We start from the raw sequence: 144,179 nt of genomic DNA, 5'->3' as shown, positions 1-144,179 counted from the left end.
AGTTACACAGGAATGACATGAAACACCGTGATTATTATAAAGTAAACACTAGAAAAATGAAATATGATTCGCTGACATTTCTATTTATGCCATAGGCCTATAAGTATGTGTATTTAATGTTAAGGTACACAACTAATTTTTGTGTATTACTTATTTATTTGAGAAAAAATTTAGATAATAATTTAAATAATATACCTAACTAAATAAGTAATATATAGGTAGTATATAATATTATATACATTAATTCGTGGATTAAATTTACTCGGCAAACATACATATTATGATACGTATAGGTACATTGTACAGAGTGTACATGTTATTTATATAGGTATGTATACTTATGTAAGAATAAAAAATCATAGTTAAATAATCATTAAATTGTATTACCTTAAAACTATAATAATTTGTATTTATATTTATTTGAAAATAGCGGTATTAAGAGGAAACTTCTTAATTTATTTTTCTATGTAATACATTTTTTTTCGCATACATTGTACATTGTACATACCATATTAACATTAAACACATCAGTGTTTAGTTAGTTTAGTTAATCAATATAATCATAGGTTACAACAACATTTTAAAAATCAAAAAAGTTGCACTCTGATTAATAGTACTACCTATATGTGTCTATGTTTTCGAGTAGAATGTTTAAATTTAAATTCCATGATAATCATTGTCATTGATTCTAAGCAAAGGATACCATACGAGTATACCAGCATTCTATTTCTAAAGATAGTGAATAGTTACAACTAGCTGCGTATTAACTGAGTGATAATGAAATGGATATTCTTGACTTAAATTTTGCAACTACCAATTGCATGAATTAACATCATATTTTTAGTACATTATTTTATTAATTTGATAAGTTAATAGTATTCATTAAGACTAACTGCGTTGGAATTGCTAAAAAAAAAAAATAAGTATACCTATAGTTGAGATCATTGTAGAACTCAGACTTAAAAAGAAAATTGTATTTTATGTTTAATTAATAAAATATATGCAATTGTACATAGGTATAATTTGTAATTAGTTATTACACGTGTTAATATATATGAATCAAAAGAAAGTAAAAAAAAACTATACATTTTTTATGAATAAGTCGAAACAAAACCATCATATTTTAAGAATTAAATATTAGCTAGAAAATGTTATTATAAATATTTAGTAAAACTCTCCACGGTTTTCAATTTGAATTACAATAAAAAAAAACAAAATTAGTTATGTCAAAAATTAGTGTTGCGTATACGGAATATATATTCTTGTTTACCGCTGTTTTTTTGTCGATCAAAGTAATAACTAGATTACATTTTCTACTAAAACCTCCTTCAAAGCAAAAGACCAAAGAACATTTTTTGCGCTCAAAAAAAAAAAAAATTAAAAATTAATAAAAATCAAATTACATATAATGTTTGATGTTTGATTATTCATATTTTTTTTTCACTGGTACAATATCGCTCTGCTCAGAATCTAAAATAAAAATGTATTCATGGATAAAATATTTTCAAAATGTTAGTTTTGCAATATTAGGTTTTCCATGTATGGTGATGTACTGATGTTTATTTCCTAGACGTTTTTGTATTATCAAATGTCATAGATCAAATACAAAATACATATACATAAATACATAATATATAATATAGATAGGTTTATACTATAATACATTATACTGTCACTGTGTAATCATATATCAAGTATAAACGTCACAAATAATATTCTCCTATTTCATTTTGATAGTATAAGACAATTGACTTTAATATTGACCACGAGTACACAAATATTTTATTTCCCATATGCGTCCGATACTGGCGATATTGCATATTGCGTGAAAAATGAAAACAACCCTACTACATTACATTAAACTATTTAATAATTAGAGATTAAAAATTATGAAATGGCTTTATATATTTAGGTATGTTATTTATCAACAGTGTCTGTCTGTTATATCCACTATATAATCGACAATTTTCTTATATATAATAGCATAATATTTAGCCATTGATAATTTAAGAACAATTCAAAATCTCAAAGATCTGTATTATATTTTAGATTGTTTTATTATCTTGTTCATCTTTACAGTAATTACATAATATCATTAAAGGCTATACGTATTTTGCCAAAAAACAATTTTCTCGTTTATCATAATAACTGAATTTGATTTCCTTCAACATTCAGAACTATAAAACTATTTTTGTTTTAATATTATATATGTACACAATGTTATTTAGTGGGCATTAAATATTACTATTTATAAATTTCAATGTTAATCACGATAATATTCTCCTAAACAGTGATCGTATTGAAATGTCACACCAACATGTATAATAATTAAAAAAAAAAAATTAGAAGTTTATCAATTTTAAATCAAGTATATAGAAAATAGATTTACCTAATCTTTGAAAAATTTAATTATCGATTATTCGTAGCTTTTTGTCAAACATTTGGCGAACCATAAAACTTTAAATATGCTCATAAAAAACTATAGTAATCCACTTGTTATAATATTAAGTAAAAAATATACACTGTAAAAATCGTAAATTCAGTTCTATTATCATAAATTATAATTACCGCAAGTTATAATACTGCGTTATAAATTTATAATATTATTTTTGAACAACTTTGTTACTTGTATGGCTGTAAAACAAAATAATATAAATAGATCTGCCGAAGAATACTTTTAATGCACAAAGTGTAATAAGTGAACAAACCAAAACAAATCACCCCTCCAACACACATAAGCAAGTTAAGTACATGTTTACTTAATTGTATGCGTTTTTCATAACATTTCCAAAATACACGTTACTTAAGTACCTATGTATAATTTGGTTTCGTGATCTAATACACATATTAATCTTTCCGATAAAATATTATAGTCAATATTTCTTAGAAAAGTCACCGTCAACTTTTCTTTTCACAGTAAAGTTCAGATTTTTGTGTATAAAACGATGCGCGTTATAAAGAATTGATTATTGAAATTTGATTTTTTATTTGCTTTTATGTGCTTTACGTTTTGAGTCTTGTTGGTCCGACTTACTTTTACTATATTTTGTCTTCTAGATTACAAGATTATGTAAAAAATAATAGAACGCAATGTTATAACCTGTCATAGTCGCAATAACAAAATAGAGTTTATCGGAAAATCATTGATAGGTAGTCACGATGATCGACAATAGTATCTACCTAATCAGTGTATAAATGATACCATTAATAGTACCCAATTAGACCAATTAGTATACATATAATTTGATTACAAATTAGTACTTATTATCAGCGCAAAACTAGTATTTTCATATATGACGATATCACAATCGCACAACAAGTAACATCCAATAATGGCACTGACCCTGCAGGGCTACAACTGTCTACTAGAAATTATACTTTGAATGCTTACAAGTATCGAAATATACTTTTATTAACATTTCACGGAGACCGAATTTGACGTGATCGTTCTTGTTCTTATAGGTCCCATGTTTTACCATCACCATCATCTAGCTTCAGTCGCTGCACTCCACCATCACCAGCAACGACAGCAACAGCAATTACACCAAAACCGAGTACACGCGGCAACCTGCAGTCCGTCGCCGACACCTCCGCCGTCTTGTCTGCCGGCCGCCGCCGCATCGAACACGCCGTCCACTTGCACCTTCTTGACGGACGCCACCAGCACGCTGACCACCGCCGCACCCCAATTGGCCGCACAATCTCTCCGGACCATCGCCAAGCCCATCGCACGTAGGCCCGCCAATGCCGCGAATCCCAACGCGGGCTCCAACGGCAACGTCCACAACTCCGCGTTGCTGCCGCTGGCCGCCGCAAATTTGGCGTCCAACGGTCCGTCGAGTGGCGGCGGCGGCGGCAGTGGCGGTGGTCTGGCGAACAACGCCAACGACGGTGCGGGCGGCAGCGGCGGCGCAAATGTCTGCAACTCGACCGCACTGTCGAACACGTCCATTTCGTCTGCCTCTACTCCCGGTAATTATAGCACATTATCATAATATATTATTTCTTGCGGAGAGATTAATTATTACAATATATTATATGATTTATATGTTCAGCATTTCAACGTAATCACTTACTGCATAATATTATATATTATGTAGTGTATATAATATAATATAATATACAGTCGTATCCATATTGTATTGTATATATATATCGCAATATTGTAATATAAGCTGCTTCTGCAGGGCCAACGTCAGACCGTATAAAATGATTAATTGCTTAAATTTCGTTTAAAGTAATTTGTAATCTTCACCGTTAATGATGTATACAGTGAATCATATAAAGTACAGCTATGATGGCGGCGGCATAGGCGCATTAGTAGGCAGTATAGCGTTTATGCCTATAACAGAAAGTTTGTTGTTTCTGTTAGCAGTTTGTTAGTGTAACTTTGTAAAAAAAAAAAAAAAAAAACTAATAATAATATTATAATTTCCCGTTGACCCGGAAAAACGTTTTTCTCAAACGGTGTGATCCTTTCGAAGGTGTCAAAAAACATGCCTCGTACAATAATCATTAATTATAAAATAATCGTCTGTCGAAAGAGTTAGCCGCGGCGGTGAGCGCGGATGTTGCACAGTTGCTAACAATAATAATTTCTCATATAATAATTATTATACCGCCTGTGTACACTATCGTATTTACGACCGCGATAATGCGATATACATATATTATATATAAATACATAAAGAGGCGCCTATTATTTCATTACTTAAATCGTTGATATAAAGTCTGAGCACAGTAAATCAAAAACAGACTAGCAATATGCGATCTACGTGGATATGTTTTTGACGAATGATACCACGCGTTAAAATAGATCGTTAAACGCATTCGCGTACGTCGTAAACACAAGCTCGTATACAGTCGCGTCTACGGCGACTGGCCGACACGTGCCGCCGACCTCCGTTCGACTGAAATGTCATTGGCAGCACATGCAACACAACAACGGTATACGTATGCACCAACTAACAACAATTATTCGTATAATCATATAATATTATATATATTTTATCATGACATTGCGCTTTAAACGACCATAATCGTCGGTCTAATCGCCGTGTATTATTTATTATTTCATATTTGTTCTGTTTGTGTATACTATACGAATACGATAAGGTACCTATTATAAAAGCAAAATAATAATAATAAAAATAAAAAAAATAATCAATAAAATTATAACGAGAACCCGGTAGTTGTATAAGAGAGTATAATAAATATAGAGACGAATTTGAGAAGAATGGAAAAATAAGGAAAATAATATAGAATGCGCGAACAAGAGAAATAACCGACTTCACCCCGTCCCGGCGCAGTGTAATCGAGTGCTGTGATTCCAACCACCCCGCTCCGCTTCAGCGTCGCTGTTGTTCTAATACACCTCCCCAGTTCCGCCAGCAAACTCATTCGCCGCCGCCAACCCCTGGGCGAACCTGTCAAACGCACGCGCTACACACTACCCTCAGCACTACCCTTGTTCCCATCTCTCTTTTCCACTCACTTATTATAATATATTTAATAATCCAATGCAGCCGCAAAAAAGGGACCCTTCCGCCGTATTCTTCTTACTATTGAAGTCAGTTGCACACACTGCCCACCGATTAGTGTTGTTGTCGTTATTAGCGTCTGTTGCACCGGATTGCATTTCTGTTTTTTTTTTTTATATATATAATATAGTATATATATATTTCGTCGTCCCCTTCTTTATACAATAATAAAAAATAATAATAATAAATAATTAAAAATCATCTACTATAACGTAGGCGATAGATGTGTAACATTCTGCTGCCCGACGTAATATCATAGGTCCGTGACTAAAATGCGTATAACACTTGAATTATTTTAAGGATAAAAATTATTATTATTATTATTATTATTATTATTGCAACACGTGCTGTTGGCGGCGCGAATATTGTCGCCCTGCTCTTTGCTGCAATGTGGCGTCGACGTAACGTAGTAATAATCATAATAAGATGAGAAGGTAACAGCTGTAGCTGCTTATATTATTATTAACACCGTCGCTGTGGTTATTTATTATTATTTATTTATACACTGACTAGTCGGGTTAAACAATAGTAATACTTCGGTAAATGTAGCTTTACAGGCTCGCAGTTTATTTGCCCTCCCAAGCTGCTTGTCGTCGTATTTACTTTAAAAGCAAAAAGTTATGTCTCATGTAAATATTAATTAATCCTATGAAAAAGGTTAATGAATTATCTCTTAATATAGAACTATTGTTGAACTTACAATAACCACATTAAATGCGCCTTATAAAATAATTGGCTTGTAATAGGCCCTTGACTTTTTTTTTAAATCTCTTTAAATCATATTTATGTGTAAATATTTAATAAACATAAAATAAATCCATAAAACCAATTACAACTGCTGCCATAAAAAAATGAACAGCTGTTGATTTGATTGATTTTTTAAAAACAAATTAAATTTATTTTTTATGATGTTTATATAAAATGTAGATATGATTTCATATTTTGAATTTCTTACTTTTAAAATATATTAGATCTTAAATTGTATTATTTTTGATTAAATTAATAGTGACAACTTTACTAGTTAAATTGTTAATCCTGGCCTTTGGGAAATATATTAAATAATCATCTATATAATGACATTATGTGTTATACTGGTCATAAGTATTTTTTTTTTACAAATATGTTTAGGTCCAGGACGACCTAATGGCTCTGGAACAAACAGGTTCCCTATAGTACACCCTCAGTACAATTATCGTCATCATTTAGCTCACCAACATCCTCACACTCATCATGAAATCCTCATGATGCAGTCTCGATCAAATGGAGTATCTAACTCCAATAACGGAACATCGAATTCTATGGCTGCTGTTCCTCCGTCACCTTTTTCATCTTCCACCACGTGGCCTTATAGTGCGGGATCCAGTGCAAACGGAGGAGGATCGGTACATATAACCGGAACAAATTCACATCATCATAGAATTACGCCATTGCACCATCATCAGCATCATCCGTCAGCAACAACCATGCTATTAATGAGCACCAACAACAACACCTTGAATGTGATGAACGGGGTAGTGGTCGGTGGAAATAACAGGGGAAAACCACGGAGAGGCATGATGCGACGGGCCGTGTTCTCTGATGCACAACGAAAGGGCTTGGAACGTCGGTTTCAGGTGCAAAAGTACATTAGCAAACCGGATAGAAAGCGATTGGCTGACAAGTTATCGTTAAAAGATTCTCAGGTAATTTAAAATAAACATTTACGTTTCATATATATTTTTTATAAAACATTATATGCAGTATATATTATATTTATACATTTAAATATTTTATTTAATATGTATAACACTATAATATTATTAAACTAAACATTTATTTTTGGGGAAAGTAAAGATTTTTATCAGAAATTTGTTTATTACTACTACCATCAAATTTTCTGGGCATGTGTTAATTTTTCCATAAGAATGATTTATTAAAGCATCAAGGAAAATGCTATAGGTACTTAATTATTATTAGTCAGTGCTAACACAAATATTATTAACTATAATGTTATATTATAAGTAAATACTAAAGAGACGAATTGATTGATCGTTATCATAATTGTTATTGTCGATGGTTATTCTGTTAAATTTAAATTATTTAATGACTGAACTTTACATCTATATAGGTTTATAAAATTTTTATAGTAATAATTATTATTCTATAAAAAAAACTGTTGTCATTTTAACGCAATATCGCAGTACATATATGCTTTTCATAAATTATTGTATATATAGTGATCTCACTACTTCAGACAAGAGTTATTGACTCTAGAACTGTGTACAAATATTCAAAAGTTTATTGAAAGTCTAGAAAGTTAGATGGATGTCTGGAAAGTTAAGTGGAAGTTTATAGAATATGATAAATATTAAACCGCCTAACACAGATATCATATACGAGTAAAAAAATATATGATATAAATATGAGTACACACTACACTATACATTTGTAATAAATTTAACTTGATATAAAATATAAAATATATTTAACCATTAGTAGAAATATAAGGTAGTTGTGAAACAAATAAATTCAATAATAATTCTTTTTTAGATATTTATTCTTTGCAATAATCCTAAATAACCTATGTATATTTAAATTTTACCCTAATCCTAAAATTGCATTTATTTATTTATTCGTATATAACTAATTAATATAAATTATAAAATAATAGAGATAATAAAGATAATACAATTGATATTGATAATAATAATAATAATAGTGAAAATAAGTATATTTGAATGAAAGGTCGGTTTATAAATTCAAATCAAGGTCTCGCATTAATTCAATGGCGTTTGTAATTGCATTGTTAATGTTCTCCTAATTGCCGGTTTATTATTTTATTGGATAGTCTTTTATTATGTGAGAAATCGTTTGAATATTTTTTATCGTAATTCATCCTACACGTAGTCCAAAATGTTCGATAGTTCAAAATTTCAAATTCTTTTAATTTGAGTTATCTATTCGACATAAATTATATTTTTAAAACAGTGTAGCTATGTACATTAGTACTGGCGTCTGGCAAGATTATGATAATTGACATTTAAAAAATAAATTATGCTTGCGAACATTGTCTATAGCCACAAGCAAAATATACTATAAAATAAAATAATATGATTTTATTAGTTTACTGTATAAAAATATAGACGATTTCTATGAACAGAAAAATAATTAATTAATGTAATGCTAGTTGTGTGATTTATATTGTAAACAATGTTTATAGTAACATCGGATGTAGCAAGTTATCGAAACTAAGGCTAACTATATCAAATTAAACAGCAATGCAATAGATAGGTACTCTGTTTTCACAAGACTAAATTATATTTACTTTACTTTAACAAATACATAAAAACAAACTCATCACGTGAACCTATATTGACTATAGGTAAGCTCCTATTACATAACTAGGATCTATTTTTATAGACTCGAGAATGAAATGATTAAGTATTGATCTTACAAAGTTACAACTATTAAATGAATTATTAGTTTGGAAATAACTCAGGAGATACTTTGTCATAATATTATTTTTGTTAAGTGACAATAAATATTTCATAGGTTTAGCGAATTTAGGTATGCATTGAAAGTCATTTTAAAATACATGCAGGTACCAGTTGTTACTTATTGCAGCATGTATAAAAAACGGTAAGTGTTAAAATAAAAAATGTATTTGTAACTTGTCCAATACATTGACAACAATAACAAATTCTAATACCCTATATTTCTTTTGAATAAGTTATACATACAAATTACAAACTGTTAAAATATTCCACGTATGCATATAATGTAAATCATTAGGTAGTGGCAGAAGGGGGGGGGGGGGGGTAAACATTTTCAGAAAGGGTGAGGTTAGTCCCACTTAAAATTATTTTCGAAAATTTGTAATGAATTTTATCTTTTTAGACTTCTAAATATAAACAAAATTTTAATTTTAAAAGAACAATTAACAAATGTATATATTTATTACGAATAACATTGTGCTAGTTTACTAACATCTGTAGTCTCGGAACTTAATAGGTATACTTACCGCTTAAAAGACAATATAATAAATTGTCAATATAGGTGCACTATAAATATTTATTTTATATTAGCCGGAACTAGGAAGATGGACAATACAAAAATGTGTTGCATCATGTAACTTTTAAATAATGTTATTAATATTACAAATAACAGTCGGGGCGCGTGTAGGGGGTCGAATTTATCGCTTGACTTGGATTGTTCATTGTTTAAACTCTCTAATTAGAAAATCAATAATGCGTCAATATGTACCCATACAACATATTATGTACAATGTACACGATTATTGTTATAAATCGTTCAATGACACAAGCTTTGAACATCAATGTTGTCTATATAAACTATAAAAATACATATTTAACTTATAAATTAATATCATATTATATTTTATTTTACTTAACTATTATTATTATAGTTGTATACACCTTGGGCGGGCTAAAGCTAAAGATTAAAATTAAAATCAATAAATCTTAGTGCTTAATAAATGAAGTGATACAGTAATACATATACATTTACCGTAAAACACTAACATTTTTGAAAATATTTCTTTTACATATTTTTAATTCATTACAAAACAAAATTTTCATTATATTTTATAGTTTTTATTTCTTGATTTTGGTTCTGTTTTGAATGAAAAAATACATTTTTAATTTAAAACTTGGGACAAGTATAGTTTATTAGTTATAATATAATAGTATTAAATAAAAATAAGTGGAGTACCTAGTGTCCACAGATTTGGATCAACATATTGCGAGGTACCACTCCATTCCGCTCATCGAAACGTTTAATAAGTACTATAATAATTAGTTATAAATGTTATAATTTATAGGTTATACACGTGTTTAAAATTTAATTTAGTTTATCGAAGTATTAACTATTAAGTATGCACACAAATAATCTGCTTCGTTGTCTTTAACAAAGTGAGACAAATAAAAAGTTATGACGATAAGAAATAATGAAAAATATATTTTTTTTCTAGAAAAACGTTGTTTTTACGACTTAAAATTATGTAAAGAAAATATTTTCCAAAGCGATAAAAGTAAATTTAAATAATGATAGTGTCTTACGTTAAACGGATTACCACCGGTATAATATAGATTGACTGTAAATTATATGATGTAGCTACTGCAGGAATTTAGTTTTCTAAAATTTAGTAAAATCACCGGATGTTATACGTTTAAATATTATGCATAATTAGGTCGTATATTATTAGATATATTATATAAATTATATTATGTGTCGTAATTATTCGTCGATTCTTCGGTGCGCATTGACCATTGAGGTTTGACAACATAAATTGCACAAAATTCAATAACAAAAGTATAATATTATTATTTCTTACGATATTATATAGGCGCACAATTTACTGGGTGTAATATATGCTCCTTACAAGTTACAAGTCACATTGATTATCCCATCAAATCCGAAGTGTGTTTTCAGTTATTATTAAAACATTTATTTTTAACACGCAATAATTTGTGTCAGTGGTCATATTATGTCCACCGTGTGAAGGGCCAAAACTCGAAGAACATTCAAATTTTAAATTGGGATAAGATTGCTTTCGTTAGTTTCTTATACGTGATTGGGACACTGATGGGGGAAGTGTACATTTCTTGACAGAAAATTTAGTTGAAAATTTATTTTGTATTATGTACAGGTAAAGATATGGTTCCAAAACCGTCGTATGAAGTGGCGCAACACCAAGGAACGGGAACTGTTGGCGGCCGGCACGGGTTGTCGCGAACAGACATTGCCGACGAAAAACAATCCCAATCCGGACCTGAGCGACGTTACTACGACGTCTACAGCAGCGTCGAATAGCAGCGGCGCGTTGCCGTCTTCGTCGACGGTCACCGCGACAACGCCGACCGCAGGATCCGGAGCGGCAACGTCGACGACACCGGCATCGGCAGGCGGCCAACAGGAAAAAAAAAATACCAACGGCATGAAAAACCACCATCAGCATCCACATCACCAGCAGCAGCATCATTCGGTCCAACAGAAGCAGATACCTCAGAAGAAGATCAACGTGGCGGTGGATCAGATGCTGCTGAACAGGGGCAGTGGCAGCGGTGGTGCAGGCGGGCCACTAGTAGTCAGACAACAGCAAGTGTTGTAGTTAAATAACGATATCGATAATAATAATAATAATAATAATAATAAAAATAATATTAATAATTATAATTATATAATAACAATATATAATACGTATGTATTATAATATATTAACAGTGATAAACTGATATTGTTGTATTACTTTAAATATTAATATATTATGTGTATGCATGTATAAATCACTTTATTATAATAATTTATTATATACCTAAATATTATACCTAACGCATTAATGATAATAATATTAATAATAATAATAATAATAATACGTACCATGACTAATAAAATTTCCCATATCGAAATCATTGTTTGAACGCTTTTTTTCTGTCGTTTTCCGACATTCTGATAAACTGCAGCAGTAAATAATATAAAACATGTCAAAGCGTGCAGCAGCGATGGTCGTATATCATATATAAATGTATGTATTGTTTATATACAATAAGTATATATATATATTATATATATAACGAAAACAATGAGAAAAATTAATTATTGCATAGATTTTCCGTATAATGGAATACTATTATGAATTTTTCTCTTTACCGTCATTATTATACCGGTATACCATTTTTTTTACCATTTAAATTTTCGCACAATCGAAGGACCGTGCGTATACAAGCACGCGTATAATATAATAATATTGTTAAGGTACTATTGAATAGTGAAAAATGCGAACACAACATGTGGGAAAGTGAATAAAGGGGCGGAAAAAAATAACCAATAATAAAACATATTATATATAGTTGGGCGAATAAAACCCGTTGAGTCGGTTGACAAACGAACACTAACGCGGGAGGGAGCGAGAAAAAACTCGTCTCCTCCTACGAGAAAACAAAATAGAGGTAAAAATTTTTCCGACGACCTTTCCCATCGTCCCGGCTGGGACATAACACACACACACACACACTCACACGCATATATATATATATACACAATAATATGACAAAAACAGAAGTACCGAGGCTAAATTATTTAATATATATATGTGTGTGTGTGTGTGTGTGTGTGTGTGTGTGTGTGTGTGTGTGTAAGAGCAGGTATACGACGGAATGAGAAAAAAGAGGATGGATGGAGAATTGATGCCGGCATAAGAGTTGCGCAGAGCTAATAATAATAATAATAATTCACGAACGTAATCGGCTGTCGTCGTTTTCTCGTTTTTCTGCTTTCCTTGACGTCCGCCCCAAAAACTCGTCGTTAGGCTAGGGGTGTATATACGCTTACTCGTCGCATCGAACGCGGCATGGCGCGGGCGCGGTGCCTATTTCTTTTTCCCAATTCCGAGGTTGACGTTTTCATCTCGACGGAAAATCGTATACGGGACAAATGAAACGCACGTCGACATCGGAAGTTGCGAAAGCAGAATTACGCTTTAAGAAAACGGAACACAGCAAGACAAAACATATTATTACGTATTATTATTATTATTATTATTTTATAATAATACGATATTATTATATGTTATTATATTATATAACATATAATATTATCTGACTGACTGTATAGCGTTGCGCGTATATATTATAGTCGAGATGTCTGTGTCAAATGTCACGGGGACGGTGCTTTTATGGGCGCGGACCGTTTCTATAACATTATAATAGCATTAGCCGCAGTGTGTATTATTATTATACGTGACTTGTGCCTATACATTCCTACAAGGCTACAATGCAATATTATTAATATTATTATTATTATTATTATTTTATGTTTGTTTATATCTGTATATATTTAAATATATATGCTATAGCTGAATTACCTGACTTCGCCGGAGGGAAAGGGTGGAAATTGCAAACGAACAGAATGATATTTTTAAAAGGAAACTTTCTTGCCCGTGACAACTAAATTAAATAATTGTTAAACTGTCTGTTTTTTCTTCTTCTGTACAACCAATGTCAACCTACAGAAGTAAACGAAACTTTATTTAATTTTTGTGTTTTAAGTAAAAAATAGCATGTGTTGAATTCCGAGACAAAAAGTAGCCTATAGATGGCTTAGATTATTCCTTGTAATATCCTCTATTACATTAATATTTTAATAACCTTTCTGTGGGAAAAATGAAAATCCTTTTAAAATCTGTTCAATCGTTTCGAAGATTAGCCCAAACACTGCAAACACATCAATTTTGTTTATTTTAATGGATTATGCAATATACACATTATTATATTAAATATTTGTGACATTTGTGTGTTATATTCATCATATTGTACACTGTATATATAATATAATATTATATTAAATTATATATATCTCACAATAAGCATATTACAGTATGCGTGGCAATATATAAAGTATAATCTGTACTATAATATATTAATATGTGAATTGTAGAGGAGAAAAACGACTGAAAGAATAAGTCGAATAAAGGACAGGTGAAGAAAAATCTGGAAAGCGACGGATGAAGAGAAATAATAATGGCGGCAGTAACGCAAAAAAAGAGAGAAATAAAAGTTCTAACGGCGCGATAATAATAGTGAGTACATATATTAAATATATTATATATATATAAATATATACGTAAACGCGCTTTGTGTGGCGGTGGGGCGGTATTTTAGGGTGGATAGGGTGGTTTGCGGGGAAAGGGAAGTATAAATATTAAATATAAACGGATGATGGTATGGAGCGGGACGAAAAAACCAACGATTATGATTATTAGCCGCGTGAGTTGGGGTGTGTGTTATAGAAGAGGCGGATAGAAAAAGCGAGGAGAACACGTCAAAAACATAAGGAGAGGGGACCATTTCAAAGGTATATATATTATAATGTGCACGCAAAACAACGACAATATTGTTGCTGGCGCTTTGCCGATGAAGGTTTATTATTTTTTTTATTATTATTATTATTGTCATTATAAATTATAATAATCCTTTATGGGCCTTACGTATTTATATTTTCATAAAGGCTAAATATTAATAATAAAAAAAAAGTTGTTGGAATATAATATTAAAATTAAATCGAACATCATTTGAGGTTAACGGGCAATTATAGCATTACCTATTATGGTCCTATAACGATGAAATAAAATAAAATGACTTTAAAATATATAATAGGAATCTACTCGTTTTCATAAAATATGTTAAATACAATAATTTTAATAAAATTTATGTTACGATTATACTTAAATAGAAATTTATGACTAACAATGTATATACCTATTCTTTACTCTTTACTTATATTGTAAATCAGATAAATGAGTAGCCTTAATAAGTATAATATACTAAACTACCTAAGAACATTTATATTTAAAGGAGCAAAGCAAATTAATGACCATAATTAACTCAAGTTAAGTTAGTGAACATGAGATCGTTAGAATAGTTAATAAATCATAAATAATAAATTTTACTCGTAAAGTTTGAAGTTGATAGAAAAAATTATTAAGTTAACTCAGTTAAAAAAAGTTTTAAAAATTGTTTTAATTAGTACATAAATCACATAAAGAATATTTTGTGATTATCTGTGTATAACATTATTTTAAAAAATATAGCAGAAATTATTATATTCGGTTATTTTTATTTAAAATCGTATAAATATACGCATACAATAATTATAACGTATAAAACTATTAAAACCGTCAATTTCAAAAAAACACTTTAATTTGATAACTTGATGGATTATTTTTAAATCAACTGAAAAAAGCCAATTTATTTCAACAGTCAATATATTTGTTAAGTTCTCAAATAAATCAGAAATGAACTAACTGTTTTAGTAAAAAGTTAAAAATAAAACATTTTAACTACCTAATTAATGTTTACCTTTTCCCGCGATATTGACTATACTTAGTCTATACATAGTACTTAATTAAGTATTATTCCATATTTTTTCATATATTTTAAAATATTACTTAACTTATTTCCACACATACTACGAAAAACACAAGTATATTTGCAATTAATGTATTGGTTTTACAATTATGTGTATATGTGTTAGTCTGACGTCGCGCGTCGCCTTTATAAGAGCAGTAAAAAAGCTTCAAACTTCAACTTTGAAGTTTCTGGTAAAGTGGTAGCAAATTGGATCTATAGTTGTAAAAGTAAAATGTTTCCAGTACTTTACAAAATAATCAAGAGAAACTAAAAACAAATATGAAAAAATGGGAATATTTATGAAACATGAGTATTCGATAAAATTGGTTTTTTATTTTCGTTGTAAATTTGTAATTCATTAATTGCAGTGGTTCATATATTAAACAAGAAATATAAATTGCATTTTAAATTTTAAAAGCGTTGTAGGTATATATACCTACCATATAGTAACTATATAATGAAGATTAATATATTCTACATTATTTAGCAAGTAGAAAGTCTTATTGAAATCGAAATTATTAATAGATTTTTGAATCATGAGTAAAAAACACTAAAAAAATATAAAGGCAATTATTTTGATATCATCTATAATTGTAAAAATAATAAATTTCTTTTTTTTTTAAATCTTTAAAGTATATAGGAATAAAAATTTAAAAAAAGCCATATTCAAAGCGAAGTAGCAATGCATTGATTTCATAATAATATGTTTTTTTTTATGTAGGTAAACTCAGAATCCTTTTTTGAATAGGCAATATTTTTCTAACAACTCATTAAAATGTTTTTCTCAATTTATAAGTGGTAGAAGCAGTTATAAGTAGGTACTAGCTACATATAGGTACATTCTAACTATATATACCTAACCTATGTTTAAATATATCAAATACATATTTGTTTAACTATAAGCGCTTAATTTTTCAACTACAGTAAAATCCCTTTACAACGAACTTTAGGGGACCGCATTTTTTTTCGTTATAACGCAAATTTCGTTGTAACAAAAATTCGAATAAGCTCTTTATATAAGCCCTGATTTTCGGCAGGGGACTTCTATGACTTTCGTTATAACGCGATTTATCGTTGTAACGGGAATTTACTGTATTATGATAAAATTGTTTATATTGAGTGTACCTACTTTGTTTTAGTAATTTTGAAACCACTTGGTGATAGTAAAATGAATCAAAAATAAATTGATGTCTCAAAGTTTATATTGAACTACAATCCCATTCGCGGTTCAACGTGTATAGGGATTAATTTATATAGGTACCTAATCAACTTAAATAATAATTTTTGTAATGAAATATAAATCAAAAATAGTGGCTAACAATCTATCATTGCAGGTAATGTAATGAAACATCACATTATATTATTATAATAATATATAAATTATAGGATGTTATAATTAAGTACAGGAAATTAGGGCTTGGAATGTCAACTTTCTTTGCCTTACTTGTATTATTTATTCTAGCCAATAGAGCTTATTATATATTATATATATATATTATATATTATATATTATATATTATTATTATTAAACATTTTGGGATATAATGAGTACAGATTTGGAAAAAGTTGTTTTACATACATATTTATTAATATATTTTTATTATTTATATAGAAAACCTTTTTGTTTTGTATATTTAAGATAAACAATTTAAATTCGATAGATATTAATTATAGAAATTCGATATTATTATTATATTATTATAGTTATTAACTTCTGTACTTTAAGTAATAAGGGTGTTCCTTATTTGTCAAAAGAATGAAAATTCAAAAAGTGGATGAACGTAAAACAAGGAAGTAACTTATTATGTATAATTAATATGACTCTAACTAGGGCTATAGGGACTTCTAGACGAACACATATATTTGTGCAATTGTCGAAAATATAGTTAAGTAATGTATAAATGTGTTTCAAAGAAAAATATGAGTTAATCTTAAAATGTGTTGTTGCATATTTTGCATAATTTTTTATTTTTGAGTTCATATTTGACCATTTTTATATAAAAGTGAAAGGTTTGATGGTTCTAGTTTATTTAAATTACATTAAAAGTATAAAAAAAACTATAAAATTAGTGTTTGTATTTTCCTTGCCGATCACTTGAATTCTTACACATGGTACACGGATAAGTGAATAAAAACTGTTGTTTGTTACTATACATTATATATATTATATTATAATTAATAATAAATAAATAATATTCTATAGATATTAAATATGATTTATATTCATATTCTGTATATAAATTTACACTGATTTTAATAAAAATAAAAATGAATATTTTTTTGTAAATACCTACATACTTTAATAGCATATTTATTATAGTATAGCAATAATTCGAAAAATAATGCAGACATTTTAGTGCAATTTATTCAATGTAATATATGACTAAATATATAATAGCCTACCTTTTACAATGGTCAAAACTAAAAAATAAATAAGAAAACCACTAAATTTTTTTTTTTTGAAATTCAAAAATAGCTATTTTGTAGAATTATTTATTTGTAAATATGGAGAATAAAACAATTTTAAGATCGGTTTAATTTTGAATGAAATATTATGGTAAAATTGTTTTATTTAATAATAGTCCAAATTAATTTTAACTCCCTTGTAGTCAAATATGAAATATATATATATAGTTTTATCTGAATAATATGTTGAAAATATGTTGTATTTAAATTATAATAGACCTAACAATTTTTGAAAGTACTAACTACTAAATAATAATATTAATAAATTATACTCTGGTGAGGTTATTGTTATAGTGTTATTAATGTTACATATTATAATGTCAAAATGCTATCAATGCGTAAATAACTTAATTTAACATTATATTACGTATAGGTAGTCTTAATTTGTATTTTATTTCACCGTATTAATTTAATAAAATGAAATTTACTATTCTTGAATACGTAGAAATGGTATTTATTTATTATAAAAATAAATAAAAAAACCTTACATAAAATATCAACGAGTTGTGTGTTCTCAATAATTAGCTTAATAAATAATGAATTAGCAAATTAAATATCAAAGTGTGAAAACCATACAACTTTTAACTTTATCATATAATAATATATATGTGCTGTCATTTTTTGAAATAGAAATTTCTTTTGTTCGTTCAAAATTAAACCGATTTCAAAATTGTTTTACTCTCCATATTACAAATAAATAACTTTACAAAATGGCTATTTTTAAAATTTTTAAAATTTAAGTGTTTTTAATTTTTTATCATTGTAAAAGGTAGGCTATATTAGTTTAAAAAACTGCTCTACAACATCTACATTATTTTTTGAATTACAACTACTGAATTTCCAATTAATTTACATACTGTATATTGCGATCATTTTAAGGTCATATCCTTAATGAATACACTTAAAAATAATTTATTTAGTGAGTACTTAAGTGCAGTTAGTAAATGTTGTCCTAGTATAAGAAGTTTTCCAATTGGTTAAAATTCGGTTTCTCAACTATAACTATGTAGGTTAGATTTTTGATAAGTAATTAATTATTACTGATTAATACGACATAATTTCAGTGTTTCTTTTATTTTCTTCTCAACGAGTTATTTGGGGAAAATTTCTACACTATTTAAGAGAACGTTATACATACACATGTGTTGTCTCTGTTTTACTAACATACATCATAGCAACTTTGGGTTAAGCAAAACACATTTTATGTTGTTAGCTTTTTAATGTTGGAGTCAATTTACCTATATATGTATAATAAAACTTAAAGGTAAGACTATTATCTATCTAATTATAACTTTAAAATGTTCATAACTCTCTTTAAAATTATAATATCAATAAAAGCATATGACATTTCCAAGATAATATTCTTACCTTTAAATTTGATAATAGGTAAATTTACCCTAATATTAAAGTTAACAACACAAAATGAATTCTGCTGAACGAAAATTTTCCATATTGTATGTATGTAAGACAGAGCTATACAGCAGGTATATATAACATCCTCTTAAAGGTAATAAGAAATAAAAATCATAAATTTACATTTAATAGAAAAATTTCCAATGTACCAACGTACAAATACAACTGCTATAACTGTGTTTTAAGTCATAATATGCAGTGTGTCCCAAAAGTCTAGTATCATCTTTAATATATCCGAAGAAAATCAATACATGTAAATGTGGTTATTTTTTATAGTAATAACTAATAAGTATGGAAATTCTAATTGAATGGCATAAGATTCAATTTTTTTTTCAAAAATTCAAAAATCATCAAGCAAATTTGGATAAGACTCATTTGCGCACAAAAGCACAACTCGTTTGCGCACACATATTTTAGATTTAAATAATAAAGGTACAGCTTGTTTGCGCACCTATTTGTACACCTAAAATGTAAAATCACTAGATTTTAAAGTTCGATATATTTACTAAATTTATAACTATCTACATTGATTACATTTTTACACTTTTTACCTCAACGCGTTTCAAAAATATTACAAACTTGTATATCCATAATTAAAACTGATTTAGAAGTAGTAGTTATAGTACCGTTTGCTGGCAAACAACTATTAAAAAGTTTGAAATCTATCAATATCTTAATATCTAAATGTTTAAGTTTAATACACGACGATTATTTTTGATATACCTAGATAATAGGTATAGTAACGTACATTAGTAATCTTTTGCGTTTTGTTAATGCTTTATGCTATATTTTTATTATAAAATAAATGTATATTGTTATAGAATATTCGAAAATTAATAAATTGTACCAATAATGGCGATAATTCAATTACTTTGGCGTCTTTAAGGTGTCTAAATTTAAAAATGCAAAATATGTTTTCACAGTGCTAATGTAGTATGCAAACGAGTCATCCGTTTTTAGTTTAACGGGTTTCGTTGTGCGCAAATGAGTCCTTATTTTCTTAATTTTTTTTTAAATTGTAAGAATTAACAAACAAAATACCGGTTATCAAAAATTGAAATTTTTAATCTTAACCAAAAGCTTCACTAATAATTAGATATTTACAAATTGTCATGAGAAAAATCAGCGTTCCAATCGAAATTGATGAAATCACGCAATTCGTGTTTGCTAGGTAACAAAATTGTTTTTAGAAATTCAAAAACATTATTGGCTCTTGGTCAATTTTTTTTTTTTTTATGAACTGAATTAAAAAACACGATCAACAAAATGGCTATCTTAAAAATGTTAAAAACTTAATTGCATAAAAAACAGACAACAAAGAGTTGAATGTCGTCATTTTCGGTCTGCGGTGGATTGCGTTGACGGACGGGAGTTTTCGGTACCAGGGTTGCATGTGCTAGTCGCTATTCTTTCTTCAATTTTCATGTCGACGCGCGACAGCGTTGTAGACGTTGTAGGTACATGCTGGCAGCGATTGTACTACCGATACAACACGACATACATTCCTGTTACATTTATTCTAATATTTCGCGTTATAAACGGATAAAACGCGTTAAAATGTTAAAATGTTTGCAGCAAAAAATTTTTAGATTTTCAATTTTCATATACTTCAGATAGCAAAGTAAACCTAGGTGGTAGGTGTGTGTGATTTTTAAGAGATCGAAATTAAAATTTCAGTACCCTCGTATACTTTTCTAATATGTTAGTCATTTTTTAAGCTATTTAGGGACAATTGAAAATTTTGATTTTTTAGTTAAAATTTGGACGATAATGCTGATCACCTCTATAATAATCAAACGTGACTCGTACTACCGTCAATTACGATATAAATACGAACTGGCTTAGCTAAAAACAAATACCAAAATTTCTAATATTATATATTTATATTGTAGTTATTATTTATCATAAATCAAAATATAATATATTGTTCACGACGCTAGGTTGAAAACTTGAAAATTATATTAAAAATTATAGCGTATTATGCTACATGAGAAATCGTCATCATTTATTTTTTTATTATTTGAAATTTTTTTGAATTTTTTTGAATTTTTAAATTAAAAAATTACGTTAACGTATTAGCGACGTTTCAATGTGTATTGTATGTAATACGAGTTGAAAATCTAAGACGGCCAAACAGTCAATACTACTAAGTATATTGTATGATAATATATTAAAGTATTTTTTTTTACTTTAAATAATATAATAAGTTCAATTACTTTTTACCGAAAACATTGCAATTTAAAATGTAATTTTATGTATAAATTCCCATGAATAATATTTTTAAATTACAAAACAATAACTAAAATTGTTATTTTTCGTTTAAATATCCTAATTTTTCCCAAATTGTTACTTAAAATGTTTATATTATGGGTTAAAAAGCTTAAAATAGTAATACAAGGTGACAAAGTAGGTACCATATAAGTTTGACTTACAAGAATTATAAAAAAAAACTAATACCTAATACTTTATGAGCGTCTGATATTTAAATTTTGAAGGACTTGGTCATTCGTGTATTAAATAATTATATTAGTTTTTTTAATGTATAGCCAAAGGATATTAAGGTAAAAAAGCCAATAAAGGTAATTCAAAGGATATTATTTTAGAAATTTTATACATTCAAATATTACCTAAAAAATAAATTTCTTTATTTGATGAAATTTTCAAAATATTTATGCTGTCGTTTTAAGCTATTTATAGAAATTAGAAAATTTGGAATATGTTTATTACTTTTTAAATGTTGACATTAGATTTGACATTTAGATTTGGTCAAAAATCTTGAAAATTAAATACAAGATTCCATAAAAGTTGGTTTTTCAGTGATTTTCAAATATTACAAATACATAGGCACGATATTTTTATAAACATTTAAAGTTCAAATTTTGTCGAATTGGATGAATATAAAAATGTAATTAAATAATTTAAAATTTTGACTTTTATTATTATACTTTTCTATAAGTAATGACATTTTCTTTCAAGACATCACAAAAAAAATATTAAGAGTATAGTTCATATTTTGTTATTTTTGTTATAAGGATATATTTCTTAATTTTACAATTGTATAAACTATAAAGCTTGTTTAATTATTAATGATGATAATATTTAAAAATTTGTAAATATTAAAATATATATACATTTTTAAAGATTTCAGTTTTCACCATACATGATGATTCACCAAGGACGTCCACTCCTTTTATTTCTTTAATAACGGAATAATTCAAAATGTGAATATTAACTTTTGACTTACCTACATAAATGCTGAATAAAACGTAGTCACATATTTTTCGTTAACGGACGCTTTTCGGAAACCACTAGTATTCATCAGATCCGTGGTCCATACTCCATGGAGAGCCGAAATCGAGCGCCACTCGCTTTCCCCGATACACCGATATTCCGCGTTATTCAGCATGAGCTTGTAGTACGAGCGACGTGATAAAGACTTGCGCCAGGCCAACGGTTCCAAGTGCCGCTTGAGCACGGTTACAAGCTGTACTACGGTTTGCCGAAAACGTGTACCACAAGTTGGGCGGCCATGAAAAAGAGCTACGCACGCCTGCCGAGTGCCTACGACGTCTAGACTAGGAGCACTTTACGAAGATCAACAGTTCGGGGCGGAGGTCGTGCGCACCGTGGACAAGTGCGAGGAATGCACTGGTCTGCAGGAGGATGATCTAAAACAGACGACTTGGATGAAGAAATCGAGTCGTTAACCAGCTGGTGAGCGGAAAACACGAAAACGTAAATTTCTAAATTGAAATTAAATTCATAATAATTAGTTAAACCCAGCTATTTTTGCTACTTTACAAATTTTAGGTACCTATCTATAGAAAAATAAACAAGATAATGTCATCCTACCCCCTAGGTAATTAATAATTATCGTAATCGAGATAAGGTATACGTTTTTTCCGCAGCACTCAACGAGTGCGAAACGTCAACTATGTCCAAACCCCATGTCCATGTGTCCCAGTGCCAGTACCTAGTTGACTCTACAGGACGCCTTTTCCTTTACGCAATACGCTGCACTCTGCACTATTATTTACCTGTGGTAAAATATGACTCAAACCCATATTTATTTAAATATAAATATTCCATAAGCACAAATTAATTTTTCAAAAATAAATTGTATTTTATCAAAACCATATAGACATATAGTTATTTATTAAGCTTGTACAGTAATATCAAAATGAGTTTGAAAATTTTAAATTTAAATTACATAACTACAATCTGTATTCTGTAGTAATTAGTACCGTACAGTTGAACTTCGAAGCCCACAGTTTTTAAATCCAATTTGGAAATTACAAGTTCCCGTGCTTTTATATTAGAATTGACTTTAGCAAATACCATATGATATAAATTTATAATGCATAATGCATAATGTAGGTATATACGGTTACGGTATATGTAAATAATTATTAACCGTCACGGCATCACCGTAATTTGTTACAAAAAAAACAGTACGATAAGAAGGTAAAATACCAAACTTCAACTGAACTTGATCACTATTGCTTTTGAAATATAAAAATACTATATATTTAAAAAAAAATTATAATAAGCATCAAATTTTAAACTGAAACTTATAGTGTAACAGGTACAATATCGTATCTATTAGGTAAACAATTTATTTTGGTTTGCGTTTTTATCTCACTATTAAGATATAAAAGTGCAAACAAACTTGAGTTTTTAGCCTATCGAAAAAAAATAGTCGATTTGCGCTTTTGGGTTTCATCGAATTTTTCTATAAAAAGAAAAAATACCTTTTTTATGAGCTTTATGTATTTATAATGGAATTAAGTTGTCAATTACATTTTAGGAGATGTAGTCATAGACGAACCTTACATTAATTGTGGCCAATTGTGTGTCATTACTATCTTATAAATTATAATTTTTATCGTTATAACTGTCTGAAATTGGACTATGTCCAACATTTTCATTGGTAAGTTTTTTTTATCTCTAATACCATAATATTTCATAATCCAATATAGGTACTTAAATTTCTAATTGATGGTTAATTGTTATTTATTTTTATAAAATGTATTAAACCTATAAGAATATTAAGCAGGCTGCAGGTACAAACACTTGTAATGAAAGTAATTTACTTATCTACTTTACTATTACTACTATAGTTTTTTTAATTTATAAACTTATTTATGCCATTTATAATTTTAATTTGTATATGCATAAAATTAAAATCATAAATTTCTATTTTTCATAACTCCTTAAAAATACAAAATACCTATGTTATCAATGTTCATCAAATCAATGCCAGGAAAAATACATTTATTTTAATGATTTTGCTTTGAAATGGTTACTAAGACTTTTCAAAAATGGATTTTAAAAAATATTGTTCATTGCTAAATAATTGTATTATTCTATATCTCAAATAAATCCTAAAACAATGAGTTTCAATGAGTCAACATTTTTATAGCTTACTCTTCATATAGTGATAAAAAGAAGTAATATTAATGGATGCCTTTTTTTAAACTGTATTGCTACAACAAAATTATTACATTTAGTATTTGATGTTAAGTGGTTTCAAAATTCAAGATAGTACCTAATTTAAGTACTGTGGGTGCTTCTTTGCTGCACATCTTAAGTATTTTAGATATAAATTGAAAACAATTAAACAACTGATACATATCTTTCTGGATTGTTTACTACTCCTTAATCCTTACTATAATAATATAATATGTTTCCATTAGCATTAGTTATGTATACAAATGTTACCTTGTTCAAATATTCTTGTGATCTAAATAATATAAGTCTGAGAGGAAAATTATAATAGTTATGAAAGTTATAGGTACAACCAATTCTATCAACAATAATGAACTAATCTTTATTATTTTTCAATTTTGAGAATTACATTTTATAAAGGATATAACATTATAACTTAATAAATGTTTACCTATAATAAAACTGAAATATGTTGTTAAATTAACATAATTTAATATATTTGTTTTATAAGATTTTTTTTTATTATCATTATTTTAGTTAAGTACTTTGGTATTGAAAAATGTTCAATAAAATAGAAAAAAGTCAAGGTATTTGCTAGGATTGTTACAAGTTTGAATGCTATTGCCAACAACGTTTCTTAGAAGATTAGCCACTATATAACCAAGGCCGTACCTGGGGGGGGGTTAAACTCCCCTCCCAGCGAAATTTTTTTCGTGTTATATTATGTAGTAGTAAAATAACTATTTCAATCTTTGTTATAATCAAACCACAATTTTTTTAGCTTAAAACCCCCCTCGAAATTAATTTTCAGTTACGGCCTTGAATATAACAATGTAGTGTTCCATACCAATAAGTGGCCTATCTACAAAGTATACTATATACATACTTAAATATTTTATTTGCAATAAATTTATTTATATTAAATATTATAATGTTTAATATATTTATAGAAATATTCCCTAGCAGATACTGTGATAAAAAAGTACAAGGTATTCGAAGAATTTAGGAAAAAAAGTAGGTTCAGATAAATTTTAATTAAAATTATCTTTATGGTTTTATTAAGCTAATATTTACTAATATAAAACAAATATGTGCATTATACACAAAGTTTCTTCATATGTTTTTTTTTCATTCAATGCTCGAAAATGAAATAGTTTTTATGTCTTAAAGTCTTAAATTATAAACATATTGATCGTTATTTTACTTTTCTAATAGTTTTTAAAAATTATAACTAGATAATTTTGTATTGCTTTATAGAAGCACAAAGCATTATAAATTTATATGTAAAGAAAAATAATTATATTATTATTAGTTTGAAAAAACAAAATACTAAATTTATGTTTAAAATTAATTTAATTTGTATCATTATTTATAAAATAGGTTAGGCTAAGCAAATCCTGATTTTTTATTTAAATTTTTCAATAAATAAGTAATTGAGGCCAGTATTTTCATCAGAATAATTAGAAAACTAATAAAAATTTCTCTTTTGACATTAAAATACAAACCTTCTATCTAATGAATTTTAAAAAAAATTTTTAGATGTATTAAGCAATTACAAATTGTAGGCAATAGGCACTAATTTAATATAGACAATTAAAAATGAAATAATATAATTAAAATGAGATACAGCAGCTATAACTTAGAATAAAGTTATGTAGTAGACACTGATTTCCTTATACATATAAATAATTACCTATACCGTTATGATTACCTATATAAATATTATAATCGATCATTCAAACAACATTTATATATTGAATTCTATCTAGTATTTTCAATTATATAATTATTGATGTATAAAGTAAGCTAGAAAAATATAATATATACATATTATGTATAATTCACAATTTTAATTACTTCAGATATTGATATAGTAAAAATTTAAACAGATAATCTAACAACTGTATCTATAGGTTGCTGAGTTATTGATTTCATCAAAACCTCTGTTTTTGATAATAAATTGATTGTTTGTCTGCAACAATTTTATATTAAAATGACGAATAGATATCTATCTAATCAATAATTTTGTCAGCTATTATACATAATACATCACTTAAAATTTAAATGGATCTTATCAAAAAAAGAAAGTACTAATTACTCGTTATTATATTATATTATTTGCTCATCAAAATATTTATTACTTTTTATAATATTTATCAATTTAATCTTAAAGCAGATTTATCAAAATTAATGTAATGTACCAAATTGATTCTACCTCCATAGCACTACCTATTGTAAAGAATAATGTCGTAAAACAAGAAAAAAATTCATATTTAATAAATTATATATTTAGATTGTCAGGTACTTATCTAATTTAAGTTTTTGAAAAATTATATTTATGAAAAATTAAATTATTTTAACTAAAAGTTTCATTATTTTTAAAAACTTAAATTAGTGGTCCATATAAACTTTGCATTCGATTGAACTGGCTCATTTCATTATTTTCACTCCAAGTTGTAGTTAAGAGGACACTTTTTTAATAATAAAAAAAAAATATGGTATAAAATTAAATACAAATTAAAAAAATCTTTTGATGAATCGTAGTATTATATATTCCATTTATTCATTTCTTTCATTTTTACCAAATACTTTTCTTGGAATTTTAATTTTTAACTAATCAAACTAGTTTAATTTTTTTTTTATTTAAATAAAATTTTGACTAAATTTAAATTTAAAGTGTAAAAAAAATTGTTCTTATTTATTTTTGAAATTTTTAGGTTGCTATAGTAACTTTTAAAAAACCTTTTATTAGTTTTCATGTTTTTTTTACCAATAAGCAAAAATGTTTTGATTCATAAATCGAAAAATTACTAAAAAAATAAAAAATTTAAATGTACATATCTACCATAAAAATGTTAAAATGTTTTATTGCTTTGAAATTCATGATTTCTAAAAAAATTTATATTTATATTTATTATAGAAAAATATTTGGGAAAATTAGTATCTACAGTTATCCATTTTTTAATTATCTACCTAGGTACATCAAATTTACCATGATTGGTGAGCAATGACTGATGACTAATTAGTAATTATTCAGTAATGAGTATAGGTATTATTATATCATTGATTTTATTTTTAAATTATATGATTAACCCGTGGACCCACTGACCACAGGCCCGAACACAGCATAACGCTGGTGAACCCATAGACCTATAAACTAGTTTCATATAAATATATTATAATGCAATGTAATCATAAATATAACTTAAATGTTAACAGAATACAGATCGCCTGCTAAAAATATTTATAGTGGATAAAAATAGATTAATATTTTATATTTCCATCATATTAAATGGATAATTTGTCATTATATATGAAAATATATTAAATTTTTCATTTAAATATAATTTATGAATAAAATATTTAAAATAATACACATCATAGTTCATTGTAAAATCAATTATGCATTCATTCATTCATTGCTCCGCTCAGAATTAGTAACGTTGTCAACTGAAATATTAGCATTTTACATTCAAATAATGCCTTTTTGCATAACTAGTGTTTTTGTCTTAATGAGTTAATAAGTTAACCTGGACGGCGGACATATTGTAGGTGAATAATGAATAATATTATAGTAGAGTAGTAGAAAAACAATTAATAATACAAATTCAAACAAAATAAAATTCGGCGTCTGGCTTTCGATAAAGCAGTAAAAGCGTTCAATTTTCGAGGAAGGAGTTTTAGTGTATCGTTACGTATCGGTGGTACCTATCGGTTCCAGAAGTTGCATCGTTATAATATGACGCGCGACGTACGACGTACCGACACGACCGATATTGAAATGAGACTTTGAGAGTTGTAAACTTGTAATGAGACCTTCTCACCTTGGATGCTATACGACACGTACCTGTTACGTAAATTGTTTATTCCAAGTTGAACGCATATAATTTTCCTCCACCATAATTTGTATATACTGAATATTATACTGATATAAACGGTTTTTTTTTCTACTCAAGTGTATAATGTATATAGTGTATGGTGATACAAAGCCAAACCGCTTTTTTCCTCAGTGAAAGGTGCATTACTACAATTTATTTTGTAGTAGTATGTTATTATGGTTGAAATGTCATTATTTATTGGTTAGCAATCTTTAATCGCGGTAGAATCGCAGAGCGCGGCTGGTGGTTGCCGGCTGGTGTATATGATTGCCCATTGGTTCCTACCGCAGTAGCCACTATCAAAATATCAAATACTACAAAATATTATTTTTTTTTTTCCATTTCATTTGGTCATAACTAGAAAGACAGAGTCACGAGTCTGTTCTCGCCGTTGTCGGAGACCGGAGTTCATATCCCACGTAAGCCATATTTTACCCATTGTCATTGAAAACAGTGTAGAACGTGAGAACGTTCTGTGCAAATACTCGAACATTCTTCTAGCTGTAATTCGTAAGTCTAAAATATAAACAACATAAGATTATCAATCTCTGTTGATCACGTAGAACGTCATGATGTGCGTAGGTGTGGTTTAGGTATATAATCGAAACCATAGTTATACATGTTGTATATGTCATTCACAAACACAATAATTATACCTTTGAAAAAATTGTTCGAAGTCTAATATATTTTTTTAGTGCTTAAGCTATTTGTGTATTTTCAGTATAAAATATTACATTAGCTTGATTTTACAATATTATTATTTTTTTTATATCAATTGTTTGTTTTTGAACGTGTCAGGGCACGATGGCTACCGTTACCAACGAGTCTGATTCTTCGCGAAAAAATACGAACAATGAAGAAAATGATAATAAAGATGAACAGAATAACATGTTTGAATGTAACATATGCTTGGATAATGCAAAGGACGCTGTTGTCAGTGTCTGTGGTCATTTATTTTGGTTAGTATCATTGCCAAATCAAAACTAATAACAAGTAAATTTATTAGTTAAGCATGGGCCGGGCCATGATTTAAATATTACAGGTTAGTTATGGGTGGGATTGTAATATTATTCATCGTGCCGGGCCGATCAAAAATAAAACTAATTAATTTAATTGGTAACACTATGAGATAGGTTTTTAATTTAAATTATATAAATAATTTTTTTACACCTCTACTCGCTTACTGATAGTTTTTTTACAAAAAGAAAATATAATTATTATAAGTTTATTATTATTTTAATTCTATTCTATTATTATATTAGTTAATAAGAAATTAGCAGGTTTAAAAATATATTTTAATTTTAATAAAATTTAATATATTTATTGTTTTAATTAAATGTTTTTGTGTACTATATCAATACTGAAAGGAAATAAAGTTTATGTATATTTTTATTTATAAATGGGCATGGTTGGGTTGGACTTTGAAATAAAAATTACAAACAGGCCTGGTTAGGTTAGACAGTTTATAAGTTTAAGTTTTAGGCCGGATCGGGCCGAAAAATAACGGCCCGTGCTGATCTCTAGTTTATACATATTTTTATATTACCTACATGTATGTATGATTTTATTTTTACTATTTAATGTTGAAATAATATAATCAAAATCATGAATCATTATTAGTTATTTAGGGTGTAGATTTTATGTGATAAAAAAGTCAAACTATTTAATTATTTATTTTGTTAGTTTTGTCAAAGTATTTATTAAAAAAATAAAAATTTATATTCATTAAAAAGATTTGTTTAAAAATTTTTTTATAGTTTTAATCATATTAAAAAAAAAGTATTCAATAGAAAAACAATTGAACCAATAAGAACAACTGTCACCAGTCACTAGAATAATATTGATCATAATATAATTGATAAAGTGATATAAAAATAGTTTATCTATTTCATCTTATTTATTAAGAGGACGCCACACCTGCATGAATTGTCTCTGTTCTATGCAGCAAGAACCTCTAGGGCTGTAATCCAAGTTAAACAACAAAAATTTCAGTGGAAATTTTGGACTGTGCAACATCGTTTTAATTTTTTCGATATCAGAACTACAAAAATAGTTGATAAGTTTGAAAAACACAAATATAATGATTTTTGAAACAATAAAAACTTTTTTTGTATTAGTGATATCAAAAAATTAAAAACGATATTGTACAACCAGTTTTCCTTTTTATAGTGTAAAAATTGGTTTGTTTAATTTGGACTACATCCCTTTGGTGGTTCTTGCCCATGTGGAGTGTTTTTACTATGTTGTACGTTTGAAAGACAGAGACACAGGGTGTGGCGTTCTCTTAAGATATTGTCCATTATTATTTATTATCTATAATGTTTATGAATAGGTAAATATAAAAATATAAAATATTTTATGAAGTATAAATACAAAACATTTAATTAGGTATTTATAAGTTAGATTGTTTATTTATATTTTTAAACTAAAAACAATTACCAATTGTAAAGAATTTCTAAAATACCTTCATACATATTCTGCTAATATACTTGCTAAAAATTAGAAAATTAATTAATTTTGCACTGTCTTAAAAGAGAATAATCGGTTGACTGACCGATTTCCATGCTTCTACCAATAACTTATACTATTGGGTGGTTCCCAAATTAAGTATAATAATATTACTAACTAGAAATATTAGTCATATATGTTTATATATTGTTTTTGGGAAATGTCTGCTTATTAGGCGAGGAGCATTTAGCCTCGCCACTGCCAGACCAGTCAATTGGTGTGTGCAAAAAGTGATTATTCTCTTTGAGACAGAGTATACATTCATATTTTTGCTGATTTATTAACTATTATTATTAGGTATACCTAATAATTAGTAAATTACTAATTACTATTGCTGTATAATTTAATAAAATAATGATATATTATTTTGTTAAAACTAAAATATGTTACAGCTGGCCATGTTTGCATCAATGGTTAGAAACTCGATCAAGTCGTCAAGTATGCCCCGTATGTAAAGCTGTAATAAGTAAAGATAAAGTAATACCAATTTATGGACGTGGAAATTCTAAACAAGAAGATCCTAGGTAAATTGAAATGCTAATGATTATGTTCCAAATCATTGAAAATAAATATATCCACTCAAAATATTTTACTTTTTTGTTATTTTCAGTACTTGAAACAGTAATATGCTATATTTTAGGAATTGCCTATCAAAAATAATTTTCATTGCATTTTTAATACAGATTAATTCTTACTATTTTAAGCAATTATAATTAACTCATTCACAATAGAATGTTTTACATATATATTATTTATCATAATTTGTAAATAATTTTTATGAACTTAGTGTTCATTATTAAATATATTTTTATGTTTCAGAAATAAAGTGCCACCTAGGCCTGCTGGTCAAAGAACTGAACCTGAACCTAATTCTGTAAGATATCATCTAGCACATCTAGCATCATTTTTTTTTCTAATGTTCATGTAAAAGTAATTTTAATCTTTTTAGGGTTTCCCGGGTTTTTCTTTTGGTGATAGCGGTTTCCATTTATCGTTTGGAATAGGAGCATTTCCTTTTGGATTTTTAACATCACTTAATGTTACTGATCGTCCGCACGGAGGTAATTTCATAATAGTTATAGTTTTATGTTCTAATTTCAATAACAAATTAAATTAGTTAAATTGAATTAATTTGTATATTTAATAAATTCCAGTTGCTAATCAACTACATCAAGATGATCAATACTTATCAAAACTTTTCTTATGGATTGCAGTAATATTTATTATTTGGCTATTAGTGGCATGATTTACTCTATGAGTACGTTCTTTTTATTTTAATTATTATTATTATTATTATTATTATTTTACCATTCAATTAACTACAATAGTAAGCACTTCATGAGGGCTTAATTTTATATATTATTGTTATTCACTTTTTTAGCTATATAAGTTTTAAATATACTTCAATTTTTATTGTATGGCGCTGAGTCTAAAATTTTTAACTAATAGTGTTAGTTATGTTTTTTTATGATATAAAAAACTTAAACTATAATATTAAACTTTTTAACAATTTGACAAATATTTTGTCTATGAATTTATTAAGAATATTTATAAAACCAACATTAATTCAGTAGTTCTATTTTTGAATTATAAATTCATGCCGAATTTACAAATATTAATTTATTATTGTATTATTTATAATAACTGAAACAATTATATTAAATTTCATAGCCCAATTATGTATTTATGAATATTGTATTATTTATAATTATAATTAATATGATGGTTTTTTTCAACTTAATTAAAATATAATTCTTTATGAATGCTTATGTTAAAACATATTTGTTTTTTTTTTTTTAATTATTGTGTTCATCCTGTCCATTTTAAGATTTAACCCACAACCAATACCTACTTTGTATTCATTTTTTTTTATTTTTTTTGTTTTTTTTTTTAAATTTTGAATTCAATTTTTCGAGGACGTTATACCTAAATGTTATGTCCCCTTGCATAATCATTTTAAAATTAAAAATGCATCGTTAAGCTTATAATATTTATAACTTTGGCTAGAAAAAAAAATATCCAAATATTTTATTAAATTCTATTCAGAATATTCATACTATTAAAGTTGATAATATGTAAATTTATCCTAGTATTAAAAACAGCTAAGTATAAAGTATTTAGATAATTCTTTTGGAAATAAATTTAGCTGTTATATTATGTTAGTAAAACATATTACAAAAGCAATGGGTATAACGATTTACATTAAATAAGTAAATTAACATTTATCATAAGTATTAAAATTTTAAGAATATTAATTATTTTTGGCTGGGTTTTTTTTACTGTTAGAAACTGAATAGGTTGTTAATTAAAGGTGTGTAAGTTGATCATCAGTTATCTAATTTAACATTTTTAGTATATTTTAAAAATCTATTATTGATTTAATAATCTTTATATTATATAATTTTATGTCGTTACAAAGCAACATTATTGAAAACATTGTATTTTTTTTTACAATTTTTACTATAATAATTTAAACTTTTGTACTGCTTTGAATGATGACATTTTTAATTTCATAATCTGAAGCAGATTGTTATTTGGAATTCAATGATATATTACATAAATCAAAGTTCAGAAATGTATTTATTTATTTTGAATGAAGTTTAGATAACTGAAGTAATAGGCTAACATTTTGCGAGGTATCCCTGTTCAATTTCACTTCGCTCTTGTAAGTTATAAATATTTTCATTACATAGGATACTCATCCAAAATTTGTTTTCTATATTTTTAAGTACTCCAAAAAATATTTTGCCTAATAAGTTTATAATAATAAAAAATAGTAAAATGTTTATATTGATTTGTAAATACTAAAAGTCATGTAAAATGTTTTCAAAAACATTTATAGTTTAATCTTTGGTTTGTTAACACCTGTTATATTTTATAACCCTATGCTATTGATAATTATTATTTTCAAGAACAATTATTATAAATATTATTACTATGCATTCTTTAGAAGTTGTTAATGACATGACAATTGGTTATTTCTAAATAAAATATATAAGTAATAAATTAAAATAACTGTTGATTCATTAATATTTATATATTTTTTTCAAGTATACTTATCTAAACATTATATTTAGTGTTAATAGTATTTACTATACATAAGTTGTACACATTTTACATTTAAACACGGAACATTGAATTACATAGTTGAACCAACCATACAAAATTATGTAAACGTAGCTTCTTTTTACAGGCTTCCTTAACTCATTTTATTAAGTATTATTCAATTAATCTTATAATTATTGTGTGCTCATACTTTTATAATAAATTATAAATTTCATTCTTGAAATTCTAGGAAACATTTCACACAGTTTGTTTTTCTGACAGAATAACTGTTTAATATGTAGCGAATTGCAAAATTCATCAAACCATTTCCCGGTTTTATATATTGTTTTAAGTAAGTTTTTAATCTTATGATTTTATGTTTGTAATATCCATGATTTACTAAGCATGCATGCTCACTTCTATTTTCCTCTTTAATTATGCATTTATTTAAATTTTGATTTTTTAAATTTTTAAATACTTGTACTGATCATATTTCAATTATTTACATTTTTTTGCCTTTAAAGAGTTTCCTATGGTAGTAAAATAAATTTTACTCAAATGAAAATTATATTTTTTAATTTAAATTTTTAAGCATATTAATATTGATTTTGACTAATTTATATACACCTATTAACATTTTCACTAAGAATTTCCAGTTAAAAAAAAAAAATATTTTCATTTGAAAGCTTGGTTGCTACTTGAAACTCTTTAAATGGTATAGAATGCTATAAATATGATTAATTTTTAACTTTACTTAAAATAACCATGTATCAACATTTGGAAATGATTATAAAGTAAAGTAGTAATGAACATACTTGGTGAATTATCTTATATTTATTACTATATTCATTGAATATTTATTATTTATTTCACACTTGTAAATTTAGCTGTTGACAATATTAACATATTTTACTTTATGAGATCAAATATCAAAAGAATTGTTTATAATAACCAAATTTCAGTCCAACCAACTATGATGGTAAGATGATGAAATTATTTTTTAAGAAACTTTAAAAGTAAAAATGTAATTTAATAATACTTTATTTGAGTAAACACAAATACAAGAGTAAATTTTACTTTGACAAATGCCTACTTTCTAGTGTACTAAACTTTTAGTTATATCTAACTCAATAATTCATTGTATAAAAGAATTCAATCTACCAACACATAAAATTACTATACTTCAGTGTCTTGAGGTATATACCAAATGATGACATCAAGTTAAGGTGAATTATCTAAGAACTATGCCACTAGTCGGAATACTCTGCACAAATTCCAATTGAGCACATTCATTTTTAATATAAATTTATCCATAATATATTTTTTTATTATTATTATTTTAACATTGCTGTAGAACGCAAGGCTGATTTTTATTTACTAGAGTCCGCACTCCGCAATTAAAAAATTTTGCTGCTTAATGGGATGAAAATAACAAAATGTACATATTTTGTTAATTAAACTTCAAAAACTAAAATAGTCTGAAAGTAAATATACATTTTTCAATTTAATATAAATTAAGTAATTATCTTTTATTATAAACCTTAAAATTATTTTTATAACTATAACAATTAAATAGTTAAATCATTATAATCTAGCTATACTGCTATAGGAGTTTGATAATATATTATTACAGTGGAGCGTTTATTATCCTTAATATGGGCTTTAAAAAGAAAATGTATGTTTATTTTATGTTTTTGAATTTTAAATTAATTTTATCCAATACTTTTAACAGTACATATGTATTTATCTTATATTATACTTACACATTTTATGTACAGCACATTAGTTTTATATTTATTTTTAATTATATACTACATTTAAATTCATGTTTATTGTATATTTTTTATTCATTGTTTGATTATTCGTATCCCCCTCCCCCCTCTGCTGTTGATCCCAATTTACATGGATAATTGACATTTCACTGTATCTCATTAGTCATTACAATATTATAATTCATTATTACTTTGTTTCATTTGCTTAATTATCTGTATTTTATCAGTTGTAATAATATTTAGTTTAAATTGGAAACTAAATTATAGAAAAAAAATACAATTATTGTACTATTCTAAATTACAAAATTTTAATTAAAAAAAATAATATAGGTACCTATCATTAGAGAAAACAGGAAAAATATTCAAATTATTTTAAATTCAGAAAAATTAATATAATAAATAAATAATAATGTGTAATAAAATTTAAATATATTTTTTATTGGTTTTTTTGTTTTTGACATTTGAAATGTTCAACTTTTTATAACTTCTTATTTAAAGATCCTGTTTTTCAGTTAATATAATATTATCTTAATTATTATTGTTAAGTTTTATCATAAAATAACATGATTGTTTTTATTTTTCGTTAAAGCTTTATACTTAAATGTTTGACAATTAGTTGCCCCAAGCTAAATTATACTAGGAGATAAAGTCCAAAAGCTAAAAAGTACCTATCATACTGTTTAAGCAGAGCTGTGGGGAACTTCTCACCTTATAGGACACTTAATAATATTAAAAATATACTTATTTTATTATCAATAGTTAAAATAAAAAAGGGCCTTGTGCTGTATAGTACATTTTGATATTCTATCTCTTCATCAAGTAGGTTATGGTAATGCATTTGTTAAACTTGAATTTTATGATAAAGTTAATAATCATTGTTTACTAAAATCAATTTTGTATGTTGATAGTCTGTCAACCTTTATTTTGATAGTATTAAATTGTATTTATATTACTATTATTTTATTTGGCTAAGTATTAAATCTAATTTTTATTTTATTATGTTTAAATTTAAATCAACTATAGTGGTATTATGGTATTTCTACTTTTTGCCGAAGTGAAGCATATCATGAAAACACGGGTATATAACTGGTTTACTCGTCATATGCATTTAATCTTGTCTTAATAATGTGTTTGGCAGCACTGTTAACAATTGTCTACTATAAATTGTATTCTATAAACTATAATAAATGTAACTTGTTATTTATTTCAATCCCATTCAACTAATCACTACCAATTTTTATTCTTTTCGCAGATCAAGGACCAATAAACTGTATATGCCCACAAACCATCATCCATTGGTCTTATACTATCTATGATCATCACTCTTTATTACAATTAATTAGTATAATATGTTCAAGAATTTATTATTATTCAACAGTGAGTAATTTAAATTTTTCCAACACTTGATTTACCATGGTAAAAACATAGTTTAAATGTTATTAGTGGGAAACGGATTTTATTGTAATAAAAATATCAATATACATATGTATTAATTTTTCTTACAATATGGAATAAAAAATCCAAAATATGTAAATATTAAAAATTACAAAAAAAAATAAATATTTCATAATTATAAATATTAAATAAAAGTGATACAAATTATGTAGGTAGGTATATAAAAATATTAATATTATTCTGGAACAATCGAACAAAGCAATGAGAAACATCATATTGTTGTAGGTTTGCAAATAAAAAATTACGACCGTTTGGTCAGAGAATACTTTTGTTTTGCCTAAAGGTCTGTTTCACCATCAACAGATGTGATAGGGGCATAATTCTTATTCACTATATCAAAAAGAGTGTATTAAATTTCCAGAGATCTTTGTTGAATTTTATCTATTAAAATATCTTTGTCAAAAATTACAATTACAATTACAATTTTTTATATCTTGTTGTTTTAAACGAAGCAGACAATGTATATTAAACGTCGGCGAAAATCAATGAAAAAATCAAAAATTACTAAAATATGTACTTATTTACTAAATATGTAAAATAAATTTGGGTTTATTTCAATTAGAATGATCTAAATCGTACACATTTTTTGTCAGATTTAAAATATCTTGTTCTCATAAAAATATGTATTTACAATAAAATCTATTCCCTAGTTATTAGTTATTTTGAATCATTATTTTTCTAAATCATTACAATGTATCAAAGAGTATTTTACTTTTACTTTTATGTTAATTAGTTTTGATTTTATATTGATTTTTAAGAAGATGAGTTTAATACTTTATGTTATATTGTTTTTATATATTTTTAAAGGTTATTTATTAAATTAATATGTTATGCATATTATAAATACAATTTTAATATGAAGTATTATGTTATGTTCGAGTATTTATTAAAATTCAACAGTGAATAAAAGTTATTATTAAATAAAGTTGACTTGTAAAATATATTTTTTATAGTTTTAAGTAATCTCTTCTCAGTACTTCGCAAATAGTCTTAGCACTTTCAGGTATAACATAATCTTAAGTTATTATGTTGCTTAAGTGTTGCTGTTGTAGTTCTTGTACTGAATTTAATACCTTAATAAATCTAATTTTCATGGTAACATAGTTTTAAAAAATAAATTGAAAGATTTTTGTAACATTGAAATTAAGTTATTCAGTTCATATACATAATGATTCTCATAATGATTCTCATTATCTACATATTTTTAAATTATTACTTTTTTTATGAAAACATTCATTTTTGATTTTGTATCCCAATGCAAAATTTTTTCAGAATATTTTGACACAACAATTAAAATTTGGACGAGTAGTTCATGTGTTATAACTTATAACTTATAAGTATTTAAAGTTTAGGTGAGTGGAGTGGCATGGTACAACTCAAAAAATGTTAACCTACTATTTCGCTCACCTTAACTCAAACTACTCTCTCATAAATTACTCATCCAAATTTCAATGTTTATATATTAAATCAGATATTGCCATCCTTAAAGTCCTATAATTGAAAATTGTATGTTTTTACAACACTAGAATATCATTTTATTGTAAACTATATTTTGTATTATAATCAGTAATTATTTAATTAAATTAATCAATATTCCTAGTAAAATGTAACATTATATTTACATGGACATTTAGAAATTAAGAAAATAGTTGGAAATAATATTGTTCATTAAAAACTAGGATGTAAAATAGGATAAATTAAAAAATTATAAACTATAATTTAGGGAACCAATTATCTTATATAAGAGTGTGATTAACTTTTTGCATCTATCAAAATGTCAAGTAAAGCTGTACAACACAAACCTAATCAATATTCTTGTGCGTTTCTCCCTTTTTATTTCAATAATAAATTATCAAACAATTTAGTCAAACTACCCATATAAATAGAAGGAGTTTGTATAGACAAATTTGATATATTTTTAATATTTATAAAATGAGACGACTGTTCATCAAGAAAAAACAACTTTGAGATTCAAGTAAGTACATTTGACATAATTTTTTTTTATCATAAATTGGATTTTAAATAATACACATGTATTTTATAATATTGAGAAACATTCAGTTTTTAAGGTATTTTGTACCAGCAATTTTATTTAAAATTCAATATTTTTGTTATTTCCTGTTTTCTTTGCAAACTATTGCAGATATAAAACTTTTAAATGGAAATATTGTTTTGCAGAATAGTTTAATTTTGTTTAGAGGTAGTTGTGTACAGCAATTGGTATTAGCCCATAAATTTTTTACTATGAATGTCAAGGTTTTTTCTATTTGAATTCTCTACTACATCTAGTACAGATAAGTGAATAGTATAAGTGAATAGTTCAAAATGGTAATGATTGTATTTTGTTAGAAATCAGTTAGATCAGACCGTCATAAATATATTTTTATACGTATTGCAAACATGGAGCTTACTAATAATATATTTAATTATGTGCCAGAATAGACAATTAATTTGAGCATAGAGAGGGACGAATGCTCCAGTTCAAGTTACTCTGAATCCTATCTAGCAAATTTTTAATTTGCAGTTAATGAATAAAAATGACTGCTGTTTTATTGTTTAGTAATTAAATGTTATTTTTTATGATTGTTAGTCAAACTATTTCAACAATCACGAGAGAATAATTATAATTAATATAACTAATTTATTTTAAAATTTGCCTTTATTGTAATGTTTACTTTTAAATATCTCAATTCTATATGAGTTGATATTAATACTGATAAGTTATTTTTCATATAATCTTTTAACAAATTATAATAAGTTATAAATTCTTCAATATTTAAAAAACCAAAATTAACATTAATAGTATTCTGAAACCATAAACATTAATCTTAAAATAATTGTTTGACTAAGGTGTAAGCACAACGCCTGTTAATCGCCTTGGTATATTTGTTGACAAATGTGTAGTTTAACCTTAACTTTAAATTTTCTTCTGGTCCACATTTATCACGAGTACTTTTAGTGATAGTGTCTTCTCCGACTAATATTTGATTTTGTTGAGGACCACGCCACATATGGAACTCATTAATTTTAAACTTGTCTCCTTGTTCAACAAGCAACTGGTCCCGTAACAATAAACCAGTCTGTCTAAATCTAGTATACGGCGAATAAGATGATGTGGAAAATCCTATTTGTATATCATCTATAAACATAAACAAATTAATTAAAATAATTAGCTTTTGGCATTATTGTATAAAAATAGAACTGCAGCAAAAATTACAAGAAGAGTTGGTAATTTATATAGAAAATATCTAAAATTATTTTTAAAAAATAATTACCTTTATCATCAACAATTGTTTGACCATTAGGAAAATCAACTACCATAAACAACTCTAACATATGTGCATAGTCACCTCCATTGGCACTTGAATAAGGTGTAGAACATTCAAGTTTTAAGTCTTTACAATGTACATGACGTACTTCACTTATAGTACACTTATACATATCAAATTTCTTAATTAAGCAAGCGTTAGACACTACCTGAAATGTTGTTTATTAAAATCAGTTTTTTTAATCTATACGGGTGAAGAAAATGTCACAACCTTTTTTTTTTGGTTGTACAAATATTTTAACAAAAATGAAGTTTTTAGTATTTGATTTATAAAAGACATGTTTTGAGTATAATTAAACAAGTAATGAGCATTTTATGATAAGCATAACTATGAAAAATATATTATAAAAAACCTATGTGCTTAACATTTTATTATTCAATGCTCTCAATGTTATTTGTTTTTATTGATAACATATCTAGCTCTTAATGTATATGTAAATTATATACAACCGTACAAATTTAATACATTAATAGTGAGATAGTCAAATAATTTATAAACAATAATAATACAAATTAACACTATACAATTATTGTATCTACAAGAGAATATTTTGTACAATAATATTGAGTTACTTTTCATTTTTTATCTTCATTAAAACAAATATAAATTCTATTATTTACCTTGTATGGATCAAAAAATGTAACTAGAGGTTCTTCCATCATTTGCCACTCATCTTTAGCTGAATTAGGACTTTCAGATTTACAATCAACTACAATCTCCGAATATGATCTCATATCAAATCCATAAACATTACTCCACCATGAACACAATGTTGAATCTGATGAACTGTCAGTATCACTAGACTGAGTTTCAGAATTTTTAGACTTGCTTATATTTAGGCATTTATTAAATTTTTTATATGTTTTTTTTTTAGTTTTTTTGCGTATACGACAATTTCCATAGACACGTCTTTGTTCTAATAACTGACCATATAAAGTAACGCACATGGGAACCATCAAACCTATACAAGTATATAGATTAAAATAACAAATTAAAATACCTAATTTATATTTTATACATTCATACAAACCATTTGAAACAAGAAAACGGTCCCTAGCTTCAATAACTTGTTCCATTTGATCACCTTGGCTTAAGACGCAGTCTCCCAAAAAATCAGCTACTATAACATCTACCTTCTTAAGTCTGTGTGGCAACTTTTCTAAGTCATGAACCTTTAAACACAAAATTATTTAATTAAGATTTAGCAAAAAAAAGTTATAACACATACATAATTAACATACTAAAATGTATGATACTAGTAATAGTTTGTTTAAACGTAATGACATCTTCTTACATTGCTTTGAATTAATGTGATCACAGTACTATAGCGATTGTCTGTGATTATACGACGAGCATATTCAATACAAGCTGACTGTTCTAAAGCAATTACTTTTTTGGCTTGTCCATCCCGAGCACACAACAATGGTAATAAGCCAATACCACAGCGAATAACTAATACCACTTTATCCTGAAAAAAGAATTTAAAATAAAGTAAATACTTAATTCATGATACAGTAGAAATATTATAAAAAGAATGATCTTCCAGTTTAATGTTCTTTATATGAAAAATATATTTTTTTCATTTTTGCCATTTTATAACAACTAAAATTCTATACTTATGTCATAAACTCTAAGAAGTTTCAATATTTTTTATAAAAATAGAATACGCTATAACATTAAAATTAAATATATTTTATATTATTATATTTGTTGGTATATTATTTAATAATTTTTAAGTATTTAAATCAAGTAAATTATGTTAAAAATATGTTAACAAAATATAATAATACCTTAATTAAGGTCCTCGCACACTGCAACGGAGCAGCAAGTTTCTATTGGCTTAGTGGTGCTGAAGTGGTAAATTGAGTCAGGCTGCATTTTACCTTTATAGCTACCGCCGCAGTGTGTACAGGCTTTTTTATTTATTTATGCTGAAAATGTTTTAAATTAACAGCCATTCAATACTAAATTTATTTTATTTTGTTCTATTTTATAATGGCTGTATATTATTGTTAATGTATGTATTCTTATAACATTATTAGTTTAATTACAAACTAGCATGTGTCTTAAAAAAATAGTATTACTATCAATCCCATAAAACCATGAATCTGTAATGATATTTTAATATTAATGATGCTGTATAAACTGTGTGTGATGTGATTAAAATGAATTAACAAAAATTATGTTTGGAAAAATCATTAACATTGAGACTGCATTTTGTATAAGTCATTCTTCATACCTATTAATAAATCCAAGCAAATAAGAATCAATAATATTTTTAGTCTGTGCGTAATTTTTAACTCCTCACTTTTCTCATATTAGTATTCAAATTTTAAAATAAAATAAAAAATAACAATAATAATTAGTTAAAAAAAAAATCTGGAATTATAACTTGTGGTTAAAATAATACTTTTTTAAAGGTTCTTCGACTTTTATAAATAATACTAGTAAATTTAATATATTTCTTATTTTAAAATGAATTACCTATATTTAATGAGTTCCAATTTTCAATAAAACAAGTTACAAGAATAAGAAATATATAAATATATTATATATAAATTTTTATTTTGACTAATAAGATATAATTTATATTTACCTTAATATAGTTTCTTGCACAATATTCTATACAGTTTTTGTATGTAATAGTGCGCACATAGTCTTTAATTTCTGACTCGTGTATCCCATAACGAGCATAACGATCATCATTAAAATCTGCAGCTGTCATTATTTTCATCTTTTCTAAATCACCGGGGTCAGAATCACATTCTGAATCATACTCAGAATTGTGATGCATATCCAGAAAATTATTATTAGACAGAGTATTTTGATTGGCTGGCTCTTTATAAGAAGAGTAATTTGTTGTACCCGGCTGGTCATTTTCAATGGGTATATTGTGATGGTCATTGTTCACCGAAATAAATTCATGAAATTTCGATGATGAGGCATTGTTTTTATTTTTTCGATATTTGTTTGGGTACTTCTTGTTGTTGAACTGAGAATGACGATTTGTCTGATGCTGTGCCGAATTTTTGTCATGCCAATTCGTTCTACCCGCGAAATAGTTTTTGCCGTTTTTACCGTCTACCGTTTTCGAAGTCGAGTTTGAACTGAAAGGCGTATTCCTTGACAAGGACGATTCCGATTCTTCGTACCTATTTTGATCGGAAAACATAGATAATCCGACGGGTTGGACCACGTTAAAGTATTTCATATACGCCTTCGTGTTACGAGTAGGATTCTCGTCGTTGGCGTTGTCGGCGGTTGCCTGGACGTCCCGATCACGTGTATTATCGGGTTGTTTCTGTTGCTGGTTCTTCGGCACTTTCCATCGAGGATAATTCGCACCATTTCCGTTGTTTTTCTGCATAACGGAAGTTGCATGGGACGTCACAGAAGTGTGCTCACCAAATCGGACGGGACAATCGGTACATGCGAGTTGAGTTTTACAGTGAGTTATTCTTATTACTTACCACACACTGCACAGATTAACTACTAGTCTACTTCAGAAAAAAACCCGACGACTGCGGTACAATTGATAACAGTATATTAATGTCGTCAAGGCGTATAATATCTATATTATTGAAGCTATTATTACAGAAATCATTGTTCATTAATCATTATCATTCGTTATTTTGGCGGCAATAACTAACAAGGTGTATTATCGATACACGTTGAACTAACAGAATTACGGAAACGCAATAACGACGATTACGTGAACCGGCGGACCACGGTTATAAATAAAAATGTTTAATAACACTGTTGTGTAAAAAATATAAATAACTCAGTAAATAATAAATAATACTAATTTACTTCGCGTTCGCAAGTCGCATTGCCTTCAACCCAGTGCTTGGAAGGAACGCGTTCAAAGGAATTCGTTCCTTTGATTTCGTTAGAAACTTATCGGGAACGTAGTTCCTTTTTCATGCTTATCGGGAACGTATTGGAATTTCGTTCACGTTTTAGAGGAACATGAACGATTTTTTTTCGTTCATTTATTTTTAAATAAAAGTAATTAAATCATCAAAAATGTATAGCTCTTCTTTTGAAACCGCATTTACATAGATTATCGATAAATAATATTATACAAGAATTTATAAATGATTATTGCTATCGTTAGTACTTGGCACAGATCCGCACAGTGGCGTATTTTGGAATGTGATCCCTTACCCTCAGGTGCACAATGAAGTAACTTTCCATTTTCATTAAGACTTAACAACATAGATGTAATTATAAGTAAAGGCTTAAGAGGACGCATACCCGCATGTGCTGTCTCTGTCTTACTAACGTACATCATGACAAATTTTCGTTCAGCAGAATACATTTTGTGACGTTAGTTTTAATGTTAGAGTAAATTTACCTATTATCAAATTTAAAGGTAAGAATATTATCTAGACAATGACATATGATTTTAATGATATTATTGTTTTAAAGTGAGTTACAGCTATGTAAAATATAACAACTTTAAAATGTTCATAACTCACTTTAAAATGATAATATAAATAAAATCATATGTGATTGTCTAAATAATATTCTTACCTTTAAATTTGATAATAGGTAAATTTACTCTAATATTAAAGCTAACGTCACAAAATGTATTGTGCTGAACGAAAATTTGTTATGATGTAAGTTAGTAAGACAAAGACAACACTAGCGGGTATGGCACTATGGCGTCGTCTTAACGTGCTATGTGCCTAAATTTCCTGGGTTATTTTTTCTGGGGTTATTTATTAGGCAAATAAACGTACATAGTATATATAAATAAACGAATGCCATATATTTAATAACCCACCGAATAAATTTGTCGAATTATAACGCCCTAAAACGAGTTTTGAAAAAAAATGTACTTGTTTAACACGGCCCTCAAAATTTTTGGTGGCTACTGCCGACTAGTTCCACAAATAACAATAAAAACGTCTTCTGAATTACCAATATTTATTTGATTAGATATTTAAAATATAAAATTAAATATTTTTTATTGTCGAATTTCATTTTTACCCACTGACTTAACCATTCATACTGATAGTCTTATAAGATAGGTTAAAAATTTTGTTTTGCAATTTTTATTTTACATTTTTTAAATTATTAAATGTCATGAAAAACTTATTAAAATTTGTTTTTATAAATTTAAACTTAATTAGTGACTATCATTATAAAACATTTGACGATAATAATATAATAAGTTAAAATGTACAATATAAGTTGTATAAATATAAAATACTTAATATTAACACAATTTGAAATTTACAGTATATCAGTATATAATATTAGTATTAATCTACTGAATATCGGTATTAATTTACAAATCTACTTATTAATTAAATAATTAAATTATCTTTCTTAGTGTTACAGTTTTTTTTTTGTATCTTGTAGTTAATTTAATTTTTTAGTAAATTTCAAAATTAAGTTGAGTTTTATTTATTTGTATCGTTTATTGTCGGTTTTACTGATTTAATGAAATAATTTTGACATGTATAGTCGTAGGTATAGATTTTATATTTTTCTAATAAATATTATTTTCTAATATTATTATTTTAATTGGTTATTAGTCTACCGTAGATTAAGTTCAATAATTGGTATTATTTTGTTAGTATTTTGTACTTTTGGAAACATGTGAAATTGTCTGTATTGAAAAATACAATCGTACATAATTAATAATTATTAAAAAATCATAAATGAATAAATTATCGAAATATGTAGAAAAAATGGAATTATTGAGAAATATGTAAAAATATGTAAAACATGTGTAAAATAAAATATAGTTAATTTCATTGGAAATCCCTTGAAATGAATTCATCACTCACCTAAATTAATTTATCAAGTCACAGTAAAAATATGTATTTACATATTAATCCGAGTCCTAATTATTAAAATTAAATCATGAAATTTTATAGAAAGTTAACTTTCTCATCAAATAAAATATTACAATATCAATAATATATTTATTATTATTATATATATAAAAATATGGGATTTATATATAGGATTATAAAAATAAAATAATAATAATCTTGGCGGGAATTTAAAATCAACTAAACTTAACCTCCAGTGCCGAAATCAGCACGATAGTATATAGTATATATAGTATATAGTATATAGTATAGATAGTATAAACACGGTCGATGACGATTTGCGTTGACGAAACGGAGTCCGTGGTACCAGGGTCCCACGAGCTAGCCGCTAAATATTCTCCAATTTTTTTTTGCCGGCAACTCGTAATATTGTCGGTGCTAACGGCGGCAATAGTACGCGGTAGCAGTAAATCGTTCATGATCACGGCGACACCGCTACGTTCCTGTTACATATATGCTGATCTTTCGCATTATAAACGGTTATAACGCGATGAACGCTATTCTTGAAATCGTGATACTTTTATCGCATGAAAATAAATATTTTATATTCTAGTATAATTATAGTATGAATTTAGTCGAACGAAAACCATTCGACTATTAGTTATGATCAAGGCTGTGAATTTAATGTATTTAAAATACTATTAAATATTAATATTAATATTATAAAATGCCCCAAAAATTTGCCCCAAGCTCATCAAACCGTTTAGCGACTGATTTTTCAGTATAATTATAAATTTTTTGGTTTCAATAAAACATACTTTTGCAGTTTTGTTATTTTAGCTAAATCAAAAATTCTATCTATACAAAATAAATTTAAAATTGTTGTTTACTCGTTACTAAGTTATACTAAAATCAAATTGTCGACTTTTTCGATAACTGATTTTGCATAAAAATAAAATAATATTTGTTTTTCCCAATTATTTTGAAAAATGCTAGAAATTTTTATTTTGGCTAGCCTCTTAATCTTAAAATTTAGAAACCTTCAAAGTTAAAGATCGAAGTTTTTTGTCAACTACTTATTGTATTTACAGATAAAAAACACATATATTGTAGGGGAATCGTAAGTTCCTGCACGAGGGTGATAATTATAAAATAAAAATACTTTTCCAGAGCACATAAATATATTAATATATTTAACTGATAGTGATTGGTCGACATAGTATTACGACGCACGACCGTAATCGATTAATAAAGTACGAGTATGAGTATGAGTTTGAGTATGAGTTTATATTAGTACGAGTACATCGTGTAGTATTATCATTAAAAAAATTAATTTATTATTCATAAAATCATAACTAAAAAAATAACAATTATTTCTCTAGGAGGGTGAGATGTCATTCCCTTGCACACCCTTATGGCCGCCTAGTCTGTGTTTACTCGTTAGTCTTTTTAAGATATTTCAATATTAAAGCGAAACATGAGAATTTTTAAATAGTAACATTTTATACTCATTACTAGGGAACGGATTTAAATGCAAATTGCATTGCTTTCCAAGCACAAAGTTCATTTTGTACATCGAGGAATTAAAAATGTAACCTTTATTTTGCATTTGTTGACATTTTTAGTGCATTTTTTTTATATTTCAGTCATTTTTATAGCGGAATTGATAAAATGCGATAAAAATTAAGTAGCACCTGATTATACAGTGATATTATGAAACACAAGGTATAACGTGTAACGATTAACGAATGTATCTATCTAAATTGTATATTCATTTTTTAGAAATAATTTTCAAAGTAAAAAGAAGTTGGAGAACTATAGATAATGAAAATGATACGAATAATTAATACCTAAGAATAAAAATGTATATAATTAAACACATCTTTTAAATGTTAAAATAATTTCTGTTACGAGTGCATTAAATCGTATTTTTATTGTTTTTTAGAGCATTTAAATCCGTTTCCTACTTATTACTCATAAATTCATATCATAACTGACACGAAAATTGAAATATCATAAAAAACCAAAACGAGAACACTTTTGATTTCACAATTAAAAATTTAATAATAAGTCACTCTAATATTAAAACTTATAACACAAATTTGGTCTTACTGAAGGCAAATTTATTATTTTGAACGTGGGTCGGAGAGATAAAACAAATATTAAAATATATAAATATATTAAAATTATTTAAAACAGGTATACCTATTAAAAATAAAATTTGTTAACAAATTATACTTCTTAAATTTGATAATATTTAATCACTATGTATAAGTAATGTTTTTAGTTTTTGAATATTTATTTTAATTTATTAATATTTGTCTTGCGATTGTTAGTTGTTCTTTCGGAGAAAATGAAACGCATACCTATAATATATAATTTGTTTGGATGGCTGACCAATGAAATCTACAGAATAGAAATTATTTGGTATATCTTTCAAAGGCTAAATATTAATAAAAATGTTAAACTTTTTGTATTTTTTGATTTCTAAATATTTATTCGTTATATTTTTTACTAACCAAATATTAAATCATCGCCAATTGAACCTTATAGATATCCTGAAGTATTCTAAAAGTTCTTAAGGATTAGCCCTTAGTCTCAGTGTCATGAAAGTCACTTGAAACTAATATAATCCTTTTTTACAGTAAGATCACGCTTATATACTAGTGTCTATAGTAATAATTATACAATCGCCGCTATTGGCTATAATTTCGACGTCGCTTAATATAAGTCCTTATAGAATAAATTATATCGATAAAAATTCGAATCAATATTTAATTTATTTTATAAGTACAAAATTTAACTAATATTATTTTACATTTGTTGAGTATGACGAGGAAGAAAACGGTTTACACGTAGTCACGGACGTGGTTTTAAACTATCGCATCGCGACTAAACCGAGAATAACGTTGTGTAGATAAAATACACTTAAAATACACGCCAGTCAGTTGTTTTTCCGTCCGAAATAACCAGGGTCCCATATTATCGAGACGCGTTTCACCATATTCCCACAAAGCATCTATACTACGTATATTATAATACTCTGTCGAACAACTCGCGGCCGAATAAAAATCGACAGAATTAATTATTTATATTATTAATTTCATAACCTCAGAAAGTCAGAAGTCATTTGATTCACTGGCCTGACCAATTAGCAATTTTAATAACTTGTTTCCTAAAATATATTTCCATAATATATACTTATATTATAAAATAATATTTGCGATTGTTTACGGTAGCAAATATACATGTATGCTGTATTTGTATAAGATGAGTGTCTGATTAAATATAGCGAAAAAATACAAATTTTTTGCAATCACTAGCGGAAAACGAAATTATAGTGCTTAACCGATACGTCTGCTGTAGTGCTGTGTACCTACCTACGAGTCTACGAGACCAAACAAAACATCTCTTTATAATATGTGAATAAAAACAATTCAACAAAATATGTCAGTTATAGCAGTGATGTAGTCGTAATTTTTTTTAGTGAGTACACGCTTAAATGGGCTTGATATGTAAACGACAAACGTTGGGAGCTTTGCCCCTCACACCACCCCTGTAGGTATACTACGTTATTATTATTTTTGGTGCATACTAGTTGCCTCCCAAAATATATGAATTGCCTTCCATCCTTATCGCAAATAGACAGAAGGAGTTGCCTCCAGGGCTCCAATGACCAGGTATAGTTCATACGAGTTGCCTTCCAAAAATAATTTTCACACTATTACTTGGCCTCTTGTAGTCTCGTATACAATTAAATACCTACTACCTAGTGGTTCATATAAACTTCACTACGATACACACTTGTATAATTGTATTATAATTATAAATAAATTAAGTTGACAGTAACATAATAATTTCTATAACTCTATTATTTTATTATTTATACATTATACGCAATAATAGTTATTTAGAATTATTTAATGTTTTATTATTATTAAAAATATAATCTTAGGTATATATATTATATACATTTATACAAATACTCGGTACACAATTATATTAAAAATAATAATAAAAAAAAAATTAGTAATTTTATATATTAATGAGTCAATACAAACAGACGAAAGTACCTAATAAATAGTCAAAACAAATAAAACAAATGTGTGGTAATATAATGGTAAAAAAACATTGCTTAGGTTTATATATTTCAGCCAATATTTATTGTAAGTACCTATACTCAAAATTTGATATTTTTTTTCATTCAGCTTTTTTATTTGAGTATCAATGAAAATTATTTTGTTTCTCATTTGTTATCACGTATGTGGTTCAAGCTTATTATAGAACTTTGTATTAAAATTACAGTCTCGGTCTGAATTAGTTGAAGATTGAACTTTTTTTACCCATAAATGAGTAGGAAAAATTGAATACTCTGATTTCGAAATTTCAAACGTATGTTGATACATGTGATGTTTGAACCATTTATACATTTATTATCTGTTTATTATATGAGGCAACTAGTACTAGACCCTTTTTGTTTACAATAAAATTTAGGGTACGTCGGGAGGCAACTCGTTTACAGATTATTAACTTTTTTGACTTCGGGAGACAAACATGCCCATTGAATTCAAAATGAATGAGAACCAAGTCAAAAGTGATTATAGTAACTACTTTGGTAATATCTACTAATAATAATAATTATTATTATGTATCTAATATGGAGTAATACATTTATAGAAATAAATATTGAAATATTATTATATAAAAACTTTTTCTCCTGCAAACCTGCTATTTATATTAATACATTATTGTTAAGGTTGATTTAATTTTGGATTAGACATTTTTTTTCTATAAGCTTTATAAATTTGAAAAAAGTTAATTTATTATTTACTTAGATATCAATATGTAACTATTATGCTTCCATATAAGGGTAGTTATTTAACACTTATAATAAAATTCAATTAATATTTAGACATTTTATTTTTTTATATTTAAGAATAGTTACTAATATTATATTATAAAGTATAATTTAGTAGGAAATATATTTCAGTTTAATCATGTCTATTTTTAATAAACTGTTGTCAAAGGATCTTATCTATCTTTTTAAAAATTAAGGCTAAGTTTGAATGAATTGATTTTAATGATTTTATTACATTTATGTATATTAAAAGTTATACAATTAAATTTTACTATTATTTGAGATATAATAGTTTTTTGAAAACAGTGCTAACATAACAAAGTAATATCTACTTAACAATACTTAGTTGGACATAGCTTTTATTGTAAACCTAAAAAGTATACTTTAAAATAGTTTTATTATTGTTTGTATTTATTATATCAATACATCAAATTAACTATTGAAGTCAATATCTTTATACTTGAACTAATTTTAAGCTTCCCCAATTTGTATTAATGCAAAACACTTAACTAACAATTATAAAATGTTTATAAAAGAACAATTACTGTTGTTAATTGTTTAACAGTTTAATATATTGTATCATAATCATTTGTATTGAGTAACAAGGCCATACTTAAATAAACCATATTATATAACAACTCATGTAGTATAGTTGTAGCTTAAAGCTTTGAAATTATTAAATATAAATTATAAAATAAAATACATTTAGTCTTTGGTTATTAAATTTAATAGTTAACAACATAATTTATTTTTAAGCAAGGCTTATGAGTTATGGGAATGTGAATTATAACTATTATATAATAATCGATATCTTATAAGAAAGATTGAAAATTATTTAAGTAAAATGTATACCATACTATTACTTTATTAAGTATAGAATCACCAAAAATGTATAGCTTTATTTTGAAAAGATATTTTATAATTATCAATAAATAACACAGTGCATCATTCAATTTAAACTTATTTGTTAATTATCTATGCATGTTTTAAACCACAAAAAAAAAAATAATACATCTAATCTTAAATTATGGAATTATAGTTATTTTTTTTAAAAATATTCATTGGATTCATAGAAATAATTGAAAAATTATCAAAAATAAAAATGTTTAAAATTAATTTTCATTGAACTAAAATAAATATGAAAGCTATAACTAAGAAATAACTGAACATTATGAAATAACTAAATATATCATGAATAGATCGCAACTTATACAATAATTCAATGCTATGCATATCACGGTAAATACAAAGCTCAAGATATTTATCCAACAAAGAATAATATATAATATATCAAATTATAATTAGAAACACGCATTAAAATGGTTACATTAAATTTGGGTTACAGATTCGAAAATTATTTGTTAAGTAATTTTTATTTTTTAGTTAAGACAAAAATTGTAAAGATAATATTTATTAAATTGAAAAGATTATTAATTATTAGAAGTAAGAGTTGTTGGTGCAGACATATTATTTATCGATTCCATCGAAGAGTCAACACAGTATGTTGAAGCAGGAGAATCAATCTCAGAAGATGCTTTATTTATTAATTTTTTGCCATTATTATATGGTAAAGTATAAGGGAAATAAGTATCAGCTGCTTGAGGAGTATTTTCTTCATCACCATATCGAACACGCACCACAAAATCAAATTCTACAGGAACGCATTTATCGTCATCTTGGCAAACACTTGTTTGACATCTTAATATAACAATTTCCTCTTCATCATCAGATTCATCTTCTGAATCTTCATCAGATTCATTTTCAAAGTCTGGATTATATTTATCATTCCACCGCCTGTTCCCATCTCTAGATGTTGAATTGTCAGTATTTTCATCAGTTTTATCTTCTTCCCATTCTTGTTTTGGTATACGAATTAAGTACTTGAAATCAGCCGCTGCACCTATTACAGCTGGTATGGAGGTATTTGATTTAATTTCTTTTGACTCCCACGTTGAATCTAAATAAGGGAGAAATTGTATTAAACACAAAATGTTATTAACTTGATTATAAATTAAATAAATAAGTAAAAAAGTTAACATAATTATCTATGAACTACATGTTTTTCAATAATGAAAATCATTATTATTTTATTATATGTTTTCACAAAAATTTAGAAATATAACTCCTTAAAATATAGGACTTTATTTAGATATAAATTTTTTAATATTTTACAGTTAAGTATGTATTAAAATTAAAATAAAATAATAAATTTGTGACACAATTTTTTAACCTATTATTATTTAACTCGACTCATCAGCTGTTGTGAAATCAGTAACTTGATTTTTATGATAAAATATACCTGGCAATTGAAGAGTCCAATTTAAGTGCGGTTCTTCTATAGTTTGAGATATTTCAGTTCCAGAACTGGATCCTAGGATAACTCGTCCACGTAACATAAGTTGCCCACCAGTTCGTCTATTTAATCTAATTTGTGCTGTTCCAACCACATTTGATGGTGATGATTCTAGAATTTTTGGGAATTCCAATTGTAGCTAATTATGAAAAAGAAATATTAATAATTAATATTGCTATTAAATTATAAGTAATTATATAGCTGAGTTAAATTAGATATTTGTTTAATTTAATGTGCATTATTTTACCTTTTTAATAACATAAGTATCAAAGTTATAAATCCAAATAGCATGATTGTTTGTATCAGCAATCAATAATAGACTGGATCCATCTTGAGGATTTTCAATAAAATGTAATCCATTGGGTTCATTTAACTATAAAATAAAATTTAATTAATAAATAATATCTATTTTACACATGATAAATGTGGTTATATAAAACTTCGAAAAAAAAAATATAGTATAGACAGTAAGTTAAACTTAAAAATTTAAAATAAGTTACATCTTATATACATAAAATATAATTTAATGCTGTCAACTTTATTTTAAATTAATAATAATAATGTTGAAACAGAAACATGTGTATGTTAATATTCTTAATATTTTACTATAATTAAGTATATAACATTGTATTGCTATATTGAATATTGTTTAATTAAAAAAATAAATATTTTGACTATAGTAAATACAATTCAACATAGATAGTAAATTAGTGAAGATTCGATTAAAAAAGTTTGGTGTGACTGAGGACGTTTATATTTTATAAGTTTTTGTGATTATAATAATTATTAAATTAATTTTATTAATGAGACACACCTTAACAGGCAATGGTAATGTATGTACAGAACCACCTGTAGAGCCAGGAATGCCCCCAGTTGTTGTGTTGCCACCACCGTTATTATAATGATTTTGTTTATGACTGTCTGACAACCCAGTAACATATTTAATTTTATGATTGTATGAATCTGCTACATACAGAATGTTCCGTTTATAATTCCATGCAACATCCATAGGATGTTGTAAACGTGAATTGGCACCAGCTCCACCATCAATGTCACCATAACTAAAAAGATCCTATAAAATATAAATTTATTTACAATAGAATTAATGTTAATACATTTTAATGAGTTTAAACTATTACAGATACAAAATTATAATATAATATATATAAATACAATTATTGAAATAATGTTGATAGGAGAACAAACAAATAATCAATAAATACAAAATTTGAAACAACTCACAGTTGGATCTGGACTTCCTCCAGCTACATTTAGTACCCTAAACTTTCCCATTGAATCCAAATACATTCGTCTGACTGATGAACTTTCACTATCAGCAATATATAAAGAAGGATCAGATCCATTTGATACAGACCCACGAAATGATGGTTTAGTTAAACACAACCCGGAGGGTTGGGCAAAAGAAGCACGTTGACCATTGTAAGAATTGTTTCTATTTTCTTCTTTGCCCGTTCCTGCTACCATAGTACATAATCCTTTGGAACACCACCTAAAAGTTTAATTCATTTTACAATTTTCAGTTTTTTTTTCAATCAAAAATTACCCATATCAAAACAAGTAATATGTAGTTATAATATATACAAAAATATTTAATTTGTGAAGCACCAGATTTATAATAAACGCATATTTCAAGGCAGGAAAATAATAAAAATGAAACATTTTGTATTATTTTAAATATTTAACAATATTTTCTATTAATTATTGATTGCTATTTTGTATAAAAAAAAAAACTATGTATAGTTTATTAATATGTAAAACACTTAGGTATATGAAATACATTTAATTTTGTTTTAGAACTTAAATCATCAATTAGTATATACAAAATGTTTCATTTTTATTATTTTCCTGCCTTGAAATAGGAATTTAACTAAATGTCTAAGTGGATAGCGAAATTACATAAAAATTAAATTCTTTGACTATATGCCTACGACATATATACTACTAATTCACTAATTTTTATTTGATTGCAGCTAATGACCATAAAAATACTCTGTAGATAACTGAACCAATATCATACCTAATAAACGGGTTTACTGTTCTAACAATTTCATATTAATTAAAGAACATAATAGAAACATAATTAGGTAAAATTTATGATTAAAATTAATAAGAAATTTTGAAAAAAATGGGTATTGCTTTATAAGTATATCATAACATGCTTAATATATACAGTTGTATATTTTATTAAATAGTAAGGTGGATAAAGACTTCTTACTTTGATTTCATGCTTGAGCACGTACTAGTACTTGTCTTATCTAAATAAAGGGCCCATATTTGATGCAAACCAGCCATGGCAATTAATAAACAGCGTACTGGAGATGGTGTTGGTACAGCAGGAGATGTTTGAAGTTGTTGAAAGTTTTGATTTGGTGTATATGGCTGTGGTGTGTATTGCTGTTGATATTGAGGTCGTGCTTTGCGCTTGTAATATACTACATCCCAGGGGGTATTTAGTATTTGAGAATTCCACATTTGGCCTCCATATTTATCACGGCCTTTTTTACCATTTCCAGCAACAGTTTTAACAGTTTTTTCTTTTAAATCAATCTGTAAAAAAAATTAATTGAGAGGTAAATATATTATTTATTTTGAACGAAGTTGAGAATATTAAAAATCATCATATAAAGGTTTTACCATACGAATAGCATGATTTTCTGTGTCACACACAAACAGAATATGAGAATTCTGGAAACATATGCCTTGAGGGCTATGAAATAATGCTTCTCTGAAATTTCCATCTTTAAATCCTTTTTTAGTAGTTGATGGTAAATGACCAATTCCACCACCACCAATTACATGCTATTTAAAAATAATAATAATAAAAAAACTATATTATATAGATAAAATTTTTATTTTTAAATTATATAGAATTATATTATACATTTATAAATATATTACCTTAACGCGTCCTTGAAGTGTACAAACCACTATTCTATGGTGACCACTATCAGCAATTGCTATTAATATTTTACCATGACGTCGGTAATTTAAATTAGAATTGTTTAATGTTTCATCGCTATTATTCTGCCTTTTCTTCAATTTTTTTGTGTAAGCAAACACCTTACCGGGATATAGGAGATGTTGTTTTGTAACAGATGACTGTTTACCTGAAGTTAGAGACTGTAAAGTTGTACGACCAGGAACAATTTCTGGTATGTCATGTGAGCTTATCATAGATGCTTGGCGGAGAATTTGTAAGGCTGTTTCAATAAATGTAGGTAATAGTTGTGAATGAAATTCTTCACCTTGAACTACTAGCATGGGTTCACCATTAGGTCCTTAAAAAAAAGATATTTTTATAAATAACATAATTTTTGATTAACAATAAAACATTTGTTTATTATTTTATATTTTTAATAAAGTTTATATAATTTATTAAAAATACAATATACATGTTTTTTTACTGGTTAATAATAAATTATATGTTACCAATGAGCACTAAAGTAGGCCAACAGCATACAGCTAAATCATTCCACATTGTACCATCTGTGTCATTTACAACACAATGTTCAATTGAATATTTTTCAATAGCATGATGTACATTCACAGATTGTTGTTCATTTGGAAATTTTGCACTATGCACACCAATCTGCAAAGATAATTAAAAATAATGTATATGTAATTAACATAGATATGTCAGTAAGGATTGAAATTAAATAATATTAAAAATATAATTTTTAATATTGGTATTTCATTTAATAAAATTTAAGATTAAACTTTCAAATTGTATGTAGTCTTCGGCTGTTTAAATTTAAATGGTATTAATTTTTGTGTCTTAATGTTCTAAGTCAGTGGTCGGCAACTGGCGGCCCGCGCGTCTATTGTATACGACCCGCTTTAAATTTTTTTTTTTGATAAATAATTTGGAATATAACATTTTTATTTTTGTCTGGCCCACGAACTCTTATTAATTTATGAATGTGACCCGGGAGTCCGAAAAGGTTGCCGACTACTGTTCTAAGTAATGTAAACATTTTTCCTTTATTCAAGCAATAATCTACTTATTAGAATGATGGGTGTCAAACAATGAACACAACTTTTTATAATTAATTCATTGTTAATAATTTTTTTTATATGTCTGTTCAATCAATTGATTACTGTTTAATATGTTTATATTATAAATATATTTATATCTGTTCTTCTAAATTTATTCATTAAAAATAAATAAATAAATAAATAATAAAAAGCTTTACAAAAATAATTAAGTTTGTTATTCATCATTAAAATATATAATTTGTTCAAAAAACTATAAAAAATAATTGTGATTGTGTATTTTTTTATATTTTTTAATTTCAGTATGAACTATTTATGAGGAACATTATATTACATTTTAAAACAAAATATAAAAATTGAAGATTTTAAGACGTTTTAAAGTTAATACTTATCTTATTGTTTATATACAAAAAATTATAAGTACACCATTGTAAAATAAATACAATAATCTGCTTAGAATCTTAGATCAATTTTGGAGAATTTAATCAAATGACACAAAAAAAAAAAATTAGCAGTTTTTATTGTGTAATAGGTATAAATTAGAAATTATATATAATTACTTAGTATATTAGAGTTAATACTTTGATTTAATTGTATTTATTCATTAGTTTCCTAATTTAAACAATATCTATAAATTAATAGTTATTATTGTATTATAATAAGCTAATAATTAAAAGTAAAAAAGTTAATAAATAATTTAATGACAAGTTACATATTTCTGCAAATACCAGAGTGAACTAAAAACACTATGTTAAAGCACTAATCTCGAAAGTATACCTATCAATGTTATTAAAATTAATACAGTATTTGTAAATGAAAATTAATCAAATATTTTTATGTTAAAAGTCTTAGAATTTAATAATTTACCCATGATTTTACCATAAACTAGAAACTAGCGCTTTACATTCTGTGATTATTAATCATTTTTCATGTTAATACTTGTACTCAATTTATTATAGTTATGATTATAGTTGGAAAATACATACTAAATAAAAACTAATAATACAAGAAAAAAAAATAAATGGTCGATAGGTATTTTGTAATATTCATAGAATTTTAGAGTTGGTATTTGTACTTACAATTACTAATCCATCTTCACACGTAAAACGTTGTTGTAAGCTATGTAGAACAGGTAGTATATGCAAACAATTTACACAACAATATGTGAAGAAATCGAGTAGAACAAGTTTGCCTTTTAAATCTTTATTGAATAATAAAGGTTTTGTACAATTGAACCAGTCAAGATCTAAACAAACAAAAAGGAGTAAATCACACTAGGTACAAACTATGATAAGTTTATGTTGCTATCATACTTACTAGGCTTAAACTCATTAACCCGCAATCCTGATGAACCGACAACTGACCCGCTCTGAAATCCCTGGATTCCAGCAGCTTGTTGACTACAGCACGCAGTCAAGATTTTTTGTATATAATCTTCGGTTATCTCCTGAAGTTGTACAGGAATTGACAAATCAGATTCGTCAGCGGTAGCTTGGTTGCCGGCCGAGCTATTAAATAGATCAACAAACACTGACGATATCTCAATAATCCTGTCCATGTTTCGACTGTTGCGGTGATTTCGACTGGATGTGAAAAATAATCTGAGGAAAACCAAAAAATAAAAATTCGCACCTCCCAATATTAATACTACAAATAGGACAATCATAATCGGATGAATGAAAAATACATTTACGAAATGCGTACCTACTGTATCTAGTATCGACCCTACGTGATTAATTAATATTATTAAATTGCAAAATCAATTAAGCTCTTGAATATTTGTTACAACCATGAAAATCGCAATTAATACGGATTGCTAAGTGCGGTATATAACCGTGTTCCGTTGTGAGTCGCCGATTGCGGGTGGTAAACCGTAAACACGATTAATATTTTGTGTATACATGATATTAATGATAGCGAGACCGGGATCACCGCCTTTTGTTCCACTACATATTTGTTCCAAAATATATTAATTGTGCCAACCAACCAATAATTAATTACCAAAAGTTTCCTTTTTTTTTTTTTTTTTTCCAGGGGATATTAAGATTTGGATATGATTGATTTTTATTTCAAAACGAATAATTTTTTCAATCACGAATTAAAGATGATATTTAACACGATTAGTCGCGACATGATCGCATTGTGTGCGTTGTACATCTCCCTCAGAATAAGTTCAGTGTCGGAGTTATACGGGGAATATTTTTTTTGCAACCCTAGCGCTATCGGCTTTTGGTGGTACAATGGAACATCTATGGAGGCTTGAGGTAAGACCGTGACTAAGAAATAATAATATGAAAATGACACATGCATTAGTGTATACACAGCTAAAAATTAATTTCTCCCGTGAGACCGCCACTGTAAACAATTTTTTTAAGGGAGCTTTATAAATTTATCATATACTATCCTCGTTTTTTTAACGGACGGCTCACGGCTATTCCGGAAACACAAAACAGAATTGTAGTGTGCACTCAAGGTAGGAAAGTACATGGTAAAAGGAACATTTTCGGACGACGATTCTTGATAGAGTTTTTATTTGAAATGACTCAGTCCTGACTATTTTTACTTTCTTGATTTTTAATCAAGTAAGTATGTTAATTGAAATAAAAAAAGTCTGAATTTTTAAAATTTCAAGAATTTATGTTAAATAGGAAAATGAAAAAAATGTACCTAACTCAATTGTAATGAGTAGGTGGATAATTAGGCTAGCTTTAACATAAAATATTAATGAAAGAGCTACAAATCACATCTAAACAGTATAACTAACGATTTGAATCCACAAAAACGTCGGCGTGAACAGTCCCAAAATTTCTATTTTTTAACTTTTCTCCAAAACTATTATAGCTAAAAAGTTGATTGATAGTTCATTAAAAAGGGATTATCAATTAGATACAAAATGTGAGATAAAAAATTTACAAAAAAAAATTATTTAATTTTTCGCAGTTAAAAAAATAGTAATTTTTTGCTAGATTTTCACTTTGCGTGGTAGATTACCGAAACTGAAAAATGGATTTTGTTATTTGGGGTCTTGTTAGATTCACATTGGATAGGAGAAGTGCTCTGAAGATTTTCAGAACTTTATTTTCAATCATTAACTCACTACAAAGCTATAAAGCTGAAAAACATAAAAAACGCCCAATAAAATATGTTTTAATTTTTTTTGAAGCTCTGTAGTGAATTAACTATAAAAGATAAAGTTCTGAAAATCTTCACTGCACTTCTCCTAGACAATGTGAATCTAACAAGACCTCAAACAACAAAATCCGCTCTCCGGTTTCGGAGATCTATCTCACTAAATGAAAATGAAAATAAAGTACATTATACATACATATTGCATAAAATGAATAAATTTCTAAACATTGAAAATAAAGAAAGTTTACATGCTGATCTCTGACTTGGCAAGCGTTTTTTTATTAGGTTTATCATTTAAATTAATAAAATATGACTTATAGGTGTGTCGCAAAAATTAGAATTAAGTGGCTTGAATATATTTCCGGATATATTCATAGTGATTTACCTGCAAATTAACATGTCTATTTATTTCTTTTGATAAATTAGGTACCTACTTTATTTAAAATCTGGTTTTTGGAATTTTAAATATAGGTGGAATAATTAAAGATCATATTTTTGATTTTTGGATACAAACTTCTTTTTTTCCAAACGCAAACCACCCGTTAATACAGTTATAATTATCAAGGAAATGATTTTTTTTTTAATGTTGATGTATATATTAGTAAACTCTAGTAACCTGTTATAATTTTATAAATATAAATAATAATATATGAATCAAAATTTAAATGAGTATTTTCTAAATTATCTAATTTTGTAAATACTAAGGATAATAGTAAAATATAATAGGTTACGAAAATAATTGTGTGGCTTTGATGTTTTTAAAAATCTAATATCAATTTTATAATTTGTAAATAATATTGTTCAAGAAGAAAAGTGAATTAATATAAAATATAACATCTAATTTAAATTTAAATTAAAAACATTATTAAGGACTATATTACCCTTGTTTCTTAATACATTAAGACATTAAGTATTATAAGTTATAAAATTAATAACTAGGGCTGGGATTTCAATGCACTTTTCATTTTTTTTTTCCAGAGGACGGTTGCTGTACGATGCTCGCCTGGTCATAAATTCGTAACGTGTACTTTTGAATGAGAATAAGAAAATTTATTTTGCATTTTTTGACAATATTTTTGATTTGAACGTCATTTTTTTGAGATTGAATGGAGTTATTTTTAGAGCCATTATTGGAGTGTTTGGGTCCAAAATTCAAAATTCAAAATTCAAACTTGAAATTTTATTTTTTACACTAATTCGAATTTTATATAAATTTGTATATCTTTTTGTATAATAAACAATAAAGTAGAAAATCTTAGACAACGAGTTTACGATTGGCAGCAGCGTAGCAAAGTATATTTAGAATTACTATAATATATTAATCTGTTTAATAATCTGTCATAGGAATAAAATCGATATTGACATCTAATGATATCGTTCATTACAAGTTATTTTTATTAATTAATTTAATCAAATATTATTTAAAATGTATACTAAATTTATTAAACATAAAATCAATTTACCTGCAGTTTTTTCGTGCATTATCTAGAATTTTTAGGGCATTAAAGCATTTCTTTTGACCATTTTTAGGGTATTATAGGGCATTACATTTCCAGTCCTATAGTAATAACTTAGAAACTATTCGTATTTTAATAATAATTTCAATTTAAATACAACAAGATTTTCAAAAAAAATCATTTAATTAAACATTTGAAGTAAAATAGGGTTCTCTTTGAAAAAATAAATTTGTATAACTGTAAGTCTGTAGATATATATATAATATAATAAACATACTTATGTTCTCATGTTTAACTCAAATAAATTATACAATTTTATGATAATTATTATGTAAAATAAATAAATAATAAAATATTAAATTGATGGTTACCGGTATTTTTCCCTAACAAAATTCCCGAATCGATATTAAAAACGATAAATTATAATGCATATAAAAAATAAAAATAAATTAATAATAACATAATAAATGCTTTAGTGTTATCAATAAATATTTTAAAATCGATAAATTATAATGCTTACCTGCCTTTATAGCGCCTAGTTATAACAAAAATTTAAAAAAATTTTATTTTTATTTTTATTATAAATATATAATTTATATTACTTAGCATAATAAGTATATGTGAACATTGTGAACAGAATAGAAAGAAAAAAAACATAGTATGCGTGATTAAGAAGTCACTCGCTAGTGACTTTATTTGAGTGGTGATTGTGGATGTGGAAAGATTCAAAGATTTACTAAGATATTAGGAGAGAGACAAATTTGAGTGAGTTTACGAACTGAACTGTTCGTAAGAGAGTTAAGGTATTTAAGTTATTGATTAGTGGATTATTATGGTTTGCCAAGCAAGAGCATACCTAGCCACTATACCTCCTAGTTATAACAACATCTTTAAATGTCTAAAAAGCTATAGCTAACTATACGTATAGGCAGTGTATAGGAGTCCCGAGGATGGCAAGCTGGGGCATTCCCCCCTGGATTTTTCAAAATATATTTTAAATTGAATTTTATAAGATAAATTACTATTTACTATATAAAAAATTGAAAATATAGTTATAAGAATAATAGATTATTATTATAAAAAAATTAGATTAGATTATTTGCAGTCAATTGATAATTGTATACCTAGTAATATTATAATATTTCTCCTCAAATTTTAACGCCCCCACTAGAAAAATTTCTGCGGGTGCCTAGTAGGCAGTGCTCAACTTATTGGTGGGATGCAAGGGATGGAGTAATAATAGATAATTATAATGATAATTTATGGAACTATTTAAATAAATAGTAAAAATTAATGTTTTTATTTATTTAATTTTATTATCCTTTTGAGTTTTGAGTTTGTTATTATTTATAAAATTATAAGTATAATATATATAATAGGTATACTAGGTACTAGGTTTTATATCAAATTGTATTTTTTTTTTGAATTGGTTATTTATAAATATTTTTGTATGGTTTAAAAAGGGGTATTAAGGGGTGTGGGGGTCAATAACGTTTAACAATTGCTGGGGACGCTTTTTTTTAAAAAGTAAACAGTCCCTCTACTTTAGTCTTGCCAAGTCGAGAACTGCAGAACTGCTTATAGGTATATAATTATTAATATTGTAATACCTGCTGTAGCTGTATGCCTGTATAGTAAAGATGGAGAGTAGGTCACTATAATGGATATGTTAAATTGGAATGCAATGATAGGTATCATTGTATACGAAAAACGATTCTGAACGGAGATCTATTTTGATTCAGTAATATACAGAAAAGTCAGTCTAGAATAAATAGTAGGATATATTATATTATTACTTATATTTAAATTGTAATATATCGTTATTTTACTTGATTTCGTAAAAAATAAATTTTATACGCTCATAAACATTTTTCTATATTCACGCTGGAGTTTTTTTAACAGTTATTTAAAAAAAAATTATGGAGAACCTTGTGTTGGGTTTTTTTAATTTAAATATAAATTACAAAAATTTTATGATTTTTTAACTTCAAAATTCCTTGCAAATTTTCGCGATTTTGACATATTTCGTAAAACCGTAAATATTAACAACAAAAATTGTAGCTAATGATTTATGATTTTTTTTTACTACAATAAGAACAACTTATAATAAACCTTGTATTTAAATTTTAAAGATATTTTGAAAAGCCAAATTTTTTGTATCAGCATACATTAATATTATTATATAATATAAATATAAATATTAATATTATTATTATTTATATTTCAATTGTGACTAACAATTTTGATTTTTTACTACGATAAGTACAATTTATAATAAACATTGTACTAAATTTAAAAGAGTTTTTGATGTCAAATTTGTTTTATATGCATTTCAAGAAAAAATGTTTAAAAAAATCGATAATTTCAATGATCTATAAATAGTTTAAAAAAATTCTAAATATTTTAATAATTTAATCGTAAATAGAAAACGCTAATATAAACATTTTTTGAAAATTTCAAGTATTTACAATGGTTCGTTTTTGAGTTAGGTACAGCAAAATCAAAAAAATGATTTTGTCAAAAAGCGATTATGCGTAAAAATTCCCGTTTTTTCGTTACTTTTTCAGGGTTTTTCCTAACGTATTTGAAAACTTTTGACCCCCCAAAGTACCAACTAGATTCAATTTCCTTTGCAGAGAGGGGCTGAAGTCAAAAATCAAAGCACTATTACTACTCCAAGACGTTATATCAGACATAAAAATAAAAATAAAAATAAAAAAACACACATCATTGTAAAATCAATATATATCAATATATATATATCACTCTGTTCAGAATCTAAAAATTGTAATCAAGCTGCATTTGCTGACTTTTGATATATCATCAATCATCCATCCTATCAAATCTACCTAGGGTTTTAAAATGTCATGAAATTTATAATATTTAAAAGTTTATAGTCACGTCAACTTTCAAGTGAACATTTTTAAAAGTTGGTTTATTGTATGAAACAAATAAGAAAATATATGTAATGATAATAATAATACTAGCCAATAAGGATCCAATTAATACAAGTGATAAAAACTAAGGAAGTTGTATTTTCATGTTTTTTAAGGATTATTAGATTTATGGCCTAGTGAGCTAGACATTTTTTCCCAGACACTATAAAAAATATCAAAAATTTATAGTGCATATTTTTTAATATTTATTATCATTTTATCAATGTTTTTTATGTGTAATCAGTACATTATTTCTAATGATCTATAACCGAACATGTTTAAAAGAGGAAAAAATATTTTTCAATATTTCAAATTATTTAGATCCCTAAATATAGCTATTTCTCTATACCTACTGTAGTTACACAGAATCTATAAAAGGCTACAAATAAGTTATGTATTCAGTAAAATGCATAATAACACATGTGTATATTAATATATTAATTGTTTAACAATATTATTATTTAGTATACTATACAGTACCTATTAAACATAATTTAATTACCAAATGATAGACGGCACTTGTTATTTAATTTAAAAAATAAAGTGTTATTAGGCTTATAAATCATTAAATTCCATGAAAGCTCCAGGGCCCCTAAAGTGGCGGGGCCCGGGACAGCTGTCTCTTCTGTCCTGCCTTACTACCGGCGCTACGTATACGCATCTCGAGAACGCGATAAAGCTTAATTATTTGTTTTGTATTTTTTTGTACTTAAATGTATCAATACTTTATCGAATATATTAACTAACAATTTAGTTATCCTGTAGACCAAAATTAAATTCATTATGAAGTTAAATTAAAAACGGCTTGCTTGCAATTTTTAATTTACTTTTTAAATTTAACATTATAAACATAACACAATTTTTAATATTCAAAATTTTAAAATCTAATTTTGAAGGATTTAAAGCTTAAAATTTAAAAAGTTTAAAAATCGATTTAGAGTAAATTTCATTATGAATTTATGTATTCAGAAATATTATACGATTAATAGTATATACTCGTAGTCGGTATAATTTGGATAAGATGGTTATATTTTGGTAATAAAACACAATCATGATCGAATCAAATTCAAAATATTTTAATTATTGTGATATGCGTTTTATTATATATCCACGACGCCACAAGGTAATTGTTTTACGATTGAAATACATAAAAGTACACGAGTTCTGAAAAAGTGGATGACATCAGTGGTTTATTTACCAGTTTTACCTTAAGGCAATACTTTTATTGCTATGCACCTATACCTTACGTTTATGACAGTTGTCGTTTTAAATTGTTAATTGTCGAATAATTACAAGGCCATAATATTTTGTGTAGTTAAAAATATATTATACGTAAAAAAATTCGGAAAATGTTATGTTACTGACGATGGAATCAAACAAATAAGGATATTTAGGAATATCTATAAATATATATATTTGCGTATAAGTATATCCATTTGATAATCCTTTGTTATATTATTATTACATGGATATGTAATGTATATAGTTTAATAGGTATACCGTATACCCAACTAATAAGTAAGAAAACAATTTATCATTATGAAACATCATGAATATATGCGAATAACATTTTATTGAGCAGAAAACTTAATAAACAAATTTTCAGATAATTGATAATGATATCGATATGGTACCTATTTTATTAATCGACATCATAATCTTATTTTTTTATTAATTTTTTTTAGAGGAGGCAGGGCTAGTTTATCCAAAATAATGTGGTCCATACCCAGATTACTATTTAAATGGTCCTCGAATACATATTTGAGAAGCAGTCTAAGCTCTCGGAACAAGGAAGCTCCCTCATTATCCGCCTATTATTTTTATTTATAATAATACTGAATAGACCTTGATATAAGTATAAAATATAACGAATGAACAAATTTTATATATATGGATATAATTTTTAAGACGCTATTGTCTTATGAGAAATAATTATACGAAACACAGTTACAGTCATGGCCGTAATAATAATGATTAATAAAGGTACCTATATTATATACGCATCGTATGGTGAAACACGTTTTTATTAGCAAAATTAGTTCAATTTACCAAATTAAGAAATTATTAATATAAATATAAATTTGAATGTCATATATTATGTATATTGTATAATGTACATGGTATAGATACTATTCTTAGAAGTATAGAGGCTGTTCCAACGTTACGGCGTCACGTATGAAAGTTGGCCTCCCACAATGGCTAAACAATCATTCCAAACAAATTGTAAATAATTGTAAATTCTCAGAATTACATTTAGAATCTTCATCACTTTGCACTCTGCAGTGTCGTTTTTTGTATTCAATGGTTTATCATTGAATATCAATTTAATGCATTCATAAATCATCATCGATTACAGTGTCTTATTCAATGATGAGGATATATACACTATATTATAGCAGACCAACAGATTGATTTCTATAATTTTTAGATTCTTAGAGGAGCGACGAATACATCGACTCTAAAAAGTGTATTTTTTTTGTGTATGTGTAACTAGTCGATAAAATGCTTCAATTTTCAATTTTAATGGTAGGTAGTTTTGAATAGAAAATTGGATCTAGAATGTACTTTAAAGAGATTAAAATTAAAAATTCTTTGTAATTTTTTTATAATCAAAACCCTCCTCTCCCAAAAAAAAAAATTAATGTAAAACGGGAATTTTTATGTAAATTCAATTTTTAACTCAGAAACGAATAACTGTAGGTACTTGAACTTTTCATCAAATGTTTATATTATCATATTCATATTTTATTAAATTTTATAATCTTTTTAAAGTTATAATTTTGATGAGATTCGAGATTTCTAAATTGAATAAAAGATTTTTGATAAGTAATTCATATTGGAACCATTAAATCTATAAAATATATATAAAGATAATAATAAATTAACCTATTTTTACAGAAATATGTTAAATATGTTCATATAGGTATGTAAGTTGATATGTGCTAAAAATATATATTATTATAATAATTAAATTATATTAATAATAAATGCAATATTTTTAGAAAAAATTATATTAGCCTATATTAAAAGTAAAATAAATAATTTTAATAGCTATATGTATCAAAAGAACACATCATGAAATATATTTTTGATATAGGCTATCAAACCGCTTCCGCTCAGAATCGTTTTTCGTTTATACAATATAGTATTATTAATGAATTTTCAAAAAAATTGACTTATTCATTAAAGATACCTGAAAAATTAATATTATTTAAGTAATTGGGTAATTAGTATAGCGTGATTTAGAAAATATTTGACATCACATAACGTTATTAATAATGAAAATTCGATGTACAACTTTTGATCGCATGTTACCTTTTTAGGCTTTATTCTTATTTTTATTCAATAAATGTAATTCAGTAAACAAGATATAGGAGACTTATATTGGTTTGTAGGTATATACCAAGTTTGTTATTTGAGATATCGGTAAACAATTAAGTTTTAATTATTACAAGATAACTAACATCAATTAATGGAATATAATATTACAGTGGTTTGGTTTCCGGACCTTTACAACTCGCGGTGTCAATTTGAAACTGAAATTTTCTTCATACTGTTTTTTTGATCTAAAAATTTAATTAGACGTACAGATAGTCGTTTATCAGACACCTACATGATATTTTACATTTTGAACGCAAATACTTCATCATAATGAACATTGAATATAATTTTTGAAGTTTATTTCTTGTATTTTATGGACATTCATATTTTGAGATTTTTATGAACTAGAAGTCTTTAGACCTAATAATTACATAAAACGCATATAAAAAAAATATTTAATTATAGATCTAGGAGCAAAAATATCATTGTATATAAAATACTATAAAATATAGCGAGCGGGTGCCCTTCCCTTCAAATTACGCCTATAGTGATATGTTTGAGAATTTCTGTCTAATGTGTTATACTCATATACTATACTTGTGTGCTATAATATAATAATGCATTGTAGGTAAGTACTATACATCCGACAAACCGTACATGATTACAGTCAAATCAAATATTATTCGAACATGAGTATTATGACATGATTAACATGAAGCAGTACAGGAAATAAGACAATTTATCATTTATTATTAAGAATGTTATTTAAATTTTTAATGATGATTGTCATAATAATATTTTATTTTCAAAGAAATAGTGAGCACATACATTTTGTATCGAAAATCTTCGGACTGAGAACCGTGTCTAGTGGTGTATACAATTCTCCCGTATACAATTTACAATTGACTATAATTATGATTATTGTGTGCTGCACCTATTCTATAAACTAATGTTCATTTAGACTATTCGTTTGATGGCTACAAGTTAACTATTATAATTTGTTTTTATTTGCTGGAAATATTGGAAATGTAATAAATCGTATTCATTTAATATAAACATAATAATAAAAACATCACGTTAATTTAATTTACATTACTTTCAATAATCAAAAGTGACTCAATTTACATTAACATTTATTATACACGATGCTATATAATAGGGGTGGGATTGGGTATAGGACATAAAATATACGAAAAAACATATACGGTGACCCACTTGTATATATCTATACAGTATATATATTAAGAATTATGATTATATTACTACTTACGATTCAGAAAAATTATGTTAATTTCGTTTTTATCTTATTTATCTATTTAAAGGTTTATTGTGAAATCAATAAGAGTCTATGATTTACAAATTACGTTTGGGTGCCAGTAATGAATTTGGGTTTTTCTACTCAAATTTCATTAAACGAATAACTTCAAATCGAATATTATAATCTACACAAATATATTTGACAAAATAAAGATCTAAATTTTTAGTTCACAAAATAATAAAAGCAGATCAATTAATAAAAGAAACCTTCTTAAAACTTAAAATATAAAACTATATATATATACTCATTAAATTATCTTCCAAAAAACCTTCACGGAAAACCAACATTTACACCTTAGACGATTTTGATGTAATGGAAGCGAACACAGCTTTTAAGTCTTTAAAAATGTATACATAAAGAGAAAATTCAAAAAATGAAGGAACCATTGGTGTTTAATGGTGTTTCAAAAACCAATACAAGTATTGGATTTGCACTGATTATTGACAATATAATACACACATACAAAATATCAACAATAAATAACATCATTAGTGTTGATGCCTTACCTATCAAATATTTAATCAAATTATCACCAAAATATTTGAAATATATTTAAATTTTTAATATATTCACGGAAACTTACTGACTCACTTAGCTCACTAAAGACTAAAGAGTATTCAGAACTTAAATAACAGAAACGATAAATCATAATAATAACGTCAATCTTCTTACTTTTCAAGTAAACAAATAACTTTAACATGGATACCAATAATAACTATGTAGAAATATAGACGAGAATGAAAGAATTAACTTAGCAATAAAATACGTAGTCAGTGACATTAATGTTGAAAACAAAAATACTCTTTCTAAAAATTATCTAAAAAAAGTGACAATCAAATTAATTTCAAACCAATATGGTATACAGAATAGTTTTCATTTAGACAGACATAGATAAAAGAAATAAAACAGTCCATAGAAAAGTGGAAAACTTAACTATTTAACAAAACAATAAGGTTTAATTATAACACATTTAATAATAAGTCTCACCTGGCTCATCCATAATTATTTAATGAACAAAACTGAGCTTTGCATAGTATGCGGAACCGGAGAACGAAGTTTGAATGTACCTATTCCAACATACCAAAAAATGTACAACACACTAAAATGTATCAATGGCACTATTATCCAACTTCAATACAATTATTTGAAAACAAATTATTGTACATTACTTTATAATTATTAGTGATATATTACATCTATATCCACAAGTTATTATGTACCCGCTCTCCTATTTCAGCTAATGACCTTTATAGTTGACAATAGCATAATTATAAATAATCTCATATTCTCAAATATACATCTAGCGAAAGTATATTAACGTTTATTCAAATAACTTTTAGCATAGTTTGAATTCGTTGAATATTTTAAAAAAATTATATCTATTATTATTTTGTATCGTTATTGTTTTTCATACATCACTTGTTTTTTGGAAGACTGCATAATTTTAAATTTTAATAAAATATTCCAAAGTAGAATAATTTTTTAAAACTTTTATACACACACAAATTACAAATTGAATTTCGAATGAGTAATTCATTTGTTCGATATTAGTATGTACAGCTTATAAAATATTATAAGAATATTATAAATTATTTTATTTATACCTCATCAGTTCATCACCTTATAATGTTGTAGGTAGGTACATTGCTTATTAAAACCTTAAATACTTATAAGTTATAATTAGGATTCCAAATTTCAATGTACAACTGTACAAGTTTTTTTTGAGTTATTATTACAGAACGTTCAAAGTATATAATATGATTGAACTATTTTACTGCAAGTATAAAATACTACAAAAATTAAGCTTTTTTTAATTTTTGATGTTTTTCCCTTTTTTGAGCATTTTTAGTTAATTTAAAATATCATCTTAAACAATTTTGTTTTTATAATATTTCTATTAATAGGTTCTAAGCAGTTTTTATTCGTATCTATTGTCAATCGTAAATATTAAAATACTTTAATATAAATTTTTTTTAATGAAATAAAATGCTGGTTTATTTTTAAAGGCATTACAACTTTATTGAGATTCAAAGATATTGTTATACTTTTTTGATCCGCGTTTTTTTTTCGGGTAAATAATTAATTATTTGGTCAAAATTTGTTTTTTGTATATTTAATAATTATTAGAAAAGTATTCTGCTTAGGGACATACAATTAAAAGTATGTGGTTATTCAGTAAAGTAAAACAATTAAAAATTATAAATGATGAATATTAAAAATAGTGGAAAACTTATAATTTTTTTTCAACAATGTTATTATACTTTTTGAGATACAGTGTTTACTGTTAAAATATAATAGCTATTAGTATAAGCGCTGATATAATTTTGTTTTATAGGTATAACAATTCATAAATAAGTAGGTACTTGCAGTTTATCTTGAAAATCATATCTTGTCAATAAAGCGGACCATATACTTTTAAGTTAAAGTGTAGTAGATATTAACATTTGGAAATATGGGAAAAATATGAATAAGTCCATGGCGATAGCGTAAGGTGTAATGTCCTTTATTATATTATTCGTTCTTCAAGAGGCGAACTTTCGTCTAAAATATTATTATTATTATTAGGTGGACGGCGTAGTCAACAGTTACCGTATTGGTAATTGTATTGGAATAATATAGAACGACAATAGCAAGAAAGGATATTTGAATAATGTATATGATATTAATAAAAATATAATGAAAAAACCAGAAAATCGTTTTAGGTAAATTTTATATAATATTTATATATATATTATATTTGAAAATATACACGCATAGCTATTATTTCATGTATATTTATATATATACATTATACATATAAATTATAATAGTATAGAAAAATAACAATAACTCGATAATTGAAAAACATACGTACAATGTATTGATTTGTGCGATTTTTTGACATCGCATCTAGGTATTATACTTGTTCAAATATATATTTATAGAGTTAAAAAAAAATGTTATATTGTTCCTTGGCGGTGTCGATAATAAAATAATAATTTACGTAAAAAATAATGATTTTTCTTAAAATGTATATTAACTTATATCATAAACATAATATACTACATCATTTATGATATCTATTCTTATCATAGACTTATTATATTATTTAATAAAGATGTTATTATTAGTAAAATAAAAAAGAAAAAAATGTACACAACAACCTTACAGGAATAGTTTATAATATATTTAAATATACGCGTACGAAAATGTAATAAATAATAATAAAATTCTTCATAATAATAATAAGTTTAACAATACGGTGTTGGTTTTTGTTTATCATAACATGCAAATTATTTCACCGTATCAATCAAAGCAATTGACATAGTTTTATTTTAAGCTCGATAGAATTTCATAATACATACTTCATAATAATAATAATAATTATAATTATACATTATACATGGTAAGAAAAGCTCGATTACTAATTCGGCTAGAACGCGTTCAAAATTTGTGTAAAAATAAAATTAAAATAATGATAAAACTAGGTAAATAATATTATATACGTATAAATAATATATAAAACAACATGTGTTGACTACACAAAAAAAGGAAATGATAAAAAATTACATGTAACAATAATGATGTTGTTTTATTTTTTTTTATCAAGTAGCTCGCAATCCCCGCGATCATTTCGATTATTTTCAAAATAATATATACAATGATACACATTCAAGTGTACACAAATTTAATCTTTAATATAGTTATTATCGTTAATTTGTTTTAGTTAAAAAAAAAAATTAAAAAAAAATAAATTGTCGTTCGGCAGCTCAGTCTTTGCGATCGTATACAGTAGTAAAAACGACGGCTGTGAACACCATCATCTACTCATCGTCTTTGTTGTTGTTTCCGCACTCGGGTTTGAAATCAACTAAGGCGTGCAATTGTTGGGCACTATAGCTAAAAAAAAAAACACGTATAAATACTTTTATTTTCAATCGGCGTTATTGAATTAATGCGACGAGACGAAAAGAATAATATTGTAAGTTAACTCGTTGGCGAATATTAAAGGTTGGTAAAAAGCTCTAGGGATGCTACTGATTACCCATACATAGGAACTGTCTTACAGTAACCGCAGAATATTATAAAAATAACCTGTAGTTGTTTTATGTATACATACTTTATACCTTAAGGTTAGTTTGAGTCTTAATTGGGGCTAGGGTCTTATCAATTTAAATTTAGTAAATTGGGATGAACAAATAAAAAATAATGATCTCGATAGGGTGGCAGATGTCTTCTCCCGTACACGCGTTTGTGTAATGTCAAAAGGTATATCAAAGAATATCGTTCGTATATACCTATAGGCTATAAGTAGATCTCTATCGATATAATAATAGTTTACATTTCATTTTTTTTATACCTATACACATATATTATACATGTTTATTATTTTCGTGTATGTGAAAAAAAAAACAACAAACGACTTTTTTGCCACCAACCTTTCCGTACAAAATCGTATGGTTAAATAAATTATAAATTTATTTTAAATATAAATGTTTAGAAATTATATTGATGTAAGGTAATTTGATGTAAATCGAAAATCAAGCAAGGGTACTCAGTGAATGAGAATATAATAAATAAATACAATTTTACTTGAAAAGTAGAAAGACATTAATTAATAATTATAAAGATTAAGATAGTCAGATCGAAAGTTATATAGAACGATTTACAAAACTCGATGATATTATAAGCATTATAATAAGTATCGATAACGAAAATTTCGTGATATTGAAAAGTACAAATCTATAAAAAGTACATTAAGTAATATATTTATTGACTATTGAATATTATTAATAGTATGTACGCATAAAGCATATATATGAAAATGCACTGGCGAATACATAGGGTCTATCTAAATTACAAATATATTATAGTATATTTGACATTTTATGTTGTAGTAATAAAATGTTTTTAATGCTAATATAAAATTAATAATTAATGTAGAACGTCTTTTAAATACCCATAACTCATAAGTTCAATAATTTTAGAATTTTCGGTCTATAAAATATAACTATACAGTATAATAATAAAATAGTGTCTCTCTATAGTTTATATTACACGTTTTTTGGACTAGATCTGCCTCTGTCGTCTATATATAAATAAAATTACAAAAAAAATTTGTCTATTTCAAATAAAAAATTAACTAAAACAGCTATCTAAAAAATCTTAATCACAAATATTGTGTAACTTAAAAATTAGAAATAGACGATAGTTTATTTATATTTGTAAGAATATTAAAAATGATAAATTTATTTCCACAAACAATCTATTTTTACTTTAAAGTTATTAGGATTTTTTTTCACGAGCAAATAATATGATTGCCAGTTGGACTGTATACTTAATATGTATAGTTAATTAAAATAGCCACCTGTCAAGGTCGAAAACGTAATAAAAGTGATGATTTAGTCTTCACTTTAATTTATTTTTATTTAACAGCAAGCGCCAACCCCTTAAACATATAATTCTCGCATATTCCCATTAAAAACTACGCTCAATTCCAAAGTTGTATACGAAAAAAATTGTTAATAGCCATTATGCTATTGCAGCAGGGTCGCCAATCTATTTGTAATTGTGATTTTGTTTTTAAGAGTTTCTACTGCGATTTTAACAGATCTATACAATAAATTCAATGTGCGCGGCTCTTATATAGCTAAGTATCATAATATATTTACTTACCCAAGAAGGCTTTCGAGATCGCAAACGAATTTGTACACGTATCGTTTACCGGCCGTCTTATGTATGATGTTTTTGTCATAATAATACCTAAGACCACGGCTCAGTTTTTCGTAGTTCATTTTTGGTTTGTTCTTTCGCACGCCCCACCTGCGGGCCACCTCGTCCGGATCCGTAAGTTTAAATTCCCAGTCATCGCCCGTCCATGAAATGAACGCCTTACAGGCGCGATCTGTTAACAGCTCCAACAAGAACTGCCACAATTGTATGGGTCCGCTGCCGGTGAAACAAGGACCGCCATCTGTAACGAAAAAGGTTTATATTATATTATACTGCAGTGAATGTCAAGTGAAGTTTCTCGATATGAATTTTCAAGAACTTAAGTAAATAATATGTTTTATTTATATTTAAAGAAAAATAAATAGTAGTTTCAGATAACAGTTTGAAATTAGTTCAACCCTTTAAAAAATATTTGATTTCATTCATGTTGTATGGTATATATAACAAATAATAATTTGTTTTAGCATTTGAATAGTTGATTTTACTACCAGAATAACCGGGAAAAAAATAGTATTTTTGCGAATTAACCTATGTATGCGCTATGCTTAAAAAGTGTTTTGAATAAAATATATATACATTCGGCCGCAAAGAACTCGTGGAGTTCTATATTACTCGAGGGGAACGACGTTTCTCTACCCTAAATTTTCGAGTCTGAATTATACGCCAAATGAATATATATACAAACACGCAATAATTAATATGTTTACTACACAATAACGTTTTTAATGCACGTATATGTTTTTCTAAGAACAAACGTCGAAGAAATGTCTTGGAACTATGAGCATGAACATGAATTATTATAGTATATTATTAAACTATATAATATCATTACGTAGACACAGCCGTCGTTGTATAACACGATGTTATAATAGAAGCACGCGAAAAAAGACGGGGCACTGGACCGCGGCAAACTGCAGTCGTAATGTTTGTTAGCTATAATCATGCTGCTGTGTCAAATCCCTCAAAATTACTGGTCCGTTTTTGAAATATATTTAAAAATAATAAAATTAGACCCACCACGTTAAGTTTAAAAAAAATTGTGTTGAATTCAAGACGGACTACAGACGAAATATTTTTCCAAATCCTGTAGTTACCTCAAAAAAATTTCCTACTGCTACATAAAAATACTTAAGATTGTATAAATAGTGCTCATTATACTAATGATATTTTAACGTTATAATAATATAGTACGCCTATAAAAGATCTGTTAAAAACCGTCCAAAAAACCACTCGGGATATACCTTAGACGGTAAAACGATATTTTTTATTAATAAAAGTAAAGAATACTATAATATTAGTTTGTAAAATATCGTTATCACATGCTTTTCCTATAACAATATAGCGTATAGTTTAAGCATACCAACTACTGCAGAAATTACTTACTTGGCGTATAACCGGTGATGAGCGGAGGAGCTTGTAACTGCAAACACGGTTTTATATCGACCGACATGTTGTTGTTGCCACCGCCGGGCACCATCAAATGGTGCTGCTGCTGGTGTTGTTGTTGGACGTGCGGATTGTTATTGTTGTAATGGTGATGGTGGAGGTGTTGTTGCTGCTGCTGCTGTTGTTGTTGGTGATGGTGTTGTTGCTGCTGTTGATGGCCGTGATGATGCTGTTGCTGTTGCTGCTGCTGTTGGTATTGCTGTTGTTGCTGGTGCATAAACTGCAGTTGCAGCGCCGAATCGGCACCGGCTGCAGCGGCGGCGGCTGCCCAGTGATCGACCGCGGCCAGTGCGGCGGCTGCTGTGGCAGCGGAGGTCTGATGAGCCGGCCCTGTCGTGGTGGTGGCGCCGTTGGGCACGGTTTGTGCGGCAGACTGGGACGGCGGCACCGAAGAACCGGCGGCCAGATAAGGCGACGTAGTACCGCCGCCGGCGTCCAAGTACGGGCTGCCACTGGTCGTCGGATACGGTTGCTGTTCGCCAGAGTAGTTGTCCTGTTGCTGCTGTTGTATGTACCGGTGATCTGTAACGCCATTTCCGTTTTTGATTAGGCACCGCGTATTTTAATCAGATAATATTATTATAATGTATATGTATTTATAGGTACTGCCACTGCGCGGGGCTATAGTGACAATACGAGTCGGTGATGGATTTATTTACACATTGTATAAAGTCGAGTTCGCGACGTCATGTACAGTATAGAGGGCATAATATCGTCGTGTTTGATGAATAATATAATGATACGGCGAGTCGATGATCGACACGATGACCAATCCGAATAAGATAAAGGGCACACAAAAGAATTAGCTATATAAACCCAGATTGAATATACGGTCCATAAATCATTCGATATACCTGCAAATACCTATAGTAGCTACTGGATAATTTTTAAAAGGACAATATTTCACGGCCTAATGGTGCGCGGATGTAATTTTCCAAGACATTTAATAATATTACCTAGGTGAATTATTGATTTCATATATATATACATATATATATATATATATAAACCTATAGGTTTACTATTCCGGTATTACACTAAAGTAATGTGTGTGAACGGATTATTATATTTGTAAAGCGTTTTCTGCAGAATTCATCATAAACAGTTCAAATCGCGTATTACATTCACTTTGTCATAATATATTATTATGCACTTGCGCTCTGGAAATTTACAAATTCCCTGGCTCTATACTCACGCACAAATTCAGTAATTTGTTTTTATTCGATCATCCATCGCCCATGAATGTGCACATAATATAATACCGATAGCGTAACCTGCCATTGTTCATAACATACGCACGCGTGTTACAGGACGATTTTATCACGCTGTCGTATAATGAGTTATTACTATACATCGTATATAGTACTAGAAGTAAGTACTCTATCATATTGTTTTATAGTACATTATATGCGTGGTGCTGTAGCAGGTATATTATAAGAGGTTGTAACCGCGAACACGGTTGAACACGAAATAACGTTTATATTCTGGACACAGGACGAGGGCGTGGTTTAATGTAACTGCTGCTGATGAAGAAGCGAATTATATACATGTGTATATTTAAACGTATTTTATGATGATTTTTGGGCAGGGCAGTGTATAAATAATAAGTTTACGCTCACACACATACACGCGAGTAGTATATATACATCATACGTAGAGGCGTCGGAGGGGGAGGGAAGAAAGAACGCTTAAGCAAACCGTGACGCGCGCGACTAGACAATAGACCGCGATGTATAAATATATATATAAATGTGTATAGGTACTCTCCTGCTATTTTAGCGATGACGATTAAAAAACTTTATTTACGTTGTATTACGCGCACTAGCTCGTTATTGTATTGTTCTACGATACAATACAATATACCTATATATATAGTTGGCCGTGTTCGACTACGTCCAATTATGAGTAGCTCGCGTGACCCCTCGTATAAAACGCATACATGCGTTATATGTATGCGCGTTTACACTGATTCAAATTATATTATAGGAACGTCAATCGTATATAACAATCGTAAAAAAATCGATTCAAATGTTTTCCACGTAGTGATGATCTTAAGTATAAAATCCATCGAGGTCGATCAAATAATAATAATAAAAAAAAAAAACGGTAACAAAATATATTTTAAATATAATATACTACGCAACGGTCTGTAGGGCGCGTCGATAAGATATACCTACCCGTCTAAAGTTGAGTTATATAGATGATTATACATTTAGATCTGATATGTTAGAGGGCGGTTCTTGTGTCACGGGGGCGTATTTACTTGAGGCAGGGACCGGTGGTCCTACTCCACTCGTCGTGGGATATATGTATTGCACGCGTTATAATAAGAATTATTATTATCATAACCTATACGTTTATAACTTTATAAGCAATTGTTATAGCGCACATTAGTGTTATTTCGATTTCATCAATCGTGTTAAATTATAATTAATGCGCATCAGCTTAATGCTCGTAATTATCGAATTGACGACTTAATCTATAATGCGTATTAACTATTGCATATATAAACGCGGTATAAAAAAATATATACTGTCATAAAATAACTTAGAGAATACTAGTGGAATATGGATATTTTTGTTAAAAAAAATAGCAAGTCAATAAAATGTCTTGTTCTTCAATAAACTACAGTGATTTGGGATGACTATCTTGTTTTGACTTCTATCGCGGTATCTTATCGGTTATCGGAAACATTCGTACGTGTAAACCATGATAAAACGAACATAAATTATACAAGATGATTCATCAAGCACATAATATGCTCATTTCCATGTTTACCTTTAACAATGAATTTCTTTAAATCAAAATTTTTGAATTTATTTTATTTATTATTACCCATCTGCGGTAGATATTTCTATGATTCATTTATCTTTTACTAAGTATATTCTTTAGGATCTTTTTATCACTTAAGTCTTGAAAGAATCTAATCAACCTATTATAGAGATCTGATATGATGAGGGACTAAATCGTTAGTCATAATAAACGCATAAATAATGATTAGAATCGGAAGAATTAGTGCGAATAAGATTATGCCACAAAAATTTCAAAGGCGCATTCAATTTCCATGATATTATTATTACATTATGTAAACAAATTATACGATTATAGTTATCATATTATAGAATATATTATAATATAAACCGTTTTAGCCCTCCTCCCACAAGATCCACATGACGTGGTTTTTTTAGAAATATATATACCGTATCCCGTGATGTGTGACTTACAATGGTTAATAATGCCGGATATAATGTATATATAATCAAAATTTAATATCACTGTATAATAATATATATTATTGTACACGTAAAATGAGCTTAGGTATTACTGTCCGCGTGAAAAAAATGTGCATATATGTATCGAAATGTTCAGAAGAAAACACATTAATTATGGTCAAATATAAAAAAGGTCACCAAGACAAAAAATATCAACCTGCAATATAATACTATGAGTCGCAAAATTATTTTTTTGCAATGAATAGGTACAATTTTTCTATTTCCAAATTATATTTAATTTTTAATAGCATTCATACATTTAAGTTATATAAATAGGTAAAAGGGCTAAGTAATATATAAAATAAATAATAACCAAGTGTATAATGTATATCCATAGTATGATGTTAAACCATTTTAATAGTCCATAATAGTTTTTAAAACCACCTCACACATAAAAAATAAAACATGTTTTGTACAGCGCGAACGAATTTAAAATTTAAAATTACGTTGAATTATGTATGTTCACAACAATCAAGACATAATTGACTTTAATTAGACAATACCGATTTAACCATACATAGTTAAATTCGACATTATAGAACTTGATAAATACAACAGTGCGCGTAATCGGACTTAATGGAGTAATATATTAGGCACGACGTTTTCCATAAAGTTTTAATCTTAAAAAATATAAGCATAAGCATTATATTGCAGGATCTAAACGTTTTCTAACCAAAGGGGTAAAATAATTTCGTTTAAAATAAAGAAAACATCGCACATCGATATGGTACAATATTCCAAAATCTCATATTTTAAATATACATTTTTAAATGCACACGAACGACTACCTAAAAAAAATGTAACACATGTAATGTATAAAATATATATAATACACTCACTGGCTCGATGCTGTTGCTGGTGGTGATAGTCTCTCTGCTGTTGGTATCTGTTTTGCTGCTGTTGCTGCATCAGCTGCTGTTGTTGTTGCTGTTGCTGCTGCTGCTGCTGCTGCTGCTGGATCAGAGGTATGGCGGTCGGCTGAGGTGCCGAGGGTTGCTGCGGATAGAGATCCGGGGGCGACGATACCGTCGACTCCATGGCGTTGTCGCCGCCGCCCGACACCATCAAACCGGCACCGGCGATGTTGTTGTCGGGCGTTGTGGAACCACTGCCGCCGGTCTGGCTGGGCGGCGTGGTGGTTCCTAAGCTCGTCGAGTAGGTGATCCCTGCGAAAAACAAACGAACGACGTTTTAATACGTTTTCATATTACTCGTGACGACAGTGTTCGCCGACGACGATGACGACGACGATTCCGGTTGATTACAACTCGTCACCTCTTCCGTTCGTCCGCACACGTATCGCTTACGTGAGCGTTGAACAACCACGAAACGTATACACAATGATGATTTTACGATATTATATTATTACCATTAAAATTATTATTATTATTATTATTATTATTACATTGACCATCGAACAGTTGTTTTTTTTTTTAACGGCCATTGTGCCGCGTAGAAAAATCACAAATATATATGGAAGAGGTGTACATATATATATAGTATATACTGCATAATATAATGTGTGTGTGTGTGTGTGTATATATTTATATATACGCACACAAACGTACTGGGCCATGTAGAAATATATAATATATATAATCGTAATAACGATGTGAAACAATGCTATGGACACTTTTACAAGGAGGGAGGGGATAATTATGACCACTACACACACAGTCATAATATAATATTATCATATTATATGTGTATGTACAACATAATAATATAATATACCCGATGGTAATGGTTGATAGGCTACATTATATTATGTAGAGGGACGTATATAATATTACGATATATAGATATACGCACACATACATACACACGATGTGCCTAAATATAATAATATAAATACACAATAAAGGGGGAGCTGCGGAAAGTCACGGTCATCGCCGCCGCCGAGCCATTATATTATTTTAAAATCGTTGCCACCGCGGCGGGCACGGCAAGTACTCACGGTACATTATTATAATATATACATATATATATATATACGCACATCTCACACACCGCGCGCGATATCCTGCTGCAGCAGGCCCATCCGCGTCGTCCTCGGATATAATATATTTTTTTATTATTATTATTATTATTATTATTATGTAATATAGCGATGGCGACGTGGAAATAAAAAAATAATATATATGTGTCCGACTGCATATTATCCTATGTGCAGCGTACCTATACATATTATAATCTAAGGTATACGCGTATAGGCGTACAAACCGTCACGTATATTTAATTATTGTATATCTACTTGACTACATGCTGCAGAATATCAATAAGTCTGAGCCTAAATGTATATGTACACATAAAGTGCAGTAAATATATATATACGTATCTATTAAATACTTTATACATACACATATATATATATCATAATATGTGCGCGATAACAAGTCCACAAAACAATGGTACCTATAATACAATACTATGTAGGTATATATAGGTATATGTCATAATGCATTAAACTGTATACAAACGCCACATAAATATATATATATATATTAGTGTCCTATTATAATATTTCAGAGTATATATAATTTTTTTATATATTAAATATGCGTTGTGTAATATAATAAATATACATGTGTAATACGGTTCAATTTTTCTGTTATATATATATATATATATATACCTATTACTGATATTTCGACATCAATGTTATTGTTGATTGCCTGCTGCAGGCGATTGGGTGTGTTTATATATTATTTGGTGACAATAAATAGGTGTGCAGGCATGGTGGTCGCGGCGTTATTCGAATTTTAAATTAACGAAAACAAATACGTATATAATATAATCACGAAGACGCTTGTTACCGATATGGCAATATTATATACGTATATAATATACAATCTTTAATATTTGTACATCTAACTCTCACACAGTTATCTATGCATGTATATTTATAAACACGGGACATATACTTCCTCAATATAAATGTATTAATTATCATTTTAAAATATATTATAGAATTATGAACAGGTATATATATATACTAGTAGCTGTCAGTAGTACGTGTACCTATACTGTGTTCTATTCTAACTTTTCAAGTATAAAAGAACTTTAAAAGAAAATTATTAAAAAATATTCAGTTTTGATAAAATGTCAAAATCAGTAGTCATAGTATGTATGACATATTATTATTGTATAATAATGGGTAATATCGCGCGGTATTACACAAAACAAAAATATTATTTTACGATATAATATGCGTATCGACAAATCACAAAACTAAATATAAGGTTGTTAACTAAATACAGTCTATGAATGTATTTTCAGTTATTTTTTTTATAATTAAGCTGAACTTGTAAAATATATTCCGGATTTCTGATGGCGGGTATTAGGATTAAACGTGTATTATTGATAGCGAACCTTCAGTTTAGATTTCAAATCGTAACTCAAAATTAAACGGGTACCTTGAACAAAAGCTAAATACCGTAAAATCAATTTCTGCGGAGTATATACAAGGTTAAAACCGTGTACACCTATAGCTACATTAAATGATTTCGATGATCATAAGTTATTTCGTGGAATACGAAAACGCCGAGGAAAACGGATTTGCTTACAAATAAAAAAAATGAGATACAACGAATGATTAATATCGCGAGACATTTATCATTCTTTTAATCATTTCGCTCTGATTAGAATATAAAAACGATTTTAATTATTTATCGGGCTACTAAATATATACCTATCTATACCCAGCAGGGTAAAACGGTAACAGATGATTAGAAAACCATTTGCATTTTGCATTGGTACTTGTTCATGCGCACAAAATATAGGCATCATCGTGCTGCAGCATGATGATGTAGGTATATATCCTATGAAAATAAATACGCATCGCTTGCGCGTCGTTTTGCATAGGTCGGAATCGATTCCAAAATGGCTACGTAAAAAATATATTATAATGTCGTCTCGATTCTTTTTTCATAGGTACCTATATACTTTATTTTAATTCACGGTTATTGTTGTTTTCTATGGCGTAGTAGCAGCAGTATACGCGATTCGTTGGACCGAATCGTTGATTTTTTTTCTCCACCGTGTCGAAATTTATCATTTAGTCATTGTGTATGTGATGGGTTGGGTGCGGCGGTGAAAAATCGGTGTAAAAAAATCATCGGTGTGTAAAGTTAAAGCAGATAGGCCCGGAAGTGAGTTGTTCGACGACGATGACGACGACGACGACTACTATAATGTAATATACTGCTGCCGAGTGGGGTGGGCGCTGTGCAGTGATTGGTTGGTCGTTGTGCGACGCCTACTCGCCGCCCGACTAAACACGCGCGCTGATGTATATAAAATATTATATATTATACGCAACGCAGGAGCGATACATTAACTATATACAAATATTATACGAAAACACACACATAATAATATATCGTATATTGGAAAACCCGCAAGCAATATATTGTTACGATATGTAAATGTACGCGACTGTATATAATATCTGCGGGACGGTGACGTTATATGTATAGGTATTATGTAACGATTGCCGTGCCGATAATTATGCAGATATAACGTGGTGGAGAAAAATTGCCGAAATATCATTTAACACTATTTTCATATATATTATTTTCTATACGATTTAATATAGATACAAAGGAGTAGAATATGTACATATAATATAATAAAACATATCACGCGTGGTGACAGGCAGGAAACGATAATATTATACATAAACCCTGCTGGGATGAGGTCCGATCGTACAATACACTGCAGGGAATTTGCATTATAATAAATTGTTATACTCATCCGCTACTATTTTTGTATCGATACTTCTTGACCCGGATTATGAGGGTTTCACGTAGGAGTATTCTTTTCACCGTTATAAAAGGCAAAAAATCGTCCATCGTCTGATAAACAAACTACAAAGAATAACTGCTACAACATATTCTATTCTTCAATATTATATTTTATCGGTATTGTATCTAATTTTCACGGACCTTAAAGCGATTTTGCTCCCCAAAAATAATATGCTCTTGGTTTGTTCCCAAGTATGTTGCACAGCTAAGAATTTTATAGTTATTATTATTGCCAAACGTCTAGGCGGGCGTCCGCCCTTTGAAATAAAATCTGAGCACGTACGTACCACGCGTCACACTGTCGGGGGGCAACGTCGCTGTCGTATAATATTCTAGGTGCTCTACGGGCGCACACGTGTCTCACACCGTACAGCGTTTATTGAATATCAATATCGGTCGAGCAGTTTTTAAAACATTAATCGAGAAAAAACGACAGTGACGCGCGTGCACAATATAATACAATTTATTATGAACGGGCGGGCGATCGGACGGATTAAACATTTTTTTTTAATTTTTTTTTTTTAATTTCAAACTAACCGTTACGCGGTTTAATAATATATAGATATATTATTATTAATAACACCTAAGACAAAAAAAAAACGGAAAGAAAGAAGAAAAAGACGTTACGAATATTAGCCGTTTATTAATCATATTAAACACGTGCTGCAGGCTGCAGGGGAGACCGACGACCAGCCGTCGTGGCCGTCGACGTTATCCAAAAGCAATAACAGAAGCCTGGAACAGCAGGTGTTTATATATATAATACACTACCTATATTATATACACAGCAGTAGAAGTACGTTAAGGAACCTACAAGTCTCCGGCGATTAAGCACGTGTATGTTGTATCTATATAGACATTTCTATGTATAGGTATGTAAACGATGACGCGCTTATAACAACATTAGGGTAGGTATATATTATATACCACACAGTTAACACGGGTATACAATGTAGTGTCAAACAATAATAAAATAAAGCCCATTCCGAATTATACCATTTCCGGCCAAAATGTATGTAGACGACGCATTGTGGTGCGTGCTACTCTGCAGCTATACCTGTAATATACGTATTGTATTCATCTTATGTTCGTCGGCGGACCATATAATGTGCGAAATATTCCGCCAACAATAATGATGAAAACAAGATAATAATAAACACTATAGATACAAAAGGTCAGTGGGTATATCGGTTAGATGGTACAACAAATGGGGTGGAAACATATAGGTGTCGTCCGGTAAAGCCACTCGTTCGTTATAAATCGTTTGTATTATTGTACTACCTATCAATATAACAGACACAATATAAAGGAACGCTGTACACATTATAATAAACATGTAGTTACAGGTAAAAATACAATCGATACATTATAAATATACTAATATATATACGTATTATGGAGAGGTCTTGTTATATAGTATAATGACTGTACACTGTACAACACATGTGGTAGTAGCTGTATATTATTATAACATTACAACTTTATACAGTGTAAATTAATATAATATAGTGGTTTTAGAATACAAAGATGAAGGTATAGCGTCGTATTATTCGGTAAGTATATACGTACACATATAATATGCGTTTTTAAATATTCGTGCGTTATAGTATATATTTCAACATAGAACGTCTTTCACCCCATGTTATATATTATGTTATTGCGACGCACCTGTGACTGCTTGTTGCTCCCGTTTCCGTTGCGGAAACCCTCCTCCGCCTGCTGCACCCATCCGAGCAGTATACTACATTTTACCCTTGTCTATAATACCATCGTCGCCCTCTTCGAGACGCGACGATTCCTTTCCGAGAAAACTTTTCTACATATACATATTATGCGTAGGTATATATAACGTAATAAGAGCGTTGAACAAAACTCACGCGTTTACACGCCTTTTTGCATCGCCCGCAATCCGATTGAATCTATATGCGTATATATATATATATATTATAATATAATATGCGGAATAATATGATGTATATTTGGCCAAATGAAACTATTTCCTATACTTAGATTATAGATATAGAATTCGGCGTTCGCCAAGAGAACGTTAATAAGTGGCTGGCTGGCTGGCTGACTGTATTGCCGAGAGACAGCAGGTGGCTTTTAAACGCTACGAGCTGCTGCTATCGCATCGTCCTCCAGCAGCAGCCAGACTACGACGACGGCGACGACGGCGACTCTGCCACACGTCGTATATCTAACAGGTGGCCAACACCAGTCGTCTCGGTGGCACGAGCCACAGCCGTCGAATATAAAAAACAACCCGTGTATTTAACGTGCGTGCGCGCGTATAGGTACATGTATATATATTACACAGACTAGCTATCAATTAATTTCACGCATGTTCTTTAACAACAAAAAACAGAAGACGAGAGAAAAAAAGCGGCGGTCTTTGGTCGTATATAAATACAGCACGACAGTAGGTACAACATTTAGGTACATATACGCACGTCACTGTACCGGCACAGTAAAATATCGTTATAATATTTTTACTTGCACACGTACACACACACATGCAGTTTGCGATATGTTCTATCGTTTGCCAATTCAGTGTATATAGTTAGTAAACAACATCCAAAAAAATGTCCAGAACAGATAGACATATACGATGTTTTTGAATTTAAATGTGCGCGGCGGCAAATCGAGAATGCGTACTTATATACCGTTACGGAAAATCATTCTCTATCCTCCGTGAAGATACCCAAATTATATATCCAAGTCCATTAAGACGTACAAACATATATTATTACCATAAACGCGGTATCGAGAGCGGGTGATAAAACAAATCTTAACCGAGTATATTATATATAAATATAGTATATATATAGTACCATTTTTTAGAAAATATCTCCGTCGGTTGCCCGGAACGGACACGGCCATGTCGTCGACCACGGCCGCGGCCGGGTGCAGCACCAGGTTGTTGTTGTTGTTGTTGTTGTTGTAATGGTTTTGGCTGTTGTATTGGTGGTGATAGGACGTGGACGACGCAGCGGCCGCGGCCGCCGTGACCACGAGATCGAAATAACCGGCGGCGTTGTCCAGCGCTGCGTTACCAGACGCAGATGAGCCGGCCGCGGTCGCGCAGCATTGGGTGGGCGAGGACGCCAAGGGCTGTTGCTGGTGGTGGTGATTCCTGTGGTGCGCCGAGTGCTGCTGTTGGATGATGTGCTGTTGTTGTAGTAGCACCATCATTTGTCGGGTGATGTGCCGGTCGGCCGCCGGCACGGGACGGTGATGAGACGAGACTCGGTGGTCCGACGTGTATGCCGAGAGTGCGAAAAACGACGAGACGAGACGTGACGCAAACCGAATGAAAAGTGATACTGTGGTTATATCGTGCGCATCGGTTGTCTGCAGAACGAATTTCGGATTCGGCGAGAGATTATCACTCAACACGGTCGTCGACGTCGGCGATTCGGGAAAAACCGGAAAAAAAAAATGTCACGACGTCCAGAACGAGAAGTGATGAAAAACGGCCAAGACCGACTACGAAAACACGATGATAGTATTATGTCGAAATAGATTACTGTTTCTTCCGGATGGGTAACGCGGACGAGACACAGTGATCAGACACGCAATGCGCCCCGCGACACGACAACCGTACTGAAGCGAATGAGCCGCAACTCTAGCAGTGGCGTGCGGTGGAGTGCGTGCGCGCGCGGCGCCCGGCGATACGCGTTTATCCCCACTGCGCGCAGGCAAACGTCGGCGGCGGGCGGGCCTGAACCCTCCGCGCTACCGCCCCACCCTACCCCGCGTCACGGTCGTTTTCAGAGACTCCCGAGATCCAATGTTCCGACCAACAGAAATAAAAAAACGGCGACTCTTCGAATACAATGATACATATAATATATTATAATACACGACAAATACACGCGCGTTACGACGGCATACACATATTATAATATGTATATACCAACGTAAGATATTTGTGAATATTTGCAGGATACGACGAGCAATCTTCTGTCTATGTCAATAGATATTATCGCGGTCTATCGATGACGACCGTCAACAGATTATTGAAAGAAAAAAAATTAACGAATAATAAACGATAATATATATGTAAAATATGGTATAATGAGACGACGACACGCGCAAAACGTGTATTATATAACAGTTTTTGTGATATATGTTTGACCATAATTTATAGTTAAATGCGCGACAACTATATTAATATATATAGTATTGTATTGTTGAAAACTACTATAACTACGGTCGTATCCATTTCACTTGAGGTCAGTTAGTGTATAATATGTGTATCTAACCATCGTCTTGACACCCAAAATTTGTAGTATATATATGTTTTATTATAATAATTTAACTTCTATTTACGCGCGCGTCGACTTCGATATACATCTATAGACTCATCGTGATATATTGTATTATATATGCGCGCTATATGTGCATCAGCTCTGTAAAATATTATGTACTATACGCTGCACGCTCAATTAACAAAACTCATCGTATACACCCCATAATCTTATTATTCGTATACATATGTGCATAATAACATCCGTTAGGCATTAATAACGATAATGTGCACACTTTAAGTCGCTTGTTTAGTAGAATAGGTACACTACAACACTTATTTAAGCGTAAAGGCATTTACGAGTACATATAGGTCCTTTACGAGCAAAACAACATTAAAACTAGATATTATAATATTATATAACCTATTTATAGAGCGCAGGTATAATAAGGTATCTAATTATGTTAGCCAGATGGCTATTTTTACAGACATAATTAGACTATATTGAAATTAAATATTCGAACATATTTTCCATAATAAATCAATCGGAACTCAACTCAATTACCTATACACTGTAATAAACATAATATACTATTATATTAAGAATTATAAAGAATACAATACTTTACGTTTTAAAAATCTTAAATATGTTACACGAATACCGGAATACATAAATACATTTTTCCTTTCTAAAATTATTAGACTTCGACTTTTATTGTAAAGTTTATATTGTTTAGTAAATCACCACACAGTAGATTACCACACATATGAGCTTACAATAAGTGTGTATATTGAACAAGAAAAAAATTATTATGCACAATTTTAGAAAAAATAGTAGATACCGGAAATGTGTATGAATTGTTATAACAAGGCGATAACGTTCTATCATGTTTTTATTTAAAAAAAGACACACACACATATATATATATATATATATATATATATATACTTATTTTGCGTCTATACGTTGCTATATAATTATTTAATCACTTATTTACGAAATACATATTTCAAACGCATTTCAACCAATATAATATATATATATATAGTTATAGTACCAATACTAAACAATAATATTTTTACAATTTCACGTCTTAATTGTTTTTTTTTTCCATTCAAGACTACACTATTACAACTGCAATACCTAAATGTGTATATAGGTATATATAATAACTAATAATACAAATATATACCAAGGCTGGTAACGCTGATGACGGTTCTTGTGTTGTTATACTACTAAACATATATAGACGTTGGTTTTATATTATTATAGTATAATAGAGTATAGGTACTCTAGAAGAATAATCGGAACTTCATTTATTGTATTCAAGTTTTAAGAGGAGGAGAAGAAGGAGGAGGTGGTATTGCTTGTTGTACATCCGGTGGGCGTGTAATATACGCGCGAGTCTTGTTCTTCTTAGCCCGTGCTATGCCATGTACCGCTTTTATTCTCGAGTAACTTGAAACCAAAGACGACAAGGACGGGCGTGCCATAACACGCCACCCTTTTGTGCGTGTCATTCATATTTTCTTTTGCGCGCGCGCCAAAAGCATGCAGCTGGGGCAGCTGTACTTTTTTTAGTAGGTGGTATATAGTCGTTAAGAAAACCGGAACTACCGGGTAGGTATATGTAAGAGGAGGAACCTATAAACCACCTAGTAGAAGTATTATAGAGAAATGGGATTTTAAAACATTTTCGGTGTATAATAATTTGTTGTACAATAATATTATCACGTGCTCAAGTTTACCTTAGACGTCGCGACATATATATATATATATATAGGTTAGGTTTGTCTTTTACTGCTGAGGAGCATTGAAACTTTATAATACCCGGAAAACGTGTATACGCAGTAAATACAATAGCGCACGTTCGATCACACTATGTCATCGTACATAATATAGTGCGATATACATAATATTGTATATCATGACAATGCCTAATATCTATATATTGTACACTGCTGTCTCGATGATGCTCTTGCACATGATAGAAACGGTGGATATAACTGTGTTCGTATAGTAATAATGATCGTCAAGTGTTCGTCTGCAGTTCTGTTCGGCCAGGTATATCATGATGAGCTCCCGTGGCGAGGCAAGGGCTGTAATAAATATTGTGATCGCTCGTCTATACGCTGCTAACAGCGGGTGGCCGCCGTAAGTAGCCGTCCCCTCGATAAAAACGAAATAAAATTAAATGGGGCCCGGCATTACGCGGTTAAATACCGTTTATAAGCCGAAACTGGCCCAATTAATATTTAATATAAATATGTATAATATACAGTGCGCAACAATACGGTTTTTTTTCTCTTTCTTGTCTATATTATTATTATGGTAATAAAATAACGCGATGACGTCGTCGACGACAGTATAAGTGCAATAGCTAATAACTACCCTTGATGTGCGTTATGTGGTCCACACTCGAAGTCTATATAATATATATAATAATAATAATAATAATAATAATAAGATTTACACATACACACACACACACACACACACACACACACTTATATATATATATATATAATATAAAGGTATATGTATAATCCTCCAATTCGACTGAAGAATAAGATGAGATATATTGGAAATAATAATAAATGTTTACCTATACACGGGATTATAGTAACGGCAATAACGTACCTGTTTCGTATTGTTGGTTATGATGGAGATTGCGATTACGATGGTTCAGTCGGTGTGGTGGCGATTGCAACCGGATATGCTGCGGTTCGGATGCAGCCGGTACAGGATAGGAAGAGAATAAACCACTGTTGTCGTCCACTTGATGTCTGTGTTGTTGGTGTTGTACGAAATTTTCGTGATAGAAATTTGAATTATTGCTATTGCCACTAGTGTTGTGTAACGACGATAAATGTTGATTGCCACCGCCGAACATGGGTATCGATGCAGCCCTATCGACGTCTGCAAAAATATAAATCAAAAATAATTTTTATACGTTCCTAAGAATAATATATAAGTTTCTATTGGTTATGACTTATGATGAATGGGGTACATAATATATTATACATTGATTAAGATGTTAACATAATTATTTATTTTCATATTAGGCATGGCATATCGAGCGGATTATAGCGCGGCATCTACAACATCTATCTCGTAAATATATGATGTATATATATTATTTCATTGCATTTTCCTTAAAACTATATAATGTTCAGCACACCACCGTTTTTAAGGGTTAACGATATTCAATTATACACGTGCGTATTATATAATATGTAGGTCATCGTCGGCGCACATTTTTACGTCACGACCACGACACAGTGCAGTGTTTACATTCAAAGGATATCCTGTCTGCTACGTCACATTTATAAATACCAACCACCATCACAGACTTAGTATATAAATATATAGCCGCCATATAGGTTTGTTTACATTCAAAGGATATCCTGCTCACGATACAACACCGAAACTACGTCACACCAACGGTGGTGGCAAAGCGTTGTGGCCGTTTTGCTAAAAGGATGATAGCGGTCAAAGGATATCCTGCTTATTACAACAGAACAGCCTTGGGCTAGCCCCCTTCTATAGCAAGGCAAGGCCGCGGATGGCCACTGAGCTTGCACCGCATACGTATCCCGCCGGATAAACACTATTTTTTTTTTTTTTTTTGTTCCTGTTTTATCCAGCTAGTGGTCGTAACGATATTATTATAGTTGAGTCAGTTTAACTACACTGACTGTACGGGTCGGACGGTCGCGAGACGCAAATTGCATCTAATTTTTTTCTTATAGTGTGATGGTGGTTTATCCAAATGTATAATATAAAATATTATAACAATTTTTATTTTTTTTATCACTCCGACACGGTTGTAACTGAATAATGTATTAACACAAAACTGATAACTCTTCTCACATAAAAATATATAACGACGCGTATACCGCATATTGCAATATTTATCTTCAGATATTATTACAACATATTATAATATAAAATTTACAGTGTGACAGCTATATAGTATAGCTACAGCATACAATATATATTATTATAGTATCATCGGTATCGTTTATTTATCGGCCTTACAGTAACGTTCTCCGTCGGTATGCGGTAGTGGTTTTATCTACGAACCCTGTCATGTCAGTTTACCATGCCCGGCACGTGTGTTAACCGTATACATATTATGTATACAATAATCGCATCTCGTTTCCTAATCGGCGTATTATTATATTATATACGCACTCTTCTTTCGGGTATTATATGTTATAGATAATATTGGATATTCGCGTCGTTTCGGTTTGATATACTCACACACACTCACACTCATACACACACACACACACACACACACACACACACACACACACACACACACACACACACACACACACACACACACACACACACACACACACACACACACACACACACACACACACACAAACGCACATACATACATACATATGATATATATATGGGTATGTATCCCACGCAACCGCGATATCGTAAATTCGTTACATCATCCGCCCCGAATGTAATATTTATATATTATATATTTATATGTAATAACTATAATAACATTTTATAATATAATTTTATTTATTATTATAATTATATTAATATGTGGTTGGTTGTAATAAATTTATGATTTTTTTCTTCATACACATCATGCACGTTCGGATTGCACGAAATAATGTTTTTTATTATATTTTTTTTTATCGTCTAAACAATAGCCTATATATTATTGTTACACGTATATTATGTTTAAATTATGATTGTGTACGAGCAACCACTTTCAGTATTCAGTGTATATATTAAAATGCGATGACCGGAACTACGGCACTGCAGACACGAGGAATTTTTGTCGTTTGGTTCGCACGACACTGCTTTATATACAATAATATAATATTTCGGATAACATTTATTTAATACCAGTCACAATAATGTTTATATATTAACACCACGCCGCACGTATTATAATACTGTTGTAAGCATAATAGATCCGCGACGCGACCCGCAATCGATTATTGTCGCAGTTATATACGCATTGCCCCAGAAATCGGGATTATTATACTATAATATTATCGTTAAGTGGTGCAGGAGGGGTGCGCAGAGCCTAATAGAAAGGTTAAACGACGGAAATCACTCACCTTTTTGCATCATTTCGAGATGTTCCCAGAGGATGTCGCCCAAAAACGGCGGCGCCTCGGCCACGAAACGTTCGCGTCCCATATTGCACAAGTGTCTGCCCTTCCGGGCGTACAGCGGTCGGTTACCGCCGCTCGACGATGACACCAGCTCCTCGAACGGTTCGTCGTCGCCGTCGTCCAGCTCCTTGTCCGGATCATTGTCGTCGTCGTCGTTGCTGCTGCCCGGCGACTTGCTGCCACCGTTGCAGTTGCCGCTGCTGCGGAGGCGGCGGCGACCGCGCCGGACGCGTTCCCTGATCATTTGACTGCTGCGGCCCATGATCGTGGTGTTGGGACTGGCCGTGGTGAATTTCTGGAATTGAGACGTGCCGCACACAACGCGACGCAGCAACGGCGTCGGCGGCGGTTCGGGTACCGAGAACTCGCGGTAAGCCCACCAGAACCAATGCGCGGCCTGCGCCTCAGTCCACAGCCTGGGATCTACAAAAAAAAAAAAAACGTTAATATAGTGATACTAAAAGTTTGTAATGATTATATTTTGTACTTTTTGCAAAATAAAACCGATCCGTATAGCGAATGATAATATCGACCAATAGTACTCACATTTTACGATGAGAACTGTTGCAGAACATATCCGATTTATTAAAATTAAAATTAAATTATGTTTTGATCTAAAATTATACCACCTATAATCTATATATTGTTTTATACTATAGAGATTTCGTCTTTGACTGTTACTTATGAATTGATGATTATATATATATGCATATTGTTTGAGAACATTATATAACGCTGTCAGTCTGTCACTTGTCCGCTTATAATATGAGAACCTTAGACCATTTTATAAGGTGACTTCGACCAAATGGGGTAGTGATTTCTAATCTGCAGAATAATTTTTATCGTTAAACTCGAAACTGCATTTAAAGATAAAACAACACGATAGTGAATCGGCTTGTCTCGTGTTTACAACTCGAAAGGATAACGAAAGGTATAGCTGCACATGGTTTGTCCAAATTAAACGAAATAAAAAAACATCAATATAATGTAATTATTTAAATTATAATTAATTCAAAAATAAATAATAATATTGTCTTCACGAAAAATGACAAATGCGCATATGAGAAAGTATCATTAGAAGTACCACAATGAATATCACGTTATTATTATGTATATTGAACCATATAAATACCCAAACATTTACGATACAGATGATATACCTATCTATATGACTTATTTATTTTATAACTGTAAATTCTGTCTAATACTGTCTGTACATCGTCGATGCGAAATTCGTTGTAAATGTCCATAATATACATACAAACAAAACCAGAACAGCTATTCGCATTTCTCTTCATAGGGTGACGGTTCGAGTTATTGTGATAATTATAGCGACCATTTATTTATACGTAAAACAAAACGGGATCATATAAATTTGATATATTATTTACTTATTTTTCTAACGAAATATGAATACTTAATATCAAATTACTGTGTTACAGTAAGTAAATGAAACGATAGATGAAGTATTTTATTATATATAATGAATGATAATAATAATTGATATATAAAAAAAAAATCGTCAAAACAAAAGCAACTATTACCACCCTCTAATAGCAGCAATAATAATAATAATTTAACCGATGTACGCGCGCAATAACCCCTCGAGATACGCATATTCAGCCCTCTGCAGTGGGCCACTGCCAGTGGCCGTCCCATATATACGCAGTATATTCTATATTATTACATATTATTATATAGACACGCGGCGGTGGTGTCTGACGCTTCCACAATCATTTTCACATAATAAAAACTATAATATAGCCGCCACCATACTCGTGGTGCGTATCGGCAATGGTCGTTACGCTTTCCCTCTGCATGTTATGTAAAAACGAAAATATATAATATATATATATATATAGGTATGTACGCGGTATAAATACAATAAAATTATATGTATATACGCTATATCGTTTTAGATTCTTTATCGAACGTAATTATTCTAAGAAAATAAAAAATAAGCTCTATTCTTCTTGTTACTGAAGAACGCACAAGATACATAAACCATTTTGTGTACATAATACAAAATGATATAAATATATATTATTTTCCACGGTGTTTGTCGGAACAACTAATGCTTGCTGGCATTACGATGTATTTTGAGCTTCGCGGGTGTAGTGGACTCGGCACGATCTTTTTATAATCGTATTATACATTAAATATACGATTCGTATATTTTGTAAAATGATTGTATATCGCGGTGTAATGCATATTTACCATACACCGTTTATACTTTATATTATTATCTCATGTAGGAAGCGGTCGAAAACCTAAACGATTGATTTCGTACGAAGACGAACACAACGATAACGGAATGTTATACATTTTGAAAGTTCAATATTGGTAGTAGCGACGATGTGTGTAAGCCGTTCGCCGCGGGCCGACGCCAATTCCGCCGTGGGAACCACGGACATTATGGGGTCCGGCAAATGTATATTATTTTTCTACAAAATTTACACTTACTAGAGTCAAGTTCACACGCTATACTCTACACGACTACGGCAATGATGATGGCGTAATTAACCATACACGCACACATACACACACACACACACATTCACACCTCTTGTTTGTTTGAACCGCACCCAATATACGAAGGCAATAATTGTCATATATTTATACAATGTACAAACTTAAATCTATCTATACGTTTGGGTTCAAGAGAAATCTAAAAAAAAAACATACAGTGACGTATATATATACTATGGTTTGTAGTCACACTTGGATATTGACAGTACCTATTTATAATAGAATATTATGCATAATATTATCACCGACGGTGGCTATGACTCCGTTGTGGGAACATAAGTTTCCATAATATTAAGTAATATATATATAAGATACCTATATAAACGCAGGGTAAACACTTTAAATAATCGCGTTTAATAAAAATGTATATAATATGTTTTAAACAGTAAAGATGGTCTAAGTGTCTAACTATATTATTATAAATTAATAAATAATAAATTTATATGATATATAATTGAATTAAATATCATATGTATTTAGATCAATTATAACTTAAAAATGTGATTCGTTTTGTAAGTGATAGAAGAAAATGGGATCATTTATGTAGAGCGCAATTGCGTAGATTGTAATTCACGGTCCATCAACTAAAATAAATCACTCAACCAAGAAAAACACTCAAAAATAAAATCAAGTTTGTGGAAAATCTAATACAATTGAATACATAAACATGGAGTAGGTTATATTATTTTTAATATTACATAATTTAGATAACATACATGTCTGCAGTATAAAGTTCTTAATGTTAATAATATATTATTTTAATTAATGTGAATCCATTATTTGCGAATGATATAGCATAATAGAAGACACGTCAATATTTTATGCATGAAATACATTTTACATGGCGTGTGCTATAACTATAAGTTTATAATTTAAAAATAAAACTTAAATATTATATATACTTCAAATTAAAATTCAAAATGGAGAACTCGAATATGCTATATATATATATATATAAGTTTCAAATGTACCTATACCTCGAGTAAGTAAGGATACGATAAATTTAATTTCAATAATAAATAAAAATCATTGCAAACGACATAAATGAATTTTGAATTTCTATAAGAAATGCTTTGATATGAGAACTTTGTTATTCATTTTCAAGCATCATTAAACGTATTAAAAATGAAAATGTTAGTTGAACTTTAAACACTCATAAAAAATGAAGTCTTAATTATTTTTGATATTTTAAATTTTCTATAAAACCAACTTATGAGAAATTTTACTGAAAGTTACATTACATTTCTAAACTTTCTTATCAATAGAAACAATAATTTGTGAACTGAAAAATATAGCTAAGAAAAAAATCAAAGATTTAAGATTAGAATAGCAGCAGAAATATTTTGAAAATAATGTCATGTCTAAAAAATACTAATTTACATATTTGACGAAAATATCATCAAGTATCCGTTTTTTAAATGACTAAATAAAAAATAGATTTAGTCGAAAAGTGAATGTGTATAACTACATATATATAATATATATATATACACTGATTTCCCCCAGTTTTTTTATTAGTTTCTTTTTAATTATAAGGTAAAGTAGTGGGATTTTCCAATTTTTTATTACACGCTCTATAGGTACTAATGATAAAATTGTTTACCAAGAATCACATTAAAATTGAAGATTCTCTACATAAAAACATAATGTTAAATGCACACAAAAAACATCGTTGCAAAACCAGAAAATACTCTTAGCATTGCTCAGAATCTAAACAATTACAATAACTTAAAAAAATCTATCTTATTTGTAGTAATATATTTATAGCTGAGATAAGAATAATGTAATTTGGTGCGTTTTGTAAGGAAGCTAATGATTTTATAATAGTGTAGCTTTTGATCATGAGATTATATCATGAGACTTCTAGGTAATACGTAAATACGTTTTTATTTTTTTTTAAGGGGTCTCTTCAGTATTTTTTCAATGACATAAAAAATTATAAAATCATTTTCATGTGTAGTTTTACACATCTATCATTGAAAGTCATACAATAAATCAATTTACTTAAACTTGAATATATAATCATTAATTAACTATTCTGATATAGTTCATATGAATTAAATATTTTAATACATTACAGTTTACTAAAGATTTAAATATTCATTACCTTTTGGGACATTCAACTTATGTCGTTCTTTTTCCCAAGATGCGAATGTAGCTTGCAAGGCTTCGGTCATTTTCTTATTTGTACCAGGTGTTAGAGGTGGTGGAACCAATTGTCCACCAGCACTATTTGTGCTGTTGGTGTTTACCGCTGACGGGGTTTGATCTAAACAAAAATTTTTATATAAATTATGTATTCAACAATTGATTAATTATTGTAATGCGAATAATTAATTAATAACAATCTATAACTATCTATAACTATCAATATTACAACAATCTTCTAATAAATAGAGAGGGATAATAAACGATGAATTAAAAATAAGTGAATCATAATGTATATGATACGTAATAAAATAAAATTATGTAAATCATATTTGTGATTAACTTATTTTATTTATTCAACGACACAATACGGGCTTTGGCCCAATTTACTTTTAGTACATTAAAATATAAATCTTTTATTTGAAATATAAATTGTGAGAACATAATATGACTATACATTAGTAACAATAACAAATATAACATTTTTATGATTAAATACCCATATAATAACATTTTAAAAATACAGAAGTATTTACAATAACATTTATGACGGCTTAGTGGTTCATTTAAACCATAATTTTTCGAGAAAGTAGGAAGCAACAAAGGAAGTATAATATGTAACGATAAAACAGACAAGAACTTTGAAAGGGATTTTTGAGAGTATGTAAGGTGTATAAATTTATACACGATATAGCTCTGCCAAAATATTCATATTAGCAATACGTCTACGATTTGTATCTAAATTACGTAATATGCTGAAGACCAGCGAATATTATATACAAGTAAGAAATTAAAATCTTAAAACACAACTAACACAGATTTAAAAATGTGTGGACTCACTCATGTAGATATAATAATATAATTAATTGTAGTTGGGTCCTCATATAACAAAACTGTATTCTAATATTATTGGCTAACAAACAAACGGCGAAGGCCCTTCAAGGGAGACTAGTTAGTTTAATATTAGTAGACTCACACTTATCAAAACTTATGTTTTGATAGCAGGTTTTTCCAACATGCGTAATAGGAATGGCATAAGACAGTAAACAAAACCTAGATCAGTTATAATTATAGTTATAATATATAATAGTAGTTAAAATAAATTAAATTTATTATCATAATATTGTTATAAATTATAATAATTAATATTTTTATACTATTATAAGGTACCTCTCGTACCTATTGAACATTCTAAACATTTTAGCCATTTATTTGTATAAAAGTTTTAATTGAATGGACGACCAATTTTGTTCGTTTTAAGTTTCATTCATTTTACTATTCACTCAGCTAACAATTTATTACGTTATTAAATATTAAGTAACAGGGATCGTAACGAGTCAACTACTCTATAGCCACATTACTAATATTACAACAATAAATGGCAAGGTATTGTAACAAAAATTACAGCAGCAGCCTTTTTATTGGACTTTTGTTAACTAGTTAAAACTCCTACTGCAATGCCATTTACCGCGATGTAAAATAACCGTACAACTCCATACTCACGTTATTTAGATACGAAGAAATGTTATCATAGTATAGGGACGTAAACATTTATGTCGATTTTATATATTACGACTAATTTTACTTGGTTAATTTATTTTTCCAAAGTCACAAAATATTATGAAATGCTATAATAATGATAATCACGAATAATGGACAAATCATTTGTGATTCTGAAATATGAACAAATTTTACAATTATATGTACAATTATTAAAATTAAAAATATACCCACGTTCCGTGGTCTCGTATTATACATACATTACAATGATTATTTGAATTTCTTTTTAGATAAATATGCTTATTATCTTTGTATTTAAATTAAATTTAAGTTGAACGATTTTTCTTTATTTTTTTTCTAAAAAATATAAAATATAATAATCAATTCTTAGCTTTGTATACCTGCTATAAATTATAATTATGTGAATAACTATAAGAAAGGATTAAAGAAACAATAAAACATAATATTTCACTCTCATTACAGCCGGACAGTAGCATTTAAACTTAATCATAAGTCATAACAATAAAATAATATTACGTTGCAAATAAACTGTTTTATTCTTGTTATTAATTAAATTAAATGAAGAATATTTTTACGGGAATGTTTTACGTAAAACTGAATTGTATGAACCCATAATACATAAACACTACGTTATAATGTACCTCATCTTTAGTATATTAGGTACTAGGCTGAGGCATTGCGTGCGGTCGATGGACACACTTTTAAACAAATTTGGATTTCAAGCATCACTGATGATTGATAAAGATAATACAAATGTCCTCATAGATATACTTAATAATATACAGTGTATAACATAAATTATATAGAAGAGAAGCTATAGTATGTGGTAAATGCAAAATATACGGCTATATTATAATGACGTATAATATTGTACTGCATAAGGTTAAATGCATATAAAATTACGATTGGACCGCAAAGATGAACCAATAATGGTGGTAAATAAAGTAGGAGTACACTATAATATATTATAAGCCGATGTTCGATGCTGATGCAATTGAGACGTGTGCAAGCGTGTTACCTGTCACTGCGTGATCTATCCCTTTCTCCCTGTTGCAGTTTGACAATGGATAATAGGTGTACTTATGCACATTTTCTTGCGAGACAACAATAAACACGAGCGTATAATATACAAAACCCAACAACCTATATAATATATATATATATATATACATCATCCATTACAATAATACGCAATTTACTTTTAGAGTAGGTAACTGTCCGTGTAAACATAAATTCTATTCAAACATTTTCTCGTGTTTCTTTCTTTCAATGTATATTAACATTAATAATTAATACCGGAATTCAATGTAAACAATAAAAAGTATATATCTATTATAATAAGTAATAACCTTCGTTAATTATTGAGATCCTAAGGAGTTTCACTAATATGTGTATTAAAAAAATAAAAAGTGAACCGAATAGCTCGTCGTGCATGTGTTTTTTTAATATATTCTCATCATATACATTTCACACTAAGTATATATAAGTTAAACAGGACTGTAATATATACGCTTTATATAATAATTAATAATAATATTATCATGTGAACATGTGACTACCGACAGTCAATCTATATGAATTACGACGAATTCATCTAGTCATAATGTACGGCACTTCAGCACTTGTCGACGACGGTATATTCAGGAGCGGTGGCAGATTAAGTAATTTACAAGTAATAAATAGATGAACGAATAATGTATAGGACGATGATGCGGGTCACGACCCACACACTGTGATTAATAAATACGTACTAAGAGAAGGAAAAAAAAGGTCACCGTGGATGGTTGATTAAGACATTTAAAAATATAAGTAAATAGTCCAGTGGGGTCGAGCCGCGCGGGTTCTAGAGGGCAATATCACGAGTATAATATATTAAAGTGTTGTTTAACAACAGAAATTGAGTAACGGCGAACCCAGATGAAAAGTTCAAGTCTATATACTTCTGCTGGTAGCAACAAACTAATTCGTTTATAAATTTCCTACGTTATAGGACGCTATAGTTTTAGAATTTAGATTCTGAACTGTGATGATGCGAGGGAACTATTATAATAGGTACAGTATTATCGGTATTATACAATGACATGCATTTTTATTTTGTTTGGTGTTTTTTTTTTGTCATCTCATTTGGAAAAATACTTTCTGAACAGTGAAATAGGTTACGCAGCAGTGCAGCACTTACTACAGTAACTTGATTTTTCTATCTGTTTGATTATTTATTTAGAATTTCCCAGTATTTTTCGAGGAAATCGTAAAAAAAAAAAATATATTCCGAGAAATGTAAACATCGCCTTACCTACTTAACATAATATGATAATAAAAATAAAAATGTGGTGTACTTCATTATTGCACTTTATTTTTTGGTCATGTTGTTGTAACGTAATGCATAATATTATAAAAAATAAATGCCTTATTAATTATATACGTTTAATATTATTATGAATATTACGTTCATTGATACTCTTAATAATTATTATTAACAAAGATGTAATTAATGTTTAAAATAATGAAGTATAAAAATTATCATAATCATAATTAATTAACATTCAACATATTATAATCATTTCACTAGTAATTTTTTTTTTGTGTTGTTAGAGAATAATGTATTATTATTATAAACGCTTGAAAATAAGGACGTAGATAATGTTAGATTCTAACAGTTAGAATCATAAATAAAATATAAAAACGTAATTCGACTCGCTTACTTAGCTCATTCGTTGGTGTCACCTCCAGGACGTGCATACATTACAATAATAAATAGTCGAATAGTAATGTTCACTTACAGGTCTTTAATTCCGGGTCAACATCGACATAGTCGTCGTATTCGTTATTATACCAATGCTTATTTTTCTGAAACTGTTGCATGTGTTTATTTGGACTGGTTACGAAATTCGGTATAGTTTGTATCTACTTTATAATATACGAGTTTATCTATTAAAGAAAATTTAACTACGCCTGTCGCCATATTATGATGTATCCAACTCAGCAAGTTTGTCAACTTTTAAAGTGTTGTATATAAGAATGCTTTACACGTAATTTAAATTTTAAGATACTAATTAATTTTAAAAAAAATCGATTTTTCATGTTTAAATAAATTTAATATATCTAAATTAGTATATTTTAGAGGTGATGTAAAACATAACAGGTATACAAACTAAACGTATAGAATACAATAATGTCTTCAAATAGCTTTTTAGAAAATTTTTGATAAATAAACATGAATATTTTATTGCCTAAAATTTACTATAAAATAAATAACATCTTTAATTAGAATTTATAATTTTAAAATAAAACCGAAACAGTGTGACAACCCTACGTAAATCATCCAAAATGTACTATTATAGTGTGGGAAAATACATCAATAATACTCCCCTCTTATGATTAACATTTAACAACCACCTGTTTTGTATATATGTGAAGTATAGGTAGATACTAATAATATTAATTTGCTAGACATGGGCTTTTTCTCAGCACCCTATATTCACACGCACACTAGGCATAATTGCGTGTCGCTTGACCGCTACTAGTCAACAGGTGCTAAAGGTTAACAGAAATTATTCATTTATTGCATTAGTGTAATATCACACAAGACAGTGTTTACTCGAAGGACTTTTATTAAGTATTTAAAATACCTAACGATAATTTTTTTTCTCAAACCGTTTCTAAAGTCTAAGCATATTTTTAAAACAATATTTTTCCCAATTCGACACGATTTTAATAATATACAATAACCGTTCCTATTTTATTTTGCCATTGACATAATTTGTTAACCAGCATAATATAATATGTCATAAAATGAACTCATTGTTTAAATAACTATAGTTTTTATGTGATAAGTGTAAAATATTATTGTACGAATAGTAGAAACTAAGAAAATATATTTAACCAACGTAATAACTTATAACGTACAATACGTAATAGATTTAAAGTATTATATAATATTTTATGGAAAAAAAATTATCAAGTACTTATTTTATATTCTACTGAATATTTATAGTTGTTTTAAATTTCCAAGTGGAAACATTATTAAATCAACTATGAACGCTTTTTACCATACTTTCAAGCTTGGCTGGATGGTTGTATACATCTATATAATACCTGTGCTACAGTGACCATTAGACCGTATCATCCACTCGCCCACTCACAGTCGTCACAAAACAACAACGAATAGATAAAGATAGTTTGTTCACTGTTGGTGTTTGTGCACATGGGCGGCCATAAAATAATGTAACGATGAAGCCGTAATTACACTGGGGGGGAATAAATAGAACTGCTGCAGGTGCTCGCAATCGTGGGAACGTCGGACAAAAAAAAAATAACAAAATATTCAAATTCAATAAAACGCCTATTGTAACTATGCGCGCATCTATGCGTATTATTTGCCGCGAATCGCAGTAAATTCAACGTGTATATTTGTATATGTAAATTAACGAGAAAAAACCTGTGTACCAATTTGGCGATGAATCAGAAACATATACTATGCATTAGTATATATACGAGAAATATAATATTAGCATATTATACCTATACTGTATTTATTTTAAATTATATAAATTCAATGATAAGGTGCAGCATCGTATAGATATAGCTTTGCGTGACTACTGTTAGATTGATACGTATTTATGGGAAAATAAACATAATATATCTTAAATCGTGAAAAAATATGTTTCGTGTTGCTTTTCGTTATTTTTTTTTTAATTAATGATTTAAATCGATATATATATATATAGGATATAATTAAGCAATAATAAGTATTATGATTAAAATAACTCTTTTTGATGCAACTGAAGGGTGTATTTTAAGAGTTAACACTCACTATCTCAAAAATCATTTATTTCAAGAAATATTTTTTAAACATATATAAGCTATTACAAAACACAAAAAAAATATCCTATATATATAGGAGTAGATATAGTACGCATTTTGATATTTATAAAAATAAAATTTCGAATAAATGCCTAATTAATAATTTATAACTCTCAAGTTATTTTTTAAGTATTTAAAGTTTAGAAGAGCAAAGTAGTGGACCCACATTTTGTGCAGTACCTCTAGCTGTTAGAAATATATAAGGTAAACTGTAAAGTTAATTGAACAGTAAAACTTTATAATTGATCTAGTACTCCGATTTATTTTTGATTTTGTTCAGCTGATTATACCCTGTAAGTATTACAAATTATAATTATTATATATTTACGAATTTACCATAATAGGCAGTCGCTATAGTATAGGTACTTTACAGTTAATCTAGACTGTACTTCTGAAGTTAATTAGGATGAATACATATCCATAAATGGTCTTCTGTGGGTTTTATGGTAAAACGTTGAAATAAAAATACGAAAATATCAAAGATAATAGTTTAAGTAAATAATAGTGGTTTTTATTGGACATTTTTAATATTACATTTGTAAACTTTAATTATATGCCATTATTGCTATTTCTTTTAAATATTAATATAGTATGATATACAAATATACAATAGTTTTTTTGTCGTACTAAACAGCCTTAAACGATATAAGGAGACAGATGTGTCCTAAGGACCACTATTCTTTTCTACATTTCACTATTTACTCTAAATGTAAATCTATTATGCTTGACTAATATGGTTTCTCCTGTAAAAAAGAAACACATTCTAAATCGAAATTTATTATTATACGAACAATGCTGAAACATACGACACTGATTAACTACTAAAATATAATTTAACTGTATTTTCAAGATAATCTATGTACTATGTTTAGTTCTATTTAGGTATACTAAATACCTATTGAGGTTCATTAAATTGCTTTAATATAATATACCGTTACAATAAATTATTAAGAGGGCATTAAACGTCCTAAGAAAATGCCTCACACTACATACACACTATTTGAGAGGCTTGATATCGACAATTTTAATTAAATGTTGACAAAAAATTAACTTCAAATCTTCAATACAATATGTAAATACTATTTTAAAGTATGAACCTAATTTAAAAGTAGTACCATGTCAGAACCATTGTTAGTTGTTGCGCAATAATTATGAGATTATAATGTATAGAAAAATGGTTTCGCGCGTAAAACAATTATTTGCGTTTCAGTCACAGTTAAAAAACGAAATGTACACATACAGTATATTTACTGCGTTATAGCCGTTATAGGGTTTTCATTTAATTAATTTTATTAAAAAAAAAAAAAAAAACATAGTGTTATTATTGTTTTGAAAACCATATAGTTTTTCAAAATCGAGTAACTTTTTATGTGAGCGATGTAAAAAAAAATAAAAAAAAAACCGCTAGATACGGCACAGTCATAGACATATTGCCGTCGTCATATCTGTACTATCTTATACACGATGTATAACAAAAATTTGATTTCTCAAATACCGGCGTCTATATGCGAGTCCGAGTGATAATCTTTTTTGCGCGAAACGGTTTTTCACAAATGTTATTATATATATTTTATCGATACGTACTATAGTGTATTGTATACACTCGCTGAATGGTTTGTCACAATACAATATTAAATACAATAGGTATATAATATTTACGTCGACGCGTACGTTTGTCATTAATAACAACAATCGTCGATCGGTATAATATACTACACATAATAGGGACGACAGTTCATAAATTTCAATACGGAGGTTTAGGCACGAACGCTGGTTGCCGTGCTTATTGTAACGTCGCTGCCCGGGCACACAAACATGTTGCCCGATGTATGTATGTTTATTACGTAGCCCCGACAGGAAATGGTCAATAACAATATAAAAACGCTATCCGTCGTTATTCTCGGCACGTCACTATTAGTGAATATTATATATCTGCGCAAACCTCGTATATATACGATTATAATATATTATGGTTAGTCACTGTGTATATGTAATGCATATAGTCGGTCGCTGCCATTACGCATGTCAATGAGCGCATCGTGTGCTACGATTTGTCATTATAGTATACCGTCAATATCGTAGTACGGTGCACGGAGTTAGGTGAGTGTAATATTGTAAATGTATTTGTAATCCGAAAAAAACGCGGTTTCGACGGATCGGTTTGTAGGGACAAAGTCGGGCCGATTTCGCGGATCGTCCGACAACGGACTCGTTTGATAGATACGTTACGGGTCTCGCGAGAACGAAATAAAATATAAGGTACCTATGTGAATATAGCGCAACCCGATTGCCGGACCTAAATAGACGGGCGCCATCTGCGTAGTAAACGCTTAACCAGATACCGAGACACGGACAGAAAACAAACTGATAGGCAGCGTTGCGCGCATATGTGGCGCAAAGTCTGATAGATGGCAGCACTATGTCGTCGTCGTCACAGTACGCGCGTCATTCGGGAACACGGACAATACAACACGGCGGTTACAACGATATTGTAATATTAAAATTTTGATTTTTACGTGGGTAGGTACATCGCGGATTTAGAAACCTGTCACGTGGACATGACGGCAAACGACCGCTAATGATGCGTATATACAACCAAAACTATACATGTAACTCATTCGCACGTTACGGTATTTTGACCTATGGCTTAAGTCTTATTTGGGCTGCTAGATTGGGTTATAATTGTGTGCCTAATTTCCATATACATGGATAAAATATAATTATTTATGTTTCGTAATGACCGTTTTGCGAGTGCTGTTTTTTTCGACGATATTCGAACTTTTAGTTTTTCGTTTACGAGTAAAAAAAATCAATCAATCTATCAACTGCTATTCGTCACTACTGTGTATTTAAAGCCATAAATAAGAAAACGAACGCGGTAAAAATGCGATAATTTCGACACATTTTATACTTTACTACAGTTTACATATTGCAGTGTTGTATAAATATATTATAATACCGGCAAGACGTCAGCGAGATTTCTTATCTATACCTTTCGTAAGAACACAATGAAAACGCATTCGGCTTTGATCTCGAAGCAACGTGTGCCTTCATTGACGCCGTTTTTGTTATGAGGACGCTGCACACTCATAAATAATTATCGTCAAAACTGTACGAAAAATAAACTCAGACTACAATAGTCAATAATAGTTGATATTTTGAGAAGCCAAATTTATACACATTACAGATGACAATATTTTCTGTGTAAAAATAACTACGAGTCTACGTTACAGTAAATATTGTCTTTTTAATAAATATATAGGCATATTTATTTAACCAATACTTATTGTAGAATAATTGTTTTTTTGTGCAAAACCTATTTTTGTTTATAATATAATCTTGTAATTATTAAGTGTGACAATCAATAACGATACTGACATGGGACTATTGTCCATTTGTAAGTTGGGTGCTTTGATGGAGTATTTAAATATATTTAAGAATCAAAATTTTAATTTTGTCAAAAATATATTAAAATTGCCGATATAAAACCCCTTAATAAGCGGGTGTAGACTGTAGAGTTATATTCATTATTGTCTATTGAGTATTGACATATTTTTATAACATTAAAGAATATAGCATATTGTGATAATCGTTTTTTTACGATTTTCCATTATTAAAATTTGTATTTGTATCTTAATATTTTTTTAAACGTTGATATTTGACTATAGATGTACATTATTCTTCTATTTCTACTCATTATTCGACCGTTTTTAATTGTAATTTTAATTAATTGCCACGTTTGAAACACTCCTCCATTCCCTTATAACAGTTTCAAACGTACAAAACAATTTTTCTGTGTAAATATTATTAACGATATCTATGGGTAACACAACATAACTATAATTTGTGTTTGTTAAACAAACAGTTTGGTAGGTGTATCCTGTAATATTTAGATAGGTGAACAAGTGGATTTCAGTATACACTTTTCATATAGTTAATTAGTGTAAATATTTAAATATGAATCACTAAACCTACTTAAAATCGTTAATTTTTGTTACATAACATGTATCAATATACTGAGAATTTTATCAAATGCAAAGGTTTGGAATGTTCTGCTCAAATAATTCAATTGTTGGGTATATGGGTATAATATATAACATAATATCATATTAGGTATATAAAATTGAGTGTATGATATATAATAATAAATTTAGCATAAATATTATCAACGACATGAAAAAACTGACTTATTTAAGTATATTTAAAAACACGCTAATTTAGAGCTAAAATATATCTGATCATGCAGTGGGGACTTTCAAATAACAAATTTAGTGGTCGTCATAGGTAATATATTTTTAGAGATGTGTAATATGAAAAAACGTTTTACAATATTGTACTTACAAATCGATTAAACAGTTTATTCTAATTTACCCGAAAAAATTATTTTCAAGTGAAGTAGTCAAATTAAAGTATCTACTCAATATTATTATTAAAATAACAACCTGTAAGTACCTGTACTATCTATAGTTGGAGTATATATAATGAACTTATAACCAGCCTAAAATTGCAGGGAGAGTAGACAAAGGGACTATTAAAATATATTATAAATTATTAACTATAAATATTAACCTACATATACGATATAAATTATAAACTATGATATATTATTTAAAAATGATTAAGTTAATTGTTTAGCTCGAGGGGCAAACAATAAACACAGAGGAGACATTGTCCGCTCACCCAATTACTATACAGGTCTGGAATGAAAGGACGTGGGAGTAACAAGTACCTACTCTTTATATTTTTATATTAATATTATATGTCTCCCACTAATATTACAAATTAATAATTACCCATCTATATATTTATAATATATTAAAATATACTATATAGCATAAGTATACTCATGCGTGTTTCTGCGACTCTTTATATGTCATAAAGTTTATAGATATACGTTTATGAAATATACTGTTTCTCAATTTTTACATTGACAATAATATCTTTAAAACTGGAATACTTATGCATAATTTACATTTTATTAGGTCATAAAAAAGAATGGCAATGATTAAACACGGAAAAAAATATGAAACACTCTGTTACTTTCTATATTATATTATCAAATGTTACTCATTCAATAAAGTGTTAACTTATATCGTAAATATATATGCATCGCCCAAAACCGGTAGGATTTGGTTATTTATATTTCCCATTATATACACACAGGAACTTTTCTGTGACCATGGTTAACAAATTGTAATTTTAATCTTAAAATGTTTATCACATAAATAAATAACTATAATTGATTAATCAGGTTGATACATAAAATAAAGCTCTGGATATAATGTTTGACCGACTAAACACAGCAATAATATTGAGCATTTAATAATACTATTTGCAATACTAAATACTATAATAATAATCATTTACTTATACCATAAACGATTTATACTGCCGTTAGTAGGGAAAAAAATCTAGTGAAAATAATATAGTTTTAATATTAAGTACATACCTAAAGAGTTTTCTGGATCGGAAAGATCACTTAGCGATGGTACTTTTTGAAGCATATTACATCCTTCTGTTGTATTATTACTGTAGTTGGTCGAGATGCTTTTATAATCTTGCAATGTGTTGGGTTCTTGTTTAATAACTACAAGTCCTCCGCAACTATTTTCACTAGTCACAGCTCCATTCATATCGTTTGTACTACTATTGCTGTTCAACATGATTGTTGAAGATACAGATGATGGCATCATATTTGGGCTACTTTGAAAATCTTCAGAAGACATGTCCTATAAACATAATTGATAATTTTTGATTAGAAATTATTTATTTAAGTTAATTTTTCATTTAATATTAACAATTTTAAATAGTAGGTATAATGCCTTTTTAAAATATAAATTATTCATCACTAAGTTGTAAATTAACGATTTTTATGATAAATTAAAAGTGTAATTCATAAGATTTTGCCTTAATTACTACATGTATATATCTTTATGTAATATTTAGTTAAATAACCGAATAGTCTTGTAAATGTTAAAAAATATATTGCTGTTCAGTATAGTAGTGATAGTGGTTTTCAAGCTGTACGTCACGGCTCCCAGGGGCGTCGTCGGTTATTATATCAAGGGAGCGTCCGTAGTATAAACTAAAAATAAAATTGTAAAAAAATTGTTTTTTATTATTATCATTATTCGTAAGGGATCCGTATATTTTATTTAAAAATCAAAAGGAGCCACGGACCCAAAAAGGTTGAAAACCACTGTAGTAATATACAAGCATTATAAATAGTAACAAATAGTTATATTAATAGTCCTAATTTATTGTATCTTCCTGATCTAACATTGACTTGATAATTAGTTCTTTACTTCATCACTGTAAAAATCTTAATGATTTGATGATTTTTAGGTTTGGTTTAGTACGTATTTAGCTATTATGTGACGGCCTTTATTGGCTAGAAAACAATGATAAAATAAATAGTAAATCTACCTAAGGACAAATAACAAAACAAATTCTTGTTTGAACACTTAAAAAACTATATATTTATTATGATTTATTATTTACTATATACGATTTATATTACATATGTAACATTTAATCACTGCAATCTTACATATTTGATGCAAATTTATATTATTTAGTTATAATAATATGAGCATTTGTATTAATTTATATAATAAATGAAAGCTGTTTTTCCACAAACATTTAAATACATGTATGAAAGAAAAGTATGATTAAAATTATGTTGAACAAATATGTTATATTGCTCAATGGCAATCAGTGGTTAAACGATCATAAATTACAAATGGTTTAACCACTAACTGTTCAAAATAGGTAGTTTTAATTATATTATTATTTTAAGTTTAATAAACTGTTTTATTTGTATATTAATCCAATAATTTATATGATGCATGTCGAAAAGATGGCACCACATCAATTTGTTATCTGTCTATCAAAATACGAGCAATAAAGCAAATTTATACTTTTTGTAGGACCAACATTGGTCTTCAGGTCAATATTTTATAGTTGATTGACCTATTATCGAATTAAAAGATGAAAATATTATCTGTAACGTAGCTTTGTATTTTTTTTTTATGTTTTAATTTCACTAAGAGGTTTAGGTATCTATTTCAAATAAATATAACTTATACATGCCGCATTACTTTCATAATAAGGTATAGAAAAAAAATCAACGTTACAGCTCATATAATATCATCTCAACAGTCGATAGCGAACGAACATCAGCCAATTTTAAAATTTACATGGAGTTCAGAGGGTATAAAGTGACTCCTACAAAATTGTATTATAAAGAAAATCGTGTACAAAGAGTTAAGAAATATACAATACAAAATTATAATACAATATCAATAGCATTGATATAATATGAGTATAATATTGTAGTACGTTTTATATAATTACTATAGTGTTTACAATTGCCATCAAACTATTAACCACTATATTCTATGTGGGAACATTGTAAAGTATTTTTACTTATGAAAATGAAATCCTTACAGAAAAATATTACAAATAATAAAGACTTAGGTAATTTACTTTTTCTAGTTTAGATTGTTTTTAAATATTGTTTACTGGTAGTTAATATTATATAATATAATTAATATAATTGGATAGATTTTAATTTTAATCATTAGAATAAACAAAAAGTTCTAACTTTAAATTGATTTCACATTAAGGTAAAATATTATAATTTTCTTACACCTAAAAACATTAATCAAACAACGAAGTGAAAAAAAACGAGAGTAAAAAACCTCAAAAATATGCGCGTGTGTTATATATAAACATTACACATATAATATATATAATAAACATAAATATATATTATGATACTGATAATATATATAACATTAATCGAACAACAAGATTTATAGAGGTATGAACTACGAACTAAGGTTAGTAAATAATTCGTAGTATAAACAATGGGCATATTAAGACTTGACGGACTAAATACATCATTATAAGATTAACCATGGCGGAGAAAAAAAATTAAAACAAAAGTGCTTTATGTTGTTGAATAATATAAATTTATGCATGTAAAATACACGCTCTCGACACTTTAGTTATAATTATGTTGCAACATAAGCCTAATACGAATAATATCTATATAGGTAATTTAAGCTTATATATATTATATTATATAATTGCAGGTGCAAATACGGAGTACATGGCACTATAGGGACATTCGCCTACATAGCGCTCCAAAAATATTATGGTTGTTAATCCGTATTATTACCTACATTATGTGAATAATATAATCAATACTATATTGATATTTCTTCATGAAATTATATGGTATAGAATAAAAATAAAGTAACAAATATAATTATTATACAGATATGTATATTATATTATGATATATAATAATAAACATTACTATTAATTATTATATTATACATATTATACGCCATACGGTGTTGAATACTCTCATTGGAAAACAGAACGTTCTTATCACTATTTTTAGTTTATATATTTTCTCATTCATAAAAGACTATTACAGACGCTGGTTTGGTATTATTTTTTTTTTAATACAACCTATAAAAATATTTTAAAATCTAATTTAAAATTATTTATACAAAATGTAATAAAAACAAATTAATTTTATACTTTAATTTAACCTCATACCTTTAAATTTACTATTTAAATTTTAATACAATTTTTTGATAAGTTTTAGAATAAAATTTATTCTAATTAAATCGCTAGTGACCTAAACAGAACACGTACAGCTTTTTTATGTACCTATTTAATAAATATGTATTATGTATAACAGACATTATTCAATATTCATTGATAGGATAGATAATGTAAAAACCCATTCATAAGAAATATAATAAATGTAAATTTAGTTTTAATGGTTATTACTTATTACTTATTAGTGTTATTTTTTTGCGATTCAGCATATTTTAATAAACTTATGATTTGATGAATTATATTCTAGAAATGTATAATGACGTATATAATTTTCATGTGTATAAAAATTGGTTAAATTTGTATACGCATTACTCATTACTTATTATATAAATATATTTATAAACAAACAGCAATAAAAAAGTCAAAAAATATAAAATAAATAGGTAACTACAAAAATATTAAAGTAAAAGTAATATTATATAATAATAAAATTATAACTAACAAAAACTATAAATTTATGATTATTTGGAAAAATTTGTAAAATGGAGTTTTTTTTTTATTAAAACCTAATAAATACCATAAAATATAAATACAATATTGTGAAATTGGTTCGTAATTGTTATTAAAATACTTTTCAATTAACATAACATGGTCAATGTATACATTTATACACTTCTATATACTACTATAAATAAAAAATATATAATTTTGTTATTATTTTAGTTTTAGTCTGTGGTGACACTTCATATATCTGATATTTGGTTTTCTAAACGACCTATATTAGTTTTTTTTTTATAGATAAACTGCTAGCAAAAACATAAAAATAAGATAATTGAAATATTTTTTGTTAAAAATTATTTAATAGGAAATGTTTTAAATAGTATTTTATATAGAAACACCAATAATTACAGATAATATAATATTATACAAATACAACAATGATACACTATTACGGTAAATAATTCTACTAGTATACACATACGAGATAATTTTTATTTTTCGAAAAAAAAATGTTCCAATTAAAAAATTCCTTCCACCGCGTATGCGTGAAATGCGAATGTCCCGACATTGCATAATTAGTGTGGTGTAAATTTAAACTTTCTAAAAAAATGTAAAAAGTCGATTCTCGGGGTATTTGATCGGTAGATCGAAACAAAATTAATTGTTTAAATTGGATGTAATTTTTCAGTCTAGACCATTGATTTTATTCATTAAAAACAATACGCGACGCGGGCCATAATATTAACATTATAATATTATATTATTCAAAATAGCGATGGTGATGATGATGATGATAATAATAATAAATGCACTACAAAATCGTTCGGGATAATATTTCGATTAACCTGCGGCGCGCGGCGGTGGCTGCATGGTACCTGTCCGTTATCGCCGCGGTATAAGCGCGTATATATATATATAACATTTAAGACACGAGGAACACAGGAGCGATTCCATTATGCATATTAATGTACATATATATATATATTATACATACACATAATATCATTATGTATAGTGTGTCGTAGTGGAAGCATATTTAGTTGTATGTCGCGCTTGGTACAACTGTAGCAGCAGGTCGTATAATATACTATAATACATATATTATATTATACACATAGACGCGTTATTGTGTAGTGCGGTCAAATTCACCTTGCGTGTACTACACACACACACACACACACACACGTCACACATACAACATACACACTCACTCACGCACGCACGCGCTCTAGCACGTAAATAATATAAAATATAATATAATATATATATATATATATATATATGTAATGATGATAATGATAATAATAATAATAAAATAATACACGAAAACGTTACACACGAAGAATATCGGGGGGAAAAAAATTGAATAAAAAAAAAAGAAGGGATAGAACAAGGTCGGCGGACAACTACTACCAACTCTATGAATGAACAACAGCTGCCCCGCCGCCGCCGACGTTGCTGCAGTGTGTGGGACCGTGTGCGTGCGAGTGCGCGTGCGCACGCTCTGTATACAGCGTGTGAAACGTGCGCACACACACACATACGTACACGCACACATGCAAAGGCAGAGAAAATAATGTAGAACACCGCGGTCGCTGCATAGACCGTGGCCGCCGCCGCGTGTGTTCGGAGAGAGAGAACGCTGCTCTCATGAGCGCGGCGGCGGACCGCAGGCAAACGGGATGGTGAAAAAGAGCGTAGCGAACGGGCGAAGGGGGTGGAGGGGATTCAGAGGCGATGCGTGCGAGTGCGTGCGAGAGCGGTGGCGGCGGCGGCGATGAATGAATGAACGTCGACGGCAACGACGACGACGGCCAGGAGTAGGCCGCCCCGAACCCGATGAATGAACGCGGCGAACGAACGACGAATGAATGAATGAATGAACGAAAAAAAAAAATACTCCTAGTTGGCCGCCGACCACCTGTGCATGTGTGTATGTGTGAATGTGTGTGTGCACAACGGAAGAGTGAAAATAAAACTATTTTCAATACGTTAAATTAATATATTAATATACAATTACCTACTCTATGCAGGTATAAACGATACTACCCGTCGGTGGTCGGGTGGTCGGATAGAATTATCATCTCATATTATGTAATGAGCCGATTTTTTTTTTTATTTTAAAAATATTTTGTCCGGCAAAAAAACGGTCGAAGCGACGAGATGACGACGACGAAATTAAACACGACCGAGTTGGTTATAATTATTAAACGGGACGCGGTCCGGTTTGATGGAAAGGACACGGCGGGACGTAATTGAAAAAAAATCCTAGTAGCAGAAACTACTGATGGGTCGTGAGGTCCCCTATAATATTATTATGACCGGTGTGCTCGGCGGCCTTTGGCCCCAGTTGATTCGGTTGCTGGGAACGAATTGATTTAATTGAATTACCACCACTGCTCGAGGCGGAGGAGCTTTGTCACTAAAATTAACCGAAAGAATGGATGAATAATATTATTATTATTAAACTGTGTAATAAAAGTGTGCGCACGAAAAGTAGGCGGATTGACGAAAATGGAAAAATGAGATAATTTTACAGCGAGTAATATAATATACACGATATAGTAGCAACGAATCGAATCAAAACTGTTGGTCAGCAAACAAAAGCAAATTATTATATTTTTTTTGTCTATTTTTTTTTCTTTACTGTCATTGTTTGTATATTTTCAGTTTATTTAATAGCTAGTCCACAGTTCGTCGCTATTAATGATGACGAATGTGTTAAAATTATATTATTGTTTTAATCGTCTATAGAGTGGAAAAAAATTATATTAGTTTTAACACGTACGTATAAAAAATATATATATGTACATGATTAATATAACAGAAATTTCAAACACCATAACACGAAAAGTCAAAAGAGTAAAATAGGTTATCATCATACAAACTATACCACTATAACAGCATAATGAACAATCCTTGTATATAAAAACGAAGAAGAATACTGAGAAAACACATGTAACAGATATTAGACACCAAACGGGCGTTTCATTTTACAAATAAGCTGGAAGACAGAGGTGGTGGCGCTCGTTCTTTATTATGCTTATGGTGATTAAAAACCTTGTTTTTTATTATAAACTATTGAAGATCAACTGTTCTGGATAGTGTAACCAAAAAACAGTTCTAAAATAAATTCCATAAAATAATAATGAAAAAAAAAAATCTTCGATAAACGTATAATATACTATCTAATATATTATAAACATACTGAGTAGACAGAAATATTATCCAAACTAGTGAACAACAGTGTATATATTATACTAATAAATGAGAATAAAAATAATACATAATATTGCAACCAAGTTTACTCGTAGTTTACCCATGTTCTATAGTTCTATACTTCTATATAATGTCTAATGATAGCCATGATAATAATAATATATTGTATACACATTTAATACGCGTGCATAAGCTTATATACATATACATAGGTGGTGAATACTTATGTATATGTATGCTATGTATTCTAAAAATAGTACCCATCTTGATCATAACGAAACTACACACTATACAACACTATCGCTACCACCTCCAAAGCCCACGCTTAACTAACATAATAATTTAAATACTCCGTAGTTACTGAAAAGTTTGGTGTTGGTTAGATAACGATTATTTAAAAAAAATATTATTATTATTTAATATTGTTATTTTAATCTATATATTTAACAAAAAATAAAAATAAACACCAACTTTTAAGAGATATTTTGGTTATCTGATAGTTTTATGTTATATCTTGAAGTAAAATATTTATTATTTTATAATTATTTTCAATCACATGCAGTTGCAGGAGTATCGTCTACAGCGCCATCAGAATTTAAAGTGAGACTAAATAATGAAAATTCGACGGAACTTGGCTGCAATCCAACTGTAAACGTATAATATACAAGTGTGTGTGAGCAACGTTATTGCTGTTGCTATACAGATAGTCGCTCGTTATGTGTTTCACACAAGACTCGTTTTACATATTAATATAAACATTATTATATTATGATATTATAACAGGAATAATATAAGTGAAACTAATCTTAGGTGTATAGGTAATATAATTATGTAATATAACTAATAATACGATAAAAGGCTGTTTGATAATAATATTATAAAGTTCTATATTATTATTAATTATGGAATGATCACAATTCCATTAACACAATTTCCAAGTATTAGGTATGATTTCGAGGGACTATCGGAGTGAACAGATTATTTTATAATCAATTAAAATAGAGAATCAAGTTTGTTTGAATATTACAATAATACTATGTAATAAACGCATAACATATTGTTGAAAGAGTTATTTTCATTGAACTGTAAGATTTAGGAGCGTTAAATATTTTATATAAATAAAACGCAAACGCATATTGTGAACACTGCAGCATCAACAAGCAGCATTACAACTATAGTCTGTAACAACGGCGGTGTCTGGTACTCTGGTTGTGTGTAGGAGTCGTTACCCAGTCATCACAGCTGTTTCTACTGAATAACCATCATCAACGCACCCTTTCACCACAGAAGATAAGAAATGTTATTTTTGTTTAATTTATAATTAAAATCTTTTTGTATTCATGGAATTTTATTTTAATCAAACTATCCACATTTTAATTAAACAATAAGTTATATAATATTATTGTTGAAGACAACATATTATATTAATATCACTTGAGTTTTATAATATAAGAAACACTGTTTCATTTGGGCATTCGAGGCATCGAATACTCTAATATAATATAATATATTCTGTTGTTCTTGGTACAAATAAAATATTAAAATTTCATAGATATAACTATACGGTTTAAAACAATAACAAAATAACACGATTGAAATTCATGGGATTAACGATTATTGAATCCGTCAAAATTCTATGAGATTTTAATATTCATTGCGTGTACAGCTCATGTAAACTACTCATCGTCCAGACATGTAAAACAAAGAAAATATAAAATACCCTTAGAGACCGAGATTATTCATGTACGTAACGTGTATATTAAAAGATCCATTCATTATTATTCACCGCCACCACTACTATCAACGTCCACCATCGACAACACCACCACCACCTCCGTCACAATGCATATAATAATAATAATAATACGTGTAGACACAAATTATGCTAATACATGGCTATTTTACAATAAAGGTACCAATGACACCCTTGATCGAAAAATTGTTTAACATACCTTGGTAATATTATTCAGGCGAATTTGAAAAATGAAGAATAACAATCAATAAATTATACATACAACACCATGAGTACAATTATTATTTGTTGCGTAAAATTCTGGACTCTGATGAAATACGAATTATCAGTCAATCTATATTATTCAATTATTGGACCAAATACAAAATTACACGGGACAAAACTACGAGAATTGGAAATTACTACAGACAGCACAAACAATATATTTAAATTTTAAACTTCTTGGTATAGCAATTTCGTCAATTTTATTTCACAGCTACGTATCTACCAGGGTGATATAGATTGAGCTTATAAATATATTTATGTTTAAATAGATATATTCAAAATTAAATACATATATTCTAGCAACGTATTAGAATATGATATACATTTTTTTTATGCATGATAATAACAAATGATTTTTTCTTTCGTCAGCGTTATTTTTATTATTAGTACCCAGTACCCACTTGATACACATAAACTGAAGATCTAAAGATTAAATGAGTCGCCCCCGACATCATAATTTCGTTTTTTTTTATTATTATTATTATTTTTTTTTTAACGAGTTAAATGTCGCTATTCTATAGTGATTGTTATTTAAAAAACCGGAAATGTCTTTTCTCGCGCCGGCGGAACACGTTATTAGTATCATAGCCGTTGTAATAATAACAACAAGACATTATAATACTACAAGATTGTTGAAGAGACCGTAACGCCGCTGTTTCACTATTATAATATACTTAATATATAGGGATGGATGCGGCCGGTTTAGTTTGGTACCCTTCTGATAACAATAATAAATCTTTTTCACTCCCGCTTTTGATTTTTCTGTATTCATCTGTTGCGTTGCTACTGTCTACGTTGTTTTTATTGTCAACGCTAAAGAATCATCGTTCGTTTCCTTTGCTCAAATTAATTTTTTTTTAAGAATCTAATAATAACAATCGTCAGAATAAGTGGCGTGTATACGTTGTTATTATTGTTATTCCTGCAATACTTCCTGTAAGTAACGGTCAGGTGAATGAAGATAGAAAAACCGGATGCACACAGTACCATCAGCACCGGATGGACTACGGTCGCAGAAGTTAATATATATTTAGTCACGTAAATATTAAAATAATAATACAAATAACTTATTAAACATTATAATTTATAAAGTATTATCATAATTCATGATTATGAAACTTAGCAAAATGTATATTTTTTGAGTTGAGAAAAAATCCTTTATATTTTAAATTTGAACTTTTTAAATCAAATTTCGTTTATTCACTTTTTGATTTTTTAAATAATAATTTACAAAAATTCAACAATAAAAAGTTATTATTTTTTAATTGGCTTTTAAAAACTTGAAATAGAAAAATATTATTTTCCAACTTTCAAAATGAATTATTGTTATCTTAAAATTTATATTTTAAACCAAACTGGAAGTAGGAAGATTAGAATCCGACAAAATAATAAATATAATATAATGATACATTGTACATTAATTTGTAACAGTTTAATGTATGCAATGCATAGATATAATCTGTTTTAACTATTTTGTATCTGAATTAAAAATATTTTTGTAGAAGTAGGTACATGTATCTAAACAATAGGTTGAGTGGTGGTACAATAACTAAACTTTGTAATTGGGGTTAATGAGAACTATCCTTGAGAGAATCCTACATACCTGATGGTAAATAATTTATTAACAAGCTTAAGTTAATAATACTGAATGACAATAAAATATATGACCCATCTCGTTTCGTCACGTCAATATAGAATAATTAATCGAAATATTCACTCAAGCGTACACACATATATATATATATAATAAATAACGCAGTTATCACGCAATTACGCAAACTTCAACGGGTAACGAGAAAAATAACAAATTGTAAAACTCAACTAACTTTACTCAACTACACAGAATAATGATGTATTATAAGTTATAAAGTTATAACAATACATTTTATAGCAACGATAAATTATTGAAATCTGATTCTGATCTGGGACCAGATTTCCTACATCTGACTTAAAAAAAAAAATAATCGCAAAGAAGTCATAAAATCAATACATATTTATCGATTTGCTCACAACCAGAATTGGTAAAAATAAATTATTTATTCCTTATTGTATGACTAAATACAATGATATTATGGCATTGTTTAAATTCTATTACGAAAATAATTTTTTTTAATTGCCTTCAATATACGAGGACAATACTATTATTTAAATAATAAAGGTAAGTCGCAATTGGACCATTCGATAATTACAAGCAGAATTACTTTATTGAATAGAGTTTGTAGTAGATAAAATAATGTAAATTAATATGATTAAATTGGTCTCATATCAATATATTTATAATTAATATTGAATATAATGATACTATTTAGTATTAATGCTCTTATAAATAATTATTATTAGTGAAATACTAAAATCATTGGCAGGTTTAAAATAACATTGATAAAAAATAAGAAATATAAAAGTTAATTTTAAAATTTACCATCATGTAAATAAAAACATACAATGAGAAGTACAATAAAAACACTTTAAATATTTAAATACTTATTAAAAGTTATACTTATGATTAGTATTTATTTCTATTGATATATATATGCATATATATTACATAGTTACTACCAACTAATAGGAGCAATTATAAGTTTTTCGATCTTAAATTTCGGTAAACTTGTCTAAATTGTGAATTATAAGCTACTCAACAGATAACCAGTTGTTGACTAACAATTTAAATAATCAAAATGAGTATGTACTTACTGAACGTAGAGAACAGGCGTCTACATCACACGATAAATCCCTAGATAGTTCAGTATTTCTAGTCCATCGTTCTACGCTTTTACTATTACGAACTTTATTTGATGATGTCACAATATTTTCAAGTATTCTCTGGTGTGGCAGGCACTGAGATTGTTGATGAGTCACTACTGGTGTTTTGTCACAGTCGAGCCAACTTTTAGTACCTAATTGATGTTGATGTTGTGCGTTCTCTGGATAAAAAGCTCGATCAGTGTCGTCGTCGTAATAGCACGACGAATAATGTTTGAAGTCTTCGTCAGAGTCCATACTACTCTAACCCGGTGTTAGCCACTGTTTTTTAGTGACCACCGGTGGTATAATTATTCACCTGTTCAATAAAATAAAATTAGTACAACTATCGTATTAATGACTATTAATAATATGCGAATATAAGTTTAAAAAAAGTAACTGTAAAAAGATTTTTAATAAAAAATAGTTAATATTTTTTGTTGGCATTTGGATATTGGAAAATGATTACTAAAATCTTTTCATGTATTACTGTGCACAGTTTTATAGGAAAAACTTTTAAATAAGTAAAAGTATTAGAAGATTAAAAGGAATTACTACACTTTAACTAATCCGATTACATAAATATACATATAACTTTCATAGACAAATAAAAGAATATACAAGATAAGTACATAAAAAACAAATGACCAAACACTTCTTATATTTTACAACCTATGTATATTAGATAAGTAAATAATTTAAAAACTTAGATATATATTAACTATCGAGTTTTCTGGTAAGATTTTATAACATTATACTGCTGCCTTGTGTTTTTAACAGTTTAATAAAAATAAAACTCAATAGCCTTACGTTGTTATAAATGAATATAGAACACATTATTATATACAGGGTATAAATATGGAAAATTGTGGTTTTTCTGTATTAGCCTTATGGGAAAACATGAAAGTATTATGTATCCCACTCTGTATATAATATAGAAACGTAAAAATGCCTTCATTGTCATTCAAATAAAACAATTTAAATTTTTCGTCATTGATAATGTATTATTGAGTATTTGAGTGTATAATTATTATAGTAAGAATAGCAGATCATATATTTTGGCATGCAACATTAGCGGCGCATTTGCGCAAACAAAATCAACAATCCATCAGCGGGTGCGAAACGCGTTGTGTGTTTTTTTCGGCACAAAGAACTCGTCGCCGTCGCCTCTTGTAGTACACAATAAATAATAAGCATAATATTCCAAAAACCACACGCACACATCCCTTTTTTACGCGGGCGGCTCGGTTAGCCATAATATTATTCTCCCACGAATCTCTCCTGTCTACCATCGCACACACACACACACACACACACATGCTCGGTTATATATATTAGTTTGCTTCTCCGCCCGCCCTTTCGTTCTCTGTGTATTTCTCCGACACACACGGTCGTCTCTCGTTTCTGTCCCCACCGACCCCGTCCCCGACGGGTTATCGTCACCGAACGAAAGAGACTAGGTCTACGACGACGACGACGATGGCGACGACCGGTTGCACACGCATGCACGCACGCACGCACGCACGTACAACGCGTAAGGAAAACGGCACTCTATATATATTATATATTATGGGCCTTCTGCTCTCCCTCGATTATAATACACACACGTATAAAGTCTTCTCCTTACTAATAGGAGATATAGCTGAAAAGTAGTAGTACTAGTGGTGCAACCGTGTGGTGGTTGTAGTAGTGCATATACTGCATAGTAAGTAAGTACGGGTACGCGCCATGGTTAAGTAACACGATACTTGAATGGGTGATATCGCTGTAGACGGCAGACACATGGGAAAAGAGTGAGAGAGAGAAGGGAGAGACAGAAACAGATAGAGTGAACGAGCAAGAGGACTTCGGCGGCGACGACACGGAGGGGTACAACACTACCCACCGAACGTAGTAGACGGATATTGTAAGGAAAAAAAACGACACACGACGCCGTTTTTGTGCTGCTTCCCAGATGACGGTCGAGTGTGTGTATGTTTTATGTATGTGTAAACGTGTGTGTGTATGTGTGTAAAAGAGTAGATACTTGGCATGACAGCAGCACCAGCAGCAGCAGGTGTGCAGAAGGACGACTACGTCATCGGTTGTATATAATATTACAATGCTTATAGGTGGTAGTATAGGAGATATATTATGCGATATATACGGGCGTGATCTATTGGGACGAGTATAAGGGGCAAGGGTTTTTTTATTTTTTGAACTATTGGATTTCACTCATAATATGTTTGAGTTTAGCACACCGACGAAGATTCCATTGATTTAAAAAAAAAAAATAATAATAAAGAACAGTTTCATAGACTTAAATTTATGTTTAGTTGCTTTATCGAAAGTGTGCTGTTGTATAAAGTGGATGGTTTAATTAAAAATTGAAGATAAAACTATAGTATTTCAATTATTTCGAGATAATAAGAATGGAGTAATTTTCAACAATCCAAACACAAACTATAACTATAGTTACCGCTGTAAATCGCATAATGTTTTTAATTTATTTTTTTATCTTTACTGGGTACGTTTATATCAATAATTATAATATTGATTAACACACTTGTAATATATTTTTTTTACCTACGGTTTTCGTGAAATAATTAAATTTAATAATATTAATTAATGTTAGATAAAGAGTACAAATCAAATATAAATTATTTTTCTAGCAATATCATCAATCAATAAGTATCCTATAATCCTTTGATATTTTGTACATCGATAACCTAACCTAACCAACACTATCTTGTCCAAATGGTTTATTTTGTAATATTGTAAAAATAAGAGAATAATGCTTATACAAATATTTTGAGCCTGAATGATTACTAACATTTATAAGTACTGGAGAATGTTATCAGATACGAATATTGAAATTATACTATTACCTTCCTCCCATGTTCAGATGGCTCACGAGGACATATTTTCAAGAATTAATTCATTATTTTAACGAAAAAAGATCAACCAAATGAAAACAATGGCCCTGAGGCCTATTAATATTTTAAATATAAATGTATAACTGCAGTTATATCATTTATATGATTATCACAATAAATTATAGAATCTCGAAAATAGATCCTCAAAGCCCAAAGTTCTATACATAATTCGATAAAAAAATTAAATAATTTGCTCAATTGCAAGTTAAAATATTTATGATAAATTTAGCATGTAAATTATTTTTGTATGTACAAAAATATTACTGTATACTTGACATAAAGAGGTATAAAGGTAATAAATATCTAATAATTTGAAAATACATGATCTATTATGATACTTGCCATTTGTTTGGGATACACTATCTGGTATTACATACACTAGATAGTAGATACACACTAGTTTAGTGGTGTGTTGTACACTCGTGCTGTCGTAATAATAAAATATAGATAAGATAACTGATACAAGAGTTAATAATTTTGCTACAACCAACAGGTGTAAGATGTTTTATCGCTTTAATGGACGGGTGGTTCATGTTATATTAAAAATACGTTCAATATTCAGCGTATGTGTTACGTATTATTTGTAATTTTTCTGTTTTCACCACAAATCACGATAGTAAATATTATAGCAACAAGAATGTGTAAAATGTATAGTATTCTAACGAATATTGATAAAAACGCTGTCTTAGTGTAATGATAAATTAAAATAACACAAGTTTGCCAAACTGTCAAAGCAGGTATTAGGTACTTTAAAAAATGTGAAATATGTTACCTATATAAACTCGAATCAACTGTGATCTGTAGGGCAGCAATATACAACAGCAACAGATGAATATTCGAAACAAATAACAATAATAATATTGTTATGAAACGAATTGGCGACCGTCTCGTGTTGTCGCACTACCACGGACGGTGTAATATTTGATCAGGCGATTTCATTGTCAGCATTCGTATTGGCGAATCGTTCTTAATCACGGATTAACATTTTGCTACATACGTCTGTATGTATTAATAAACACACTCGGTAGAAAAGAACGGATGGATTTCCAAAAAAAATCAAACGGCCGCACAGAATCGGCGAGCGTATAATACATATATTATATGGCGATTTGATTTTTTATACACCGTTCGGAAGAGATTATAAAACGGTTAATTGAAATTACGAGAGTAAATCGAAACGTCGGGTGGCGAGACAAAATTTGAAAAAGAACCGGGCCGATGCGCGTGCGCGATAATAACCGCGCAACCGACAAGTGTATAATATTTTTATTATGTACGCTCGCTGAGGACACGCACGACACGCAACAATAGAGACGGCACGGCAAAGACTACAGGCACGACGGCGGCGAAACGATGAATGAGACGGACCACGGACGTCGTGTCATGGTAGCGGCGGCGGCGGCGGCGGCGGCGGCGAGTATTGCTGTTGGCCGGCTTCCAGTCGTCGTCGTCGTCGTCGCCGTTCTTCGGTCGAGCCGTGTGTGTGGTGGGGTTGCGGAGAGCAGCAGTGTTTTAATAATAATAATAATAATAATAATGACGACGACGACGATGTAAGTTGTTGGTGTGTATAATACCATATTATATTATTACGTGTGTATAATAATAATAACGACGATGATAGTAATATACGCGTACAACAGAAACGGCGATGACCGTTATCCGCCAGATGGCGGACCGCGCGCGCAAACAGGTCTCTCTGAAACACGACACGCCGCCAAGCCCGGCATCGGCCGGCCTGGTCGACCACGGATATCGCGTAATATTTTCGTTCCGGCGAAACGCGTAGCGTATATCCAACAGCTCTACGCGATTTCGGCGCACGCGCGCTACGCGCGAACCGATATATGAATGAACGGACCGGCGGACGGTGGCTGCGGGTAAATCTCGTTGCGTAGGTACCAAAAAGCCATCGCGCCGATCCTGTAACCCGTTCGTTTAGGTCTGTCGGTCGTCGACGGTCCGGCCGATCTCGCATAAAATTATTATATATGTTCGCACCGTTATACACGCGGTTACAGACTTATAACCATTAACCAGCGTTTATTGTGTGTAAATTGTACTGTGTTCCGAAAGAGTCACTGAATGCTGCCCACAATTTTATATTTTAACTGGCTATTTACAATATTATAATATATGTGTACAAGTATGAAACACGGCTGCTGTACTTTTATTACGAAGCGTTATAGGTACGACCGCAGCAGGTATACACATATATATAGCATTATAGCCATATAGGTACGACTGCGACAGGTACTATACGCGTCGCATCCAATTCTATTGTAGACAAATCGATTTAAATTATATACAGAAGCACTTGTATACAATAAATATGTGCACCGGAATTGTACCTACTTAAAATATATGCTTTGGTATTGTTGTCGTATGCTAACGTTTTTATCACATTTCGATATGGTATATTAAATGTTTATGTACCATATACCATATTATAGATACTGTTTGGTATACAACTTGACCTTCTTCACTATATATATTGAATTATATAGGAAAATAGAATGCAACAAATGTGAATGAAAAAAATGGATATAGTGTGCGAAAAACCAGTAAAATAAAAAAGATACAAAGATGCCTACTGTGACATTGTGTCAGTAGGTATTACGCTGGGTAGGAATTCTGCTCATTCGCGTCAGCATTCAGCAAATGGTAGTGACCGCTAGACACTGGGCAATGTATTATTTATTATTGTATACATTTAAATTACCCATCATTTTAATTGAAAATAATTCTGATTTGATTTGGATTTACTAAATCGTTTTTAGGACTATATTAAATCTTAAAGTAATTACTAAATACCTACTGATTTATAAAGACAATTTATTTTCGAACATGTGTTTTTGAACTATGGTTTTCAAACAGGTGACTTCCATTCAAACACGAAACATATGAAATTATGAACAGGTGATCCAAGCCCTCGTAGTAGTCACTATAATATTAGAAGTTTGTTAAGCCAATAGGTACATTTCTTGCTTCTTTAATCATTTTTTAACAAACAATTTTTAATCTATTATAATAAAAATACAATACATATTTAATAAGCACAGCTGATAATAGAATATCGCTTTTTTTACTTATAATTTTTATAATTTATGATTAGTTTATAAACTTATAATAAGTAAAATGTATGGTTAATAATTATTATTAAGTTACTTGATAGTAGGGTGGGGAATAATAATTGTGCCCATTTGAAAACATATATTTTTTAATTAGGTATTTAAATTTTATTAATGTGTAATTTTTGAGATCTAGACACTAATGTTGTTTTAGTAGTTTAGGAGGGGTCATTGGTTATATCTTCAGATGAAATCCCTTTAACTAGTTGATTTGTGTTGATAGTAAGATTAGAGTGCAGGAGTCTGATGTTGTGTATTACTGATACGTTGGAAAAATAGGAATATTCAGGTGTGTGAATACGTATATATCATAATATATCATTGTGTGATGTAATATAATTAAATAAATAGAATAAGAGAGCTTTGATGATTTGACTTTGAATTTAAACTGAAAAATTTGGAGATTTTATTTATCCCTAAACTTGTATTACGTAGATTCATAATGATTTGAAAAAGAGCTTGCATATGAGTATTTTGTTATTTAAGTTTACGTGTTTAGATGTTAAAAATAACATTTTACTAAATAATTGTTAAATATTTTGTTTTATAGTCATTTAGTAGTCTTCTTTTACTGCCAAATTTGAATTCTTTTTGACAAGTACTTTGTTGCAGTGAGAGAGGATGGTGGTTAGAGTAAAAAGAAAGACATTTTTTGAGTTGTAGAGTGAAGTTGCAGTACATATTAAAATATGATAAAGAAAACATATTGAAGAGATTTCTCAGTGGAAGATCTGAATTATAAATTAGTTATAATACAATTATTCGACTACATTTCGAAATCTGAATCAAAAAAGTAAAACAAATAAATATTCATTTTACAACGATTAGGACTCAATTTTTAACTTTGATAGTTTGGTTAGCTAATCATAGTTTGTACATTCTTAGAAATTTATAGACTTTTAAAATAAATGTGATATATTAATTGGAAAATAAAAACAACTAAGAGTATTGGTAAAATATTAGTTCTTAAAAATATTATTTTTATTTGATTTTAAGTACAATTTTAAGATTGATAATATTTAGTAAAATATTCATTTGGAGTATTACCTAAGTATTTATTTTTAAAACACTTTATTGATACGTCATACTAAAATATACATTATATACAATATTTTCATAATTGAAACTAACAAATGTATGTTTTATCATTAAATATAAAATAAATTCATTGAATAAATATATATAATTCTAGGTAACAGCGAATACCTTTGTTTTTTTTATAAAATATTGGATTTATAATTAATATACATTATTTTATTTAGTTGTATTATATTATCAAGTCTTAAATATTTAACTTTTTAGAGTGGACTATGGTCCACCTTGACAGACTTGACACAATGACGCTGTCGTTGTATAGGTGATGTAATTGTATATCTATAAGTAAACATAAAATTAACAATATCAGACGCAGAAATGCTTATGTAAATATTGCAATCTGTAACGTTTTCACTAGCTATTAATGGTACGAAGTACTAAAACGTTGTTGATACCTACGTAGTATGAATAATCGACTTTAAAATGCCTAGACGCCTAGTAATAATTAATAAATATATTTTAATAGTTGCGAAAAATACAAGAAAAGAAAGTGGCATCATTTTATTAGCAAATAATTTCTACCGATAAATGATGTACTGATATTACAAACCTATAATTAGTTATTTAATTATATAATTTCTCAATACTTATTAAATAATTATCTCTTAATAGTAGGTTCATATAATTATACATATAATTTTTAGGTATAACTATTGCCAATATCAGTGATAATGAATTATACTGCGATTAATGACTAGATAGAAGATAGAAGTTCAACATTTTTTTTAAATTTATTGTTGAATTAAATAACACTGATGAATACTGAGAAAAAACAACTAATCTATTTTTATCTTAATAAAAAAATATTTATATATTATATTTAGAACAAATTATAATTACCAATACATTCTAATCACAATATGCAATATATAGTGTTATATATTGTACATACATGTATACGAATATAGTATTTACTACTTTGAATATATAAAAATGTAAAGTATCTAAGACTAATTATGTAAGTCATTTTTATAGTGCAATATTTAAAAATCAAAAATGAGCAATTCAATTCAATTTTTTTATTTCATTACTTAAAGTTTTGATTATAGTAAAATTGACATCATATATGATACTAAAATATAATTACTAAAAAGGTTAGGTTAAGCTAGGTTTTTTATTTATAAAAGGTAAAAAATTATTTTTAATAGTAATTTATAAAATTAGCAATATGCTTATTTCTTAAACAAAAAAATTGAATTCAAGTATAACAATTATAAAATCACGTGATAATTATTTTTAGGCATTTAAAATTTGAAACTGAATTTTTGTAATTATGTTAATTTTTTGAGATTTTTCAGTTTATAGTTTTGTGTTACATTGAACTACTTGACTTTTTAATCCGAGGTTATTTTGCAGTTAGTATAGATTCAAAGAAAAAGTTTAAAATATACATTTATTTAATAAATAATTTTCATGTTATTTATGGTTAAAAAAACTATATAGGTGTTTTATAGGCGGAGCTAGGGGTTGTTAGGTACAATGTAACTGAACCCATAGGCGGGAGTGCGTGAACTTTAAAATCAAATGGTGCTTTTTTGTTAAATGTTGGTCTTTCAAGGTTCCAATGTTATTCAGGCTGACTACTACGTTCACATTTTTTTATACGATGAACTATATTTATACTTATCTGAAAATATTTTTATATCATCCGAAATATAAGAGCTGTAACAAATTAAAATAAAATCTCGATTTGTATAAGAAAATAATATATTCATTATTCAATTTTTCTGAGTACACAAAGTTTTATATCAATACATTAATGTACATTTCTGTACACGACATAAGTATGAAAAAAAGCGTGTACTTGACAATGTACACTAGAACAAGAATGGCAATTAAAACTAATAAAAGTGAGTACATAAATCGGTATACACATGGACCCAGATAAAAAATACTAGCAAATATTATGGTAGTCAACCTGATATAAAGTAACATTTTTCTTACATAATATTATATTAAAATTCAATAATAATACATTTTTAGTTTATACGAGTATAAAATAATAATGATCAGACAATTATTTAAGGTAGACAAAATAAATACTGATAAATGTATCCTTGAATATTGTGTAAATATTTTTTTAGTTCTGTTATAATTATTTGTTGGCATTATTATAAAATAATAGATATGGTGTAAAATATTGGATTATAATATTATTATTTTTAATTCTACTATTTATGGATGTGTTCAAAATTTACATTAATTTGATTCATTGCAACTCATTACAAGTATATTTTCCTAAACGTTTAAGAATACTAAACAATTAATAAAAGAACCCTTAATTAGTTGTAATATTAAAAGGGGTTCTATATAGGCAAATTTGATAAAGTAATACACCAACGCAATAGAGGCCGAAATAGTGATAGGTAATTTTAAAGATGTAAGTTTCGAGTTTTAATTGCTGTAAAAATATGAAATTTAATCTTAGTATTGTTATTGATTTTGATTATGATGATTGATAAACATTTTATATATTTTTAGTTACAAAACAATTTGTAAATTCTAACTTAAACGCTTGAAAAAAAATATTTTGACTAGTTATTTTTTAATTGTTCCATGATAATTTTAAATTTTCAAGTTTTTTACACAAGAAAAAAATTTGTAGTGTACAGTGTACATTGTATACTGTACAAAAATAAAAACAAAAACTTAAAAAAGTCAAAAATGTATAATACATATAAATATTAAATAGCACGAAAAAAACCAAAATATTTTGAAGATTATTTTAAATCTAGTAAATGATAATATGAATATTCGATGAAAATGTTATGTCTCTATATATTTTATTCATTTTTGAGTTACAATACACAATCAAAATCGATTTTGTTAAAAATCGGATTTGTGTAAAAATTCTTGGTTTTCCTTATTTTTTTTTCTGATTATTTTATAAACTGCTAGGAATATTTTACTTTTAAAGCCCAAGTACCAACATGATCAAATTTTCTATCTTCAATGTTGAAAATCTAAGTATTTTTACTGGTCCAAAAAATAGTAACAGATAAAAAAAAACACTTTAAAAATCAATAGTTACCTAATCGTATATTCATCACTTCACTATCAAAATCTAAAATCACATTTTAAATATTGTTAATGATTAATAAAATAAATAGATTCACGAAATCCAATGTCAAATTACTTATACCATTATAGTTATAATCAATTATTGTACTTTACTACTTCTACTGTTGACCCATGTAATTTGTACTTTTAGATTATATTATTATTATGTTAATTGTTATAAATATTATATTATTTGTAGATAGCATTATAGATATATAGCATATACTGTATATAAATCTAAATTCCCACGACTTATGTATAAACGAGGAATATTCGATATTCATAGACATACTCACCACAGATAGAAAACGTAATGTACTAGGTTTCTTATGTACGAATATATTTTAGTGTTTAGTATTTCTTATTCGTTATTCTCTATTGTCGGTATAAAAGTCGACTCAAAGAAAATGTCATCATCATAATAGATATTCAACCACAGATAATATTGAAAATAATTGAATTTATGAAAAATAGTTTATTATTTGTGCGAATCATTTACTTGTTCATTCGTATATAAATTGACGATTATTCTTGTACTTGAATATATTTATTTAAATATTCAGTTGCGCGGGAACCCGGCTAAAAAAATGTCTTGTATTTGCGAGAAAAAATAATAATTTTTTTTATGTTTAATATTGATAATTTTTGTGATATTTTGCTTCACTTTACAAATTATACAGGGTACCTATTTAAATAAATATTTAAAATTTAGATAAACATAATGGATGCTTGCTATATTACAAATATAGACAACATTTTAACGTAAAGGCATTTCTTCACGACAAATTTGTACCATTTATACCAATATACGAATATATTATAATAATATATAATATCGCGTATGAGTATATTATATAGAATTTCACCGTAGTCAGGTATACGATGTAATGTGACGTAGGTCTAGAATAGGTACGCGTATTATTTATATAGCCGAATAGAATCATCTTATTATATTTATATATTGTACTATACTTTGTATTATGTTTAGTAATATATATAGTAATTGTTATAATTTTAATTATATCTGATTTTTAATATTAAAATTAGGTTAAATTAGGTATAGTCACTATAATAAATACAGTCAAACTGATAGAAAAAAGCTGAATTTCATTAATTTGAATTACTATTACTTTATTATTTCTTTCTGTGAATATATAATTTATGTTTATTGTTTATTAATAATGAAGTAAATTATGTGATTCTCAGTACTTGAATTTTGAATAATAATAAATACCTACCTAATATAAAAGTTTTTAGTCTTTTGTTTGTTGTTTAATAATTTTAATTTTACTTTAGCTGTATAATTTGTTAATATTTATGATTTTAATTTAATTACAAATGTCATTCAATTCCCGCGAATAATGTTTTTAAATTAGAAAATAATGAATATCGTTTTTCATCATTGAAATATGTAATTTTGTCCAAATTTTTATTTCAGATGTTTAAAATTTTTTTAGATTTTCTAGTTCCAGTATGAACTATTAATGGAGAATTTTCCTCCTGTTAAATTTTTCCTTCTTTTAGCTTAAAATAATTTTTATTGTAAAATAATTAGCTTATTTTTGGGATTTTGACGAAATGTATTAAAATTCTAACTCCAAAGTTTGTAAAAATTTTTTGTGAATTAACAATTAATTTTTTTTTTATTTCTATTAATGAAAACTCATGAGGAGGACCTTGTATTATTTTCAAGCTTTTTGACCAAATGAAATTTTTTTAATAGAAATGGAAAAAAAAACTTGTCTAAGAATAGCTCAAAAACATTCAAAATAATTTAAACTATGATATGTATATAAAACGATGATATAAAAACTAGGTGAATATTTCAAGTTTCTACGATTATTCATTTTATAATTTATTACTTATTACAACAAAATAAAGAAATCAATTATTCTGTCGAAAACAGCTTTTGCAAGATGAAAATGCCCGTATTCTTTTCTTATTTTTCCCGGTTATTATAAGAAAAGTAGGTATTGGTAATTTTAGCGACTTTTGATTCCCAAATTTCTAATTAGATCCAATTGTCTCCCAGAAATCACCATCCAGTTTGGGTTAAATTATTTCCACCCCGAAACTTTATGAAACTAAAAAAAAATATATTAAATGAATAGGTAAAAAAACATCAATGTAAAAAATTATATCACTTTATCTAGAATTTAAAATGTATTTACATATTGATCTATAGATAAAAATAAATTATTTTTTTATTTTTTGTTTCAAATATATTATCTACCCTTTCTTATGATATATACCAATCAATATTGCAAGTAGAACGTCCACAAAATAGTATCATTCATAAATATAATAGACGGTTTACTGCTAAATAACTAGCACACCGAGTCCATTTATGGCGCAGATAATACGACATTTTCTTTCGATTCCTGTTCTACTTTCGTTGACATATCTAGCTTGGTTTTATTAATAATATATCTAGTTACAGGCCAATTATTTTAATCGACACGATTTTTAAGTCGCGAGGATGCAACTAACGGGTGCTTGGTAATGGAATAATTTATATCTTGAACTCCGCAGACTGAATACATGCATCACCATAATAATAATTAAATAAACAAGTTAACCACTTTACTTATTATAAGTTATATTATACAGTATAGTTATAGTATTTTCAAACATTTTAATATGACATGTACGTTTTTACATAGTAATATTATATAAACTATAGCGCTATGACAATATTAATAATAAACAGTATATCTAATAATTGTGTTACTGTCTACGCCCACGCGTAAATCTGACAGTAACAAAACACACAAAACAACAATATGCGTAGTGCACTAGTGCGCATTATTATTATGTATAGACATTATATAGGTCATATATTATATTATATAATATACACCGAGTGTATCTAGAACCCAGACATAATAACATGGCTTAAAGTATAAACAAAGACACAAAGTAGACATTTGTCCAGATAGATCTCCGTGCACGTTTATTTGATTTATTTAATATACTTATGAACAACATATTTTTTTTCGATTTGTGACAAATAGAAAATGTTTTGGTTGATATGTGAATTATGAAGATAATAATATGAATGCAGAAGGGATGAAAGAAGCCGCCACAGCGTTTAAAAATGCTCTATAACTAAATATGGTATGTTCAGTGCCGGCTATGTTTTGGAGGCCTATATAAAAAAAATTCTATTTATATTATGGCGCATAAGTTAAATATTTTTCTGTTTTTGATAAAAAAAAATAAAAATGAATTTAAAAAAGCAAACATATAAATTCGGTACTTTATAATGTATCATGTGTTCTTTTAAAATTTAAAGCAAGTCAAAACTCAAAAGTAGCGGTAAAACTGCATGACCGTATTATAATAGTCTATAATAAACGGGTGTAGGTAATTTGTTATAATTATTATTTTTTTCTCGACCATTATTCAATAATATCGTTAGTAATTTATTTCCTTACACAGTTAAGAATATCTTGGACATTAAACCTATTAGGTCTATAATACAGCTTCGACATCGAGGCTCCGGTGCATCGGTGACCGGTACATTACGTCCCCTGCACGGCTGCACCCCGACTAACTCCAAAACTGGGTATGTTTAGAAATCTACTAATACATCGAATTATTTTCCGCCAAATTATCCCGATACACCCTGTATCTACGCATACACACGTCATAATATTATGTTTCTACGACGAATTAAACACGGCGGCGTTTCTGTGGCACGTTTGAAAATAACAACAATATAAATAATACGATACACAATTTAATGTAAGGCGGAAAAAACGGACGCGCGCGCAGACACACGCACACACACGCACGCACACACACACAACAGGCACGCTTGTACGCCCAGACATACCGCACGTTTTAAACATATAATATTCTTAAATCTAAAAGTAAGCACTCGTATAATAAGTAACGGCGAAGGCACAAAATCAGGCGCACATTGGCTATAACCAATCGCCGCCATGTTCGGGATACTCGCGTTCGTCACGGAAACGGCACTGATGATGTTGGAACCGGTGTATCAGACGTACAAGGGACTGGAGGCGACCGAGACGGGCGGCGAGGGACCCGACCCGGCCGAGTGGCGGCGGCTGCTCGTCCACTGGATCGTGTACGGTGCGTTCCGGGCGGTGGAGAGCCTGGCCCGGCCGTGGGTGCCGTTCTACAACGTGGTCAAAATCGGGGCCATCGTGTGGATGCGCGCAGGCGGCTCGGAGACGGTGTACCAGACGATCATCCGGCCGTTCCTGGCCGAAAACGAACAGGCCATCGACGAGTGGATAGACCAGATAAACCGCACTCGAGACACGGTGATGGCCGCCACATCGGTGCTCAGCGCCGCTGTCACCGCCGATCCGGACGCGGTCGACGATGGCGTGCCGGAGGACACGGTGCTGCCTGACTCGGTGCTCGCCACTTCGGCGCCTGTCGGTTCCGCGCCCGCAAGTCCAGCGCCCGCGGTCAGTCCCGAGGCGGAGGAAGTAAAAAAGCGGAAGAATAAATAATAAACGATACATTTTCTTTTTTATCGTCGTCATAATACGTGTCTACATCGACCGTAAAAATAATATGTGCTAGGTATATGATAATAAATTACGAACATCGTCTTTTATTTATACATACCTCGTATTCGATCCGAAACTCGAAAATATACGCATGTTTGTAGAATGGAATGCGCAAACTGCATATTATAGACAATCGTGTAACTTATACACTAAATACTAATACATGTAATGTATACCGGATTTGCTTGTACAAGATAATTGTATATAGTTATTAGTAATGATGATTTGCCGAATGTAAAGCGATTATAGCCTTTTATTTATCTATGACCTATGTATTACATACAATATACATAATACCTATTGATAGCTATATATTGACAGAGCTCGGACGGACTAAGCACTCGTAAATTTTCAATTAACCACCCGAAACTCACACTATACTTATTTATTAATACGGACACTTACAGTAAGTAAAGTAAGTTGTAGCATAGATTAAATATTAAACTAGTATTAAATAATAATAACAGTATAATATATTTAATTTATAGTTGTAGTAATTTAAATAATATTTGTTCATCTACTATAGGTTATACCTACTAATATTATAAATCTAAACAGTTTGTATGTTTGAACGCGGTAATATAATGTCAAACTATTCACTATTGGATCGTTTTCAATAAATGTTGTATACCAATATACATTTCTTGAGATTTGAAGGGAATCTTAGCTTATTTTTTCAATTCTTATAGGTTGATATTGAGTGGCTAAGTGGCTTATAGTCTCACGCGCATGATTTAAAATTTTAATTTATGAAAATAGAATAATATTGTTTATTTAATTAGTTGCCATTGGATATAGATTATATTACTATTATAGTAAATATTTTTAGAAATAAGTATACAAATTTGTTATCAAAATAAATATTTTTATTTTAAAATCTAGGTATTATTTTTTTTTTCTTATAAATTTTTACCCAAAATAAAACAATATTTTTTAATAGTGTTTTTCAGTATATTTTATTAAGTTTTAGATTCTGAATGAAGTGAAGACAATGATGTATGTTTTTTATTTTTTATTTTTTTGTCTGTTTTGGAGTATAAATAATGCTTTGATCTTCAGCCCCTCTTTGAAAAGGAAAATTCATCTAGTTGGAATTTTGGGGGGTCAAAAGTAAAAAATGTCCAGTTATTTTCAAAAGCGTTAGGAAAAACCCTAAAAACGAGAATTTTTACGCATAATCAGTTTTTGACAAAATCAATTTTTTTAATTTTGCTGTAACTCAAAAACAAATCATTGTTAATATTTGAAATTTTCACCAAATGATTATATTAGCGTTATATATTTACGATTAAATTTTTAAAATATTTTGACTTTTTTTAAGTTATTTATAGACAATTTCAATTTTCGATTTTTCTAAGTTTTTTTTTGTAAATGCCTATAAAAAAAATTTGGCAATCCAAAAAATCTTTAGAATTTAATACAAGATTTAATATAATTTATACTTATCGTAGTCAAAAAAAAACATTTAAAGTTCAAATGCTTACGAAATATATCAAAATCGCGAAAATTTGCATGAAATTTTTGTAATTTATACTTAAGGTTAAAAAATCTAAAAAAAAGTTGTCCGTAAGTTTTCCTTTAAGTAACTGTAAAAAAAAATTCTAGCGTATAATATAGTAAAAATTTTATGAGCGTATAAAATTTAATTTTTTACGAAATCGCGTAAAATAACGATATATTACAATTTAAATATAAGTAATAATAATATATCCTACTAATTTCTCCAGTCTGAAAATCATCTCCGTTCAGAATGGTTTTTTGTTCGAGTATACAATGATACCTGCCATTGCGCATTCAAATTTAACACATCCATTAGTGGCCTACTCTAGCTCCATCTCTTCTGTACAGCAGAGCGATACCCACATGCAGCCTACCCTTTTTACTTTTTTAAATGATCATATACATTTTTAATTTTTAATTTAATACTCTGCAGCAGAATATTTTTCGGGTATTTTATTACATAATAATTAAAATTCGGACGAGTAGTTAATAAGTTATAACTTTATAATTAGTATGGTCCGGATTTGAATATATGCATCATTTTTTGGATCAACGCTTTTCAAATACATATTATTTATTTTCATACATTAAAAAATTGAAAATTTAAACTTTATTTTACATTTTTTACATTACTTATAATTTTGGAGTTATATATTTATATCATCCTTTATGACTTTATGATTTTACATTTTTAGTGCATATGTATAAAATGTATAATATAATACATGTTATGAGTAAAGTAGGAAGTTGGACTTGATTGTGTGCATATAGTGCTCAAATAAATTTGGGCACTATACTAGGTTAAATAATGAAAATATAAAAATTAAATAAAACGTCTAACTGGGTACTTTAATAAACAAAAAACGTGAAATAGACGCTCCAAATATTATACCTAGTTACTTATTAATAGTTTTTAAATATAAATAATCTAATATTCATTGAATCATTTTTAGATTCCTACTATGAAATAATAATATCATAATATTGAATACTATATTAAACTCGGATCTTTACCATTATATTAGCATTATTATTTCAACTTTAAAAATTATTAATTAACGAACACAGGGAGGGCGATAATATTGTATGTAAAAGTAATCATCGATTAAGCCCAAAAGACGAAACAGTGAAACAACAATGCTATAACATTTTAAAACTATTCTAAATAAAATTCTAATCTATAATAATATGATGATATATTTTATATAATTAATATGTTTGTTCCTATAATAAATTATTTAAGTTAGAAAGATACTATTGTGATTTTTGCGCTTAAAGTGTTGGAATTTATTGCATTTAAAAAGAGGAGTAAATATACGATAATTTTTATCAGTAATTTTTAGACAAGTTGTTGACCGTACCATAGTCCAGCAAGCTGAATGAATTGTTAATAAAGGTTAACATTATTTTTAGCAATATTATTATGATCAGGATTAATTTCGATAATCACTATTTACTGTTTAGATACAGATAATACTATTATATTTAACTATTATATTTACGGGTTTTAGACTATTATTTTATTAAAGTAGCTGGTTTATTGTTAATTTTAAATAATATGCAAAACAGAAGCAGAACAAATATAGACAGTTATGAAAACAATAATTTCAGCGTAGTTCAAGGTTCGAGTGTTTATAGATACTCGGTTTAGTACTTTCAACAATTAATTTTGTTTTATATTTTAGATATTCTAAAATAAATATTGTCTCAATTGAAATAAATAATTATTATTGCTGTCTATAATTTATTTACAATATATTTACAGTATACAACAATGGCATGCTGAATATTTTTCAGACTTGAGGCAAACCATAAAATTTGATCACTCACCCCACTACCATCAGTTTTTTTGCTATTTTTTTTTTATTATTATTAAAAATTATAAATATTAATATGTTTTTTAAGGTATCTATACAATAGGCCATATTCATATAAAAAAAACATCAACCATTATAAGATTATATAACAGTATAACAGGTGCTGAGTTGCACACGACACACTTAATAACCTACCCCGAATGTTTTTTCTTGATGCAACTGCCCTAAAAATGACTTTTCAGCACGCCACTGATGTCAACATACAACATATTATAATAAATATATAACATACCTATTTATATAATTATTAACATTATATTCACACTTTAACTGTAGTTTGAGAAAGAGTGTCGTTATTGTATCGCATAAATTATGCGTATAATTGTATAAACTAATAAGATTACTTCGATTTACCGTTTTAGGAATACGATTTTTGGCCGTACCATTTTTCCTCCAAAAATGAGATACTATAATCTCCGCTGTTCATTTTCCACCATTATTAAAATAATAAGTTATCTTATTATTATATTTTCGAATAGGTAATTATCATTTTCTGACTTAAAATGTTGTTCAATATATTTGTATATATAGGTTAACATAAAGTATATAATAAACTAATTAAAAATCACTGTATAGTAAAAAAAATATACATTTTTTTATAATAACTTAAAATTGAAATTTAATATACAAATTATAATCAATTTTTTAAATTTTTAATTACCTATGTTTTATTAATATTATGAATGTTATACAGTGGATTCCGTTTAATTTGGGTACCGATGGTCATGACTTTATAAGTTATAACTTACAAGGGCGCCAATACGGGAGAGCAAGGGAGCGACATGTCCTCCCTGGAAAATTTTGGAAAATTGTTTACAATGATCAGAATCTATTTATTTAGATATAGATAGAATTTAAAAATTTAATTTATTATATGAAAATCCATAATTTGTTCATGGAAAATTGATTTATTTGCTGTGGCAAACCAGGTTATAAGCTATAAATGACAACACGCTTTTTCGTTTGCATTCTATAGATAATAATTAACCTATGACATGCACTGTAGAACGATCATTTAGTACATTACCAAGGGTAAAGACATGGACGAGATTTACAATGAGTGAAGATAGACTTGATGGATTATTTTATAGTAAGCGTACACACGGAAACAATTTATGATAAAAATAATGAATATATAGAACAAGTAATATTTGGTGTTAAAACAGAAATTTACAATTTTTATTTGAAAATTAACATTTTAAAAATATAAGTAATGTTTTAAGTATCCAATTCATGTTATTAATTAAAATATTAAATACAAATTCAATAAATTACTTTCGTGGTTATTGGTTAATTGGTTAAATAATTTTTAATTTATAATTTTCCAGTTTGATATATATAATGTTAAATTGTAAACCCCTTCCTATCTCATAGCCATTCCTATTTATAAATGGATTGATGAATTAAAATGTTGTACCCCCCCCCCCCCCCCCTTGAAAACTTTTCTATGGGCGCTCTTAATAACTTATACTAAGTCTTATAGTATGGCTAACTGATTTATTAAATTTGGGAAAAATGGTTTGGTGACAATTCCAATGTACATGAACAAGATATAAAAAAAAATACCAACTGTTGTGGGCACTCGTTTTAGTTAAAGTGGATAGATTTAACATTATTAAAGTTTAAGAGTTAAGACTCATTGACATTTTTTAAACATTGTGATGAAACGAATATCACATAATGTGCCGTTTGTTGACAACACTTTTATTCGTAGACGCAACCAGCTCTAATTCCGAAGAAGCTAATATTATATATGAGACAGAGACAAGTAAATGATCCTCAAAATTAATTCTAATATGTATAAAAATACGTTTAAAAGCGGGGGGCTAATCCCCTAAATGTGCTTTTATTGTTCACGCGCGGTATTGCACTCCCACGATATTTTACCTAATTAAATTACTAATCACTCAACTAAGGTTTAATAATTTTTATACCTTTTTGATACACATAATATTAATATGTAAACCATACATAAAACATAGAAAAATTGGGAAAACAAAATTCAATGTCGTCTTTAAATACACAATCTAAACATAAATTTCAACATGTTGCTTATTATAGACTTCGGAAATATATACTATATAGGAAATAGAGGAAGAAATCTTTATGATAATAATAATAGGTACCTAATAATATTATAATAATAGGTATATGTTGTATATACCTATATAAAAGTACATATTATATTAAAAATAATTAAACTAACGTTAAACACTATTTTTTTTTTAATTAAATTTGATTTTTATGCACAATATTTTTAGGGGGGTAAATGTATCTGGTGCTAACGTGTCCATATTAAACAGAATCAACTGTACATATGTATATAAACTAAATAATAATCATGTATGCATAATTGTCATGATTGCGTATGTACATAATACAAATAAAATAAATAATCTTAATATATTTAAACTATGTTTGGAGGAAAATAGACATAATATTTTAGTTCAAAAAATAAGTGAAGGTACTATCTCATTTTTAGAGGAAAAAGATTTTTTTTACAATCGAATGATAAATAAATCCCTTAAAACGACACTATTGTCTATTCAATAGTTTCATTAGACTATATTGCATTATATTGTAATAGCATATCAAGAGTTATTCTATATTTGTATGAAGAGTGGAAGGCAAAACATAGTAAATTAAAATTAGCCTACCGATCTTTAGCAAATTTTTTTTTTATATTTATTTATTATAGTATATAGTAATAACTAATAAGTAAAACTATGTAAAGGCACTTAATACAAAGTAAATATAATTAGTTAACTCTGTTTTGTGTTACATTATTTATATTATATTATGCATTGTGCATTATGTAAAATCTTAGCGAAAAATGTCTGTTAACCTTTATTATTAAGTATATTTTATACATTATAATATATTTTATTAGTATACAGTAGGATGAATTAATTTTTCTTAGAATATTGCATTTATTGTAAAATTAAAATTGAATAATAATTATAAAGGTATTTTATTTTTATCATATGTATTATTATTGTCAACTTTTGAATTATTACCGACTTACAATAAAACTGTGTAAATAGGTTCGTTAAATAAATATGTAATAGCAAAAATTAATTAAAATTTTTACAAAAAGGTAATGTGTCTGTGCGTATATAAATACACTAATATATTTAAAAATTTTAATTCCCCACGAATAACAAAATAACTAAAATTCGTGCTTCTTCGTTTAGGTATCAAATTTTGTCCAAATTTTAATTTCTAATGTTTTTTTGTTGCAATAATATGAACTATATACTTATGAAAAATGTTGTATTCAATGTTTAAGTCTATAAAAATATGAATATTTTATATATTTTTTATTACTTACAAAATGAATTGCAAGTTTTTAT

At 28.4% G+C, this 144,179-nt stretch overlaps 6 protein-coding genes across 9 annotated transcripts in view; 3 read left to right on the top strand and 3 right to left on the bottom strand.

The window, feature by feature from the left end:
- The window catches only part of LOC132926997 (mucin-21), a 15,701-nt gene extending 3,728 nt beyond the window's left edge, over positions 1-11,973 (top strand). The window contains exons 4-6 of one of the 2 annotated variants that reach the window (XM_060991439.1): positions 3,463-3,972; positions 6,669-7,222; positions 11,188-11,973. In XM_060991439.1, the coding sequence (XP_060847422.1) occupies positions 3,463-3,972; positions 6,669-7,222; positions 11,188-11,649 (1,526 nt within the window). In that variant the 3' untranslated portion in view covers positions 11,650-11,973. The remainder of the gene's footprint in view (positions 1-3,462; positions 3,973-6,668; positions 7,223-11,187) is intronic. The other variant, XM_060991438.1, reaches the window with a different exon arrangement.
- Positions 11,974-28,729: 16,756 nt separating this feature from the next.
- On the top strand, positions 28,730-34,100 carry LOC132927193 (E3 ubiquitin-protein ligase RNF185-like). 2 transcript variants are annotated; one of them, XM_060991676.1, is made up of 6 exons: positions 28,730-29,069; positions 29,449-29,609; positions 31,551-31,682; positions 31,978-32,032; positions 32,108-32,219; positions 32,313-34,100. In XM_060991676.1, the coding sequence occupies exons 2-6, from the start codon at positions 29,455-29,457 to the stop codon at positions 32,402-32,404; spliced, it is 546 nt and encodes a 181-aa protein (XP_060847659.1). In that variant the 5' UTR covers positions 28,730-29,069; positions 29,449-29,454; the 3' UTR covers positions 32,405-34,100. The 2 variants fall into 2 exon arrangements, with proteins under 2 accessions (XP_060847659.1, XP_060847658.1); XM_060991675.1 differs by having other exon boundaries at positions 28,731-29,160.
- Positions 34,101-40,070: 5,970 nt separating this feature from the next.
- Positions 40,071-44,463, bottom strand: LOC132926802 (protein arginine N-methyltransferase 1-like). Its single transcript, XM_060991206.1, has 6 exons — positions 43,356-44,463; positions 42,054-42,227; positions 41,790-41,931; positions 41,380-41,720; positions 40,706-40,907; positions 40,071-40,569 (listed from the first exon to the last, which is right to left on the bottom strand). Exons 1-6 carry the CDS (start codon positions 44,124-44,126, stop codon positions 40,259-40,261), a joined length of 1,941 nt encoding a protein of 646 aa, XP_060847189.1. The 5' UTR covers positions 44,127-44,463; the 3' UTR covers positions 40,071-40,258.
- Positions 44,464-52,251: 7,788 nt separating this feature from the next.
- Positions 52,252-59,660, bottom strand: LOC132925698 (NHL repeat-containing protein 2). 2 transcript variants are annotated; one of them, XM_060990068.1, is made up of 12 exons: positions 59,478-59,660; positions 59,091-59,374; positions 58,853-59,019; positions 57,210-57,369; positions 56,679-57,058; positions 56,415-56,579; positions 55,996-56,327; positions 55,002-55,269; positions 54,574-54,831; positions 54,007-54,132; positions 53,706-53,898; positions 52,252-53,363 (listed from the first exon to the last, which is right to left on the bottom strand). In XM_060990068.1, exons 2-12 carry the CDS (start codon positions 59,329-59,331, stop codon positions 52,837-52,839), a joined length of 2,817 nt encoding a protein of 938 aa, XP_060846051.1. In that variant the 5' UTR covers positions 59,332-59,374; positions 59,478-59,660; the 3' UTR covers positions 52,252-52,836. The 2 variants fall into 2 exon arrangements, with proteins under 2 accessions (XP_060846051.1, XP_060846052.1); XM_060990069.1 differs by having other exon boundaries at positions 59,482-59,660.
- A 12,967-nt stretch (positions 59,661-72,627) lies between these two features.
- Positions 72,628-127,056, bottom strand: LOC132924072 (ETS-like protein pointed). The gene is made up of 10 exons (XM_060988154.1): positions 126,386-127,056; positions 122,651-123,017; positions 111,092-111,371; positions 99,218-99,379; positions 94,525-95,004; positions 92,060-92,338; positions 81,204-81,530; positions 77,030-77,614; positions 75,590-75,887; positions 72,628-73,813 (listed from the first exon to the last, which is right to left on the bottom strand). The coding sequence occupies exons 2-10, from the start codon at positions 122,954-122,956 to the stop codon at positions 73,738-73,740; spliced, it is 2,793 nt and encodes a 930-aa protein (XP_060844137.1). The 5' UTR covers positions 122,957-123,017; positions 126,386-127,056; the 3' UTR covers positions 72,628-73,737.
- Positions 127,057-136,846: 9,790 nt separating this feature from the next.
- On the top strand, positions 136,847-137,389 carry LOC132925173 (protein YOP1 homolog). Its single transcript, XM_060989591.1, has one exon. The coding sequence runs from the start codon at positions 136,847-136,849 to the stop codon at positions 137,387-137,389; it is 543 nt and encodes a 180-aa protein (XP_060845574.1).
- The last annotated feature ends 6,790 nt before the right edge of the window (positions 137,390-144,179 follow it).

This window comes from Rhopalosiphum padi, chromosome 3 (assembly GCF_020882245.1).
Source record: "Rhopalosiphum padi isolate XX-2018 chromosome 3, ASM2088224v1, whole genome shotgun sequence".
NCBI lineage: Eukaryota > Metazoa > Arthropoda > Insecta > Hemiptera > Aphididae > Rhopalosiphum > Rhopalosiphum padi.
This window is presented reverse-complemented; position numbering and strand designations above follow the sequence as displayed.

Coding starts and splice junctions, on each gene's coding strand:
- LOC132927193 (XM_060991676.1), top strand. CDS start 29,455: ATGGCTACCGTTACCAACGAGTCTGATTCTTCGCGAAAAAATACGAAC. Junction 29,610..31,550: donor GTCTGTGGTCATTTATTTTG/GTTAGTATCATT, acceptor AATATGTTACAG/CTGGCCATGTTTGCATCAAT. Junction 32,220..32,312: donor TACTGATCGTCCGCACGGAG/GTAATTTCATAA, acceptor AATAAATTCCAG/TTGCTAATCAACTACATCAA.
- LOC132926802 (XM_060991206.1), bottom strand. CDS start 44,126: ATGCAGAAAAACAACGGAAATGGTGCGAATTATCCTCGATGGAAAGTG. Junction 41,932..42,053: donor TCACATTAATTCAAAGCAAT/GTAAGAAGATGT, acceptor TTGTGTTTAAAG/GTTCATGACTTAGAAAAGTT. Junction 41,721..41,789: donor CCGTTTTCTTGTTTCAAATG/GTTTGTATGAAT, acceptor ATACTTGTATAG/GTTTGATGGTTCCCATGTGC.
- LOC132925698 (XM_060990068.1), bottom strand. CDS start 59,331: ATGGACAGGATTATTGAGATATCGTCAGTGTTTGTTGATCTATTTAAT. Junction 56,328..56,414: donor AAAATCATGCTATTCGTATG/GTAAAACCTTTA, acceptor TTTTTTTTACAG/ATTGATTTAAAAGAAAAAAC. Junction 55,270..55,995: donor TGCTCAAGCATGAAATCAAA/GTAAGAAGTCTT, acceptor TTAAACTTTTAG/GTGGTGTTCCAAAGGATTAT.
- LOC132924072 (XM_060988154.1), bottom strand. CDS start 122,956: ATGGACTCTGACGAAGACTTCAAACATTATTCGTCGTGCTATTACGAC. Junction 111,372..122,650: donor ACGCCTGTTCTCTACGTTCA/GTAAGTACATAC, acceptor TTATGTTTATAG/GACATGTCTTCTGAAGATTT. Junction 77,615..81,203: donor CCAGCAACAGCATCGAGCCA/GTGAGTGTATTA, acceptor ATGGCGTTACAG/ATCACCGGTACATACAACAG.
- LOC132925173 (XM_060989591.1), top strand. CDS start 136,847: ATGTTCGGGATACTCGCGTTCGTCACGGAAACGGCACTGATGATGTTG.